At 56.0% G+C, this 142503-nt stretch overlaps 1 long non-coding RNA gene across 1 annotated transcript; it reads left to right on the forward strand.

Moving 5' to 3' along the window:
* The first annotated feature begins 35030 nt into the window (after positions 1 to 35030).
* Positions 35031 to 93720, forward strand: LOC124513958 (uncharacterized). Its single transcript, XR_006962557.1, has 3 exons — positions 35031 to 35194; positions 85310 to 85423; positions 93486 to 93720. It is a non-coding gene; the product is annotated as an uncharacterized LOC124513958 (long non-coding RNA).
* Positions 93721 to 142503: the final 48783 nt, after the last annotated feature.

The raw sequence follows: 142503 nt of genomic DNA on the forward strand, positions 1-142503 counted from the left end.
GCACCTGGCTGGCTCCCATGTGTGACTCTTGTGACTCTTGATCACATGTGTGACTCTTGATCTCGGGGTTGTGAGTTCGAGGCCCATGTGGGATGTAGAGATTACTTAAATGAATGAATGAATGAGAATGGGTTCTCTGTAAAACAAACAAACAAACCAACCTGTGAGTAATTGCTCTGAATGAAATTTGAATCAGTTCCTCATGACTGAATTCACATGTGCTCAGGGAATGCGCTTAACAATTCGTGGAGACTTCCTTGGAAACACATTTTTGCACAAAAGGGGAGCCTCTGGGTTTGCCCTATGTTTCCATAAAAAGTCTCAGATTTTTTTTTCTGATAAAAGTGGTTTTTCTTAGAAGGGTTCTTAAATATGGAGACGTGTGGAAACAATCTAGATCAGAATTATACTTGCTAACATCATTATCAACATAAGGATAAACTTGGGAAGACCCACATATGAAGAATGCCTTTCATCAAAACTTGGTTAATTCCTCTTGCTTTGTCTGGGACTCGCGCTGGTGACCACTTGGGGGTGTTGTGAGCCATTTTCACGTTATGTTTGATGACTCCTGCCATCTAGTGGCCAAATTACAGGGTGCTACTTTTATACCTAAAATGGAGCCAAAGATTTAACAGAGCCCCGCAAGTTCACCACGCTCCTGGTGCTTGGATGAAACAATAACAAAGCCTCGTCTATTTCAAGGTGCAAGGAACATTTTAAACCTTTGGATATAGTCTTCCTTTAGCGGGAAAACAAAAGGCTTCGTCTGGGAAAATTTTTGATTTGGCCTTGAAGTTGAGGTCCCTTTGACCACAACCATGGGTGTGTATTTGTCCTGAAATACCCATCTGCCTGCCTACAACAGGTGAGCATGCAGACTTCAGGAACATTCTGCCAGACTAGCCCTACTCCTACTCTCCCCCCAACCCCACAAGGGTGCAGCCAAGCCTGTGGGGGTCAGGATTTGTGTCCCAGAAGGCCAGACAGAACTGTGGAGTTAAGGGGGATGCAGAGTCCAGGGGAGTGAACTTGGTGCACTGAGTATTGAACTTGAAAATCAGAAGGTGTGCACATGATGCAGGGTCACCAAGCGTAATGGTCAAGAAAAATTCTTGAGACGTTTTATGGTAGAAAAAGGTGTTTTTATTATGGCAGAGGCATAGGACCTGTGGGCAGAAAGAGCTTCACTGGGATTGGAGATCCCAGTGAAGGCTATACTGATTATATACCCTTTTCAGTTTGTGGAGGATGAGGGGTTAGAGATAACGTAAGTTTCTAAGGAATTTCTCTGTGCTGAAAGTGAGGTTTACAGGACCTTGGAGGTCTGGCTATTGTCAAGATAAGGTTGCTTTTAGTCTCTACTGAAAGAAACCGTGACGTTAAGGCAGCCATGAGTTCCTTGAGGAAGGTCACGCTCAGGTGTCTGTCAGTGGGCTGCAAGTTGTAAGGGGATTTAATTTCAGCTACCATTTCCCTTGCTTTAGTTCTCGTCATTTTCCCCCGTAAACAATTTTGACCCTTCAGTCTTTGAGGTTGCTGAGTGTGGAAGGTCTTCTCTTCTGTAACTTCTTCCTGCCGAAGAGGGACTTAGACATGTCCCTACCGGTGGATCAACATTGGTCAGCTGGGGATGCAGGAGTTTTGAAAGGCAGAGGCAGCTGAATCCAAGGTAGGCAACAAACAGGAATCTCCTTACGTAGAAAGGATCATCTGTCAGCTTGAGGTTACGGCAGTGAGGGAGTCTCGGCAACAGGCAGAGAGACATTGGAGAAGACAACATAACAAGATAAATATTATTATGAGACAAAGAGGCCCAGTGAAAAGATCCTGGAGAGTTGACCAAAATCCTCCTCCAGTCCAACCAATCATTAAAGGAGAGGGAGGGATGGTTTAAAGCACCAATTTGAGGGGGGCCTGGGTGGCTCGGTCGGTCAAGCATCACTCAGATTGGGTCTTGATCTCAGAGTTGCAAGTTTAAGCTCCACGCTGGGCTCCATGACAAAAATGTAACAGGATTGCTAAAAGATATGGCTACTCAGATTGGTGCTCTATTTACTCTATTTTATGTTATGCAATCCTGTTACATTTTTGTCATATGCTGACACATGTCCCTCCTCGTGCAGCTGTCCAGACCTCGAATGCCATTCCGTTTTGCAGAGCTGCTTTACACATTTGAGTTATTTCCACATACAACAACGTAATGCTATTTTGAGAGTCGTGTAAGGCCTTAATTGTGTAGCAGGTGATGTTAGCCATCATACAGACTCTATTTTGTTTAGCACGTAATCAGGTAATAATAGGCACTTTTATGGAAACAAAAGAAAAATATAGGTTAACGTTTGGAGCAACATACAAAACCCAGTGTCTGAGCCTCAAGTGCTGCCAGTGGGAAAAATTTTGGCAGGGGGTGGGGGTGGGGGGGGAGGGCAGGGGGAGAGGGGGAGAGAGAGTCTCAATCAGGCTCCATGCCAGCCAGGAGCCTGACACACGGGGCTGGATCCTGAGATCATGACCTGAGCCAAAATCAGGAGTCGGAAGATTGACTGAGCCACCCAGGCGCCCCTATAAGGAATCTCTAGATTGAAATTTTAAAACCCTCTCAAGGCCAGAAACCAAGCCAAATACTAGTCACCAGACTTGCCTGCAATCTGTAGATTTGGGCAAATTCCTCTTCGCGAGGTCCCCAAGATATCCTGAGGTTCCTGCACCTGCCAGGAAGTGACATTCTTTACGCACCTGGTAAGCCTGCTGGGAACCCTGTGAGCAAGGGATCAGGCCAACATTTCCAAGGGGCTTCATGGCTCCGGGTTTCATAAAGTCAACCTTAGTTCCTTAGAGCCGTAGGGTCATATCTGAGTCTATGCGTGTGTCTCAAATATGATATTCCAGTCAAAGTCTTGATAAATGTAACCGATGTTTCCAATGGTGTCCTGTTACAGGGAGAACAGATTCTCACTGAACTTACGCAGACACAATTGCCACGAGAGAAAGAATGCACTGAGAGTGTCTGAATTTCAGAGACTTCAGGAAGGGAGAAAAGTCAAATGCTTCCATTTGTTCACAAAGGGATATTTTATCATATTTCTGCATATCATAGCTATCTTAACAGAAAGATTCTGTAATCTAGAGGAGCAAACATTAGGGAACCAATAATGTTTCAAACACGAGTCATGAAAACTATAATCATCTTCTCAGTTCTTTCGGTTCCACGTTCTTAAATTCGTATTCTGTTTGAATGCAGCTTTTCCATCAGTTCAGGAAATTCTTACCCAGTTTAATGATCTTAAAGACCATAAACTTGTATTTGTCAGAAGTCCTTTTCATGACTCTCCTTGAGGACAAAACACCTGTTGCAGAGCAATAACTATAAATGACAAAAGACTTAATTTTTTTTTCAACGTTTATTTATTTTGGGGACAGAGAGACAGAGCATGAACGGGGGAGGGGCAGAGAGAGAGGGAGACACAGAATCGGAAACAGGCTCCAGGCTCTGAGCCGTCAGCACAGAGCCCGACGCGGGGCTCGAACTCACGGACCGCGAGATCGTGACCTGAGCTGAAGTCGGACGCTTAACCGACTGCGCCACCCAGGCGCCCCAAAAGACTTTTAAAAATGGCCACAGTTAGAAACCTGGTACGAGAGTTCATTATAATACAGCTGACAAGGAGATCCGGTTATTTCTGTGACACATAACACTTCCGTAATTAAAATGTCAAGTGACGACCTCACACCAAAATTTATTAAAACTTTAGGAATTTCGGGGCACCCGGCTGGCTCACTCAGTGCAGCATGTGACTCTTGATTTCGGCTCAGGTCATGATCTCACTGATTCGTGGGTTCGAGCCCTGTGCTGACAGTGTGAAGCCTGCTTGGGATTCCCTCTCTCACCTTCTCTCTCTGCCCTTTCATGCTCTCTCTCTCCCTCAAAATAAATAAACTTAAAAAAAAAAAACCTTAGGAATATCGTATCATGTCTCGAACAGTTACAGCATTTATCCAAAAAATACAACCTGAGGCTTATTATTTGTTTGACAGTGCTTCCAAAGTAACTTAACACACCAAATAAACCAGCCTAATGAGTCAAAAAGACTTTACAATTCAAATATCAGGAAAGTTTGTTAAAACCTTCAGACAGTTTTAAAGCACATGCCTAAATAGCATTATGGATCATTATAACTTTAATATTTACATTAAACCAAAGTGGCAATAAGGGAGTCTACAGGAAGCTATATAGTTGTTAGCGAAACTTGGCCCCTTTAACAATGAGAAGTTTTAACTTTCTCGTGTAATCAAAGACCTGATAAAGACAAAACATAGAAGCTTTGGTTTTCTGGGCAAATAAAGGAAAGAGAAAAAAAACTTACATTTTCTTATCAAGAGCAGACCAACAATCCGAGAAAATTTTGTCTTTTTATCAGAGAGAAATGCAGAATTTGAATTTTGTATCAGTGTGCTTTATTTTTAAAAAATTCTTTAACTAGGCTCCACACCCAAAGTGGGGTTTGAGCTCATGACCTTGAGATCAACAGTTGCGCCCTTTACTGACTGAGCCAGCCAGGAGGCCCTGTATCTTTATTGTTTAAAAATCCATTGATTTCTTTAAAAAAAAATTTTTTTTAACGTTTGTTTATTTTTGAGACAGAGAGAGACAGAGCATGAACGGGGGAGGGGCAGAGAGAGAGGAAGACACAGAATCCGAAACAGGCTCCAGGCTCTGAGCTGTCAGCACAGAGCCCGACGCGGGGCTCGAGCTCACCGACCGCGAGATCATGACCTGAGCCGAAGTTGGCCGCTCAACTGACTGAGCCACCCAGGTGCCCCTAAAAATCCATTCATTTCAACCTTTTTTATTTACTCAATGTACTTGGTTCTTAAAATTTTTTTAATGTTTATTTATTATTTTTGAGAGGGGGGGAGGGACGGGCAGACAGAGAGGGAGACACAGAATCCGAAGCAGGGTCCAGGCTCTGAGCTGTCAGCACAGAGCTCCATGCAGGGCTTGAACTCACCATAAGATCATGAACTGAGCCAAAGTCAGACGCTCAACCAACTGAGCCATCCAGGTGCTCTGCCTCCCTTTGTTTTTATTTCCCTTTCCTTCCCCTATGTTCATCTGTTGTGTTTCTCAAACTCCACATATGAGTGAAATCATGTGATATCTTTCTCTGATTGACTTATTTCACTTAGCATGATACCCTCCAGTTCCATCCACGTTGTTGCAAATGGCAAGATTTCATTCCTTTTCATCGCCGAGTAGTATCCCATTGTCAATTTTTAACTGGGGCACCAAAGGGGGAATCTGAAGTGGGCAGTGTAAGTCCAGGGAGGGGTGCTCTTTGCTCTTTGATAGCAAGGATAGGAGGAGCCAGAGCCAATGGCAGAGGCACAGAGGATCGTTTAGGAGCCGCTTATTCAAGCTGTACCCATGACGGTGCAGAAACAGGGGGAGGGCAAGGCAGAAGAGGTGAGGTGCCACCAGCAAGGCTGGAGGCAGATAGAAGCCCAGACAGAAGAAAGGGGACTCCCAGTCCTAAAGCTTATCAGCTCGGACAGATGAACAGATGCACGTTTTTTTCCCACCAAGAAAAAAGTGAAAATAGGCAGTCCCTGTTGGGCTGGAGAAGATGGGGAAGTTCCCCCAAACAAAAGGGGTTTCAGCAGTTGCTTGGGAATATTCCTTAAAGTCCCCATCCCGACGTGGACTAACCAATTAGCTCCAATGCTCAAAGCCGTTAACCTGGGAAATGAATGAGGGAGAAGACCCCTCCATACAACAAGAGTCCGGCCACGCTGATTCGGTCCTTTCAAGATAAATTCCAGATCTGACACACAAAAGAAGCAAACAAAGAAGAGATGAGTAATTCCAGAGAAAGAGGGAGGCAAGTATAGGATCTTGGCAGAAATAGTATTGAAATTTAAGGCCCCATTAATGGGCCATTTTTCCTCGTCTCCTAAGGAGTACTCAGTCCATGCATTATTGCAGAAGATGAATCTTTTCTTCTTTAAATCTTGGAATCCAAGTTGGCTCCAATGGGTTAAGAGACACCCTAAGGGGGAATTCTTGGGGACCAAAGAAGAAAAGTCCATTACCATAATCCCACCCCCTTACCCCTGCACCTGTGTGGTATCCCACTCAGGTTAATGTCAAAGGTTCCTAGTGTTCAAAGTGACCAGAAGTGTCCCTCAAAAAGTAGTTATGAACACTGAGCTGTCCTACTGAAGGGATGTGGATGTCCCTTAACTCCCCTATTTTTTCCTGGACACAATAGGTACCAGTAGGGGCGCCTGGGTGGCTCAGTCGGTTAAGCATCCAACTTCGGCTCAGGCCATGATCTCATGTTCTGTGAGTTTGAGCCCCGCGTCCGGCTCTGTGCTTGGAGCCTGCTTTGGATTCTGTGTCTCCGTCTCTCTCTGGCCCTCCCCTGCTCATGCTCTGTCTCTCTCGCTCTTAAATATAAATAAACATTAAAAAATTAGGTACCAGTAGATGGACCAAGAGAGCCCGCTGTTTTAACTCATGGAGACACTAAGAATTTGCAGGGTGATATACCTAATGTTACAATTAAGTAGTCAGTAGGGGACATTGACAAATCCAACACATGTAGTCTTTATGGTGGACTTCCCCAGGAAATGGTTTTAATTCAATCAGCTACTGGTTTCAGCGGGCTCCCAGGGGAGGTCTTACTCCAGAAGTGGCTGGAGCGGGGACGTGGAGGGGCTCGCCTTGGACCAATGAGAAGGAAACCTAACACCGGAGTCTCAAGGTTGGTAACCGTCCTAGTAACTTAAGTGGCTGCCTTATGCCCAAGAAAGCCAAAGTCCTAGCCTCCAGTCAAAAGGTAGGCTTTTGTTCCTCCCTGCAGAACAGCCGTGGGGACAAGAGGATTGCAGCCTGTGCAATAGACACGAAAGTGATGCAATAAGACCGGTACTCCTTGAAAAGCTTTTTAAAATGAAAGTAAAGGGAGTGGAGGGAGTAGCTTACCAAGTTTGCACAAGGCTTGAAGTCCGGAAGCAGGAAGATGCAGATACCCCGCCTGCACTGGCCACCAAAAATGATGCAGGATTGCTGAACACAGCAGTCAGGAAAGAATTCGCGAGACGTTTTATGGTGCAAAAAGGTGATTTTGTTATAGCATGGGACGGGACCCGTGGGCAGAAAGAGCTGCACTGGGGTTGTGAGAAGTGACTGATTACATACTTTGAAGTTTGTGGAGGAGAGGTGGGGCACAGATAACGTAAGTTTCTAAGGGAGTTCTCCATGCCAAAGGTGAGGTTTACAGGACCCCAGAGGTCTGGCTGTTGTCAAGATAAGATTGCTTTTAGTCTAATAAAACGTCCACATTAAGGCACGCGGGGCAGCCCTCATGGGTGGAGGCCAGAGGCGCAGGGAGTGAAAGAATTCACCCAAGGCAGAACAAAGGAGATAGAAGTTTGGGCACCGACCGCAAAGGAGAGACTGTCTATCAGAAGGCAGTGGTGGGGGGCTGTAGTTAAGGGGAGGAAGGTGTGGAGGTATGGGAATGTACAGAATCTTTCTTTTTTGTTTTTTTTTTTAATTTTTTTTTAACATTTATTTATTTTTGAGACAGAGAGAGACAGAGCAGGAACAGGGGAGGGTCAGAGAGAGAGGGAGACACAGAATCTGAAGCAGGCTCCAGGCTCCGAGCTGTCAGCACAGAGCCCGACGCGGGGCTCGAACCCACGGACCGTGAGATCATGACCTGAGCCGAAGTCAGACGCTTAACCTACTGAGCCACCCAGGCGCCCCCAGAATCTTCCTTTTTTGGTGCCTGTGTCCAGGTGTAAGGAGTCCATTGGCCAGCTAGGACTTAGGGATATTTGGAGCTGGGCGAATTGATCGCTCAGGACCTGAGCACAGGCAAAACTGGAGCAAAACTCAGCCTGACCTGTGGCTGAGAAAGAAATTGGAGGATACTGACCTTGCCTTTATTAGTATTGAAATAGGACAGTGTTCAGAGGCTTGCAGGTCAAAGTGGTCTCCACCCTAAGGTGAAATCAAATGTCCACTTATTGCAAGGAGAGAGCAATGGATTCTGCAGCTTGAGAGCCCCGTGTGTATGGCTCACAACAGTAGAGCCATTTAGACCTCGGTTTCCTGGTACAGTGAGTACTTAGTAGTTAGTGAACTGGTCTCTGCCCGGAGAATGGGAATAGAAAAAGGCTTTGGCTTGGATCTCTGCATGAGGAAATGACCCCCACTCCCTAACGTGAAGGACAAGAAACACGGGGAGGAATCCAGAGGCGCAGCCGAGACCCAGAGCCCAGGGGCTGGTCAGGTAATCCCACCAGGGGAGGAGGTGGAAACGCTTTCATTTACCACTCTGCCAGGTGGGGAGAGTGAGGCAGGGAATGAACCCCTCCCTTCACCCCTGGGAGTGGAAGGCAGCTGGGTTTTGTGAGATTTCCGGTGTTGACCTGAAATGCAAAAAGGCTGCTGCCTGGAGCACCTGGGTGGCTCAGTCGGGTTAAACATCCGACTTCGGCTCAGGTCATGATCTCACAGCTCATGAATTCGAGCTCCACATTCACAGAGCCCGCTTCAGATTCTCTGTCTCCCTCTCTCTCTGCCCCTCCCCCACTCGCGCTCTCTCCCTCTCTCTCAAAAACAAACAAACAAAAAAAAAACACCAAAAAACAAAAAAACAGCTGCCTGGCCAGGACACAGCCCTTCAGCGTAGTTATTGTCCTCCTTCCTTCTGGCCCTAGAAATTCCCACCCACCTCGACCCAAACAGCAAGGGAAAGGGTGAGAAAAAGGGTCTGTGAGTCAGAGCTTGAGTCAGGCTGGGAGCAGCCTGGACAGCACTGGTCTTAAAGGTGTGATGACTTCAAGGTCTCCCTTGAAACACATCCGTATTCATGAAAATGTTTTCTTTTGAAAAGCAATCAGGCAAAGATTGCATTTGCCAATGAATATAAAAAGAGTCGGGGCGCCTGGGTGGCTCAGTCGGTTGAGCGGCCAACTTCGGCTCAGGTCACGATCTCGCGGTCCGTGAGTTCGAGCCCCGCGTCAGGCTCTGGGCTGATGGCTCAGAGCCTGGAGCCTGCTTCAGATTCTGTGTCTCCCTCACTCTGGCCCTCCCCCGTTCATGCTCTGTCTCTCCCTGTCTCAAAAATAAATAAACGTTAAAAAAAATTTTTTAAATAAAATAAAAAGAGTCAACAAAGATATCAGCACAGTCCATTGTTTAGTAACCGAATAGCCGAGGTTACCCAAAGGCCTATGGAGCTCTTTAGAAGAATGTTTTAAAAGATATTGGGGCACTTGGGTGGCTTAGTCAGTTGAGCATCCCACTTCGGCTCAAGGCTTGATCTCGTAGTTTGTGAGTTCGAGCCCCTCGTCAGGACATCAGCCTGTCAGCGCAGAGCCCATTTCAGATCTTCTCTCTCCCTCACTCTCTGCCTCTCCCCCACTCATGCATGCGTGCTCTCTCCCTCAAAAATAAATAAAAAAAATATCTTTAGGGGCCCCTGGGTGGCTCAGCCGATTAAGCATCCAACTTCGTGGCTCAGGTCATGATATCGCTGTTCATGAATTCAAGCCCCAAGTCGAGCTCTGTGCTGATGGCTCAGAGCTTGGAGCCTGCTTCCGGGTTCTGTTTCCCTCTCTCTCTGCCCCTCCCCCACTCACACTCTGTCTTTCTCTCTCTCAAAAATAAACCTTACAAAAAGAAATTCAAAAATTAAAATAAAAAAAGATCTGTATATGCATCTCTCTCTCAAAAACAAACATTAAGACAAGAAATCAGGTCATGATGTCATGGTTTGTGGGTCCAAGTCCCGCATCGGGCTCTGTGCTGTCAGCTCAGAGCCTGGAGCTGCTTCGGATTCTGTGTCTCCCTCTCTTCCTGCCCCTCCCTTGCTTGCTCTCTCTTTCTCTCTCTCCCTCTCTCAAAAATAAATAAACATTTAAAAAAAATAAATGTCAATGGACTAAACGCTCCTATCAAAAGATATAGGGTATCAGAATGGATAAGAAAATAGGACCCATCTATATGCTGCTTACAAGAGATTCATTTTACACCTAAAGACACCCGAAGATTGAAAGTGAGGCGATGGAGAACCGTCTATCATGCTAATGGACGTCCAAAGAAAGCTGGAGTAGCCATACTTATATCAGACAAACTAGGTTTTAAGATAAATACTGTAACAAGATGAAGAAGGGCATTATATCATAATTCAGGGGTCTATCCACCAAGAAGTTCTAATAATTATAAATATTTATGCCCCCAACATGAAATCACCCAAATATATAAACCAATTAATCACAAACATAAAGAAATTCATTGGCAATAATACCATAAAAGTAGGGGACTTCAACCCTCCACTTATAGCAATGAACATATCACCTAAGCATAAAATCAACAAGGAAACAATGGCTTTGAATGACACACTGGACTGGATGGACTTAACAGATACATACAGAACATTTCATCCTAAATCAGCAGAATACACATTCTTCTCGAGTGCACATGGAACATTCTTTAGAATAGAACACATAGTGGGACACAAATCAGCCCTCAACAAGTACAAGATCGAGATCATACCTTGCATACTTTCAGACCACAATGCTATGAAACTCCAACCACAAGAAAAAATTTGGAAAGACGATATATACTTGGACATTAAAGAACATCCTACTACAGAATGAATGGGTTAACCAAGAAATTAAAGAGGAAATTAAAAAGTACATGAAAGCCAATGAAAATGAAAACACGACAGCCCAAAACCTCTGGGATGCACTAAAGGCGGTCATAAGAGGGAAGTATATAGCAATCCAGGCCTTCCTAAAGAAGGAGGAAAGTTCTCAAATACACAACCTAATCTTATGCCTTAAAGGGCTGGAAAAAGAACAGCAAATAAAGCCCAAAACAGGCAGGAGGGTAATAATAAAGATTAGAGCAGAAATCAATGATATCAAAATCAAGAAAACAGTATTAAAGATCAACGAAACCAGGAGCTGATTCTTCGAAAGAATTAACAAAATTGATAATCCCCTGGACAGACTGATCAAAAAGAAAAAAGAAAGGACCCAAATAAATAAAATCACAAATGAAAGAGGAGAGATCACAACCAACACAGCAGAAATAAAAACAAGGGGATATTATAAGCAATTATATGCCAATAAAATGGCAATCTGGAAGAAATGGACAAATTCCTAGAAACATAAGAACTACCAAAACTGAAACAGGAAGAGAGAGAAAATTTGAATATACCCATAACCAGTAAAGAAATTGAATCAGTAATCAAAATCTCCCAACACACAAGAGTCCAGGGCTGGATGGCTTTCCAGGGAAATTCTACCAAACATTTAAAGAAGAGTTAACACCTATTCTTTTGAAGCTGTTCCAAAAAATAAAAATGGAAGGAAAACTCCCAAACTCATTCTATGAGGCCAGCATTACCTTGATTCCAAAACCAGACAAAGACCCCAGTAAAAAGAACTACAGACCAATTTCCCTGATGAACTTGGATGCAAAAATTCTCAACAGGATACTAGCAAACCGGATCCAACAATACATTAGAAGAATTATTCACCACAATCAAGTGGGATTTATCCCTGGGATGCAGGGCTGGTTTAATATCCATAAACCAATCGATGTGATACATCACACTAATAAAAGAAAAGAGAACCACATGATCCTCTCAATAGATGCTGAAAAAGAATTTGACAAATTACAGGATCCTTTCTTGATTAAAAAAAAAAAAAAACCTCAGGAAAGTTGGGATACAAGGATCAAACCTCAAGATGATAAAAGCCATATAGGAAAGACCCACTGCTAATATCATCCTCAATGGGGAAAAACTGAGAGCTTTCCTCGTAAGGTCAGGAACACAAGAAGGATGTCCACTCTTACCACTGTTATTCAACATAGTGTTGGAAGTCCTAGCCTCAGCAATCAGACCACACAAAGAAATAAAAGGCATCCAAATCAGCAAGGAGGAAGTCAAATTTTCACTCTTCACAATGGCATGATACTTTATGTGGGAAACCCAAAGACTCCACCAAAAAACTGTTAGAATTGATGCGTGAATTCAGCAAAGTCGTAAGATACAAAATCAACGCACAGAAATCAGTTGCATATGTATACACCAATAATGAAGCAGCAGAAAGAGAAATCAAGGAATCAATCCCATTTACAATTGCACCAAAACCTATAAAGTACCTAGGAAAAAACCTAACCAAAGAGGTGAAAAAAATCTATATACTGAAAACTATAGAAACCTAACGAAAGGAATTGAAGAAGACACAAAGAAACGGAAAAAGATTCCATGCTCCTGGATAGGAAGAACAAATATCGTTGAAATGTCAATACTACCCAAAGTAATCTACATATTCAATGCAATCCTTATCAAAATAACACCAGCATTCATCACAGAGCTAGAACAAACAATCCTAAAATTTGTATGAAACCAGAAAAGACCCCAAATAGCCAAAGCAATCTTGAATAAGAAAACCAAAGCAGAAGGCATCACAATCCCAGACTTCAAGCTGTATTACAAAGCTGTAATCATCAAATCAGTATGGTACTGGCACAAGAACAGACACTCAGATCAATGGAACAGAATAGAGAACCCAGAAATGGACCCACAAATGTATGGCCAACTAATCTTTGACAAAGCAGGAAAGAATATCCATTGGGGAAAAAAACCAGTCTCCTCAGCAAATGGTGTTGGGAAAACTGGACAGCGACATGGAGAAGAATGAACCTGGACCACTTTCTTACACCATACACAAAAATAAACTCAAAATGGATGAAACACCTAAACGTAAGACAGAAAGCCATCAAAATCCTACAGTATAAAACAGGCAACAACCTCTTTGACCTCAGCTGCAGCAACTTCTTACTTGACCTGTGACTGAGACAAGGGAAACAAAAGCAAACCTATACAATTGGGACCTCATCAAGATAAAAAGCTTCTGCACAACAAAGGAAACAATCAGCAAAACTAAAATGCAACCAATGGAATGGGAGATATTTGCAAATGACATATCAGATAAAGGGCTAGCATCCAAATGGATAAAGGATTTCTCAAACTCAACACCCCCAAAACAAATAATCCAGTGAACACACAAATAGGCTCTTTTCCAAAGATGACATCCAGATGGCTAACAGACACGTGAAAAAATGTTCAACATCACTCATCATCAGGGAAATACAAATCAAAACCAGAATGAGATATCACCTTACGCCTGTCAGAATAGCTAAAATTAACAACTCAGGCAACAACAGATGTTGGTGAGGATGCAGAGAAAGAGGATCTCTTTTGCATTGTTGGTGGGAATGCAAACTGGTGCAGCCGCTCTGGAAAACAGTATGGAGGTTCCTCAAACAATTAAAAATAGAACTACTCTATGACCCAGCAATTGCACTACTAGGTATTTATCCAAGGGATACAGGAGTGCTGATTCAAAGGGGCACATGCACCCCAATGTTTATAGCAGCACTAGCAACAATAGCCAAAGTATGGAAAGAGCCCAAATGTCCATTGATTGATGAATGGACAAAGATGTGGTATATATATGCAATGGAATATTAGTGATCAAAAAGAATGAAATCTTGCCATTTGCAACAATGTGGATGGAACTGGAAGGTATTATGCTAAGTGAAATAAGTCAGTCAGAGAAAGACAAATATATAATTTCACTCTTATGTGGAATTTAATATACAAAACAGATGAACATAAAGGAAGGGAAGTAAATATATAAAAACAGAGAGGGAGACAAACTATAAGAGACTCTTTTTTTTTAATGTTTATTTATTTTTGAGAGAGAGAGTGGATGAGCAGGGGAGGGGCAAAGAGAGAGGGAGACACAGAATCCGAAACAGGCTCCAGGCTCCCAGCTGTCAGCACAGAGTCCGATGCGGGGCTTGAACCCACGGACCACGCGACCATGACCTGAGCCGAAGTCGGATGCCCAACTGACTAAGCCACCCAGGTGCCCCAACTATAAGAGACTCTTAAATATAGAGAACAAACTGAATATTGCTAGTGAGGTATTGGGTGGGGGCATGGGGCTAAAAGGGCATTAAGGAGGACACGTGTTGGGATGAGCACTGGGTGTCATATGTAAGTGATGAATCACTAAATACTATTTCTGAAATTATTATTACACTACATGTTAACTAACCTGGATTTAAATTAAAAAAATAATAATATTTTAAAAAGTAGGCAGACTATATATTCATATTTTCTTATATATGCATTCTAGAAGAGTACATGAAAATAAAAGTAGTTGGAAGGCACTGAGTGAAAACGGAGCAGATGGGGGATAGATGTTTCCAGAAACTTTTTACTGTATATCTTTTTGCTCTTTGATCTGAGAATCCTACGAATATATTACCTCTTGAAAATTAAATAAAACTTCATACACTTATAGGACAAAGTTAAAGAGTAAAATGACAAGATGTCTGAGAAGGGTCTAGATAAATAACAATGGCAGATGTTACTGGTAATGTTGAAGCTGGTTGATGGGTCTGTGGGAGTTCAACACATGTTTGGAATTGTTCATAATAAATTGTTAACAATTTTAAAGTTTTTATAATAATCGAAAGGTAGAAACAATCTAAATGTCCATCAAGTGATGAATGAATGAACAAAATGTCATGTCTCCATACAATGGAGTGCACTCATTAATAAAAAGGAACAATCTACTGGTACAAACTACAACATAGATTAACCTCAAAAGCATCATGGGAAATGAAAGGAGCCAGATACATGAGCACATATTGTATGATGCCATTTATATGAAATGTCCAAAAACAGCAAATCCATAGAGGCAGAGAGTAGATTAGTGATTCCCTAGGTCTGGGGCTGGGACAGGGTAGTGACAGCAAACAGGCAGGAGGGATCTTTTAGGGATCATAGAAATGTTCCAAACTGTGTTTTTAATTTTATTTATTTATTTTAAGAGAGAGAGCCCTCCAGAGAGTGCACAAGTGAGGGAGGGGCAGAGAGAGAGAGAGGGAGAATCCCAAGCAGGCTCCACACTGTCAAGTGCAGAGTCTAACATGGGACTTGAACTCACAAACTGTGAGATCATGACCTGAGCCGAAATCAAGAGTTGGATGCTTAACCGACTGAACCACCTAGGTGCCCCGATCATAGAAATGTTATCAACTTGATTATGATGATGGCTGTACAACTCTGTAAATTTAGTAAACCATTGAAATATACACTTAAGAAGAGTGAATTTTATGGTGTGCAAGTTATGTCACAATACACTGAGGGAGCTGTCAGCACAGCGGACACGGAGCCTGAACCCACGAACCATGAGATAATCACCTGGGCCAAAGTCGGAGGCTTAACCAACCGAGCCACCCAGATGCCCCTATGATTCCATTTTAATAACATGTTTAGAATAGGCCAACCTATAGAGACAGAGAGTTAATTAGTGGTTGCTTAGGGTCAACAGAAGCATGAGGTTTGGGGAGTAGTAACTAAAGGGTACAGGGTTGCTTTTTGATTTGACGACAATGTTCTACAACTGAGTCTGGTGATAATTTCACATGTCTGTGACTACACTAAAAACCGTGCAACTATATGATTTAAATGCATGAGTTGTATGGTATATGTATTGTAATGCATAACATTGTTATTTAAAACGTCTGTGGACCCGGGATGCCTGGCTGGCTCAGTCCATAGAGCACACGACTCTTGATCTTGAGGTTGGAAGTTCAAGCCCCGCGTTGGACCCAGAGCCTGTTTGAAAACATAACTAAAAAATACGATACGATTTCAAAAAAAAATAGTACTGAGTAGAAGCATGTTTAGTGCTTAATCTGAAAGTCAGATTTGTTAGTGAGACCAGTCCTCTGTCAGCTAAGTATTATTATGCCCATTTTACGAAGAAGACAACTAGTGTAAGGAGTGATTAAGAAACTTGCGGGGCGCCTGGGTGGCGCAGTCGGTTAAGCGTCCGACTTCAGCCAGGTCACGATCTCGCGGTCCGTGAGTTCGAGCCCCGCGTCGGGCTCTGGGCTGATGGCTCGGAGCCTGGAGCCTGTTTCCGATTCTGTGTTTCCCTCTCTCTCTGCCCCTCCCCCGTTCATGCTCTGTCTCTCTCTGTCCCAAAAAAAATAAACGTTGAAAAAAAAAAAATTAAAAAAAATAAAAAAAAAAAAGAAACTTGCCTAAGATCATGCCCATATCAAGTGGCAGAGCCAGATTTCACATCGTATCTGCTTGATTGTAAGCTTGTATGTGTAACTCCTGTGTTGACTGGCTATCTGTCCTCAACAGGCTCCTAAGCCTCACCCAAAGCCCTGCATTAATAAGAGTTTGGTGGGCGCCTGGATGGCTCAGTTGGTTGAGTGGCCACTTCGGCTCAGGTCATGATCCCATGGTTCATGGGTTCAAGCCCCGCATCGGGCTCTCTTCTGTGAGGGCGGAGCCTGCTTTGGATCCTCTGTCCCCCTCTGTCTCTGCACCTCCCCTGCTCACCCTCTCTCTCAAAAATAAATAAAGATTAAAAAAAAGAGTTTGGCAAATTTGATTAGATGAAAAAACCTGTGACACATGCCATAAACTAAATACTAAATTTTGAGAAATTTAAAAAGAAGAGACAAAAGCTGAATGTATTTAATGATAGATTCTGAAAAATAAGTATTTAAAGACAAACATCCTGATGAAAAATAGGACATAGATATGATCAGGCACCTCATAGAAAAGGAAATAGGGGCTCCTGGGTGGCTCAATCGGTTAAGTGTCTGACTTCAGCTTGGGCCCACATCATGAGCTTGCGGTTCGTGAGTTCGAGCCCCACTGTTGCGCCCTGTGCTGACAGCTCAGAGACTGGAGTCTGCTTTGGATTCTGTGTCTCCCTCTCTCTCTGCCCCTCCCCCGCTAGGTTGCACTCTCTCTTTCTCTCTCTGTCAAAAATAAACAATGAGCATTTAAAAACTTTAAAAAGAAAAGGAAATAGAATAAGCTATAAATACATAAATCGATGTTTCATCTGGCTAGTGTTTATATGTATGCCTTTAGGAAACAACACTGAGGGGCATCTGGGTGGCTCTGTTGGTTAAGTGTCCAACTCTTGATTTCGGCTCAGGCCATGATCTCACGGGTTTGTGAGTTTGAGCCCCATGTAGGGCTCTGCACAGACAGCATGGAGCCTGCTTGGGATTCTCTCTCTCTCTCTCTCTCTCTCTCTCTCTCTCTCTGCCCCTCCCCCATCTCAAAAATAGAAAAGAAAACAATACTGAAATCCGGTGGTTCCCTTATCAGACTAGCCAAAGCTACAACCAGATAATTCTTATTGTTTGTGAGGCTGTAAACAAATGGGAGCTTTTTTATAAATGAAAGAAGTTACTTCGTTTTTTTTTTTTTTAAACATACAACGTACAACACCTGGTGCTCATCAAGACAAGTGCCCTCTTTAATCCTCATCATCTATTTCACCCACCCCCCACCCACCTCCCTTCTGGTAACCATCAGTTTGTTCTCTATCGTTAAGAGTCTGTTTCTTGAGTTGGTTTCTCTCTCTCTCCCCTCTTCCTCCCATTTGCTCATTTGCTTGTTTCTTACATTCTCCGTGTGAGTGAAATCATAGGACATTTATCTTTCTCTAACCGCCTTATTTTGCTCAGCATTGTACTCTCTAGCTCCATCCATATAGCTGCAAGTGGCAAGATTTCATTTATTTTTAGGGCTGAATGATGCTCAATTGTCCATGTATACCACATCTTCTTTATCCATTCATCTATCGGTGGACACTTGGGCAGCTTCAATAGTTTGACTATTCTGAATAATGCTGCTTATATACATAGGGGTGCATGTATCCCTTTGAATTAGTGTTTCTGTATTCTCTGGGTAAATGCTAGGTGGTGCAATCGCTCGGTCTCGGGGTAGTTCTATTTTTAACCAGCAGTGCAGGAGGGTTCCTTTTTCTCCATATCCTCACCAACACTTGTTTCTTGTGTTGTTGATTTTAGTCACTCTGACCGGTGTGAGGTGGTATCTCATTTTAGTTTTGATTTGCATTTCCCTGATGGTAAGTCATGATGAACATCTTTTTAGGTGTTTATTGGCCACCTGGATGTCTTCTTTTGAGAAATGTCTGTTCGCGTCTTCTGTCCGTTTTTAATTGAATTATTTGTTTTCAGGGTGTTGAGTCGTGTAAGTTCTTTATATATTTTGGATACTAACATTTTATTGGATATGTCATTTGCAAATATCTTCTCCCATTCCGTAGGTTGCCTTTTAGTTTTGTTGATTGTTTCTTTCACTGTGCAACAGCTTATTTGGATGTACTCCCACTAGTTTATTTTTGGTTTTGTGTCCCTTGCCTCAGAAGACATATGTAGAAAAACATTGCTACAGCCAATGTCAAAGAAGTTCCTGCCTGTGTTCTCTAGGATTTTTATGGTTTCACATGTCACATGTAGGTCTTTAATCCACTTTGAATTTATGTCTGTGTATGGTATAAGAAAGTGGCCTAGTTTCATTCTTTTGCATGTTGCAAATGATTTGAGCTAGGCTCAGGTTTCTCAACACTATTTTCTTTAATGTTTATTTTACTTTTGAGAGAGAGAGAGAGAGAGGGAGAATGAGTGGGGGAGGGGCAGAAGGAGAAGGACAGAGGATCTGAAGCAGGCTCTGTGCGGATAGCAGAGAGCCCTATACGGGGCCTTGAACCCACGAACCAGAAGATCATGACCTGAGCTGAAGTCAGATGCTTAACCAACTGAGCCACCCAGGCACCCCTCCCAACGCTATTTGTTGAAGAGAAAGTCTTTCCTATTGGATATTTACTGTTTCTCAAAGACTAAATAAATGACCACATAGTTGTGGGTTTATTTCTGGCTGTTCTATTCTGTTCTATTGATCTATGTGTCTGTTTTGTGCTGGTATCATACTGTCTTGATTACTACAGCATTGTAATATAACTCGAAGTCCAAAGTTGTGATGTCTCCAGCTTTGCTTTACTTTTTTCAAGATTGCTTAGGCTATTTGGAGTCTATGTGTAACTCACACATGTTCCTTTGTCCCCGGAGGAGTCTCTCCATGAATGCTGCCTCTCCAGGACGCGCTCTGAAGTGAGCAAATCACCTCCCCAGTGTGGCTCTGAAATGAGCAAATTACCTCCCCAGTGTGTGCCCCAGGCATTCTTCAGATTGTGGTTTCCATGCTGCACGTCTGCAGGTTGTTTGCCTTCTCTCCAAGAATAGTGCAGTTCCCTCTGGGCTCTATCTCAGTCAAGCTCGCTGACCTTTTTTATTTATCTTTTATTTTTCATTATTTTTTAAATAGAATTTATTGTCAACTTGGTTTCCATACAACACCCAGTGCTCATCCCAACAGGTGCCGTCCTCAATGCCCATCACCCACTTTCCCCTCTCCCCCACCCCCCATCAACCCTCAGTTTGTTCTCAGTATCCAAGAGTCTCTTATGGTTTGCCTCCCTCCTTCTCTGTAACTTTTTTTTCCCCCTTCCCTTCCCCCCATGGTCTTCTGTTCAGTTTCTCAAGATCCACATATGAGTGAAAACATAGGATGTCTGCCCTTCTCTGACTGACTTATTTCGCTCAGCATAATACCTTCCAATTCCATCCATGTTGCTGCAAAGGGCCACATTTCATTCTTTCTCGTTGCCAAGTAGTATTCCATCATATATATAAACCACATCTTCGCTGACCTTTTTGAAAACCAGGCTTTGAACCCCACTGGTTGTCAGAAGTCAAGAAATTCATCCCTGCTTGCTTTCCAAGCCAATTGCTGTGGGGATTCATTTTCGCCGTGCTCCCCTTTGTGTTCATCTCTTACCTTTCTCCGTGACTGCAACTCACACCCCCCCCCCCCACCACAGCAGCCATGATCCATTTCTCTCCCAAACTGCATCTCCACACTTCTTATCTTCTTTGGTTTGGCTTCTTCTTTCCCTTTAGTTGTGGATGTTGTTCTCAGTCTTCAGATCAATTTCTAGGGTATTGAGGATTATTATATCTAGGTGTATTGGTGAAACCGAGGCAAATTTCATCCAGCGTTGGGGAGAATGTACATTGTGAACAAATATTTATACTACATTTTGGCAATTCTCTATGACACCTGTGACTGGTTCAAAACTGGTTTGTAGATCACACTGGATCCTCAGCCCCTGATGATGATTATAATCATAATTATAGCAAACACATGTAGCACATGTAGTGATTCCTGTGTGCAAGCTAATATTCTTAGTACTTTTTTTTTTTAATTTTTTTTTTCAACGTTTATTTATTTTTGCGACAGAGAGAGACAGAGCATGAACGGGGGAGGGGCAGAGAGAGAGGGAGACACAGAATCGGAAACAGGCTCCAGGCTCTGAGCCATCAGCCCAGAGCCCGACGCGGGGCTCGAACTCACGGACCGCGAGATCGTGACCTGGCTGAAGTCGGACGCTTAACCGACTGCACCACCCAGGCGCCCCTTAGTACTTTTTTTTTAATTTTTTTTAACGTTTATTTATTTTTGAGGCAGAGAGAGACAGAGCATGAACGGGGGAGGGGCAGAGAGAGAGGGAGACACAGAATCGGAAGCAGGCTCCAGGCTCGGAGCCATCAACCCAGAGCCCGACGCGGGGCTCGAACTCACGGACCGCGAGATCGTGACCTGAGCTGAAGTCAGACACTTAACTGACTGAGCCACCCAGATGCCCCTCTTAGTACTTTATATATCAGTTTAATCATGTGATATCTCAACAAGGTATGACAAGGTAGAAAAAACTGTCATCATCCTTTTCTTTCTTTCTTCCTCTTTCTTTCTTTCTTTTTTTACAAATGAAACTGAGGAACGGGGAGCTCAAGTGATTTCTTGATGTTCCCACAGATAGTAAATGGCAGATCTGGATTTCAACTCCCCAAATGTGGGCTCATAGCCATTTTTTACATTGCCTCTCAATTTTTGTTCTGTATTTCTGAGCACTGCTGTGTACTGTATTACGTAACTATCATGGCCTACAGAAAATTACACAATCTCAGTGATGTTGACAGTAAACCTAGTTTTTGCTCATGCATTTGCAGATTGCCTGGTGGTTGGATGATTTGAGTTAGGCTCAGCCGGGTGGCTCGGCACAGAACTGGCTATCGTCACTTCTCACATGGCTTTGGCAAATGCCAACCCTATTTCTGAGACAAAACTGGAAAATGTGGAAATATACTCTCACTCTCCTGAGAGAGATGGCAAGGTCACATGACAAAGGGTGTGGATGCGCAAGGGAGTGAAGATTGGGACCAGTGATCCCATCGACCACAGACATCATCATGATTGTTTTCGTTTCTGACTTACTCAAGCTTGCTTTCCTATGGCATGACATCATACCGGGTGGGGTGCATGGGGCAATGGGTGAAAGAGGTGAAGGGGTTTAAGGGCACTCTCATCTTGTAATATACAGAATTGGTGAATCATTATACTATGCATCTGAAGCTAATATAACACTGTATGTTAACTATACTGGAATTAAAAGTAAAAAATTTTTTTACAGCATTGGGTCTTATCGTGGATTATCTGAATGGGCTCTAAATTCAATCACATGTATCTTTTTTAAATGTTTATTTAAACGTATAAGAGACTCTTGGATACTGAGAACAAACTGAGGGTTGATGGGGGGTGGGGGAGAGGGGAAAGTGGGTGATGGGGAGGGGCAGAGAGAGAGGGAAACAGAGAGAATCCCAGGCAGGCTTCACTGCCAGCCCAGAGCCCGACGCAGGGCTTGAACCCGTGAACCTGGGAGATCATGACCTGAGCAGAAACCAAGAGTTGGACCCTTAAGTGACTGAGCCACCCAGGCGCCCCCAAACCACATGTATCTTTTTTTTTTAGACCACATGTATCTTCATAAGAGAGAGGAAGGAGGAGTTTACAAACAGACGCTGAGGGGATGGCCCTGTGAACACCGAGCAAAGGGAGATGAAGCCATGAGTCAAGGCATGCCAGCAGCCACCAGAAGCTGGAAGACGCAAGGAAGAGGTTGTTTCCTAGAGCCTCCAGAGGGAGCGGGGCCCTGCCAACACCTTGATGGGGGATTTCTGGCTTTCGGAATTGACGGAAAGATTTTGTGTTTAGAAGCCATCCGGTTTGTAGGAATTTATCATGGCAGACTTAGGAAAAGAATATATTTATCCCTATACCACTTTATTTATTTATTTATTTTAAATTTTTTAATGTTTATTTATTTTTGAGAAAGAGAGAGAGAGAGAGAGAGACATGGGGGGAAGGCCAGAGAGAGAGGAAGACACAGAATCCGAAGCAGGCTCCAGGCTCCGAGCTGTCAGCACAGAGCCCGACACGGGGCTCGAACCCACAAGCTACAAGATCATGACCTGAGCCGAAGTCGGACCCTTAAGCAACTGAGCCACTCAGGTGCCCCTCTCTATACCACCTTATTAATTCTCCTTTCCTTTCTATATCAATTTTATATTCTCGAGTTGATTCCTACAAAGGAGAACCAACTCATGCAATTCAAGAATTAATACACGGAATTGAGATTTACACATTTATTTCTGTTCTATTCCATAAGAGACAGCAAGTGGTGATATCGGAGGAGGAGGTTCCCCAACAAAGGTGATGGTGGTGGTGATGGTTTACCACTTGTTCTAGGTAAAGAAGTTGGAAAAGAAGGAGCAACTCCTCAGGATAGAGGGGGCAGGTGCAGAGGTGGCTGTGGACGTGGCTCTCCATCTGCCTGTGAATGTGGTCAAAGAGGTCCTGAAATTTATGGGCAACCCGAGGGTCCAGGTTCCTGTAATATAAATAATCCAGTGTTTAAATGCTTGCAGTAAAATATGTAGCAAATAGGGGCGCCTGGGTGGCTCAGTCGGGTAAGCGTCTTGACTGCGGCTCAGGTCATGATCGCACGGTTTGTGAGTTCGAGCCCCGCGTCGGGCTCTGTGCTGACAGCCTGGAGCCTGTTTCGGATTCTGTGTCCTTTACTCTCTGCCCCTCCCCCACTAGTGTTCTCTCTGTCTCTCAAAAATAAATAAATGTACAAAAAAAGTTTTTTTTCATATGTATCGAATAATTCACAATGGTAGACATTTGTGTTTTCTTACACATTCAAGGTGATGCAAGCATTTTATTGTGCTTTTTGTTATTTGTCACCATTCAAGGTATTTAGCAACAGTATATGCAAACGACTTCTATAGATAGTTGATAAGCATTTTAAGCTCCGCGGGATGCCTACTTCTGCTAACAGTAGTGCTAGAAGAGTTGGCACCCTGATCAAAAGCTTTGTGAAATAGTATTCCAAAATAATGCAAAATTAGATTTCACGATGAACAACTATAAAGAAGAATTAATCTATATGGCTTGGGCCTGTTAGACTAGTTGGTTCAATTATGGATAATTAATATAGGGTCATGGTTTGATTCTCCTGGGAGCCAATTAGCTTTAAACAGTGTGCTTCGGGGCGCCTGGGTGGCTCAGTCGGGTAAGCGTCTTGACTGCGGCTCAGGTCATGATCTCGTGGTCCGTGAGTTCAAGCCCCGCGTCAGGCTCTGTGCTGACTGCTCAGAGCCTGGAGCCCGTTTCAGATTCTGTGTCTCCCTCTCTCTCTGACCCTCCCCCGTTCATGCTCTGTCTCTCTCTGTCTCAAAAATAAATAAAAACGTTAAAAAAAAATTTAAACAGTGTGCTTCACAGCACCAGTGACCCAGCTGTCTTCTAATAACATAAGTAATACCCATTTGTATAGTAATATATGCTTATCAAAGTTTTCACATCTGTTATCCCCTTTGATCCTCATTATAACTTTGAATAATTTTTGAAAGTTTGTTTTTATTTATTTTTGAGAGAGAGAGAGAAAGAAGCCACAATCAAGAGTAGGATGCTTGGGGCGCCTGGGTGGCACAGTCGGTTAAGCGTCCGACTTCAGCCAGGTCACAATCTCGCGGTCCATGAGTTCGAGCCCCGCGTCAGGCTCTGTGCTGACAGCTCAGAGCCTGGAGCCTGTTTCAGATTCTGTGTCTCCCTCTCTCTCTGCCCCTCCCCTGTTCATGCTCTGTCTCTCTGTGTCTCAAAAATAAATAAACATTAAAAAAAAATTAAAAAAAAAAGAGTAGGATGCTCAACCGACTGAGCCACCCAGGTGCCCTATTTATTTATTTATTTATTTATTTATTTAAATTTTTTTAAAAGTAGCTCCATGCCCAACGTGGGGCTTGAAATCACAACTCCGAGATCAAGAGTCGCATGCTCTACCCATGGAGCCCGTCAGGCACCCCTCATTTGAAATGTTTAAATTAGATTCTTCAAGAAAGCCAAGAACCGTCACTCTAAGCAGAGAGAGAAAGAAAGAGAGATTACATCATTTTGTGGCTATGGAGAGGAGTGACATTAGAGACCACAGCAGACAGAAGTGGGTTACTATCTTGCAGTTCTACAAAGAACTACCTGTTGAAAGGAAGTGAAACCTGAAGGAATGCCACGTGGTTTAGCCACAACAGCAGGGCACACACAGGAGACACCCCTGAAGTGCCTAGTTCTGGTGAACAGGGGACATTGCACCACAGGAGAGGGCACTCCAGGACCTCACCTTCACAAGGCCGTTGCTTTCAAGATCAGACAAAGTGAGAAGACCACATTCTTCCATCTTCTCATTGTGTCCCAAATGAAAGAACGGGACAAAACCACAACAAAAGAGCGAAATGAAACGGAATGAGAAATTCAGATAAACAAAAGCTAATGGGAGTTCATGACCACTACATCTGCCCCATAAGAAATGCAAAAGGAAACCCTTTAGGTTGAAATAAAAAAAAGGATTCTAGACTGGAACTCAAACCCATATGAAGATCTGAAGTTCTCCCTTATATCTGGGCTTTTCAGAAACCCCGAATCCTGGAAATGATTTAAATGTCCAGCAACTGGTGATTAGATAAAATATATCCATACAACGAGACACTCAACAATAAAATGAGTGAATGAACCACTGATATAGGAAGCACCATGCATGAATCTCAGAAGCGTTGTGCTAGGTGAAAGGAGCCAGAAACAAAAGGATTATTGCTCTGTGATTCCATGTATATGACTTTTAAAAACTATATGGACAGAAATTAGATCAGTAGTTGCCAAGGGCTGGAAGTAGATGAGATCACAGACAACAAAGGAACTTGAGAACACTTTCTGCAGTCATATAGAAATATTCCATATCTTGATTGTGATGGTGGATGCATGACTATATACCTTTGCCAAATTTGTACAATCTTGTACACTTTGCAAATGAATTTTACCATAGGTATATCTCAGTAGAAATTAAGGCATATGAAATGAATGTTTACACAGTGACCCGCACACATAGGTATCTAGCTTTATTTTGGTTTAGGTCGTGATCTCAGGGGTTCGTGCGTAGGATTCTCTCTCTCTCTGTCTCTCCCCCTCCCCTACTTGCAGTCTCTCTGTCTCCCTCTCTCTCCCCCCTTCCTCAAAATAAATAAGTAAACTTTAAAAAAATGTTTAAAAAAATAAAAGGGCAGAGAAAAAAGAGCACACAGTCTACGATGCCATTTATATAAAACTCCAGAAAATGTAGAATTTTGAATAGTGATATACAGCAGATCAATGACTTTCCAGGAGTGGTTAGGGGACAGGAATGTGTGAGGGGAGGATGACAGAGTGGAAAAGGGAATTTCAGGGGACAGTGAATATGTTCCTTATGTTGATTTAGTGATGTTATCACAGATGTGCATATACATCAGCATTTATTAAATTATATATGTTATTTTCATGATGTATTAATACTTATAATTCCGAATTATAAAGCTACAGATAAATAGCTTCATATTTCATGGTTGGTAAGATTTCTCATTTATTTCTTATCATTATTGTCAGTTGATAGATATTTCACTTGTTTACAGTGCTTACCTATCATGCTACCAAAAAAATAAGCAGTATCTGTGGTTATGTTTTGAATCCACAAAGGTTAAGCACTGTATAACTGAAATAACATTTAAAAAGTGTCACAAAAGATGGGGTGCCCGGGTGGCTCAGTTGGTTAGGTGTCCGACGTCGGCTCAGGTCATGATCTCAGTTTGTGAGTTCGAGCCCTATGTCGGGCTCTGTGCTGATATCCTGGAGCCTGCTTCTGATTCTGTGTGTCTCTCTCTCTGTCCCTCCCCTGCTCATGCTCTGTCTCTCTCTGTGTGTCTCTCTCTCTCAAAAATAAGAATAAGCATTAAAAAAAAAGAAATTATTGTATCAGACACCTCAGGCAAAAGGTGGCTGCCAGTCTATACTTCTATTCAGACAGTCACTTTCCCAATTGCCATTAAAGAGAAATTGAGCCATACCACACATAACACATACTACATACTACATACATAATACATAATACAATACCTACTGTTTCCTTAGCTGACTTACTGAGGTTAACATGAGGCTTCTCCAGGATCATAACCAAGCATCCATGAACATATATTGACCAGGTTCTTGCTATTTTTAAGAAACTCCAAATAATTTCAACTTTTCTGATTACAGAATTCTATAAAATTTCTTTCATAATTTATTTATTTTTGTTTTTTAAATGTTTAATTTTGAGAGAGAGAGCGCGTGAGCAGGACAGGGGCAGAGAGAGAAGGAGACAGAACTCAAAGCGGGCTCCAGGCTCCGAGCTGTCAGCACAGAGCCCAACGCGGGGCTCGAACTCACAAACTGTGAGATCATGAACTGAGCCAAAGTCGGACACTCAGCCGACTGAGCCACCAGGCGCCCCTCTTTCATAATTTCTTATGGTTGGAACTATGCCAAAGAGTCTATATTTACAACAATTAATTCTCAAAGTACCCTTAAACCAAAATCAGTGATAGGACATACAATAACGCTCATTAATTCAGGATTTTTATGAAAGGATTACTTAAATAAAATTTGATCTATGGCAGAAAGTGCCAAGTACATAAGAAATTTCTCAGGTGCATTCAAATACACCAGGTGCATGTTTTTAAAGTATATATGTAATTGCCTTAATAATAACTTATCCCTGGTTAAGCAAGAAGTAAATAAATAAATCACCTCTTTGGAACAACAGTGTAGTCCTCCTTACTATATGGTCCAAAGGATTATGAAGCATGATGTAATGCATGTGTTTGTTACTTTGATTATGGCGATCATTTCTCAGGTGTAACATATGCTGATTTTATACATTGTACACTCTATTTTTTTAAGTTTATTTTATTTTGAGAGGGAGAGAGCTGTCCCACATAAGCGGGGGAGGGGCAGAGAGAGGGAGAGAGAGAATCCTGACGTTGGGCTCAATCTCACGAACCATGAGATCATGACCTGAGCTGAAATCAAGAGTTGGACGCTCAACCAACTGAGCCACCCATAAACTGTACGCCTTAAATGGGGCAGTTTATGTTCTGTCAGTTATATTTCTATTAATAAAGCTTTTTTAAGAAACCCAAAAGTTGTGTGTTTGAGGCAAAGCAATCAGGGAAAAATGTGGTTAAGTAATCAGGGCAAAAAGTATCCCGATCTTGTGTTTTGCTGGCCATCCTTAGAAATTATTATGCTAATTCAAATTATGCCTATATGATTTGAATGATGGAAGATACTAGAATCACAGATGAGCAAAATTGGAAGAGACATGGAGCTCCCTAAGTCCAGGTGCTCTTAAGAATGATTTCAGGGGCGCCTGGGTGGCGCAGTCGGTTAAGCGTCCGACTTCAGCCAGGTCACGATCTCGCGGTCCGTGAGTTCGAGCCCCGCGTCAGGCTCTGGGCTGATGGCTCAGAGCCTGGAGCCTGTTTCCGATTCTGTGTTTCCCTCTCTCTCTGCCCCTCCCCCGTTCATGCTCTGTCTCTCTCTGTCCCAAAAATAAAATAAAAACGTTGAAAAAAAAAAAAAAAGAATGATTTCAAAGTTTTCCTGAAATTTCCTGAAAGATCTGCTAATTTGTGTATGTATGTGCACATTGTGTGTTTAAATTTTTTTACTGAAGTGTAATTGACATATGATATTATATTAGTTTCTGGCACCCAACATATTGGTTGGACAGTTCTATACATTACTCACAGCTCACCATTATAAGTATAGCCACTGTCACTATACAATATTATCGACTACATTTTCTATGCTGTGCTTTATATCTCCATGACTTATTTACTTAGTGACTGGAAGTTTTTTTTTTTAAGTTTATTTATTTTGAGAAAGAGTACCTGCACAGGAGGGGCAGAGAGGGAGAGAGAGAGAATCGCAATTAGGTTCTGCACTTTCAGCCGGGAGCCTGATGAGGGGCTTGAACGCACAAACCGTCAGATTATGACCTAAGCTGAAACCAAGAGTCGAAGCTTAACTGACTGAGTCATCCAGGAACCCTTAGTAACTGGAAGGTTTTGCCTTTTCATCCTCTTTATCTTTTTGCCTATCCCTTCACCCACCTCCACTCTAGCAATTGATAGTTTGTTCTCTGTATTTAAGAGTCTATTTTATTGTTTATTCATTTGTTTTTTAGATTCCTTGGGGTGCCTAGGTGCCTCAGTTGGTTAAGCCTCCAACTCTTGATTTCAGCTCAGTTCATGATCTCATGGTTCATGAGATAGAGCCTGATGTAGGGCTCTGTGCTGACAGTGTGGAGCCTGCTTGGGATTTTCTCTCTCCTTCTCTGTCCCTAGCTCACTCATGTATGTGCGTGCTGTCTCTCTCTCTCTCTCTCTCAAAATAAATGAATAAACATTTTTAAAAAATCGGGGCACCTGGGTGGCTCAGTCGGTTAAGCGTCCGACTTCAACTCAGGTCACGATCTCGCGGTCCGCGAGTTCGAGCCCCGCATCGGGCATCTGGGCTGATGACGGCTCAGAGCCTGGAGCCTGCTTTCGATTCTGTGTCTCCCTCTCTCTCTGCCCCTCCCCTGTTCATGCTCTGTCTCTCTCTGTCTCAAAAATAAATAAACGTTAAAAAAATTTTTTTTAAATAAAAAAAAAATAAATAAAAAATGATTCCACATATAAGTGAAATCCTATGGTATTTGTCTTTCTCTGACTTACTTCACTTAGCATGATACCCTCTAGGTCCATCCATGTTGTTGCAAATGCCAAGATCTCATTCTTTTTATGGCTGAGTAACATTCCAGTGTGTGTGTGTGTGTGTGTGTGTGTGTGTGTGTGTGTGTGTATACCACACATTCTTTATCTATTCATCCACTGATGGACACTTAGGTTGCTTCCATATCTTAGCTATTGTAAATAATCCTGCAGTAAACATAGAGATGTATATATCTTTTTGAATTAGGGTTTTCATTTTCTTTGGGAATGACTGGATCTTACGGTAGTTGTATTTTTAACTTTTTGAGGACCCTCTATATTGTTTTCCATAGTGGTTGTATCTATTTGCATTTCCAAGTGTACAAGGGTTCCCTTTTCTCCACATCCTTGCCAATACTTGCTATTTGTTGTCTTTTTTATTTTAGCCATTCTGACAGGCATGAGGAGATATTTCATTGTGGTTTTGATTTGCATTTTCCTGATGATTAGTGATGTGGTATAACAAAATAAAAAGCTTTCCTACAGCAAAGAAAATCATCAACAAAACAAAAAGGCAGCCTATTGAATGGGAGAAGATGTTTACAAATAATATGACCAATAAGGGGTAAAACCCAAAATATATAAAGAACTTATACAACTCAACACAGAAAAAATGAATAATCTGATTGAAAATTGGGTAGAGGACCTGAATGGACATTTTTCCAAAGAAGACATACAGATGGCCAAGGGACACATAAAAAGATGCGTAACATGCATGTTTTCTAAATTTAATTTCCACGCTATTCTTCAGCTTCTCCGAAAGGTCCTTGGCCATATGTTTTTAAGACCTTTTCATTTAATTGACCCACATATTAGCTGAAGATCAAAACCCGGAGAAGTAAAGAGATTTGTTCAAAATCAGAGACGGCAGGTTGATGGGATCACAGGGGTTGTTCGGTGCTGCCTATCCTCTCTCCCCACGTGCCCTCCTCTCTCCCCACTCCCACTGCTGACTCACAGAACTTTGGAGCTGACACGGGGCACAGAAAGCCAACGTCTGCTGAACCCTGACCCACTCACCCATGTCAGCAGGAGAGAGCGCGCCAAGGGCATGGCCCAGAAGAGGTCATAAGCCACGACCACCATCAGAAAACGGTCTCTTAGGGCTCCATCATCAAACGTGTATAACGTTCTAAACCACCTACATGTGTATTACTATTAAACTCACAAAAGAATACATCGTGGTAATAAGCTAGTCATCTTTCACTATTACTCGGAGCCTGCCCTGTGCTACAGACCAAAAGAACAGCACAGAATTGGCATCTGACAGGTAGAGTTTTCTTCTTCTAAAGAAATGACAAGTGAGTTTATGGTCGATCCTCCCCAACAGAGATTCTGATTATGTATAAATAAAACTGACTAGAAGGCCCCAGAGCAGACTACATTTCACAAGGGAAGTTCCAATGGCATCCTCTAGATCCGGTACAGGACAGGACAGGAGGGTCCTCCTTTCCTTCGCGCTCTAGGGAGACAAACAGGATCGCCTGACATCTTTGCTGGTGCTAGAGGTAATAAATATATCAGGCTACCCTGACAGCTTGAAAAGGTCTCAAGTTACTGAAGTTAACTGCCTTTCTTTGCTCAACCTCGGGCACTAAGCACATAGCTATAATACTCATTGAAACCTAACGTACACAGGATTTCTACAAAACCTCTGTGGCACCGGTATAAGCTGGATTAAAACATTTCAGAAAGTCATGCTTGCAAACATCAAGGAGATAAAACACAAGGCACAACTTATATTCCATCCCTACCACATGCACAACATCAACGCTAGTCAAATAATGGCCTTTGCTGGGCTTTGAGTTTGGAACTCACCAGGTACGTTACTATTTCTAGTTCCCCAGGCAGAACCCTCATAATCATCATCATTATCGCATTATTATCGCTATTACTGACCTTCTTACACCATGTCGGAAGGAGCATCTGTTTCTGAACTACAGTCGTCTGTAACAAACTGTAGAAAATGAAATCATTGATAAAGGGGGGGATCACTGTATTTAAAATCACCTGGGGGCACCTGGTTGATTCAGTCAGTGGGGCGTGCAACTCTTGATCTCCGGGTTGTGATCTCCATATGTGGTGTGGAGTTTACTTAAAATTTAAAAAAAAACCTTTTTTTAAAATCATCTGTCTTCAGTCTTAACCGGAAATACAACGAATCACAGATCTGTAAATATAACCATAATCAACTCTTTCAGTTTGGTATTTTATCCATATATCTCAATAACATACGCAAAATATGATTATTTTATCAGTTTTGGTTGGCATAGTTGTTTTGTAGGTCTTGTTAGCTCTGTAACATGGATCAATTCAAACAAAGCAGATGTAACATAACAAAACTTCTGGTTACCAACCAGCTTCAACAAGGACTAATATTTTCCCAATTATTTTTATTTATTTAATTTTTTGCTGGCACATGTCAAAGCATATTCCAGATTTCATACATCTTCATGCATAAATTCAAGGAAGGTATTTCCTCCACTACTCAACTGTACCATAAACTCTAACAAATAGTTTTCTTATTTTAAATTTTTTCTTAATGTTTATTTTTGAGAAAGAGAGAGAGTTAGAACACGAGCAGGGGAGGGGCAGAGAGAGAGGGAGACACAGAATCCGAAGCAGGCTCCAGGCCCTGTGCCGGCAGCACAGGGCTCCAACGCACGAACTGCGAGATCGTCACCTGAGCCGAAGTTGGATGCTTAACCAAGTGAGCCACCCAGATGCCCCAAATAGGGCTTTTAAAAACCGTAGCCAAAATACCACCATTACATCTAACAAAAATTACAATTACTCCCTGATGCCACATGAAAACATCCATGTGCAATGAACCTGTTGGGCCTGAATGTGTGTCTTAAATTTGATTTGTTCTTACTGGTATGCCAACAAGGATCATACACAGCACTGACTGAACTATGACTTTTTATAGTGGATACTTTGCACTCCTATCACACTATATCAGAATGCACATGATATCTGTTGCTCACATTTTTGGTGATGTAAACATTGATCAGTGGATTGCAGAATTCTTACTTTGATTCACCCATACCGCAAAATTTTCCAACAATCTTTTACCTAAATTTTATTACATTGATGTGCTGGCTTACATTTTTTTTTTTTTGGAATGATAGACCATTTACATAGCATGTAACTCACCACATTAAAATGTACCAGTCATTGGGGCGCCTGGGTGGCGCAGTCGGTTAAGCGTCCGACTTCAGCCAGGTCACGATCTCGTGGTCCGTGAGTTCGAGCCCCGCGTCGGGCTCTGGGCTGATGGCTCAGAGCCTGGAGCCTGTTTCCCATTCTGTGTCTCCCTCTCTCTCTGCCCCTCCCCCGTTCATGCTCTGTCTCTCTCTCTGTCCCAAAAATAAATAAACGTTGAAAAAAAAAATTTTTTTAAAAAAAAATGTACCAGTCACTGTTTTTTAGTATACACAGAAAATTGTCCAGCAGTCATCGTAATACATTTTTGACATTGTCATCGCCCCGAAAAGAAAGTCCATACTTACTATCAGTCATTCCCCATTCTCTTGATGGGACTGGTAACCCAACTGAATGGTATAAAGATAGCTTCAAAGTGAAAACATCTGAGATACAAGAGAGCCAGAAGTCTTGTCTGAATTTCTCTTATCGAACTAAAGCAGAGTTTTATAGGCGACAGCTGCCACGACCGGGGTCTCTAATCAGCAGGCCTGATCTTGAGCATCAGAACATTTCAAAAGATTGTGAAAGCAAATCTCATAAGAACTTTCCATCCTTTGAAGTCCGCCCCCCACCTGCCCACCTTGTGAAGTTGGTATATAACTCCTATCTCAAGCTGTTTAGGGAGCCTCTTCATCTAAAAGCTCTCACACAGTAAAGGAAATTTTCTCTTGTTAGTTTTCTGTTACTTAATTCACAGGCCCCCAGGCCCTGAACTAAGATGGTAAAATTTTTCCCCCAACATCTCCTGCCCATGAGCCCTTGGCAACCACTAATGACTTTCCAGCTCTGTAGATTTGCCTGTTCTAGTCATTTCTAGTGAATGAGATCTTACAGTGTGTGTTCTTTGGTGTCTATTTTCTTCGTGTATCATGTTTTCAAGTTTCGTCCATGTTTTAGCATGTGTCAGTACTTTGTTCCACATTATGCCTAAATAATAATCCATGGTATGGATATAGCACCTTGTGTTTAAACATTCGTCAATTGATGGCATTTGGGTGGTTTTCCCCCTTTGGGGTTTATGAATAATGTTGCCATAAATATTTATGTACAGTTTTTGTTTGAATATCTATTTTCACTTCTCTGTTACAAATAACTAGGAGTGGAATTGGTGATCATGTAGTCACTCTATGTTTAACTTTCGGTGGAAGTGCTTTCCACAGTCCCTGTACAATTTTATATTCTCACCAGCAGTGTATGAGGGTCTCAATTTCTTCACATCCTTATCACACTTGTTATTTTCCATTTTTTTCATTCTAGCTCTCCTGGTAGGTGAGAAGTGGTGTCTCCTGTGATTTTGATTTTCCCGAATGATGTGGAGAATCTTTTTCGTGTGCTTATTGGCCATTTGCAAGGAGAGAGCAATGGATTTTGCAACTTGCGAGCCCCGTGTGCATGGTTGACAGTAAGAGAGTCATTTAGACCTCGGTTTCCTGGTACAATGAGTAGTTAGTAGTTACTGAATCTGTGTCTGTCCAAGGAATGGGGACAGAAAAAAAAAGGCTTTGACTTGCACATCGGCCTGAGGAAATGACCCCTACTCCCTAATGTGAAGGGAGGAATCCAGAGGCGCAGCCGAGACCCAGAGCCCAGGGGCTGGTCAGGTAATCCCACCAGGGAAGGAGGTGGAAACGCTTTCATTTACCACCCTGCCAGGTGGGGAGAGTGAGGCAGGGAATGAACCCCTCCCTTCACCCCTGGGAGTGGAAGGCAGCTGGGTTTTGTGAGATTTCCGGTGTTGACCTGAAATGCAAAAAGGCCGCCGCCCGGCCAGAACAAAGCCCCTCGGGGTCTTCTTTGTCCTCCTTCCTTCCGCCCTAGAAATTCCCACCCACTTCTGCCCAAACAACCTAGGGAATGGGTGAGAAAAAGGGGCTGTGAGTCCCAGCTTGAACCAGGCTGGGAGCAGCGGGACAGCAGGTGGTCTTGAGGGTGGTGGGCAGGTGTGGGCAGGGGTGACTTCAGTTCTCTCTTGAAACAGGTCTGTATTCCCGTATTTGTGAAGATTTTCTTCTTTAAAAATAAGAAAGGATTGCGTTTGTCAATGGAGAGAAAAAGTACACAAACGTATCTTCACAGATATAGATTACAACCTGCTGGGAGGATACACGCACCAAATTAACACCCCTCATCTCTTGACTAGTCGCATCACCTGTTAGGTTCCTTCTTCTCTCGTAATCTACACGTGTCTTCCGTTGATGGTAACATTATTTTGCAAGAGGAACGTGGTCCCTTCTCAATAGTTAGGAGAAAATAAATCAAGACACCTCTCAGGTAGAAGAAACCTGCCAGTCGCTGTGAGATTCCTTCTGACCCAGCACATCCCCATCCACCTGGGCGGTGTGGACACCACCTGCAGCAGCCCCGGAAAGGCCACACAGGGACGCTGGCTTCCTAGCAGGTCCTGGGCAAAGAGCGGGAGCTGATGGGGCGCAAAGAGCGCCTGCTCTTCCGATCCCGACTCTCACCCGGGGAGGGAGCAATTAAAGTTTCCATTACCTCAGGCGTATGAATGATGCAAACGTGTAACCTCGTCTGAAAGTGTACGTATTGAAACTTCTTTCCCCCTAAATAGTTTTGCTACTGCGGAACGGTACATTTTCGGCTTTATTGGACCAGCCCATTCATCATTTACTTTCTCGCCGGCAGGGACCCTACGAAGGAGAAACTGGTTCTCCTTTGCAAATGGCAGTAGGTGGGTTTCCCCTCAGACTTGCTCCCGCCCGCCTCGCCCCGCCCCTTCTTGCACCTGGGATCTTCTGAGGACGTCCCACCCCTCCCTTGGGCGGGGCTGGCAGTTGAGATACTAGATTTCTCCTACTCCTTTGGCTGCCAGATTTTCAACCCTCACCCAGTCTCAGGAACGATGAAGTGAAGCGCAGGTTTGAGGGCAAGTGGTGGCTGCCTATTCCGGATCAGAGGTGCGGCGGCCCCGAGGTGGCCCAAGACTGCACCACGGCGCGCGGCCTCCGCCAGGTGGGTCCCTCGGCTTTCGTCCCTTTGCTGTTCCTTTCCCTTCTCGGGCGCGAGGGAACTGGGGGGCGGGGGGCCGGGCTTGAGCGGCCCTTCCGGGCCCGAGGACCTTCCCTGTCCTCCAGAATGTGGGCAGCCTGTCCCCGGCGTGCGACGTAGGCCAGCGGTGGCTGCTGCCCGGCCGGCTTGGAGGGACAGGAGGGGACTGGCCGAGGCGGGGCGAGCGCGGGCTCCGGGATTGTACTGCCGTCTAAGTTCTGTGCCCAGGCGCGTGTAGGGGGAGCCTCCCAGGAGCGCCTTCTCGGGGCTCCCTGGTCCGTGGGCCTGGGAGCGTTTCCCTGTGGCTGCGGGGTGGGGGTGGGGAGGGCGCGGATCCTTGTCCCCAATCCCCACTCTGGACCCTCGCCTTCTTCCCCATTTACGTGGCCCCAAGAGGTTCTGCTCGATCGGTTTGGATGGAGGGCTCCTCGGAAAGTATCCCTAGAGAAGTGACATTTCCTGTAATGAATTTTTGACCTAAAATAAATTACAGCTCCATTTCCACGTGTGCATTTAACCACGTTGGGGGAAAAGCCCCTAGATTTTCAGGGGGTTCTCCTCAACTGATGGAAGTGCTGGTAGTTCACTGTTTTCATCTAGTTACAGTTTTGTAAAGTTAGAGGAGTTATCTGTAAGGAGGATGCCTTCTATTAATGAAAGAAACAGTGAAGCTTTTTAAAGAAATAGTTTCAGGTTAGTAAAGATAATAAAATTTAATGGTTATACAAACCACGAGTAAGGCGAACAAATTATATGTGCATTTAAAAAGTCGAAAAGTAAAACAACCTAGTTACTTTCAGGCCCCATTGTTAAGGCGGGTGGGGGCGGGGCAGGGTGTGCGTGCGCGCACGAGAGCTGCACGCACATGTGTTTCCGGTTGCGGAGAGTGAGGGGGAAGGAATTTTGGCCATATTTCCAAAATTTAAAAATTCAAATTGTGATGGCAAGAGAGGCCTATCGAGATAGAAAGGTCAGAGATTTTCGTATAAAGGACAGTACTTTGTTTACAGTGGGATTGTTATTTCCTGGGTAAAGGGGACTTTGGGGCCACTTGTAACAATTCAGATCCAAGAGAGGTCCGGGAAATGGCAGATCGGGCAGGACTTGGTTGGGAACTTATTATATGTAAGAAGTTATACGGAAGTTAGGTTTTGTTTGTGTTTCTCTTATATGAGTGTCTGAGGAGTCTTTTTGTGTATTTAAGAGCATTTTATGTTTCTGTTTCCGTGAACTGTTAATATCTTTTTCTATTTGCTAGTTGCTAATCTTTCTCTTAAATGATAGTTGGAAGCTCGCCCTACGTATTAGAAAGACTACTAATGTGAATTGAAATTTTTTTCCTTTTTATCAATGCTTTTCTAACTTTGATTACGGTTTTTCTTCCTTAACATGGCGAATTTTACATGGTCACAATTGTCCATTTTAAAGATTTTTTTAATGTTTATTTTTGAGAGAGAGAGAGACAGACAGAGTGCAAACGGGGGAGGGACAGAGAGAGAGAGGGAGACAGAATCCGAAGCAGGCTCCAGGCTGTGAGCTGTCAGCACAGAGCCCGCCCCAGGGCCTGACCTCACCAACTGGGGGATTATGACTGAGCCACCCAGGCGCCCTTACCCATTTTTTTTTTTTTTAAAGGATCTTTGACTCAAAAGGCTTTTCTTCCTTCTCCAGGGTTATAAAGGAATCTGCCCATTATTTCTTATAGGAGTTCTACAGCTTGTAGTTCTTTACTCCATGTAGAGTTTATACTGTTTTATTGTAAGGTTTGTGAAACTAAGAGCCTATTATACATGACTACCCCTTTGTCCCAAGGCAGACCACTATTACTGATTTGGGAGGCTGCCTCATTGTATATGAAATTCTTGTATGACTTCAGGTCTGTTCTTGGATTTTGTGTTCTATATATTTGCACATGTGGTAAGACTACTTCTCACACAACATGGCTGTTAATTGTCATAACTCTCCAAGATATTCCTGCCTATTTATTTTCCTTTGCAAACACTGGAACATAACAAAGCATTCAAAAGTCTTGGATTTTCCTTAGTATTAGAATAGATTGATGAATTAACTGATGCAGAATGGAAATGTTCATGAGGTTAAGTGTCTTTACTCAATAATACAGTATATCCTTACTCTTGTTAAAGTCTACTAGCATTTAGGAATTTTAAAGTTGTCCTTGAGTACATATTCATGTAACTTTTATGCCTAAGCATGTAATATTTGATTATTGGTACCTTAAAATCTTGTATTTTATTTTATTTTTTTAAGTTTCTTGATTTAATTTGAGAGAGACAGAAAGCACAAGAAGGGGAGGGGCAGAGAGGGAGAGAGAATCCCAAGCAGGCTCCATACTGTCAGTGCAGAGCCCAATGTGGGGCTTGAACTCAGGAACCCTGATATCATGACCTGAGCTAAAGTCAGACACTTAATGGACTGAGCCACCAGGGGTCCCTTTTATTTTTAACTGGATGTTGATTGATGAAATTGGCTTCTAAAAATTGGTAATGCCCCTGATTACCAAGAAACTGGTTAACATTTTCAGTATTGGTGAATAGTATATTCTCTATAATCTAACCACCCCTTCGAGAGGTTAAAATGTGTTCACATATCCCTCTGAGTATGGGATTTTTGAGCATTGGCTGGGTAACGTTCTGGGAAAAATAAGTTATAAATCAATGTCTTTCAAATGTTTTGCCTCCTAATACACATTGTTGCATAGTTGAAATATTACTACAGTTTGGGACACCTGGGTGGCTCAGTCCCTTGAGCATGCAACTCTTGATTTCGGCTCAGGTCTTGGGATTGAGCCTCATGTTAGCCTATGTGCTAAGCATGGAATCTGTTTAAGATTGTCTCTTTGTCCCCATATGCTCCCTCCCCCGCTTGCTGGTGCTCTCTCTCTAAAATAAAAAGAATTAAAATATCACCACATTTTTAAACACCTCATTGGAGGTGTACTGAAAACTTTGAATCTCTCATTTTTCATACCCATCTATGACTGTAAAATTTTGAAAGTTAGGGGCAGTTAAGTGGCTTAGTCGGTTAAGATTCCCAATTCAGCCCAGGTCATGACTTTGAGTTTCAGCCCTGAATCGAGATCTGCCCTGACATTGCAGAACCTGCTTGGGATTCTGTCTCTCTCTCATCCTTTCCTTCTGTCTACCCCTTCCCCAATTGCGCATAAGTGCTCTCTCACAAAATAAATACATAAACTTAAAAAAAATGTTTTGAATGCTAATATTAAGTGGGAATGATGTTGAGACCTTATTTATTAAGCTAGTGACGAGTTCATCAACCCATTGAACTTGTGGTCCATACCCAGCGCTGTGGCTAGATGTTCTCAAGTGTGTACTTTTCACCAAAATTAACAACAGGGTATTATGAAGATACAGACAGTAGACTACATGCCTGAGGTTCCCAGGTAAATTTCTAAACAGGAGGAAATTGAAATAGACTGGAACCAACGAAATAGGAGCTAAACAAGCCGTTTCGGAAAAGAAAGGTGTTCAACAGACTTTGATTTAAGGACTCCAGAATTGGATTACATAAATTCATAGTGAAAGACAGTACATACTTTTATTAATACCTAACAAGATGAATTTTAGAACTGTAAACTATGGCCCAGACTGTATTCAAGAGGATCACCAAAAAACAAACTTTAATACACTTCTAACACTGTTCCTTTTCATAACCTAATTAATTATAGAGAGATATTTTCTACTGAAAAAACTTAATCAGTAAAAAACATTCTCTTGTTCATTGTTTTCAAGTAGTATTATTGGCTTTATTGTAAACACATCACTGGTAAGAGAAAATGTTTACGATTTTTTTCTTTTTTAAGAAACAGATTCTTTTGCCTAAAGAGTAGGGTGTTTTACAGGGAGTAAGAACTATTTATATTAAATTCCAGAAACAAGTTAAAAAGACAGAGCCTCTCAGCCCATACTGGTCACCTTTGTGTCTATGATAATCTGAACCAGATGATCCCTGATAGACCACTGTAAACACTTCAAAAGCACTCCCATGGACCTACAATGCTCTCCTGAGACGACACACTATCAGAAGGCTTCTGGAGATGACTCCATTATTACCTTACCTATGGCGTGTCTCCTTAGGTCTGAAGACCTTCACGGGACTTGACGGAGACCCAGTTGGGTTGGAAGTGATTTACCAGAGAAAGACCACCGGCCCTGTGCGTTGGCCTTGTTACCGCCGTGCCAGAAAAGGCACGGGTCCTGGAGAGCGTGGGCACACCTGGGTGCTGCCCATGCCTGGCCTTGGCTCCCGTGGGAGCTGTCCAGGGATGGAGCCTGGGGCAAGCGTGAGGCCGCTTTGGCGTCAGTGGTGCGGCTCCAGGCCGCCCTCCCCAGTGACCCGTGGGTGCCACCGTCCGCGCCTGAACCGCGGGGGTGCCCCGGGGGTGAAGGGCCAGGTCCTCGGACCCGTCCGTCCTCTGGCCGCGGGAAGCGGACGCCAGCGTTGACAGCACGGCTCCTGCCCGGGGGCCGGCGCAGACCTTGGCGTCTGGCTGCTAGAGGCTTCGGGGTCACGTCAGGCTGGCCCGTCGGGGAGTCCTGACCGAGGACCCCCGGGTGAGCGTGTGCCCCCGTCGGGCACTGAATGGCTGGACAGGGGTGGCCCAGAGTATGGGTCCATGACCAGTGGATGGTGTGTGTATGCGGGTCTGTGCACGCGTGAGCACGCGTAGGCGCGCACCTGGTTTTTAGCCCTATAACGTGGGATTGGGGGAGGGAGGGGGGGGTGTCAGGGTGCCTTTCCTATGACATAGGTCAGGTGTTCACTATAGGAGAGGATGGGAGCCTATTGACAGGAAAGAAGACCGTTGGTTGGCCTCGTCCGGCCGTGCCAGAACAGGCACGGATCCCGGAGCACGTGCGCAGAGCTGGGTGTCGCCCGTGCGCTGGCCTTGGCTCCCGTGGGAGCTGTCCAGGGACAGAGCCAGGGGCAGGCACAAGGCCCCTTTGGGGACTGTGGTGCCGCTCCAGGCTGCAGTCCACGCCTGAATCGCAGGGGCGACCCATGGGTGACGGTCCAGGTCCGGGGGACGCGTCCGTCGTCTATGCCCGTGAGGTGGACACCAGTGTCGACCCCCACCCCCAGCGTGTGCCCGCCGGCCGCTTCATACCTTCGTGTTGGCCGGCAACTAAAGGCCTCCAGGTGGGAGCTGGCCTGGCGGGGAGTCCTGACTAAGCTCCCTGGGACCATGGGCCCCGTCGGGTTCCGACTGGCCAGGTGGGGTGGCTCGGCTCGGGCTCTGGGTTCCACGACCACTGTGTTTCCTGAGGTCCCCTGCAGACCTACAGGGATCACGACGAAGCCCTGGAGATGATCAGGGACACCGCGGGGAGCCTCAATGCGCCTCGCCCTGGCTTTCCGGTCCCAAAAGCAAGAGCCAGTAAATTGCAGCAGCCAAAGGGGACAAATCAGCTCTCTAAGGAGCCACCAACGAGGGGAGGGGTTGCCACAGACGGGTGGAGCCATGGGCACCACCATGTTGGAGTCCAGTGGATATGGCCTAACTTTTTTCCACCACAAAGGGCGGGTAAAGAGGACCTGGGGGAAGGGCGATTGGCATTCGTGGTGCAATACTGCCATCAAGTGGATACCATTGGCAATACCGTGAGCACCTCTTCTTATCTTCCCTACTAGCAGAAGGGGGAAGTCCCTTGTCACACTGCAGTTGCTCCCTACAAACCTGGTCACACTGCAGTTGCTCCCTACAAACCCCCAACTGCCCAGAGGTGCAGAGCACCCGCAACCAGGCAACCCGGGAGGCTCCAGAGAAGAGTAGCAAGACACAGTGCCAACTCCCACCGCCCTGAGGGGCAGGAACTGGCAGCCACAGCTCTCCACGCTGGTGGCCGCCATGTCTGGGCGGGACAGGAGGGGAAGAGGCCGCCCCGAGAGGGCCAGGAGCACCAAGCTAACTAACTGGCCAGGAGAACCCACCGGGACAGGGGCGCTGGGAATCTGGCCTGGGAGAGCATTGGGCCGCGTGACCCTTGCCCTAGCAGCGGGGTCCCTGTGTGGCCCGACCTGGGTGGGGGGCGGAGAGGAGCCTGGAAACCGTGCCTTAGACCTGCAGGGGCAGTTGGAGGGGTGCTGCCACTCGTTGGGGGGCAGAGTCGGGACCCTGTTGTCCTTGTGTTCCATTCTGAGGATCAAGTGTGTGCCCCGGCTGCCCATAGTGCAGGGGCCTTGAGTTCTCGGGGTGCCTGGGGTTGGGGGGGGCAGTTGTCGGGAGATGTGGAGGTGGCTCCCTGGTGCAGCAGAGTCCAGAAGGGACGTGCCCACCATGGGGTGAGTGAAAGTGGAAGTGGAAGTGGAAGTGGAAGGGGGAGGCGGTGGCAGCGGTCTTAGCCCCTGCCACCACCACAGGCGAAAAAACGAGGCAACTGCCGCCACCAACACCAGCGCCTACTTCTCCTTCTTCCTTCTCCTCCTCCTCCTCCTCCTCCTCCTCCCTTCTTCTCCTTCTCCTCCTTCGCCAACCCCCCTCCCCTCAATAGCAGATCTGGGTGCGAGAAGCGGTTGTCTGGCACAGACCCGGCAGCCGTGGTGCCATCCCCCCCGGGGCTTCACCCTCTCTGGCGGAGGCCTGGCCCCACCACCGATCACGCACTCAGGTCTCGGTCCCGCACCCAATTCTGGATCGCGCGCTCGATCCTCGGCAGAGCCGTCCACCGAGGCCTCTGCGTTGGCGCACTTCAGCTTTCCGGGCCAACCTGTCCAACGTCCCACGGGAGCGTTCAGGGCAACGGGGAGGAATGGCCGTTGACATCTGCGGCCGGATGTCACTCTTGCTTCACAGCTGGTCATCGAGGGACCGGTGTGGACAGCCAGCCCGCCTGCCCGTTCACAGGGCCAGGCACCGTGGGCTAGCGGGCCCGTGCCCGCCGGCCGCCTCACGCCTTCGTGTCGACCGGCCGCTAGAGGCCTCCCGCTGGGGGCTGGCCCGGCAGGGAGTCCTGACGGACGATGCTCCCGGGGAGCACGGGCCCCGTCGGGCTCCGACCGGCCAGGTGGGGTGGGCTCGGCCCGGGCTCTGGGTCCACGACCAGTGTGTCTCCTGAGGTCTGCTGCAGACCTGCAGGGGTCCCGACGACGGAGCCCCGGAGAGGTTCAGGGCCACCGCGGGGAGCCTCGATGCCCCTCGCCCTGGCTTTCCGGTCCCGAGAGCCGAGAGCCGGGAGCCGGGAGCCGGGAGCCGGCTAAGTGCAGCAGCCAGAGGGGACGAGGCTGCGCTTGCTCCACGGAGCGTCCGACGCGGGGAGGGGCCCCCGCGCAGAGTGGCGGAGCCGTGGGCGCCGCCATGTTGGAGCCCGGGTGGACTGGGCCCGGCCTTTTTTTCTTCCGCAAGGGGCGGAGGGAGAGGCCCTGGGGGGAAGGGCGCGTGGGCATACGTGGTGCAACACTGCCATCAAGCGGAACTCGTTCGCTTTCCCCGCGAGCCCCGCGCCGTGGCTTCCCTGCGAGCGAAGTGGGGAGTCCCGGGCGGCAGAGAACGGGGTCCTCCCTCCAACCCCCCCGACTGCCCCGAGGTGCCGAGCTCCCGCAGGCAGGCGACCCGGGAGGCTCCAGAGACGGGTAGCGGGACAGAGCGCCAGGTCCCGCTGCCCTGTGGGTCGGGCACGGGCAGCCACGGCTCCTGACGCTGGTGGCCGCCATGTCTGGGCGGGACTGGAGGGGAAGAGGCCGCCCCGAAAGGGCCAGGAGCACCAAGCGAACGGGCCAGGAGAAGCCACCGGGCCAGGGGCGCTGGGACTCTGGCCTGGGAGAGCATTGGGCCGCGTGACCCTTGCCCTAGCAGCGGGGTCCCTGTGTGGCCCGGCCTGGGGTGGGGGGCGGAGAGGAGCCTGGAAACCGTGCCTTAGACCTGCAGGGGCAGTTGGAGGGGTGCTGCCACTCGGTGGGGGGCAGAGTCGGGACCCTGCTGTCCTTGTGTTCCATTCTGAGGATCAGGTGTGGGGCCCGGCCACCCATTGTCCAGGGGCTTTGAGTCGTTCTCGGGGTGCCTGGGGTTGGGGGGGGGGCGGTTGTCGGGAAATGAGGAGGCGGCTCCCTGGTGCAGCAGAGTCCAGAAGGGACGTGCCCACCATGGGGTGAGTGAAAGTGAAAGTGAAAGTGGAAGTGGAAGCGGAAGGGGGAGGTGGTGGAGGCGGTCTTAGCCGCCGCCGCCGCCGCCGCCGCCGAAGCAGCCGCGGCAACCACCGCCACCAACACCAGCGCCTCCTCCTCCTTCTCCGCCAACCCCCTCCCCCGCCCCTCGTTAGCAGATCTGGGCGCGAGAAGCGGTCGTCTGGCACAGACCCGGCAGCCGCGGTGCCATCCCCCCCGGGGCTTCACCCTCTCTGGCGGAGGCCTGGCCCCAACACCGATCACGCACTCAGGTCTCGGTCCCGCACCCAATTCTGGATCGCGCTCTCGATCCTCGGCAGAGCCGTCCGCCGAGGCCTCTGCGTTGGCGCACTTCAGCTTTCCGGGCCACCCTGTCCAACGTCCCACGGGAGCGTTCAGGGCAACGGGGAGGAATGGCCGTTGACATCTGCGGCCGGATGTCACTCCTGCTTCACAGCTGGTCATCGAGGGACCGGTGTGGACAGCCAGCCCGCCTGCCCGTTCACAGGGCCAGGCACCGTGGGCTAGCGGGCCCGGTCCCGCTCTGGCCACCGGCGCCAGCACTCAGGCACTCGTCTGCCAGCGCCACCGAGGAGGCTGACGCTCTGGATCCCGAGGGGCAGACCTTAGGTGGAGACCTCTGCTGTCCCCACAAGCCCTGACCGGGGCGGGTCGTGCCTTCCCCTCCACGCTCGTCCACAGGCATCCACGCGCGTCTTACCACACCCCTCACGCTCCCCCCCCCCCCACACCCTGCTGTCCATCCTCCCGCCGGGCACTGCCCCCTGCGAATGCTGAAGGCAGCCTGTTGCCCCTTGTCCTCACACGTGTCGCCTTCCAGAATGCGTTGTTGGGGGGGGGGCGCGGAGTGAGGCCCGGGAGGGGCGGCACGTGGTGTCTGCTCGCCCCGCTTACGTACACCGGGAGGGTGTGCCGGCTCACGCGTTCCTGGAACCCCAACCCCAGGGGCACGGTGTGGAGCTCCCGGACCTCCCAGCCCTCCGTGTCCCCCGCACCTTGCCCGAGAGCGCCGGAGGTGTCCGCGTGCCCTCCGGGCCCCGGCGCCACCTGGTGCGCCTGCAGAGGTTTGGGTCTCCGGACCCGCGGAGCGCCCTGCTTGCCGTCTGGGGTACCCACCCCGAGGACAGGAAGTGGGTCACGCTGGCCCCGAGGCCGACGAGCAGGGTTTCGCTGGCCTGCCGTCGCCAGCCAGGGGGGAAAGGGGGCCTGGATGGGGTGACTCCCGAGGACGATGTCCTTGTGGGCCGAGCGGACCCGGGCGCGTGTACACACCCTGTGTCAGAGTTGCCGGGGTGGGCGCCCTGAAGGTACCGGGGGCGTGCGTGCGGGGCGGGGCGGGGGGGGGGGGGATGTGGAGGGACGGTGGGGGGTGTGTCTCTGTTTGGGGGAGCTGTCCACGCGCCCGAGCCCGACCCACCCGAGTCAGGGGGCACCCGGGTACCCTCCCTTGACGTGGACCCAACCCCGACGTTCAGGGCGGCTCGCCTCTCTAGGAACCGGGTCCTTCCTTCCCCTTGCGGCTCATCTCTCTGTGTCCTTTGGGGTCTTGCGTGGCTCCTGCCTGTGCGTGTCTTTGCTTTGTGGTCAGAACGGAAGCCCTCGGCAGGGTGGGTAGGAGATGGTGGAGAATGGAGACGCTGGGTGTCCAGCCGGTGTGCAGGGCCAACTAAGTGTCTGTGAGCCTGCTCGGAAGTCGGGGCAGCCCAGCGTGTCCGGAATGTCCGTTTGGACTTGAGGACGCGCAGGGTGCGTGCAGGGGTGTCGCCGCGCGCAGCGCGCGTCAGGTGAGACCGTGCGGGCACGGGCCCCTTCGGGAGGGGCGGTGGGCACTCCTTCCCTACCCTACCCTACCCTACCCTACCCTTCTTCCCTTCCCTACCCTTCTTCCCTTCCCTACCCTTCTTCCCTTCCCTACCCTTCTTCCCTTCCCTACCCTTCTTCCCTTCCCTACCCTTCTTCCCTTCCCTACCCTTCTTCCCTTCCCTACCCTTCTCTTCCCTTCCCTACCCTTCTTCCCTTCCGTACCCTTCCCGCGACCCCCCGCAGCTGTAGCACCCTTCGCGTAGGCCCCGGAGGCGAGAGTGCATGCGTGCGTGTGCCCCTGCCCGGACCCAGCGATCGGACGTCGTCCCACCAGGCGGGGTGCCATGCTGGCTCCGGGAGCGCGCGTCCCTTGGCGGGACGCTTGGCTCCAAGTTCCAACAACAGAGCGCCTGCAGCGTGGGTTCTCTGTCCCCTCCCGCCAGCACCAGCCCTGCTCCAGGCCTGAGTCTCCCACGTGCACAGGGTTTGTGTCCACCGGGGTGTGATTCGCCAGGGTTCCTCGAACTGAAGCGTGGGAAGGGACGGCCAGGGCCCTTCCGAGGTGGAGGATGCGTGGCTGGGCACGGGAGGTTGTGGCGAGGGGGCTGGGGGTGCGGGGAGGGGGTGCGACGCGCCTGTGCACAGCTGGGACCCAATACATCCACCCGCTGGCCTAGGAAGAATGAGGCGCTGGGCCTCTGGGGCCGGACGCTTGGGAGAAGAAGCGGGTCGTGTTTGCAGGGCAGAAAGTGAAAGTGTTCCCCGAGGTGCCTTGGGTCCGGGTGGTTGTCAGGAGTCCCTTTCTGCCCTTGGGCACCCAGACTGGGGTAAAAGCACACATCCATCATTGACCTGTAGAGGCACTTGCTGTGGAGTGGGTGGGCCTTCTCCTGAGGAGGAAAAGGATGACCTCCGCCTGTGATCTCCCTTTTTCTCCGCGGGGGGGGGGGGGGGGGGGGCGGGAAGGGGGACGGAGGGTTTAGGCCATGCGTGTGTGAGTGTGTGTGCTCGCGTGTGCGAGTGTGGGTTTTGGCGATGGGGTTTCAGGGTGTTTGCCGCCGAGTGTGTGTTTGTGTGTGTGTGTGTGATTATGCGTGCTTGTCCGTGTGCGTGCGCAGGCGCGCACCTGGTTCTTCTGCCGTCTAATGTGAGGCGGGCTGGGGCGGTCAGGGTACCCTCGCTATGACACGGGTCAGGTGTTCACCATAGGAGAGGACGGGAGCCGGTTGACAGGAAAGAAGACCGTTGGTTGGCCTCGTCCGGCCGTGCCAGGAGAGGCGCGGGTCCCGGAGCTTGTGGGCACAGCTGGGTGTCGCCCGCGCGCCGGCCTTGGCTCCCGTGGGAGCTGTCCAGGGACGGAGCCTGGGGCAGGCACGAGGCCGCTTTGGCGACTGTGGTGCGGCTCCAGGCTGCAGTCCACGGCTGAATCGCGGGGGCGCCCCGTGGGTGACGGGCCAGGCCCGCGGGACGCGTCCGTCGTCGATCCGCGGGAGGTGGACGCCAGTGTCGACCCCCAGCCCCCGGCCCGTGCCCGCCGGCCGCCTCACGCCTTCGTGTCGGCCGGCCGCTAGAGGCCTCCCGCTGGGGGCTGGCCTGGCGGGGAGTCCTGACGGACGATGCTCCCGGGGAGCACGGGCCCCGTCGGGCTCCGACCGGCCAGGTGGGGTGGGCGCGGCCCGGGCTCTGGGTCCACGACCAGTGTGTCTCCTGAGGTCTGCTGCAGACCTGCAGGGGTCCCGACGACGGAGCCCCGGAGAGGTTCAGGGCCACCGCGGGGAGCCTCGATGCCCCTCGCCCTGGCTTTCCGGTCCCGAGAGCCGAGAGCCGGGAGCCGGGAGCCCGGAGCCGGGAGCCGGGAGCCGGCTAAGTGCAGCAGCCAGAGGGGACGAGGCTGCGCTTGCTCCACGGAGCGTCCGACGCGGGGAGGGGCCCCCCCGCGCAGAGTGGCGGAGCCGTGGGCGCCGCCATGTTGGAGCCCGGGTGGACTGGGCCCGGCCTTTTTTTCTTCCGCAAGGGGCGGAGGGAGAGGCCCTGGGGGGAAGGGCGCGTGGGCATACGTGGTGCAACACTGCCATCAAGCGGAACTCGTTCGCTTTCCCCGCGAGCCCCGCGCCGTGGCTTCCCTGCGAGCGAAGTGGGGAGTCCCGGGCGGCAGAGAACGGGGTCCTCCCTCCAACCCCCCCGACTGCCCCGAGGTGCCGAGCTCCCGCAGGCAGGCGACCCGGGAGGCTCCAGAGACGGGTAGCGGGACAGAGCGCCAGGTCCCGCTGCCCTGTGGGTCGGGCACGGGCAGCCACGGCTCCTGACGCTGGTGGCCGCCATGTCTGGGCGGGACTGGAGGGGAAGAGGCCGCCCCGAAAGGGCCAGGAGCACCAAGCGAACGGGCCAGGAGAAGCCACCGGGCCAGGGGCGCTGGGACTCTGGCCTGGGAGAGCATTGGGCCGCGTGACCCTTGCCCTAGCAGCGGGGTCCCTGTGTGGCCCGGCCTGGGGTGGGGGGCGGAGAGGAGCCTGGAAACCGTGCCTTAGACCTGCAGGGGCAGTTGGAGGGGTGCTGCCACTCGGTGGGGGGCAGAGTCGGGACCCTGCTGTCCTTGTGTTCCATTCTGAGGATCAGGTGTGGGGCCCGGCCACCCATTGTCCAGGGGCTTTGAGTCGTTCTCGGGGTGCCTGGGGTTGGGGGGGGGCGGTTGTCGGGAAATGAGGAGGCGGCTCCCTGGTGCAGCAGAGTCCAGAAGGGACGTGCCCACCATGGGGTGAGTGAAAGTGAAAGTGGAAGTGGAAGTGGAAGCGGAAGGGGGAGGTGGTGGAGGCGGTCTTAGCCGCTGCCGCCGCCGCCGCCGCCGCCGCCGCCGCCGAAGCAGCCGCGGCAACCACCGCCACCAACACCAGCGCCTCCTCCTCCTTCTCCGCCAACCCCCTCCCCCGCCCCTCGTTAGCAGATCTGGGCGCGAGAAGCGGTCGTCTGGCACAGACCCGGCAGCCGCGGTGCCATCCCCCCCGGGGCTTCACCCTCTCTGGCGGAGGCCTGGCCCCACCACCGATCACGCACTCAGGTCTCGGTCCCGCACCCAATTCTGGATCGCGCTCTCGATCCTCGGCAGAGCCGTCCGCCGAGGCCTCTGCGTTGGCGCACTTCAGCTTTCCGGGCCACCCTGTCCAATGTCCCACGGGAGCGTTCAGGGCAACGGGGAGGAATGGCCGTTGACATCTGCGGCCGGATGTCACTCTTGCTTCACAGCTGGTCATCGAGGGACCGGTGTGGACAGCCAGCCCGCCTGCCCGTTCACAGGGCCAGGCACCGTGGGCTAGCGGGCCCGGTCCCGCTCTGGCCACCGGCGCCAGCACTCAGGCACTCGTCTGCCAGCGCCACCGAGGAGGCTGACGCTCTGGATCCCGAGGGGCAGACCTTAGGTGGAGACCTCTGCTGTCCCCACAAGCCCTGACCGGGGCGGGTCGTGCCTTCCCCTCCACACTCGTCCACAGGCATCCACGCGCGTCTCACCACACCCCTCACGCCCCCCCCCCACACCCTGCTGTCCATCCTCCCGCCGGGCACTGCCCCCTGCGAATGCTGAAGGCAGCCTGTTGCCCCTTGTCCTCACACGTGTCGCCTTCCAGAATGCGTTGTTGGGGGGGGGGGCGCGGGGTGAGGCCCGGGAGGGGCGGCACGTGGTGTCTGCTCGCCCGCTTACGTACACCGGGAGGGTGTGCCGGCTCAAGGGTTCCTGGAACCCCAACCCCAGGGGCACGGTGTGGAGCTCCCGGACCTCCCAGCCCTCCGTGTCCCCCGCACCTTGCCCGAGAGCGCCGGAGGTGTCCGCGTGCCCTCCGGGCCCCGGCGCCACCTGGTGCGCCTGCAGAGGTTTGGGTCTCCGGACCCGCGGAGCGCCCTGCTTGCCGTCTGGGGTACCCACCCCGAGGACAGGAAGTGGGTCACGCTGGCCCCGAGGCCGACGAGCAGGGTTTCGCTGGCCTGCCGTCGCCAGCCAGGGGAGAAAGGGGGCCTGGATGGGGTGACTCCCGTGGACGATGTCCTTGTGGGCCGAGCGGACCCGGGCGCGTGTACACACCCTGTGTCAGAGTTGCCGGGGTGGGCGCCCTGAAGGTACCGGGGGCGTGCGTGCGGGGCGGGGCGGGGCGGGAGGGATGTGGAGGGACGGTGGGGGGTGTGTCTCTGTTTGGGGGAGCTGTCCACGCGCCCGAGCCCGACCCACCCGAGTCAGGGGGCACCCGGGTACCCTCCCTTGACGTGGACCCAACCCCGACGTTCAGGGCGGCTCGCCTCTCTAGGAACCGGGTCCTTCCTTCCCCTTGCGGCTCATCTCTCTGTGTCCTTTGGGGTCTTGCGTGGCTCCTGCCTGTGCGTGTCTTTGCTTTGTGGTCAGAACGGAAGCCCTCGGCAGGGTGGGTAGGAGATGGTGGAGAATGGAGACGCTGGGTGTCCAGCCGGTGTGCAGGGCCAACTAAGTGTCTGTGAGCCTGCTCGGAAGTCCGGGCAGCCCAGCGTGTCCGGAATGTCCGTTTGGACTTGAGGACCGCGCAGGGTGCGTGCAGGGGTGTCGCCGCGCGCGCGCGTGTCAGGTGAGACCGTGCGGGCACGGGCCCCTTCGGGAGGGGCGGTGGGCACTCCTTCCCTACCCTACCCTACCCTACCCTACCCTTCTTCCCTTCCCTACCCTACCCTTCTTCCCTTCCCTACCCTACCCTTCTTCCCTTCCCTACCCTTCTTCCCTTCCCTACCCTTCTTCCCTTCCCTACCCTTCTTCCCTTCCCTACCCTTCTTCCCTTCCGTACCCTTCCCGCGACCCCCCGCAGCTGTAGCACCCTTCGCGTAGGCCCCGGAGGCGAGCGTGCATGCGTGCGTGTGCCCCTGCCCGGACCCAGCGATCGGACGTCGTCCCACCAGGCGGGGTGCCATGCTGGCTCCGGGAGCGCGCGTCCCTTGGCGGGACGCTTGGCTCCAAGTTCCAACAACAGAGCGCCTGCAGCGTGGGTTCTCTGTCCCCTCCCGCCAGCACCAGCCCTGCTCCAGGCCTGAGTCTCCCACGTGCACAGGGTTTGTGTCCACCGGGGTGTGATTCGCCAGGGTTCCTCGAACTGAAGCGTGGGAAGGGACGGCCAGGGCCCTTCCGAGGTGGAGGATGCGTGGCTGGGCACGGGAGGTTGTGGAGAGGGGGCTGGGGGTGCGGGGAGGGGGTGCGACGCGCCTGTGCACAGCTGGGACCCAATACATCCACCCGCTGGCCTAGGAAGAATGAGGCGCTGGGCCTCTGGGGCCGGACGCTTGGGAGAAGAAGCGGGTCGTGTTTGCAGGGCAGAAAGTGAAAGTGTTCCCCGAGGTGCCTTGGGTCCGGGTGGTTGTCAGGAGTCCCTTTCTGCCCTTGGGCACCCAGACTGGGGTAAAAGCACACATCCATCATTGACCTGTAGAGGCACTTGCTGTGGAGTGGGTGGGCCTTCTCCTGAGGAGGAAAAGGATGACCTCCGCCTGTGATCTCCCTTTTTCTCCGCGGGGGGGGGGGGGGGGGGGGCGGGAAGGGGGACGGAGGGTTTAGGCCATGCGTGTGTGAGTGTGTGTGCTCGCGTGTGCGAGTGTGGGTTTTGGCGATGGGGTTTCAGGGTGTTTGCCGCCGAGTGTGTGTGTGTGTGTGTGTGTGTGTGTGTGTGTGTGTGTGATTATGCGTGCTTGTCCGTGTGCGTGCGCAGGCGCGCACCTGGTTCTTCTGCCGTCTAATGTGAGGCGGGCTGGGGCGGTCAGGGTACCCTCGCTATGACACGGGTCAGGTGTTCACCATAGGAGAGGACGGGAGCCGGTTGACAGGAAAGAAGACCGTTGGTTGGCCTCGTCCGGCCGTGCCAGGAGAGGCGCGGGTCCCGGAGCTTGTGGGCACAGCTGGGTGTCGCCCGCGCGCCGGCCTTGGCTCCCGTGGGAGCTGTCCAGGGACGGAGCCTGGGGCAGGCACGAGGCCGCTTTGGCGACTGTGGTGCGGCTCCAGGCTGCAGTCCACGGCTGAATCGCGGGGGCGCCCCGTGGGTGACGGGCCAGGCCCGCGGGACGCGTCCGTCGTCGATCCGCGGGAGGTGGACGCCAGTGTCGACCCCCAGCCCCCGGCCCGTGCCCGCCGGCCGCCTCACGCCTTCGTGTCGGCCGGCCGCTAGAGGCCTCCCGCTGGGGGCTGGCCTGGCGGGGAGTCCTGACGGACGATGCTCCCGGGGAGCACGGGCCCCGTCGGGCTCCGACCGGCCAGGTGGGGTGGGCTCGGCCCGGGCTCTGGGTCCACGACCAGTGTGTCTCCTGAGGTCTGCTGCAGACCTGCAGGGGTCCCGACGACGGAGCCCCGGAGAGGTTCAGGGCCACCGCGGGGAGCCTCGATGCCCCTCGCCCTGGCTTTCCGGTCCCGAGAGCCGAGAGCCGGGAGCCGGGAGCCGGGAGCCGGCTAAGTGCAGCAGCCAGAGGGGACGAGGCTGCGCTTGCTCCACGGAGCGTCCGACGCGGGGAGGGGCCCCCGCGCAGAGTGGCGGAGCCGTGGGCGCCGCCATGTTGGAGCCCGGGTGGACTGGGCCCGGCCTTTTTTTCTTCCGCAAGGGGCGGAGGGAGAGGCCCTGGGGGGAAGGGCGCGTGGGCATACGTGGTGCAACACTGCCATCAAGCGGAACTCGTTCGCTTTCCCGCGAGCCCCGCGCCGTGGCTTCCCTGCGAGCGAAGTGGGGAGTCCCGGGCGGCAGAGAACGGGGTCCTCCCTCCAACCCCCCCGACTGCCCCGAGGTGCCGAGCTCCCGCAGGCAGGCGACCCGGGAGGCTCCAGAGACGGGTAGCGGGACAGAGCGCCAGGTCCCGCTGCCCTGTGGGTCGGGCACGGGCAGCCACGGCTCCTGACGCTGGTGGCCGCCATGTCTGGGCGGGACTGGAGGGGAAGAGGCCGCCCCGAAAGGGCCAGGAGCACCAAGCGAACGGGCCAGGAGAAGCCACCGGGCCAGGGGCGCTGGGACTCTGGCCTGGGAGAGCATTGGGCCGCGTGACCCTTGCCCTAGCAGCGGGGTCCCTGTGTGGCCCGGCCTGGGGTGGGGGGCGGAGAGGAGCCTGGAAACCGTGCCTTAGACCTGCAGGGGCAGTTGGAGGGGTGCTGCCACTCGGTGGGGGGCAGAGTCGGGACCCTGCTGTCCTTGTGTTCCATTCTGAGGATCAGGTGTGGGACCCGGCCACCCATTGTCCAGGGGCTTTGAGTCGTTCTCAGGGTGCCTGGGATGGGGGGGGGGGGCGGTTGTCGGGAGATGTGGAGGCGGCTCCCTGGTGCAGCAGAGTCCAGAAGGGACGTGCCCACCATGGGGTGAGTGAAAGTGAAAGTGGAAGTGGAAGTGGAAGCGGAAGGGGGAGGCGGTGGAGGCGGTCTTAGCCGCCGCCGCCGCCGCCGAAGCAGCCGCGGCAACCACCGCCACCAACACCAGCGCCTCCTCCTCCTTCTCCGCCAACCCCCTCCCCCGCCCCTCGTTAGCAGATCTGGGCGCGAGAAGCGGTCGTCTGGCACAGACCCGGCAGCCGCGGTGCCATCCCCCCCGGGGCTTCACCCTCTCTGGCGGAGGCCTGGCCCCACCACCGATCACGCACTCAGGTCTCGGTCCCGCACCCAATTCTGGATCGCGCTCTCGATCCTCGGCAGAGCCGTCCGCCGAGGCCTCTGCGTTGGCGCACTTCAGCTTTCCGGGCCACCCTGTCCAATGTCCCACGGGAGCGTTCAGGGCAACGGGGAGGAATGGCCGTTGACATCTGCGGCCGGATGTCACTCTTGCTTCACAGCTGGTCATCGAGGGACCGGTGTGGACAGCCAGCCCGCCTGCCCGTTCACAGGGCCAGGCACCGTGGGCTAGCGGGCCCGGTCCCGCTCTGGCCACCGGCGCCAGCACTCAGGCACTCGTCTGCCAGCGCCACCGAGGAGGCTGACGCTCTGGATCCCGAGGGGCAGACCTTAGGTGGAGACCTCTGCTGTCCCCACAAGCCCTGACCGGGGCGGGTCGTGCCTTCCCCTCCACACTCGTCCACAGGCATCCACGCGCGTCTCACCACACCCCTCACGCCCCCCCCCCACACCCTGCTGTCCATCCTCCCGCCGGGCACTGCCCCCTGCGAATGCTGAAGGCAGCCTGTTGCCCCTTGTCCTCACACGTGTCGCCTTCCAGAATGCGTTGTTGGGGGGGGGGGGCGCGGGGTGAGGCCCGGGAGGGGCGGCACGTGGTGTCTGCTCGCCCGCTTACGTACACCGGGAGGGTGTGCCGGCTCAAGGGTTCCTGGAACCCCAACCCCAGGGGCACGGTGTGGAGCTCCCGGACCTCCCAGCCCTCCGTGTCCCCCGCACCTTGCCCGAGAGCGCCGGAGGTGTCCGCGTGCCCTCCGGGCCCCGGCGCCACCTGGTGCGCCTGCAGAGGTTTGGGTCTCCGGACCCGCGGAGCGCCCTGCTTGCCGTCTGGGGTACCCACCCCGAGGACAGGAAGTGGGTCACGCTGGCCCCGAGGCCGACGAGCAGGGTTTCGCTGGCCTGCCGTCGCCAGCCAGGGGAGAAAGGGGGCCTGGATGGGGTGACTCCCGTGGACGATGTCCTTGTGGGCCGAGCGGACCCGGGCGCGTGTACACACCCTGTGTCAGAGTTGCCGGGGTGGGCGCCCTGAAGGTACCGGGGGCGTGCGTGCGGGGCGGGGCGGGGCGGGAGGGATGTGGAGGGACGGTGGGGGGTGTGTCTCTGTTTGGGGGAGCTGTCCACGCGCCCGAGCCCGACCCACCCGAGTCAGGGGGCACCCGGGTACCCTCCCTTGACGTGGACCCAACCCCGACGTTCAGGGCGGCTCGCCTCTCTAGGAACCGGGTCCTTCCTTCCCCTTGCGGCTCATCTCTCTGTGTCCTTTGGGGTCTTGCGTGGCTCCTGCCTGTGCGTGTCTTTGCTTTGTGGTCAGAACGGAAGCCCTCGGCAGGGTGGGTAGGAGATGGTGGAGAATGGAGACGCTGGGTGTCCAGCCGGTGTGCAGGGCCAACTAAGTGTCTGTGAGCCTGCTCGGAAGTCCGGGCAGCCCAGCGTGTCCGGAATGTCCGTTTGGACTTGAGGACCGCGCAGGGTGCGTGCAGGGGTGTCGCCGCGCGCGCGTGTCAGGTGAGACCGTGCGGGCACGGGCCCCTTCGGGAGGGGCGGTGGGCACTCCTTCCCTACCCTACCCTACCCTACCCTACCCTACCCTTCTTCCCTTCCCTACCCTACCCTTCTTCCCTTCCCTACCCTACCCTTCTTCCCTTCCCTACCCTTCTTCCCTTCCCTACCCTTCTTCCCTTCCCTACCCTTCTTCCCTTCCCTACCCTTCTTCCCTTCCGTACCCTTCCCGCGACCCCCCGCAGCTGTAGCACCCTTCGCGTAGGCCCCGGAGGCGAGCGTGCATGCGTGCGTGTGCCCCTGCCCGGACCCAGCGATCGGACGTCGTCCCACCAGGCGGGGTGCCATGCTGGCTCCGGGAGCGCGCGTCCCTTGGCGGGACGCTTGGCTCCAAGTTCCAACAACAGAGCGCCTGCAGCGTGGGTTCTCTGTCCCCTCCCGCCAGCACCAGCCCTGCTCCAGGCCTGAGTCTCCCACGTGCACAGGGTTTGTGTCCACCGGGGTGTGATTCGCCAGGGTTCCTCGAACTGAAGCGTGGGAAGGGACGGCCAGGGCCCTTCCGAGGTGGAGGATGCGTGGCTGGGCACGGGAGGTTGTGGCGAGGGGGCTGGGGGTGCGGGGAGGGGGTGCGACGCGCCTGTGCACAGCTGGGACCCAATACATCCACCCGCTGGCCTAGGAAGAATGAGGCGCTGGGCCTCTGGGGCCGGACGCTTGGGAGAAGAAGCGGGTCGTGTTTGCAGGGCAGAAAGTGAAAGTGTTCCCCGAGGTGCCTTGGGTCCGGGTGGTTGTCAGGAGTCCCTTTCTGCCCTTGGGCACCCAGACTGGGGTAAAAGCACACATCCATCATTGACCTGTAGAGGCACTTGCTGTGGAGTGGGTGGGCCTTCTCCTGAGGAGGAAAAGGATGACCTCCGCCTGTGATCTCCCTTTTTCTCCGCGGGGGGGGGGGGGGGGGGGCGGGAAGGGGGACGGAGGGTTTAGGCCATGCGTGTGTGAGTGTGTGTGCTCGCGTGTGCGAGTGTGGGTTTTGGCGATGGGGTTTCAGGGTGTTTGCCGCCGAGTGTGTGTGTGTGTGTGTGTGTGTGTGTGTGTGTGTGTGATTATGCGTGCTTGTCCGTGTGCGTGCGCAGGCGCGCACCTGGTTCTTCTGCCGTCTAATGTGAGGCGGGCTGGGGCGGTCAGGGTACCCTCGCTATGACACGGGTCAGGTGTTCACCATAGGAGAGGACGGGAGCCGGTTGACAGGAAAGAAGACCGTTGGTTGGCCTCGTCCGGCCGTGCCAGGAGAGGCGCGGGTCCCGGAGCTTGTGGGCACAGCTGGGTGTCGCCCGCGCGCCGGCCTTGGCTCCCGTGGGAGCTGTCCAGGGACGGAGCCTGGGGCAGGCACGAGGCCGCTTTGGCGACTGTGGTGCGGCTCCAGGCTGCAGTCCACGGCTGAATCGCGGGGGGCGCCCCGTGGGTGACGGGCCAGGCCCGCGGGACGCGTCCGTCGTCGATCCGCGGGAGGTGGACGCCAGTGTCGACCCCCAGCCCCCGGCCCGTGCCCGCCGGCCGCCTCACGCCTTCGTGTCGGCCGGCCGCTAGAGGCCTCCCGCTGGGGGCTGGCCTGGCGGGGAGTCCTGACGGACGATGCTCCCGGGGAGCACGGGCCCCGTCGGGCTCCGACCGGCCAGGTGGGGTGGGCTCGGCCCGGGCTCTGGGTCCACGACCAGTGTGTCTCCTGAGGTCTGCTGCAGACCTGCAGGGGTCCCGACGACGGAGCCCCGGAGAGGTTCAGGGCCACCGCGGGGAGCCTCGATGCCCCTCGCCCTGGCTTTCCGGTCCCGAGAGCCGAGAGCCGGGAGCCGGGAGCCGGGAGCCGGCTAAGTGCAGCAGCCAGAGGGGACGAGGCTGCGCTTGCTCCACGGAGCGTCCGACGCGGGGAGGGGCCCCCGCGCAGAGTGGCGGAGCCGTGGGCGCCGCCATGTTGGAGCCCGGGTGGACTGGGCCCGGCCTTTTTTTCTTCCGCAAGGGGCGGAGGGAGAGGCCCTGGGGGGAAGGGCGCGTGGGCATACGTGGTGCAACACTGCCATCAAGCGGAACTCGTTCGCTTTCCCGCGAGCCCCGCGCCGTGGCTTCCCTGCGAGCGAAGTGGGGAGTCCCGGGCGGCAGAGAACGGGGTCCTCCCTCCAACCCCCCCGACTGCCCCGAGGTGCCGAGCTCCCGCAGGCAGGCGACCCGGGAGGCTCCAGAGACGGGTAGCGGGACAGAGCGCCAGGTCCCGCTGCCCTGTGGGTCGGGCACGGGCAGCCACGGCTCCTGACGCTGGTGGCCGCCATGTCTGGGCGGGACTGGAGGGGAAGAGGCCGCCCCGAAAGGGCCAGGAGCACCAAGCGAACGGGCCAGGAGAAGCCACCGGGCCAGGGGCGCTGGGACTCTGGCCTGGGAGAGCATTGGGCCGCGTGACCCTTGCCCTAGCAGCGGGGTCCCTGTGTGGCCCGGCCTGGGGTGGGGGGCGGAGAGGAGCCTGGAAACCGTGCCTTAGACCTGCAGGGGCAGTTGGAGGGGTGCTGCCACTCGGTGGGGGGCAGAGTCGGGACCCTGCTGTCCTTGTGTTCCATTCTGAGGATCAGGTGTGGGACCCGGCCACCCATTGTCCAGGGGCTTTGAGTCGTTCTCAGGGTGCCTGGGATGGGGGGGGGGGCGGTTGTCGGGAGATGTGGAGGCGGCTCCCTGGTGCAGCAGAGTCCAGAAGGGACGTGCCCACCATGGGGTGAGTGAAAGTGAAAGTGGAAGTGGAAGTGGAAGCGGAAGGGGGAGGCGGTGGAGGCGGTCTTAGCCGCCGCCGCCGCCGCCGAAGCAGCCGCGGCAACCACCGCCACCAACACCAGCGCCTCCTCCTCCTTCTCCGCCAACCCCCTCCCCCGCCCCTCGTTAGCAGATCTGGGCGCGAGAAGCGGTCGTCTGGCACAGACCCGGCAGCCGCGGTGCCATCCCCCCCGGGGCTTCACCCTCTCTGGCGGAGGCCTGGCCCCACCACCGATCACGCACTCAGGTCTCGGTCCCGCACCCAATTCTGGATCGCGCTCTCGATCCTCGGCAGAGCCGTCCGCCGAGGCCTCTGCGTTGGCGCACTTCAGCTTTCCGGGCCACCCTGTCCAATGTCCCACGGGAGCGTTCAGGGCAACGGGGAGGAATGGCCGTTGACATCTGCGGCCGGATGTCACTCTTGCTTCACAGCTGGTCATCGAGGGACCGGTGTGGACAGCCAGCCCGCCTGCCCGTTCACAGGGCCAGGCACCGTGGGCTAGCGGGCCCGGTCCCGCTCTGGCCACCGGCGCCAGCACTCAGGCACTCGTCTGCCAGCGCCACCGAGGAGGCTGACGCTCTGGATCCCGAGGGGCAGACCTTAGGTGGAGACCTCTGCTGTCCCCACAAGCCCTGACCGGGGCGGGTCGTGCCTTCCCCTCCACACTCGTCCACAGGCATCCACGCGCGTCTCACCACACCCCTCACGCCCCCCCCCCCACACCCTGCTGTCCATCCTCCCGCCGGGCACTGCCCCCTGCGAATGCTGAAGGCAGCCTGTTGCCCCTTGTCCTCACACGTGTCGCCTTCCAGAATGCGTTGTTGGGGGGGGGGGGGCGCGGGGTGAGGCCCGGGAGGGGCGGCACGTGGTGTCTGCTCGCCCGCTTACGTACACCGGGAGGGTGTGCCGGCTCAAGGGTTCCTGGAACCCCAACCCCAGGGGCACGGTGTGGAGCTCCCGGACCTCCCAGCCCTCCGTGTCCCCCGCACCTTGCCCGAGAGCGCCGGAGGTGTCCGCGTGCCCTCCGGGCCCCGGCGCCACCTGGTGCGCCTGCAGAGGTTTGGGTCTCCGGACCCGCGGAGCGCCCTGCTTGCCGTCTGGGGTACCCACCCCGAGGACAGGAAGTGGGTCACGCTGGCCCCGAGGCCGACGAGCAGGGTTTCGCTGGCCTGCCGTCGCCAGCCAGGGGAGAAAGGGGGCCTGGATGGGGTGACTCCCGTGGACGATGTCCTTGTGGGCCGAGCGGACCCGGGCGCGTGTACACACCCTGTGTCAGAGTTGCCGGGGTGGGCGCCCTGAAGGTACCGGGGGCGTGCGTGCGGGGCGGGGCGGGGCGGGAGGGATGTGGAGGGACGGTGGGGGGTGTGTCTCTGTTTGGGGGAGCTGTCCACGCGCCCGAGCCCGACCCACCCGAGTCAGGGGGCACCCGGGTACCCTCCCTTGACGTGGACCCAACCCCGACGTTCAGGGCGGCTCGCCTCTCTAGGAACCGGGTCCTTCCTTCCCCTTGCGGCTCATCTCTCTGTGTCCTTTGGGGTCTTGCGTGGCTCCTGCCTGTGCGTGTCTTTGCTTTGTGGTCAGAACGGAAGCCCTCGGCAGGGTGGGTAGGAGATGGTGGAGAATGGAGACGCTGGGTGTCCAGCCGGTGTGCAGGGCCAACTAAGTGTCTGTGAGCCTGCTCGGAAGTCCGGGCAGCCCAGCGTGTCCGGAATGTCCGTTTGGACTTGAGGACCGCGCAGGGTGCGTGCAGGGGTGTCGCCGCGCGCGCGTGTCAGGTGAGACCGTGCGGGCACGGGCCCCTTCGGGAGGGGCGGTGGGCACTCCTTCCCTACCCTACCCTACCCTACCCTACCCTTCTTCCCTTCCCTACCCTTCTTCCCTTCCCTACCCTTCTTCCCTTCCCTACCCTTCTTCCCTTCCCTACCCTTCTTCCCTTCCCTACCCTTCTTCCCTTCCGTACCCTTCCCGCGACCCCCCGCAGCTGTAGCACCCTTCGCGTAGGCCCCGGAGGCGAGCGTGCATGCGTGCGTGTGCCCCTGCCCGGACCCAGCGATCGGACGTCGTCCCACCAGGCGGGGGTGCCATGCTGGCTCCGGGAGCGCGCGTCCCTTGGCGGGACGCTTGGCTCCAAGTTCCAACAACAGAGCGCCTGCAGCGTGGGTTCTCTGTCCCCTCCCGCCAGCACCAGCCCTGCTCCAGGCCTGAGTCTCCCACGTGCACAGGGTTTGTGTCCACCGGGGTGTGATTCGCCAGGGTTCCTCGAACTGAAGCGTGGGAAGGGACGGCCAGGGCCCTTCCGAGGTGGAGGATGCGTGGCTGGGCACGGGAGGTTGTGGAGAGGGGGCTGGGGGTGCGGGGAGGGGGTGCGACGCGCCTGTGCACAGCTGGGACCCAATACATCCACCCGCTGGCCTAGGAAGAATGAGGCGCTGGGCCTCTGGGGCCGGACGCTTGGGAGAAGAAGCGGGTCGTGTTTGCAGGGCAGAAAGTGAAAGTGTTCCCCGAGGTGCCTTGGGTCCGGGTGGTTGTCAGGAGTCCCTTTCTGCCCTTGGGCACCCAGACTGGGGTAAAAGCACACATCCATCATTGACCTGTAGAGGCACTTGCTGTGGAGTGGGTGGGCCTTCTCCTGAGGAGGAAAAGGATGACCTCCGCCTGTGATCTCCCTTTTTCTCCGCGGGGGGGGGGGGGGGGGGGCGGGAAGGGGGACGGAGGGTTTAGGCCATGCGTGTGTGAGTGTGTGTGCTCGCGTGTGCGAGTGTGGGTTTTGGCGATGGGGTTTCAGGGTGTTTGCCGCCGAGTGTGTGTGTGTGTGTGTGTGTGTGTGTGTGTGTGTGTGTGATTATGCGTGCTTGTCCGTGTGCGTGCGCAGGCGCGCACCTGGTTCTTCTGCCGTCTAATGTGAGGCGGGCTGGGGCGGTCAGGGTACCCTCGCTATGACACGGGTCAGGTGTTCACCATAGGAGAGGACGGGAGCCGGTTGACAGGAAAGAAGACCGTTGGTTGGCCTCGTCCGGCTGTGCCAGGAGAGGCGCGGGTCCCGGAGCTTGTGGGCACAGCTGGGTGTCGCCCGCGCGCCGGCCTTGGCTCCCGTGGGAGCTGTCCAGGGACGGAGCCTGGGGCAGGCACGAGGCCGCTTTGGCGACTGTGGTGCGGCTCCAGGCTGCAGTCCACGGCTGAATCGCGGGGGCGCCCCGTGGGTGACGGGCCAGGCCCGCGGGACGCGTCCGTCGTCGATCCGCGGGAGGTGGACGCCAGTGTCGACCCCCAGCCCCCGGCCCGTGCCCGCCGGCCGCCTCACGCCTTCGTGTCGGCCGGCCGCTAGAGGCCTCCCGCTGGGGGCTGGCCTGGCGGGGAGTCCTGACTGACGATGCTCCCGGGGAGCACGGGCCCCGTCGGGCTCCGACCGGCCAGGTGGGGTGGGCTCGGCCCGGGCTCTGGGTCCACGACCAGTGTGTCTCCTGAGGTCTGCTGCAGACCTGCAGGGGTCCCGACGACGGAGCCCCGGAGAGGTTCAGGGCCACCGCGGGGAGCCTCGATGCCCCTCGCCCTGGCTTTCCGGTCCCGAGAGCCGAGAGCCGAGAGCCGGGAGCCGGGAGCCGGGAGCCGGCTAAGTGCAGCAGCCAGAGGGGACGAGGCTGCGCTTGCTCCACGGAGCGTCCGACGCGGGGAGGGGCCCCCGCGCAGAGTGGCGGAGCCGTGGGCGCCGCCATGTTGGAGCCCGGGTGGACTGGGCCCGGCCTTTTTTTCTTCCGCAAGGGGCGGAGGGAGAGGCCCTGGGGGGAAGGGCGCGTGGGCATACGTGGTGCAACACTGCCATCAAGCGGAACTCGTTCGCTTTCCCGCGAGCCCCGCGCCGTGGCTTCCCTGCGAGCGAAGTGGGGAGTCCCGGGCGGCAGAGAACGGGGTCCTCCCTCCAACCCCCCCGACTGCCCCGAGGTGCCGAGCTCCCACAGGCAGGCGACCCGGGAGGCTCCAGAGACGGGTAGCGGGACAGAGCGCCAGGTCCCGCTGCCCTGTGGGTCGGGCACGGGCAGCCACGGCTCCTGACGCTGGTGGCCGCCATGTCTGGGCGGGACTGGAGGGGAAGAGGCCGCCCCGAAAGGGCCAGGAGCACCAAGCGAACGGGCCAGGAGAAGCCACCGGGCCAGGGGCGCTGGGACTCTGGCCTGGGAGAGCATTGGGCCGCGTGACCCTTGCCCTAGCAGCGGGGTCCCTGTGTGGCCCGGCCTGGGGTGGGGGGCGGAGAGGAGCCTGGAAACCGTGCCTTAGACCTGCAGGGGCAGTTGGAGGGGTGCTGCCACTCGGTGGGGGGCAGAGTCGGGACCCTGCTGTCCTTGTGTTCCATTCTGAGGATCAGGTGTGGGGCCCGGCCACCCATTGTCCAGGGGCTTTGAGTCGTTCTCGGGGTGCCTGGGGTTGGGGGGGGCGGTTGTCGGGAGATGTGGAGGCGGCTCCCTGGTGCAGCAGAGTCCAGAAGGGACGTGCCCACCATGGGTGAGTGAAAGTGAAAGTGGAAGTGGAAGTGGAAGCGGAAGGGGGAGGCGGTGGAGGCGGTCTTAGCCGCCGCCGAAGCAGCCGCGGCAACCACCGCCACCAACACCAGCGCCTCCTCCTCCTTCTCCGCCAACCCCCTCCCCCGCCCCTCGTTAGCAGATCTGGGCGCGAGAAGCGGTCGTCTGGCACAGACCCGGCAGCCGCGGTGCCATCCCCCCCGGGGCTTCACCCTCTCTGGCGGAGGCCTGGCCCCACCACCGATCACGCACTCAGGTCTCGGTCCCGCACCCAATTCTGGATCGCGCTCTCGATCCTCGGCAGAGCCGTCCGCCGAGGCCTCTGCGTTGGCGCACTTCAGCTTTCCGGGCCACCCTGTCCAACGTCCCACGGGAGCGTTCAGGGCAACGGGGAGGAATGGCCGTTGACATCTGCGGCCGGATGTCACTCTTGCTTCACAGCTGGTCATCGAGGGACCGGTGTGGACAGCCAGCCCGCCTGCCCGTTCACAGGGCCAGGCACCGTGGGCTAGCGGGCCCGGTCCCGCTCTGGCCACCGGCGCCAGCACTCAGGCACTCGTCTGCCAGCGCCACCGAGGAGGCTGACGCTCTGGATCCCGAGGGGCAGACCTTAGGTGGAGACCTCTGCTGTCCCCACAAGCCCTGACCGGGGCGGGTCGTGCCTTCCCCTCCACACTCGTCCACAGGCATCCACGCGCGTCTCACCACACCCCTCACGCCCCCCCCCCCACACCCTGCTGTCCATCCTCCCGCCGGGCACTGCCCCCTGCGAATGCTGAAGGCAGCCTGTTGCCCCTTGTCCTCACACGTGTCGCCTTCCAGAATGCGTTGTTGGGGGGGGGGGCGCGGGGTGAGGCCCGGGAGGGGCGGCACGTGGTGTCTGCTCGCCCGCTTACGTACACCGGGAGGGTGTGCCGGCTCAAGGGTTCCTGGAACCCCAACCCCAGGGGCACGGTGTGGAGCTCCCGGACCTCCCAGCCCTCCGTGTCCCCCGCACCTTGCCCGAGAGCGCCGGAGGTGTCCGCGTGCTCTCCGGGCCCCGGCGCCACCTGGTGCGCCTGCAGAGGTTTGGGTCTCCGGACCCGCGGAGCGCCCTGCTTGCCGTCTGGGGTACCCACCCCGAGGACAGGAAGTGGGTCACGCTGGCCCCGAGGCCGACGAGCAGGGTTTCGCTGGCCTGCCGTCGCCAGCCAGGGGAGAAAGGGGGCCTGGATGGGGTGACTCCCGTGGACGATGTCCTTGTGGGCCGAGCGGACCCGGGCGCGTGTACACACCCTGTGTCAGAGTTGCCGGGGTGGGCGCCCTGAAGGTACCGGGGGCGTGCGTGCGGGGCGGGGCGGGGCGGGAGGGATGTGGAGGGACGGTGGGGGGTGTGTCTCTGTTTGGGGGAGCTGTCCACGCGCCCGAGCCCGACCCACCCGAGTCAGGGGGCACCCGGGTACCCTCCCTTGACGTGGACCCAACCCCGACGTTCAGGGCGGCTCGCCTCTCTAGGAACCGGGTCCTTCCTTCCCCTTGCGGCTCATCTCTCTGTGTCCTTTGGGGTCTTGCGTGGCTCCTGCCTGTGCGTGTCTTTGCTTTGTGGTCAGAACGGAAGCCCTCGGCAGGGTGGGTAGGAGATGGTGGAGAATGGAGACGCTGGGTGTCCAGCCGGTGTGCAGGGCCAACTAAGTGTCTGTGAGCCTGCTCGGAAGTCCGGGCAGCCCAGCGTGTCCGGAATGTCCGTTTGGACTTGAGGACCGCGCAGGGTGCGTGCAGGGGTGTCGCCGCGCGCGCGTGTCAGGTGAGACCGTGCGGGCACGGGCCCCTTCGGGAGGGGCGGTGGGCACTCCTTCCCTACCCTACCCTACCCTACCCTACCCTTCTTCCCTTCCCTACCCTTCTTCCCTTCCCTACCCTTCTTCCCTTCCCTACCCTTCTTCCCTTCCCTACCCTTCTTCCCTTCCCTACCCTTCTTCCCTTCCCTACCCTTCTTCCCTTCCGTACCCTTCCCGCGACCCCCCGCAGCTGTAGCACCCTTCGCGTAGGCCCCGGAGGCGAGCGTGCATGCGTGCGTGTGCCCCTGCCCGGACCCAGCGATCGGACGTCGTCCCACCAGGCGGGGTGCCATGCTGGCTCCGGGAGCGCGCGTCCCTTGGCGGGACGCTTGGCTCCAAGTTCCAACAACAGAGCGCCTGCAGCGTGGGTTCTCTGTCCCCTCCCGCCAGCACCAGCCCTGCTCCAGGCCTGAGTCTCCCACGTGCACAGGGTTTGTGTCCACCGGGGTGTGATTCGCCAGGGTTCCTCGAACTGAAGCGTGGGAAGGGACGGCCAGGGCCCTTCCGAGGTGGAGGATGCGTGGCTGGGCACGGGAGGTTGTGGAGAGGGGGCTGGGGGTGCGGGGAGGGGGTGCGACGCGCCTGTGCACAGCTGGGACCCAATACATCCACCCGCTGGCCTAGGAAGAATGAGGCGCTGGGCCTCTGGGGCCGGACGCTTGGGAGAAGAAGCGGGTCGTGTTTGCAGGGCAGAAAGTGAAAGTGTTCCCCGAGGTGCCTTGGGTCCGGGTGGTTGTCAGGAGTCCCTTTCTGCCCTTGGGCACCCAGACTGGGGTAAAAGCACACATCCATCATTGACCTGTAGAGGCACTTGCTGTGGAGTGGGTGGGCCTTCTCCTGAGGAGGAAAAGGATGACCTCCGCCTGTGATCTCCCTTTTTCTCCGCGGGGGGGGGGGGGGGGGGGCGGGAAGGGGGACGGAGGGTTTAGGCCATGCGTGTGTGAGTGTGTGTGCTCGCGTGTGCGAGTGTGGGTTTTGGCGATGGGGTTTCAGGGTGTTTGCCGCCGAGTGTGTGTGTGTGTGTGTGTGTGTGTGTGTGTGTGTGTGTGTGATTATGCGTGCTTGTCCGTGTGCGTGCGCAGGCGCGCACCTGGTTCTTCTGCCGTCTAATGTGAGGCGGGCTGGGGCGGTCAGGGTACCCTCGCTATGACACGGGTCAGGTGTTCACCATAGGAGAGGACGGGAGCCGGTTGACAGGAAAGAAGACCGTTGGTTGGCCTCGTCCGGCCGTGCCAGGAGAGGCGCGGGTCCCGGAGCTTGTGGGCACAGCTGGGTGTCGCCCGCGCGCCGGCCTTGGCTCCCGTGGGAGCTGTCCAGGGACGGAGCCTGGGGCAGGCACGAGGCCGCTTTGGCGACTGTGGTGCGGCTCCAGGCTGCAGTCCACGGCTGAATCGCGGGGGCGCCCCGTGGGTGACGGGCCAGGCCCGCGGGACGCGTCCGTCGTCGATCCGCGGGAGGTGGACGCCAGTGTCGACCCCCAGCCCCCGGCCCGTGCCCGCCGGCCGCCTCACGCCTTCGTGTCGGCCGGCCGCTAGAGGCCTCCCGCTGGGGGCTGGCCTGGCGGGGAGTCCTGACTGACGATGCTCCCGGGGAGCACGGGCCCCGTCGGGCTCCGACCGGCCAGGTGGGGTGGGCTCGGCCCGGGCTCTGGGTCCACGACCAGTGTGTCTCCTGAGGTCTGCTGCAGACCTGCAGGGGTCCCGACGACGGAGCCCCGGAGAGGTTCAGGGCCACCGCGGGGAGCCTCGATGCCCCTCGCCCTGGCTTTCCGGTCCCGAGAGCCGAGAGCCGGGAGCCGGGAGCCGGGAGCCGGCTAAGTGCAGCAGCCAGAGGGGACGAGGCTGCGCTTGCTCCACGGAGCGTCCGACGCGGGGAGGGGCCCCCGCGCAGAGTGGCGGAGCCGTGGGCGCCGCCATGTTGGAGCCCGGGTGGACTGGGCCCGGCCTTTTTTTCTTCCGCAAGGGGCGGAGGGAGAGGCCCTGGGGGGAAGGGCGCGTGGGCATACGTGGTGCAACACTGCCATCAAGCGGAACTCGTTCGCTTTCCCGCGAGCCCCGCGCCGTGGCTTCCCTGCGAGCGAAGTGGGGAGTCCCGGGCGGCAGAGAACGGGGTCCTCCCTCCAACCCCCCCGACTGCCCCGAGGTGCCGAGCTCCCACAGGCAGGCGACCCGGGAGGCTCCAGAGACGGGTAGCGGGACAGAGCGCCAGGTCCCGCTGCCCTGTGGGTCGGGCACGGGCAGCCACGGCTCCTGACGCTGGTGGCCGCCATGTCTGGGCGGGACTGGAGGGGAAGAGGCCGCCCCGAAAGGGCCAGGAGCACCAAGCGAACGGGCCAGGAGAAGCCACCGGGCCAGGGGCGCTGGGACTCTGGCCTGGGAGAGCATTGGGCCGCGTGACCCTTGCCCTAGCAGCGGGGTCCCTGTGTGGCCCGGCCTGGGGTGGGGGGCGGAGAGGAGCCTGGAAACCGTGCCTTAGACCTGCAGGGGCAGTTGGAGGGGTGCTGCCACTCGGTGGGGGGCAGAGTCGGGACCCTGCTGTCCTTGTGTTCCATTCTGAGGATCAGGTGTGGGGCCCGGCCACCCATTGTCCAGGGGCTTTGAGTCGTTCTCGGGGTGCCTGGGGTTGGGGGGGGGCGGTTGTCGGGAGATGTGGAGGCGGCTCCCTGGTGCAGCAGAGTCCAGAAGGGACGTGCCCACCATGGGTGAGTGAAAGTGAAAGTGGAAGTGGAAGTGGAAGCGGAAGGGGGAGGCGGTGGAGGCGGTCTTAGCCGCCGCCGAAGCAGCCGCGGCAACCACCGCCACCAACACCAGCGCCTCCTCCTCCTTCTCCGCCAACCCCCTCCCCCGCCCCTCGTTAGCAGATCTGGGCGCGAGAAGCGGTCGTCTGGCACAGACCCGGCAGCCGCGGTGCCATCCCCCCCGGGGCTTCACCCTCTCTGGCGGAGGCCTGGCCCCACCACCGATCACGCACTCAGGTCTCGGTCCCGCACCCAATTCTGGATCGCGCTCTCGATCCTCGGCAGAGCCGTCCGCCGAGGCCTCTGCGTTGGCGCACTTCAGCTTTCCGGGCCACCCTGTCCAACGTCCCACGGGAGCGTTCAGGGCAACGGGGAGGAATGGCCGTTGACATCTGCGGCCGGATGTCACTCTTGCTTCACAGCTGGTCATCGAGGGACCGGTGTGGACAGCCAGCCCGCCTGCCCGTTCACAGGGCCAGGCACCGTGGGCTAGCGGGCCCGGTCCCGCTCTGGCCACCGGCGCCAGCACTCAGGCACTCGTCTGCCAGCGCCACCGAGGAGGCTGACGCTCTGGATCCCGAGGGGCAGACCTTAGGTGGAGACCTCTGCTGTCCCCACAAGCCCTGACCGGGGCGGGTCGTGCCTTCCCCTCCACACTCGTCCACAGGCATCCACGCGCGTCTCACCACACCCCTCACGCCCCCCCCCCCCACACCCTGCTGTCCATCCTCCCGCCGGGCACTGCCCCCTGCGAATGCTGAAGGCAGCCTGTTGCCCCTTGTCCTCACACGTGTCGCCTTCCAGAATGCGTTGTTGGGGGGGGGGCGCGGGGTGAGGCCCGGGAGGGGCGGCACGTGGTGTCTGCTCGCCCGCTTACGTACACCGGGAGGGTGTGCCGGCTCACGCGTTCCTGGAACCCCAACCCCAGGGGCACGGTGTGGAGCTCCCGGACCTCCCAGCCCTCCGTGTCCCCCGCACCTTGCCCGAGAGCGCCGGAGGTGTCCGCGTGCCCTCCGGGCCCCGGCGCCACCTGGTGCGCCTGCAGAGGTTTGGGTCTCCGGACCCGCGGAGCGCCCTGCTTGCCGTCTGGGGTACCCACCCCGAGGACAGGAAGTGGGTCACGCTGGCCCCGAGGCCGACGAGCAGGGTTTCGCTGGCCTGCCGTCGCCAGCCAGGGGAGAAAGGGGGCCTGGATGGGGTGACTCCCGTGGACGATGTCCTTGTGGGCCGAGCGGACCCGGGCGCGTGTACACACCCTGTGTCAGAGTTGCCGGGGTGGGCGCCCTGAAGGTACCGGGGGGCGTGCGTGCGGGGCGGGGCGGGGCGGGAGGGATGTGGAGGGACGGTGGGGGGTGTGTCTCTGTTTGGGGGAGCTGTCCACGCGCCCGAGCCCGACCCACCCGAGTCAGGGGGCACCCGGGTACCCTCCCTTGACGTGGACCCAACCCCGACGTTCAGGGCGGCTCGCCTCTCTAGGAACCGGGTCCTTCCTTCCCCTTGCGGCTCATCTCTCTGTGTCCTTTGGGGTCTTGCGTGGCTCCTGCCTGTGCGTGTCTTTGCTTTGTGGTCAGAACGGAAGCCCTCGGCAGGGTGGGTAGGAGATGGTGGAGAATGGAGACGCTGGGTGTCCAGCCGGTGTGCAGGGCCAACTAAGTGTCTGTGAGCCTGCTCGGAAGTCCGGGCAGCCCAGCGTGTCCGGAATGTCCGTTTGGACTTGAGGACCGCGCAGGGTGCGTGCAGGGGTGTCGCCGCGCGCGCGTGTCAGGTGAGACCGTGCGGGCACGGGCCCCTTCGGGAGGGGCGGTGGGCACTCCTTCCCTACCCTACCCTACCCTACCCTTCTTCCCTTCCCTACCCTTCTTCCCTTCCCTACCCTTCTTCCCTTCCCTACCCTTCTTCCCTTCCGTACCCTTCCCGCGACCCCCCGCAGCTGTAGCACCCTTCGCGTAGGCCCCGGAGGCGAGCGTGCATGCGTGCGTGTGCCCCTGCCCGGACCCAGCGATCGGACGTCGTCCCACCAGGCGGGGTGCCATGCTGGCTCCGGGAGCGCGCGTCCCTTGGCGGGACGCTTGGCTCCAAGTTCCAACAACAGAGCGCCTGCAGCGTGGGTTCTCTGTCCCCTCCCGCCAGCACCAGCCCTGCTCCAGGCCTGAGTCTCCCACGTGCACAGGGTTTGTGTCCACCGGGGTGTGATTCGCCAGGGTTCCTCGAACTGAAGCGTGGGAAGGGACGGCCAGGGCCCTTCCGAGGTGGAGGATGCGTGGCTGGGCACGGGAGGTTGTGGAGAGGGGGCTGGGGGTGCGGGGAGGGGGTGCGACGCGCCTGTGCACAGCTGGGACCCAATACATCCACCCGCTGGCCTAGGAAGAATGAGGCGCTGGGCCTCTGGGGCCGGACGCTTGGGAGAAGAAGCGGGTCGTGTTTGCAGGGCAGAAAGTGAAAGTGTTCCCCGAGGTGCCTTGGGTCCGGGTGGTTGTCAGGAGTCCCTTTCTGCCCTTGGGCACCCAGACTGGGGTAAAAGCACACATCCATCATTGACCTGTAGAGGCACTTGCTGTGGAGTGGGTGGGCCTTCTCCTGAGGAGGAAAAGGATGACCTCCGCCTGTGATCTCCCTTTTTCTCCGCGGGGGGGGGGGGGGGGGGGGCGGGAAGGGGGACGGAGGGTTTAGGCCATGCGTGTGTGAGTGTGTGTGCTCGCGTGTGCGAGTGTGGGTTTTGGCGATGGGGTTTCAGGGTGTTTGCCGCCGAGTGTGTGTGTGTGTGTGTGTGTGTGTGTGTGTGTGTGTGTGATTATGCGTGCTTGTCCGTGTGCGTGCGCAGGCGCGCACCTGGTTCTTCTGCCGTCTAATGTGAGGCGGGCTGGGGCGGTCAGGGTACCCTCGCTATGACACGGGTCAGGTGTTCACCATAGGAGAGGACGGGAGCCGGTTGACAGGAAAGAAGACCGTTGGTTGGCCTCGTCCGGCCGTGCCAGGAGAGGCGCGGGTCCCGGAGCTTGTGGGCACAGCTGGGTGTCGCCCGCGCGCCGGCCTTGGCTCCCGTGGGAGCTGTCCAGGGACGGAGCCTGGGGCAGGCACGAGGCCGCTTTGGCGACTGTGGTGCGGCTCCAGGCTGCAGTCCACGGCTGAATCGCGGGGGCGCCCCGTGGGTGACGGGCCAGGCCCGCGGGACGCGTCCGTCGTCGATCCGCGGGAGGTGGACGCCAGTGTCGACCCCCAGCCCCCGGCCCGTGCCCGCCGGCCGCCTCACGCCTTCGTGTCGGCCGGCCGCTAGAGGCCTCCCGCTGGGGGCTGGCCTGGCGGGGAGTCCTGACGGACGATGCTCCCGGGGAGCACGGGCCCCGTCGGGCTCCGACCGGCCAGGTGGGGTGGGCTCGGCCCGGGCTCTGGGTCCACGACCAGTGTGTCTCCTGAGGTCTGCTGCAGACCTGCAGGGGTCCCGACGACGGAGCCCCGGAGAGGTTCAGGGCCACCGCGGGGAGCCTCGATGCCCCTCGCCCTGGCTTTCCGGTCCCGAGAGCCGAGAGCCGGGAGCCGGGAGCCGGCTAAGTGCAGCAGCCAGAGGGGACGAGGCTGCGCTTGCTCCACGGAGCGTCCGACGCGGGGAGGGGCCCCCGCGCAGAGTGGCGGAGCCGTGGGCGCCGCCATGTTGGAGCCCGGGTGGACTGGGCCCGGCCTTTTTTTCTTCCGCAAGGGGCGGAGGGAGAGGCCCTGGGGGGAAGGGCGCGTGGGCATACGTGGTGCAACACTGCCATCAAGCGGAACTCGTTCGCTTTCCCGCGAGCCCCGCGCCGTGGCTTCCCTGCGAGCGAAGTGGGGAGTCCCGGGCGGCAGAGAACGGGGTCCTCCCTCCAACCCCCCCGACTGCCCCGAGGTGCCGAGCTCCCGCAGGCAGGCGACCCGGGAGGCTCCAGAGACGGGTAGCGGGACAGAGCGCCAGGTCCCGCTGCCCTGTGGGTCGGGCACGGGCAGCCACGGCTCCTGACGCTGGTGGCCGCCATGTCTGGGCGGGACTGGAGGGGAAGAGGCCGCCCCGAAAGGGCCAGGAGCACCAAGCGAACGGGCCAGGAGAAGCCACCGGGCCAGGGGCGCTGGGACTCTGGCCTGGGAGAGCATTGGGCCGCGTGACCCTTGCCCTAGCAGCGGGGTCCCTGTGTGGCCCGGCCTGGGGTGGGGGGCGGAGAGGAGCCTGGAAACCGTGCCTTAGACCTGCAGGGGCAGTTGGAGGGGTGCTGCCACTCGGTGGGGGGCAGAGTCGGGACCCTGCTGTCCTTGTGTTCCATTCTGAGGATCAGGTGTGGGGCCCGGCCACCCATTGTCCAGGGGCTTTGAGTCGTTCTCGGGGTGCCTGGGGTTGGGGGGGGCGGTTGTCGGGAGATGTGGAGGCGGCTCCCTGGTGCAGCAGAGTCCAGAAGGGACGTGCCCACCATGGGTGAGTGAAAGTGAAAGTGGAAGTGGAAGTGGAAGCGGAAGGGGGAGGCGGTGGAGGCGGTCTTAGCCGCCGCCGCCGCCGCCGAAGCAGCCGCGGCAACCACCGCCACCAACACCAGCGCCTCCTCCTCCTTCTCCGCCAACCCCCTCCCCCGCCCCTCGTTAGCAGATCTGGGCGCGAGAAGCTGTCGTCTGGCACAGACCCGGCAGCCGCGGTGCCATCCCCCCCGGGGCTTCACCCTCTCTGGCGGAGGCCTGGCCCCACCACCGATCACGCACTCAGGTCTCGGTCCCGCACCCAATTCTGGATCGCGCTCTCGATCCTCGGCAGAGCCGTCCGCCGAGGCCTCTGCGTTGGCGCACTTCAGCTTTCCGGGCCACCCTGTCCAATGTCCCACGGGAGCGTTCAGGGCAACGGGGAGGAATGGCCGTTGACATCTGCGGCCGGATGTCACTCTTGCTTCACAGCTGGTCATCGAGGGACCGGTGTGGACAGCCAGCCCGCCTGCCCGTTCACAGGGCCAGGCACCGTGGGCTAGCGGGCCCGGTCCCGCTCTGGCCACCGGCGCCAGCACTCAGGCACTCGTCTGCCAGCGCCACCGAGGAGGCTGACGCTCTGGATCCCGAGGGGCAGACCTTAGGTGGAGACCTCTGCTGTCCCCACAAGCCCTGACCGGGGCGGGTCGTGCCTTCCCCTCCACACTCGTCCACAGGCATCCACGCGCGTCTCACCACACCCCTCACGCCCCCCCCCCCACACCCTGCTGTCCATCCTCCCGCCGGGCACTGCCCCCTGCGAATGCTGAAGGCAGCCTGTTGCCCCTTGTCCTCACACGTGTCGCCTTCCAGAATGCGTTGTTGGGGGGGGGGGCGCGGGGTGAGGCCCGGGAGGGGCGGCACGTGGTGTCTGCTCGCCCGCTTACGTACACCGGGAGGGTGTGCCGGCTCAAGGGTTCCTGGAACCCCAACCCCAGGGGCACGGTGTGGAGCTCCCGGACCTCCCAGCCCTCCGTGTCCCCCGCACCTTGCCCGAGAGCGCCGGAGGTGTCCGCGTGCCCTCCGGGCCCCGGCGCCACCTGGTGCGCCTGCAGAGGTTTGGGTCTCCGGACCCGCGGAGCGCCCTGCTTGCCGTCTGGGGTACCCACCCCGAGGACAGGAAGTGGGTCACGCTGGCCCCGAGGCCGACGAGCAGGGTTTCGCTGGCCTGCCGTCGCCAGCCAGGGGGGAAAGGGGGCCTGGATGGGGTGACTCCCGAGGACGATGTCCTTGTGGGCCGAGCGGACCCGGGCACGTGTACACACCCTGTGTCAGAGTTGCCGGGGTGGGCACCCTGAAGGTACCGGGGGCGTGCGTGCGGGGCGGGGCGGGGGGGGGGATGTGGAGGGACGGTGGGGGGTGTGTCTCTGTTTGGGGGAGCTGTCCACGCGCCCGAGCCCGACCCACCCGAGTCAGGGGGCACCCGGGTACCCTCCCTTGACGTGGACCCAACCCCGACGTTCAGGGCGGCTCGCCTCTCTAGGAACCGGGTCCTTCCTTCCCCTTGCGGCTCATCTCTCTGTGTCCTTTGGGGTCTTGCGTGGCTCCTGCCTGTGCGTGTCTTTGCTTTGTGGTCAGAACGGAAGCCCTCGGCAGGGTGGGTAGGAGATGGTGGAGAATGGAGACGCTGGGTGTCCAGCCGGTGTGCAGGGCCAACTAAGTGTCTGTGAGCCTGCTCGGAAGTCCGGGCAGCCCAGCGTGTCCGGAATGTCCGTTTGGACTTGAGGACCGCGCAGGGTGCGTGCAGGGGTGTCGCCGCGCGCGCGTGTCAGGTGAGACCGTGCGGGCACGGGCCCCTTCGGGAGGGGTGGTGGGCACTCCTTCCCTACCCTACCCTACCCAACCCTACCCTACCCTACCCAACCCTACCCTACCCTACCCTACCCTACCCTTCTTCCCTTCCCTACCCTTCTTCCCTTCCCTACCCTTCTTCCCTTCCCTACCCTTCTTCCCTTCCGTACCCTTCCCGCGACCCCCCGCAGCTGTAGCACCCTTCGCGTAGGCCCCGGAGGCGAGCGTGCATGCGTGCGTGTGCCCCTGCCCGGACCCAGCGATCGGACGTCGTCCCACCAGGCGGGGTGCCATGCTGGCTCCGGGAGCGCGCGTCCCTTGGCGGGACGCTTGGCTCCAAGTTCCAACAACAGAGCGCCTGCAGCGTGGGTTCTCTGTCCCCTCCCGCCAGCACCAGCCCTGCTCCAGGCCTGAGTCTCCCACGTGCACAGGGTTTGTGTCCACCGGGGTGTGATTCGCCAGGGTTCCTCGAACTGAAGCGTGGGAAGGGACGGCCAGGGCCCTTCCGAGGTGGAGGATGCGTGGCTGGGCACGGGAGGTTGTGGCGAGGGGGCTGGGGGTGCGGGGAGGGGGTGCGACGCGCCTGTGCACAGCTGGGACCCAATACATCCACCCGCTGGCCTAGGAAGAATGAGGCGCTGGGCCTCTGGGGCCGGACGCTTGGGAGAAGAAGCGGGTCGTGTTTGCAGGGCAGAAAGTGAAAGTGTTCCCCGAGGTGCCTTGGGTCCGGGTGGTTGTCAGGAGTCCCTTTCTGCCCTTGGGCACCCAGACTGGGGTAAAAGCACACATCCATCATTGACCTGTAGAGGCACTTGCTGTGGAGTGGGTGGGCCTTCTCCTGAGGAGGAAAAGGATGACCTCCGCCTGTGATCTCCCATTTCTCCGCGGGGGGGGGGGGGGGGGGGGCGGGAAGGGGGACGGAGGGTTTAGGCCATGCGTGTGTGAGTGTGTGTGCTCGCGTGTGCGAGTGTGGGTTTTGGCGATGGGGTTTCAGGGTGTTTGCCGCCGTGTGTGTGTGTGTGTGTGATTATGCGTGCTTGTCCGTGTGCGTGCGCAGGCGCGCACCTGGTTCTTCTGCCGTCTAATGTGAGGCGGGCTGGGGCGGTCAGGGTACCCTCGCTATGACACGGGTCAGGTGTTCACCATAGGAGAGGACGGGAGCCGGTTGACAGGAAAGAAGACCGTTGGTTGGCCTCGTCCGGCCGTGCCAGGAGAGGCGCGGGTCCCGGAGCTTGTGGGCACAGCTGGGTGTCGCCCGCGCGCCGGCCTTGGCTCCCGTGGGAGCTGTCCAGGGACGGAGCCTGGGGCAGGCACGAGGCCGCTTTGGCGACTGTGGTGCGGCTCCAGGCTGCAGTCCACGGCTGAATCGCGGGGGCGCCCCGTGGGTGACGGGCCAGGCCCGCGGGACGCGTCCGTCGTCGATCCGCGGGAGGTGGACGCCAGTGTCGACCCGCAGCCCCCGGCCCGTGCCCGCCGGCCGCCTCACGCCTTCGTGTCGGCCGGCCGCTAGAGGCCTCCCGCTGGGGGCTGGCCTGGCGGGGAGTCCTGACGGACGATGCTCCCGGGGAGCACGGGCCCCGTCGGGCTCCGACCGGCCAGGTGGGGTGGGCTCGGCCCGGGCTCTGGGTCCACGACCAGTGTGTCTCCTGAGGTCTGCTGCAGACCTGCAGGGGTCCCGACGACGGAGCCCCGGAGAGGTTCAGGGCCACCGCGGGGAGCCTCGATGCCCCTCGCCCTGGCTTTCCGGTCCCGAGAGCCGAGAGCCGAGAGCCGGGAGCCGGGAGCCGGGAGCCGGGAGCCGGCTAAGTGCAGCAGCCAGAGGGGACGAGGCTGCGCTTGCTCCACGGAGCGTCCGACGCGGGGAGGGGCCCCCGCGCAGAGTGGCGGAGCCGTGGGCGCCGCCATGTTGGAGCCCGGGTGGACTGGGCCCGGCCTTTTTTTCTTCCGCAAGGGGCGGAGGGAGAGGCCCTGGGGGGAAGGGCGCGTGGGCATACGTGGTGCAACACTGCCATCAAGCGGAACTCGTTCGCTTTCCCGCGAGCCCCGCGCCGTGGCTTCCCTGCGAGCGAAGTGGGGAGTCCCGGGCGGCAGAGAACGGGGTCCTCCCTCCAACCCCCCCGACTGCCCCGAGGTGCCGAGCTCCCGCAGGCAGGCGACCCGGGAGGCTCCAGAGACGGGTAGCGGGACAGAGCGCCAGGTCCCGCTGCCCTGTGGGTCGGGCACGGGCAGCCACGGCTCCTGACGCTGGTGGCCGCCATGTCTGGGCGGGACTGGAGGGGAAGAGGCCGCCCCGAAAGGGCCAGGAGCACCAAGCGAACGGGCCAGGAGAAGCCACCGGGCCAGGGGCGCTGGGACTCTGGCCTGGGAGAGCATTGGGCCGCGTGACCCTTGCCCTAGCAGCGGGGTCCCTGTGTGGCCCGGCCTGGGGTGGGGGGCGGAGAGGAGCCTGGAAACCGTGCCTTAGACCTGCAGGGGCAGTTGGAGGGGTGCTGCCACTCGGTGGGGGGCAGAGTCGGGACCCTGCTGTCCTTGTGTTCCATTCTGAGGATCAGGTGTGGGGCCCGGCCACCCATTGTCCAGGGGCTTTGAGTCGTTCTCGGGGTGCCTGGGGTTGGGGGGGGGCGGTTGTCGGGAGATGTGGAGGCGGCTCCCTGGTGCAGCAGAGTCCAGAAGGGACGTGCCCACCATGGGGTGAGTGAAAGTGAAAGTGGAAGTGGAAGTGGAAGCGGAAGGGGGAGGCGGTGGAGGCGGTCTTAGCCGCCGCCGAAGCAGCCGCGGCAACCACCGCCACCAACACCAGCGCCTCCTCCTCCTTCTCCGCCAACCCCCTCCCCCGCCCCTCGTTAGCAGATCTGGGCGCGAGAAGCGGTCGTCTGGCACAGACCCGGCAGCCGCGGTGCCATCCCCCCCGGGGCTTCACCCTCTCTGGCGGAGGCCTGGCCCCACCACCGATCACGCACTCAGGTCTCGGTCCCGCACCCAATTCTGGATCGCGCTCTCGATCCTCGGCAGAGCCGTCCGCCGAGGCCTCTGCGTTGGCGCACTTCAGCTTTCCGGGCCACCCTGTCCAACGTCCCACGGGAGCGTTCAGGGCAACGGGGAGGAATGGCCGTTGACATCTGCGGCCGGATGTCACTCTTGCTTCACAGCTGGTCATCGAGGGACCGGTGTGGACAGCCAGCCCGCCTGCCCGTTCACAGGGCCAGGCACCGTGGGCTAGCGGGCCCGGTCCCGCTCTGGCCACCGGCGCCAGCACTCAGGCACTCGTCTGCCAGCGCCACCGAGGAGGCTGACGCTCTGGATCCCGAGGGGCAGACCTTAGGTGGAGACCTCTGCTGTCCCCACAAGCCCTGACCGGGGCGGGTCGTGCCTTCCCCTCCACACTCGTCCACAGGCATCCACGCGCGTCTTACCACACCCCTCACGCCCCCCCCCCCACACCCTGCTGTCCATCCTCCCGCCGGGCACTGCCCCCTGCGAGTGCTGAAGGCAGCCTGTTGCCCCTTGTCCTCACACGTGTCGCCTTCCAGAATGCGTTGTTGGGAGGGGGGCGCGGGGTGAGGCCCGGGAGGGGCGGCACGTGGTGTCTGCTCCCCCGCTTACGTACACCGGGAGGGTGTGCCGGCTCAAGCGTTCCTGGAACCCCAACCCCAGGGGCACGGTGTGGAGCTCCCGGACCTCCCAGTCCTCCGTGTCCCCCGCACCTTGCCCTAGAGCGCCGGAGGTGTCCGCGTGCCCTCCGGGCCCCGGCGCCACCTGGTGCGCCTGCAGAGGTTTGGGTCTCCGGACCCGCGGAGCGCCCTGCTTGCCGTCTGGGGTACCCACCCCGAGGACAGGAAGTGGGTCACGCTGGCCCCGAGGCCGACGAGCAGGGTTTCGCTGGCCTGCCGTCGCCAGCCAGGGGGGAAAGGGGGCCTGGATGGGGTGACTCCCGAGGACGATGTCCTTGTGGGCCGAGCGGACCCGGGCGCGTGTACACACCCTGTGTCAGAGTTGCCGGGGTGGGCGCCCTGAAGGTACCGGGGGCGTGCGTGCGGGGCGGGGCGGGGCGGGGGGGGGATGTGGAGGGACGGTGGGGGGTGTGTCTCTGTTTGGGGGAGCTGTCCACGCGCCCGAGCCCGACCCACCCGAGTCAGGGGGCACCCGGGTACCCTCCCTTGACGTGGACCCAACCCCGACGTTCAGGGCGGCTCGCCTCTCTAGGAACCGGGTCCTTCCTTCCCCTTGCGGCTCATCTCTCTGTGTCCTTTGGGGTCTTGCGTGGCTCCTGCCTGTGCGTGTCTTTGCTTTGTGGTCAGAACGGAAGCCCTCGGCAGGGTGGGTAGGAGATGGTGGAGAATGGAGACGCTGGGTGTCCAGCCGGTGTGCAGGGCCAACTAAGTGTCTGTGAGCCTGCTCGGAAGTCCGGGCAGCCCAGCGTGTCCGGAATGTCCGTTTGGACTTGAGGACCGCGCAGGGTGCGTGCAGGGGTGTCGCCGCGCGCGCGTGTCAGGTGAGACCGTGCGGGCACGGGCCCCTTCGGGAGGGGTGGTGGGCACTCCTTCCCTACCCTACCCTACCCAACCCTACCCTACCCTACCCTACCCTACCCTTCTTCCCTTCCCTACCCTACCCTACCCTTCTTCCCTTCCCTACCCTTCTTCCCTTCCCTACCCTTCTTCCCTTCCGTACCCTTCCCGCGACCCCCCGCAGCTGTAGCACCCTTCGCGTAGGCCCCGGAGGCGAGCGTGCATGCGTGCGTGTGCCCCTGCCCGGACCCAGCGATCGGACGTCGTCCCACCAGGCGGGGTGCCATGCTGGCTCCGGGAGCGCGCGTCCCTTGGCGGGACGCTTGGCTCCAAGTTCCAACAACAGAGCGCCTGCAGCGTGGGTTCTCTGTCCCCTCCCGCCAGCACCAGCCCTGCTCCAGGCCTGAGTCTCCCACGTGCACAGGGTTTGTGTCCACCGGGGTGTGATTCGCCAGGGTTCCTCGAACTGAAGCGTGGGAAGGGACGGCCAGGGCCCTTCCGAGGTGGAGGATGCGTGGCTGGGCACGGGAGGTTGTGGAGAGGGGGCTGGGGGTGCGGGGAGGGGGTGCGACGCGCCTGTGCACAGCTGGGACCCAATACATCCACCCGCTGGCCTAGGAAGAATGAGGCGCTGGGCCTCTGGGGCCGGACGCTTGGGAGAAGAAGCGGGTCGTGTTTGCAGGGCAGAAAGTGAAAGTGTTCCCCGAGGTGCCTTGGGTCCGGGTGGTTGTCAGGAGTCCCTTTCTGCCCTTGGGCACCCAGACTGGGGTAAAAGCACACATCCATCATTGACCTGTAGAGGCACTTGCTGTGGAGTGGGTGGGCCTTCTCCTGAGGAGGAAAAGGATGACCTCCGCCTGTGATCTCCCTTTTTCTCCGCGGGGGGGGGGGGGGGGGGGGGCGGGAAGGGGGACGGAGGGTTTAGGCCATGCGTGTGTGAGTGTGTGTGCTCGCGTGTGCGAGTGTGGGTTTTGGCGATGGGGTTTCAGGGTGTTTGCCGCCGAGTGTGTGTGTGTGTGTGTGTGTGTGTGTGTGTGATTATGCGTGCTTGTCCGTGTGCGTGCGCAGGCGCGCACCTGGTTCTTCTGCCGTCTAATGTGAGGCGGGCTGGGGCGGTCAGGGTACCCTCGCTATGACACGGGTCAGGTGTTCACCATAGGAGAGGACGGGAGCCGGTTGACAGGAAAGAAGACCGTTGGTTGGCCTCGTCCGGCCGTGCCAGGAGAGGCGCGGGTCCCGGAGCTTGTGGGCACAGCTGGGTGTCGCCCGCGCGCCGGCCTTGGCTCCCGTGGGAGCTGTCCAGGGACGGAGCCTGGGGCAGGCACGAGGCCGCTTTGGCGACTGTGGTGCGGCTCCAGGCTGCAGTCCACGGCTGAATCGCGGGGGCGCCCCGTGGGTGACGGGCCAGGCCCGCGGGACGCGTCCGTCGTCGATCCGCGGGAGGTGGACGCCAGTGTCGACCCGCAGCCCCCGGCCCGTGCCCGCCGGCCGCCTCACGCCTTCGTGTCGGCCGGCCGCTAGAGGCCTCCCGCTGGGGGCTGGCCTGGCGGGGAGTCCTGACGGACGATGCTCCCGGGGAGCACGGGCCCCGTCGGGCTCCGACCGGCCAGGTGGGGTGGGCTCGGCCCGGGCTCTGGGTCCACGACCAGTGTGTCTCCTGAGGTCTGCTGCAGACCTGCAGGGGTCCCGACGACGGAGCCCCGGAGAGGTTCAGGGCCACCGCGGGGAGCCTCGATGCCCCTCGCCCTGGCTTTCCGGTCCCGAGAGCCGAGAGCCGGGAGCCGGGAGCCGGGAGCCGGCTAAGTGCAGCAGCCAGAGGGGACGAGGCTGCGCTTGCTCCACGGAGCGTCCGACGCGGGGAGGGGCCCCCCGCGCAGAGTGGCGGAGCCGTGGGCGCCGCCATGTTGGAGCCCGGGTGGACTGGGCCCGGCCTTTTTTTCTTCCGCAAGGGGCGGAGGGAGAGGCCCTGGGGGGAAGGGCGCGTGGGCATACGTGGTGCAACACTGCCATCAAGCGGAACTCGTTCGCTTTCCCGCGAGCCCCGCGCCGTGGCTTCCCTGCGAGCGAAGTGGGGAGTCCCGGGCGGCAGAGAACGGGGTCCTCCCTCCAACCCCCCCGACTGCCCCGAGGTGCCGAGCTCCCGCAGGCAGGCGACCCGGGAGGCTCCAGAGACGGGTAGCGGGACAGAGCGCCAGGTCCCGCTGCCCTGTGGGTCGGGCACGGGCAGCCACGGCTCCTGACGCTGGTGGCCGCCATGTCTGGGCGGGACTGGAGGGGAAGAGGCCGCCCCGAAAGGGCCAGGAGCACCAAGCGAACGGGCCAGGAGAAGCCACCGGGCCAGGGGCGCTGGGACTCTGGCCTGGGAGAGCATTGGGCCGCGTGACCCTTGCCCTAGCAGCGGGGTCCCTGTGTGGCCCGGCCTGGGGTGGGGGGCGGAGAGGAGCCTGGAAACCGTGCCTTAGACCTGCAGGGGCAGTTGGAGGGGTGCTGCCACTCGGTGGGGGGCAGAGTCGGGACCCTGCTGTCCTTGTGTTCCATTCTGAGGATCAGGTGTGGGGCCCGGCCACCCATTGTCCAGGGGCTTTGAGTCGTTCTCGGGGTGCCTGGGGTTGGGGGGGGGCGGTTGTCGGGAGATGTGGAGGCGGCTCCCTGGTGCAGCAGAGTCCAGAAGGGACGTGCCCACCATGGGGTGAGTGAAAGTGAAAGTGAAAGTGGAAGTGGAAGCGGAAGGGGGACGTGGTGGAGGCGGTCTTAGCCGCCGCCGCCGCCGCCGCCGAAGCAGCCGCGGCAACCACCGCCACCAACACCAGCGCCTCCTCCTCCTTCTCCGCCAACCCCCTCCCCCGCCCCTCGTTAGCAGATCTGGGCGCGAGAAGCGGTCGTCTGGCACAGACCCGGCAGCCGCGGTGCCATCCCCCCCGGGGCTTCACCCTCTCTGGCGGAGGCCTGGCCCCACCACCGATCACGCACTCAGGTCTCGGTCCCGCACCCAATTCTGGATCGCGCTCTCGATCCTCGGCAGAGCCGTCCGCCGAGGCCTCTGCGTTGGCGCACTTCAGCTTTCCGGGCCACCCTGTCCAACGTCCCACGGGAGCGTTCAGGGCAACGGGGAGGAATGGCCGTTGACATCTGCGGCCGGATGTCACTCTTGCTTCACAGCTGGTCATCGAGGGACCGGTGTGGACAGCCAGCCCGCCTGCCCGTTCACAGGGCCAGGCACCGTGGGCTAGCGGGCCCGGTCCCGCTCTGGCCACCGGCGCCAGCACTCAGGCACTCGTCTGCCAGCGCCACCGAGGAGGCTGACGCTCTGGATCCCGAGGGGCAGACCTTAGGTGGAGACCTCTGCTGTCCCCACAAGCCCTGACCGGGGCGGGTCGTGCCTTCCCCTCCACACTCGTCCACAGGCATCCATGCGCGTCTTACCACACCCCTCACGCCCCCCCCCCCCCCACCCTGCTGTCCATCCTCCCGCCGGGCACTGCCCCCTGCGAATGCTGAAGGCAGCCTGTTGCCCCTTGTCCTCACACGTGTCGCCTTCCAGAATGCGTTGTGGGGGGGGGGGGGCGCGGGGTGAGGCCCCGGAGGGGCGGCACGTGGTGTCTGCTCGCCCGCTTACGTACACCGGGAGGGTGTGCCGGCTCACGCGTTCCTGGAACCCCAACCCCAGGGGCACGGTGTGGAGCTCCCGGACCTCCCAGCCCTCCGTGTCCCCCGCACCTTGCCCGAGAGCGCCGGAGGTGTCCGCGTGCCCTCCGGGCCCCGGCGCCACCTGGTGCGCCTGCAGAGGTTTGGGTCTCCGGACCCGCGGCGCGCCCTGCTTGCCGTCTGGGGTACCCACCCCGAGGACAGGAAGTGGGTCACGCTGGCCCCGAGGCCGACGAGCAGGGTTTCGCTCGCCTGCCGTCGCCAGCCTGGGGGGAAAGGGGGCCTGGATGGGGTGACTCCCGAGGACGATGTCCTTGTGGGCCGAGCGGACCCGGGCGCTTGTGCACACCGTCAGGGCACACCCTGAGCAGGGCGCCGTGGTGGTACCGGGGCCGTGCGTGCGGGACGGGGCGAATGTGGAGGGACGGTGGGTGATGTGTCTCTGGGACGTGGTGACTGCTCGCTCGCCTACGTACACCGGGAGGGTGTGCCCGCTGAGTTGTTTCTCGAAGGCCCAAACTCAGTGGCACAGTGTGGACCTCTTGGATCTCTTCTTACCTGCCTCTTGCTGTTGTGTCGTTTTTGTGTCCGTATGTCCTTTGTAGTTAGGAGTTCGGTGAACCCCTAGACGTTCGGGTTCACTAGTTAGAGGTAACTTGGATTTCGTAAGGGAAATGTTTCTCTCCAACGGGCATTTCCCGGTGTCCCCGAGTGGCTCAGTTGTTTAAGCATGAGAATTCCGCTCACCTGATTGAGTTGTGGTTCATGGTTCGGAGCAAAGTCCGGCTCTTTGGTGACCGCTCAGTGCCTCGAGGCTGCTTCAGATTCTGTCTTCCTCTCTCTCTCTCTGTTTCTCCCCTGCTCGTCCTCCTTGTCTCTCTCTCTCTCTCCCAAATAAAGATGAAAAACATTTTTTTTTCTTCAAGGGAATTTTTATTAATAGAAATCAGTACCTGAACTACGTGTCTGAACTACGAAGGCACTACTAGTGATTTGTGAAACTCTTGTTCTTCTCTCTTCGTAATAAAATGTTTTTTCTTGTGTTATTTTTTTTTTCTGTGAGAGAGAGAAGGTGCAAGTGACCAAGGGGTAAAGAGGGAGAGAGCAAAGCTGGGCTCACCCGAAGTGAGGTTCAAAGTGAAGAACTGTGAGATTCCGTCCTGAGAAGTCTGATGCTCAACCAAGTGCGTCACCCAAGTGTTGTCTGATATTCTTATTCCAATTTACTTTGTACTCCAGTTTCAGAAATTGCAAGGATAGAAGGAAGCTTTTTCGTCCCTTATCATGGGTAAATGGAGTCTCAGTTTCGTTTTTCTATTTGAGTTGCTGAAAAATATCCATATTAATGAGGAAACAAGAATTACAAGAACAACTATGCCAGCCTGAACAGATACATCATTCCAGTACGTTCTGGCTTGCAAAGTTTCTGCTGAAAAATCAGATGATAGCCTTGTGAAGGTTCTTCTGTATGTAGGTAGGTGCTTTTGTTTGCTGCTTTTAAGATTCTAAGTTCTGATATTTTCGTGATCATCTCTTGGTGTGGTCCACTCTGATTTCATCCCGTTCGGGGCCTTCTGTGCCTCCCAGACCGGTTTCTTTCCCAAGGAAGGGAAGTTGTAAGCAGTATTTCTTTACCTTTTCTGTTCTTTTCTCTCTTTTTCGGGGACCCCCTGCAATAAATGTGAATGTCAATATGTTTGATGTCCCAGAGGTCTAACGTGGTCATTAAAATTTTTTTGTTGTTGCTCAACTTTGATGATTTCTAGCTATCCTATCTTCCAGATTACTGTGCGTTTTTACATATTCTATTCTTCTTTGGTTTCATATTTCTCTTTGTTGAAGTTTGAGTTCATCCACTCTTCCCTCACTTCTAGCAAGCATCTTTATGAGCATTATTTTGAACATATAGGCAGATTGCTTATGTCCATTTTTAGTTCTCCTGACGTGTCTTATTCTTTCATTTAGAACATATTCCTCTGTGTCATTTTTCCGGACTCTCCCATTTCATTTTTTTTAAAGTAATCGTCATCCCCAGCGTGGGGCTCGAACTCACAACCCTGAGGCCAACAGTCACATGCTCCACCGACTGAGCCGACCAGGTGCCCCTGTCCTGTTTGTTTTTAAGTATTAGGAAGACCGTGTCTCTTGGTCTTCAAGGAGTGGTTTTACGTAGAAAGCATCCTCGGGGGCCCAGAAGCACGATGTTACCTGAACACTAGAATGGGGTGTCCCACGTAGGCAGAATGCACACACTCTGGCCGGGCCATGACTGCCAGGGGTGGGCTGGTGGGTGGGATTAGACCCCAGTGTGGTGGCTGTGAGGTCCAGCCACGACTGTTACGGGTACACTGGTAGGGAGTGTCGTCCCCCATTGTCCTGGGTAGGAGGGGCTTTAGAGGGCTGCCGGTCCCAGCCAAGGCTGCCCACCAGCCATGTCAGAGTGGCAGCTGCACTGGGGTCTTCCAGCCCCGGCCATGGCTACCGACGTGTGCGTTGGGGAAGGGACTGCTTTGGAGGGGCTGCTTTTGGGGCAAGGTGAGTGGTTCTCATAAGGCAGACGGAGAGTGTCCGAACTGGGGCCCTCCCTTGTTGGCCCAGCTAGGCAGGAGGGCAAGAAACATGGCCCAGAAATTCATCAATCTCCCTTAGCTGTGGCCCAGGTACTTTTCAAAGTGCTGCCTGTGTGCTGAGTCTGTGAGCAAGTGACTTTGTACACGAGCCCTTGAAAAGCAGAGTCTCCTTTCCTATTGTCCTCTGGCTCTCCCAGAGTGAAGGCCCAGTCTCGGAGTTAAGCCCTGCTGATCTCAAAGTCAGACGTGATGGGGGCGCATCTTTTTGGTGCAAGTACCCAGCTTGGCGGGGATGGGGGGGTGGCTGATGTGGACTTTGACACTCTTTCTCCTCAGGGAGGACATGTGCATCGGTGATAGCCGTCTTGGTGGATACTGGGAGTGTGCGTCCTGAACAGACTTCTTGACGTGGCTTATTTAGATCTTTAAGGGGTGAATAGTTCTGCTAGTGTTCGGGTTCTTCTCAGAGTTGCTGTATACGTAGTTGTAGCCTTGGTGCGTCAATGGGAAGAGGGAAATGCAGGGGCCTCCTAGCCTGCCATCTTAATCAAGATTCCCAACCGAAATTGACAAGGAAGTCACGGTTTGAGTATTTATCTGAGAAATACGGGAAAATAAAACACTAAGAGTTGATTATGGTTATATTTACAGAGCTTTGTTTCTCTCTTTAGTTCAGAGTAGAGACTGGTGATATTTAACATACTGAAGAAATACTCAAGAGCTTAAGTGAACTGAGCCGTATCCATTTTTAATGGACTTTTGTATGAGAATGTAAGCATATGGTAGGAGATCCTGAAGGACGCCCACTATACAATTACAGTGTCAGCTACGGGAATGGCATGAACATGAAGGCTGATGGCCAAGAGAACTCATTATTTGCTGACCTAATGTGTGCCAGATGCTCTTCTTAATAATGGAAATACAGCCATTAAAGAGACAAAAAATGTCCCTTCTCACATGAGGCACACATTCCAGTGGGGGAGAATGAAAAAGTAAGATTGATGAGACGTGTATATACCATGATGGATGATGACCCATCCTATGCAGCACACTTAGGCAGGGGAGGGGAGCAGGACCTGGGAAGGCTGGGGGGATTTGCACCTTCAGGTGGGTTGTTCAGGGAAGGCATCACTGAGCGGACAGAGATCCCGAAGGAAGGTAGGGGGAGAGCCCTGTGGAGATCTGGGGATGAAAGACGCAACGAGAGCGAACACCCAGTACCTCTTCCCGCCGTTAACCTGTTTAAATCTTTCAGCCACTGACCAGCGGTCACCTTCCCTCCCAAGTTGACACCAACAGGTGCCGTGTTGGATTTTGGCAATATGCAAGTGGTCAGGTAGGGCCAGAAGTACCGGGACGGTTTATGTGATGAGGATACGGTTTAAGGCCTTTTCCACTTTGAATAAACTGAGGCTCTAGCTACACACACTAAGCGTGTATGCTTCCGTAAAATGGATCACTTCAGAAGACACGTATAGATTGTTCCTTGCTTAGCGTCTTGGCAATTCTGTGTTTCTTCAGTAAGCTCTAGGCCCAACGTGGGCCTTCAACACACGACCCTGAGATGGAGTCGTATGCTCTGCCGACTGAGCCAGCCAGGGCCCCCCCCCCCCCCTTGCTTAGCATCTTACGCGGCTCGGTCCAGTTTTGTAAGGTGTTTACAGGTAGCTGAGTAACAGAGCTGTACAAAACACAAGGTGTCCCTTGCCCCCTAGTGCTGGGACGGACGCTCATCTCTCATTAGAATCATTAAATTACAAGTGGGAAAAAATTTCCATATCCGTGGATGCAGGGCTGACAGGTTATTTCATTAACCTCAGGGGCAGTAGCTCAGGGACATCAGCAAAAAGGCAGATGGGTATCTTTGGCCACAAGCCTGAATCCCAGCAAGTTACAAACTGAAGTCACTAAATGGTCACAGTTGGTGACATCACAATGGATTTATAGCATATAAGACCCAGACCAACTTTAGGTTTAGGCTGATTTCTCCTAAGGGTGTGTGGTGGCTGGAAGAGTTTCTCTTACAGAGGAAGTAAAAGATTGATACATTTTTCTCTTTCATGTAGAATCTTTACTTACAGAAATTGATTTGTGTCTGTGACCAGGGTAATCAAAAATGCTTTCTTTCCTTTTTGGGTCCTAGGTTTATAAGAAAAGTGAGAGAGCGTGATCTTCAGTGTGTGCTGCACGAGCAGTGGTGTGGACCCAGAGTTCAGGCATAGGCGAAGAACGGACACGGATTTCACACTCCTGATAGGTGTGTAAGTGAACTCTGAGTTGCACTTTGATTCTGTGTTAGCCCTTCTGTACACAGGCTCCTTTTTCAAAGTAGGCCTCTCACTGAACTGCCTCTGGTAACACCTGGTTGGCACCGTGTCCACGCATGCTCAGTCGCTCTAATGATGCGATCATGATGCGATAATGATGGTGATTATGAGGGTTCTGCCTGGGGAACTGGAAATAGTAACGTACCTGGTGAGTTCCAAACTCAAAGCCCAGCAAAGGCCATTATTTGACTAGCGTTGATGTTGTGCATGTGGTAGGGATGGAATAGAAGTGCCTTGTGTTTTATCTCCTTGATGTTTGCAAGCATGACTTTCTGAAATGTTTTAATCCGGCTTATACCGGTGCCACAGAGGTTTTGTAGAAATCCTGTGTACGTTAGGTTTCAATGAGTATTATAGCTATGTGCTTAGTGCCCGAGGTTGAGCAAAGAAAGGCAGTTAACTTCAGTAACTTGAGACCTTTTCAAGCTGTCAGGGTAGCCTGATATATTTATTACCTCTAGCACCAGCGAAGATGTCAGGCGATCCTGTTTGTCTCCCTAGAGCGCGAAGGAAAGGAGGACCCTCCTGTCCTGTCCTGTACCGGATCTGGAGGATGCCATTGGAACTTCCCTTGTGAAATGTAGTCTGCTCTGGGGCCTTCTAGTCAGTTTTATTTATACATAATCAGAATCTCTGTTGGGGAGGATCGACCATAAACTCACTTGTCATTTCTTTAGAAGAAGAAAACTCTACCTGTCGGATGCCAATTCTGTGCTGTTCTTTTGGTCTGTAGCACAGGGCAGGCTCCGAGTAATAGTGAAAGATGACTAGCTTATTATCACGATGTATTCTTTTGTGAGTTTAATAGTAATACACATGTAGGTGGTTTAGAACGTTATACACGTTTGATGATGGAGCCCTAAGAGACCGTTTTCTGATGGTGGTCGTGGCTTATGACCTCTTCTGGGCCATGCCCTTGGCGCGCTCTCTCCTGCTGACATGGGTGAGTGGGTCAGGGTTCAGCAGACGTTGGCTTTCTGTGCCCCGTGTCAGCTCCGAAGTTCTGTGAGTCAGCAGTGGGAGTGGGGAGAGAGGAGGGCACGTGGGGAGAGAGGATAGGCAGCACCGAACAACCCCTGTGATCCCATCAACCTGCCGTCTCTGATTTTGAACAAATCTCTTTACTTCTCCGGGTTTTGATCTTCAGCTAATATGTGGGTCAATTAAATGAAAAGGTCTTAAAAACGTATGATCGAGGACCTTTCGGAGATGCCGATTAATAGTATGAAAAATAAATTTTAAAAACGGACATGTGCACAAATTAGCAGATACCTAAGTATAAGGAAAAGTCTAGACCTCTCTTTTCAAAGCTTTTTATTGAAGAATAATCAAAATAGTGTTTACGTCAGGTACATAGTATAATTCCTGTCAACAAATGTTAGACTCTTAGTGACTACATTTCCTATGCTGTATTTTCATCTCCATGACTTAATTACTTTGTAACTGTAAGTTTATCCCTCTTCAAAAAAAATTAAAAAAAAATTTTTTTAATGTTTATTTTTGAGAGGGTGAGAGTGGGGGTGAGAGTGGGGGTGTGTCTCTCGGTGCACAGAGAGACACAGAATTTGAAGCAGGCTCCAGGCTCTGGGCTGTCAGCACAGAGCCCGACATGGGTCTCAAACCCACGAACTGTGAGATCATGACCTGAGCCGAAGTCGGACGCTCAACAACTGAGCCGCCCAAGTGCCCCTAATGTTTATTTTTGAGAGCGCAAGTAGGGGAATGGCAGAGACAGGGGGACATAGGATCTGAAGAGGGCTCTGCACTGACAGCAAGAGAGCCCGACAAGGGGCTCAAACTGGGACGTTTAACTGACTGAGCCACGCAGGCGCCATTAGAAGTTTATCCCTCTTAATCCCCTTTATCTGTTTCTCCCACTCCCTATCAACTCCCTTCTGGCAACCACCAGTTTGTTCTCTGTACTGAAGAGTCTTGGTTTTCTTGTTCTTCTTGGTTCATTTATGTTTCTTAAATTCCACATATGACTAAAATCATATGGTATTTGTCTTTCTCTGGCTTCTCCCACTTAGCATAACACGCTCTAGGTCCATCAATGTCGCTGCAAATGGGAAGATTCCTTTTTTTTTTTTTTGGATGTTTATTTCTGAGAGACAGAGCATGAGTGGGGGAGGGGCACAGAGAGGGGTACACAGAATCCGACGTAGGGTCCAGGCTCTGAGCTGTCAGCACAGAGCCCCGATGTGGGGCTTGAACTCATGAACTGCGAGATCATGACCTGAGCCAAAGTTGAACGCTTCACCGACCGACCCACCCAGGTGCCCCAACCACATTTAAACAAATCTAACAAACGTCCTAGAAGCTTGCAACCGTACAAAAAGGACAGAGATACCTGTAGTTGAATTACTTGTGCTTGATTAGAGGAAGTAAGTATTAGGAGCAGGGAAGAACTATTCCCTCAGAATACTGTGAACTGCCTGTTTATATCCTTTGCTCTTTTTTTTTTTCATTTTGCTGTTTCTTTCTTATTTTTCTTAATTTTCTAACGTTTATTCATTATTGAGAGACAGAGGGAGACAGAACATGAGCACGGGAGGGGAAGAGAGTCAGTTGCGCATATGTAGCTGCCGTCTCGGTGTGTCCACCGGATGAGGGGAGATCAGGATCCTCCTACTCTGCCATCTTCCCGACCTCCTTTGCGTCTCGGATCTCTCTCTGAAGAGCACCTCTACTTCGGGTGCTTGATTTCACTTCCGACTTTACAGCTCTGTCATTCTAGTGCTTTCTATCACTCAAGTCACACAGGCCCCTACCTGAAACCCTCCAACCATTTCCCACTGAAATTAGAATAACAGGGGCGCCTCAGTGACTCAGTCGGTTGAGCATCTGACTTCGGCTCAGGTCATGATCTCACTGTCCATGAGTTGGAGCCCCATGTCAGGCTCTGTGCTGACAGCTCAGAGCCTGCTTCGGATTCTGTGTCTCCCTCTGTCTCTCAAAAATAAACATTAAAAAATTAGAATAACAGAAATTCCCAAACATGGTTACATGAATAAAATCTAGCTACTCTTTGCTCACACGGAGCTTTTGGCTATGCCAACTGAAGTTTCACTTGTCATTGTCAGTGAGTAGGTCTGATGAATATTTTCAAGTCTTTGAGCAACCATTATTTTGACATTTTGAATACAACAGCAATGGGAAATGCATAACATAATTTGAAGATAATAAGTAGGGTACACATGAAAAACAAGAATACAATTTGTAGACCTGTTCTACAACATGATGTCATGTTTGACGCTACAACCCCCAGACAGGAAAAGAAACCTCAAAGGAGATGGTCACTGGTAATTGACAGAAAAGCCTGCAGGGGATCACATTCCTGGGTATGTCCACAGCTATTATCTTCATAATCAGAAGGATCTTCATCAGATACTCTATTATGGAGAAGTCCCTTGTGATAGGAGATCAGTTGTGATCTGAGAACTGTGAGGGGGGGGAAATAAGGTGACCTGAAAAGCCTTGGCCAGTAATTCTCCAGCTGTCCAAACAACTGGAAGTGCACAGAATGCACAGGTCTTATTTTTGTAAAGGAGAAGGGGGCTAGCATCTAGCCAGGGATAGTGGTTTGGTTAAATGAACATATTTCTCATAAAAGAGCACCACTGAGTTGTTGAAAGATTGTATCAGAAGGTTTGGTGCAGAATGGGCTGGTACATTCAAGTAGGAATATCCAAAAGTCTTGGCATAATGGAGATGGGACAGTTGAAAAGATTTCTATTAGAACAGGTGGAAGATACACAATTTGTAAAGAGGAAATCATATAAAGGGAAGGGGTGGGTTTCCATTTTTTGCTAACCCATTGACCCAGGAGGTAGGTGGTCAGCATAAAACATGGAAGGTTTTCTTTTTTCTATTTTTATTATTTTTTGAGAGAGAGAGAGACAGGGAGTGAGCAGGGGAGGGGCAGAGAGAGGGAAACAGAATCTGAAGCAGGCTCCGAGCTGTCAGCACACAGCCCAATGCAGGGCTTGAACCCATGACCCACAAGATCATAAACTGAGTGGAAGTCGGACGCTTAACCGACTGAACCACCCAGGCGCCCCAACATGGAAGGTTTTCTTAAGGCAAGAACATCCTTACGTTGAAAGTGATGGGAGGGATGTGTTTTGCTATAACTAATGGAAATATTTGGAGGTATAAACTATTTATAGGTTAACATTACGGGGTATTATTACCAATAAAAGACCTAGTAGGAGTGTGGTGACAAATCCAACAGTCAGAAAGGTTTCCAGAAGCAACAAGGGATTGTGACACTTGAATTATAGCATTGTTTTCCCAAACAAAGGTGGAAATGGAAGAGAAAGAAGCCTCATGAGGATTGGTATGATGAATCTTGTGAACATAATACTGGCTTGCTCCCGAGTCTTGTGAGAGGAGTCTCTGAAGATGTCATCTGCTTCACTTTCCAAGAAAGGGTTAGTTTGAGGTCTCCTGTTGGTTTGGTGGTCCAGTCAGATGTTGAAGCCTCTTTAAAATGAAAAACATGAACCCGTGAGCCTGTGCTTTTTAATTTAGCAGCACAATGATTGGTCAATAGTACCTGGTAAGATCCCCTCTCGCAAGGCTGGAGGAAATCTTTATGGAGAGCTTTCCGATAAACCATGTCTCCAGGCTGAAGGTCATGATGTTTGATGTCTTTATCTCCTAGGAGTGCACTGTGAAAAGACTGTTCTACCAATTTCTCACTTCTTTGAAGGGGCTATATCAACCCCTTAGAAGTCATCATCTTACCTTTAAGTAAAAGTTTGGTTCATATGCATCTTGATCTAATCTCATCAGTCTTCCAATATTCTTTCAAAGGGTGAGAGTTAGATCTACTCCCAGCGGGAGACACAAAGATTCAGTAGTACCAAGGGAAAGGCTTTTGGCCATGGCAAGTGGGAAAAATCCCAAAGTTTCACTAGTTAGGTTTTTATAATGCCATTGGTTCACTATAAAAGGCTGCATGATGGAGGATGGATAGGCACCGTAGAAATGGTGCATAATTGGCTAAAGGTGGCAAATGGCCTATACTATCTATCCAGTGAAATGGGTCTCTCAGTTACTATGAAGTTCCAAGGGTATTTTCCCCAATTGGGAATAATCTTTTCCAACAGGATTTTTCCTATTGCTTCAACTGTAGCTCTGTGTCAAGGAAAGGCTTCTATCCACTGAGCATACAAACCGTTACTAAAACATATTTCTACCTTTGCGATGGCACCAGCTAGATGAAATCCAATTGCCATATCTCAAAAGGGCCCAGAGGGTAAGGGAAAATGTCCCTTTGAACTATGAAGGGGCTTCCAGAGTTATGTTTGGGGCAAATCCGACATTCTTTATAACATTGGGGGGCTATTTCTAGAGATGGTTTCCAAAAATATTGTTTTCCCAAAGGACGATCTTGCCAATATTTCAATGGGTAAGTTCATGAATCCAATTAAGAATGGAATGGGTTCCTGGATGGGGCACCCAGGACTCAGCACTCCTACTGGGTGTTTATCTGAAGGAAATAAAGTCACTATCTTGAAGAGATATTTGCACACCCATCTTCAGTGGAGCATTATTCACAATAGCCAAAGCTTGGAAATAACCTAGGTGTCCAATGGTAGAGGAATGGATAAAGAAAATGTGATACACAAACAATGGAATATCATTCTGTCCTAGAAAAGAAGAAAATCTGATCATTTACAACAACATGGATGAAATTTGAGGGCACTGTGCCAAGTGAAATAAAATCAAACAGGGAAAGAGCAATACAATATGATCTCCCTTATGTGGAATCTAAAAACTAATTCAAAGAACAGTAGACTAGTGATGGGTGGGGCGGGGGAAGGGAGTAAAGGTGGTCCAAGGGTGCAAACTTCCAGTTATAAAATGAGGAAGTTCTGGGGATCTAATGTACTGCATGGTGACTATAATTAACAATACTGTACTGTATACATGAAAGTTGCTGAGAGATATTTATTTTTTAATGTTTACCCATTTTTGAGAGACACAGATAAGCATAAGTGGGGGAGGGGCAGAGAGGGAGACACAGAATCTAAAACAGACTCCAGGCTCCGAGCTGTCAGCACAGAGCGCGACGCAGGGCTCGAACCCACGGACCGTGAGATCGTGATCTGAGCTGAAGTCAGACACTCAACCGACTGAGCCACCCAGGCGCCCCTGAAAGTTGCTGAGAGATCTTAAAAGTTCACACCACACACACAAAAGGTTACTGTGTAATGGTGATGGATATGTTAACTAACCTTATTGTAATTATTTCATGAGCTATACATATACCAAAGATATACACATATCAAATCACGTGGTACACCTTAAATGTACTCCCATGTTATATGTCAATTATAGCTCAATAAAGCTGGGGAAAAAATAGATCGTAATAGCCCTCCTCTTTCTGGTGAGGGAGAGAGAGACACTTTTTACCGATGGAAATTTCCTTTACAAAAGAAAGCTTGTGCTGTTTTAGGAGCATTTCCTATGTTGGCTGGTTCTCAATGGCCTTGAGCTTAAAATAGTCCCTATTCCAAAGAAGCCTACTTTGGGGTGTTTCATGATGGATGATTTGAAAAATTGGGTCCATGGTATTTCCTTTGAAAAAGCAAAGCCCCAATAATTTTAGTAATTCCAGAAGCTCTGTATACCTCTTTAAATCTAAACTACTATCTGTAGGTGGTCATGTAAAGTTATGTATGATGAAAGATCCCATTATACTTAAAATCATTATTAGGAAGTCTAAGCTTTAGAACTGATTAAATCCAAGACATTTGATCAGTCACTTAAACTTTTGGAGTTTGGTAACTCTTCTGTAAATAGTGAGATGAAAGTACTCATCCTATCTACATTAAGTTCAAGTGTTTTTAGGTTTATTTATTTACTTTGAGAGAGAGAGGGAGGGAGCATGGGTGGGAGGAGCAGAGAGAGAGGGAGAGAGAAAACTGGAGCAGATTCTACGGTGTCGGCGCAGACGCCGATGCAGGGCTCAATCCCACAAACTGAGATCATGACCTGAGCCGAAATCAAGAGTCAGACACTTAACTGACTGAGCCACCCAGGTGCCCCTCTACGTTACAGGGTCCTAATGAGGATCAAAAGTAAGGCAAAAATTTTGATAAGCATTGTCCCTGTGCAAATGGATGTTACTTATCATTAGTTATTGGTATTAGAAAATAGCTCAGTCATCAATGTTGTAAGACAGACTCTTGGTGCTCCCTTAGGGATCAACCCATGACCTTGTATTGTCCATATTTGAACCAACTAGTCTAACAGCCCATACCAGATAGACTAATTCTCCTTTGCATATGTTTGTCACGAAATCTAGGTTTTCATTATTTTGGAACACTATTTCACAAGGCCTTTGATGAGGAGGCCAACTCTCCTAGTATGAGAGTATTAGCAGTAGTCACTATGGCGGTGCCTGGGTGGCTCAGTTGGTTAATTGTCTGGACTCTTGATTTCAGCCCAAGTCATGATCTCAGTTGTGTGATCGAGCCCCATGTCAGGCTCTATACTGACACTGTGGAGCCTGCTTGGGATTTTATACCTCTCTGCCCTTCCCCTACTTGCTTGCCTTCTCTCTCTAAAGAAGCAGTCATTATGTAGTTTAGAATGATCACCATGGGGCGCCCGGGGTGGCTCAGTCAGTTTAGGGCCTGACTTTGGCTCAGGTTATGATCTCACGGTTTGGGAGTTCGAGCCCTGCGACGGGCTCTGTGCTGACAGCCTGGAAACTGGAGCCTGCTTGGATTCTGGGTCTCATTCTCTCTCTGCCCCTCCCCCACTTGTGCTCTGTCTCTCAAAAAAAAAAAAATGCTCATCAGATATCTATACAAGTCCTTTGCACGTAGTGTTATATCACTGAATGCTGATAAATTAATAAGTGGTATATAATCTATATGTCTTATAATCTATGTGAGTCTTAAGTGTCTATTACTATGCATTCTGGGCTGCATATTCTATGACAAGTATTGGAAGAGTGGCTTATTTATATCGTAGGAACATGGACTTGGAGGTTGCTCGTGAATCCCAGGACCTCCACCGCATCTACAGGCAAGAGGGGCATCCCCACCACCAGCTCTACCAGCACCACCTCTAACTGCAGGAATTGCTCCTCCAAGTCCTTGCCTCTACTACGTGGTATCCACCGCCATTGCCTTTGTTGGGGGATCGGTGATCCATAGTCACACCACCCGCTCTGAATTATGAAATGGAAGTACAAATAAATGTATAAACCTGCACCCCATGTGTATTTCGCAATCTTTATTTATTTTGAGAGAAAGAGCCTGTGTGAGTGGGGGAGGGACAGAGACGCCTGGGGGGGACAGAGGATCCAAAGCGGGCCCTGCACTGTTGCATATTCATCTTCTGCCACTTTGCCAAATCCATTTAACAACCCGTGTGCGTGCCTGCATATGTGTGCGTGTGTATTCTTTGGGATACTCCACGTATTGGAAATCCTGTCATGTGCAGAAAGACTTGCCGATTTGGGTGGCTTTTATTTCATTTTCTGGCCTAATTTTGCTATAGCTAAAACTTCTAGCAAAATCTTGAAGTGGCAATAACAGGCAACCTTCTGTTTCTCATGGGAAAGATTCCGGTCTTTCACTACTAAGTATGATACTGGCTGTGGGCTTTTCACATGAGGAAGTTCCTATTTTATTGAATGTTATAAATGGGTATTTTGTCAAGTGGTTATTCTGCATCATTTGAGATGACCATGTGGCTTTTCACCTCCATTCTATTTATGTGTACATTACATTAATTTCCTTACATTCCCGGATAAATCCTGGTGTATAATCTTTAAATACGCTTGGGGGGCGCCTGGGTGGCGCAGTCAGTTAAGCGTCCGACTTCAGCCAGGTCACGATCTCGCGGTCCGTGAGTTCGAGCCCCGCGTCAGGCTCTGGGCTGATGGCTCAGAGCCTGGAGCCTGTTTCCGATTCTGTGTGTCCCTCTCTCTCTGCCCCTCCCCCGTTCATGCTCTGTCTCTCTCTGTCCCAAAAAAATAAACGTTGAAAAAAAAATTAAATAAAAAAAAATAATAAATACGCTTGGATTGTCTGCCAGTATTTTCTTGAGGATTTTTATGTGTACAGTCATACAAGATATTAGTCTGTACTTTACTTGTGTTATTTTTGCCTGGCTTTGGTATTGGGGTAATGCTGGTCCCAAACAATGACCTAGGATGTTACGACAGTTCATCTTATGTGTCAATATGGCTAAGCCATGGCACCTAGATATCTGTTGAATATCTAAGTCTAAATGTTGAAGTGCGGGGCGGGGCGCCTGGGTGGCTCAGTCAGTTGAGCGTCCAACTTCAGCTCAGGTCATGATCTCACGATTCCTGAGTTCGAGCCCCGAGTCGGCTGGGCTCTGTGCTGACAGCTCGGGGCCTGGAGCCTGCTTCGGATTCTGTGTCTCCCTCTCTCTCTGCTCCAACCCTGCTCACACTCTGTCTCTCTCTCAAAAATAAATAAAGAGTAAAAAAAAAATGTAAACGTTGAAGTGCAAGTATTTTTAGAGGAGACTGACGTTTCAGTAATTAAAGCAGATTACGATCTACAATACAGGTGGGTTTCATCCAATCAGTTGAAAGCCATACGAGAAAAATGATGGAAGTCCCGCAAGGAAGAGGGAATTCTACCCCCACACTGCTGTGACACTCCATCTGCAACATGAACTTTCTCAGGCATCTCGAGCATGCCAGCCTACCATGCAGATTTCATACTTCTCAACCTCTACTATCACATAAGCCAATTTCATAAAATAAACCTCTCCTCTTCTATATATGGCTCCATTTCTCCGGAGAACCCTAACTAATACAGATGCATTCCAAATTTATGAGAAGATTTGAGGATTAGTGTTAATTGTCTTTAAGTGGTAAAATTTACTGGTAAGGACATCTTGTCCTGGAATTGTATTTGACAGGAGATTTTGACTACTTATTCAAAATATTTAATAGCTACAGGTCTGTTAAGATCATCTATATCCTCTTGAGTCAATTTGGTAACGTATTTCTAGTAATTTCACCTGTTTAATTGTTGGGTACAGTTGTTCATAATACAGTCCAATCGCCCATCTAATTTCTGTAACATGTCCGCCTCATCCTCACATTTTTAACTTCAATTATTTCTATTTTCTCCATTCAGTGTGGCCAAAGATACAGAACTTTTAGTTTTCTTCATTATCTTCTGTTCTGCATTTCATTTATCCCTGCCTTAATTATTTTCTTCTTTCTGCTTGCTTTGTAGTAGTTTGCTGATCTTTTTCTGACTTCTAAGTGAAAGGTTAGGTTGTTGATTTAAGGTCTCCTCTTTTTTAACCTACATGTTTAGGGGTGCCTGGGTGGCTCAGTCAGTTATGGATCCAACTTTGGCTAGGACCATGATCTCATGGCTCCTGAGTTCGAGCCCCACATAGGGTTCTCTGCTTTCAGCAGGAAGCCGGAGCCTGCTTAGGATCCTGTCTCCCCTCTCTCTCTGCCCCTCCCCTGCTTGTGTACGTGCTCTCCCTCTCTCAAAAATAAACATTTTTTAAAAATTGAAAAAACTACGTTTATATAATTATAATTCCCTCTGAGTGCTGCTTTCACTGCAATATATACAACTCATTTCTTTAACGTGAAAAATTCAGGAGCACCTGAGTGGCTCAGTCAGTTAAGTGTCTGAATCTTGGTTTCAGCTCAGGTCATGATGTTGCAGTTTTGTGGGTTTGAGCCCCGGGTCTGGCTCCACACTGACAGGGTGGGACTTGCTTGGGATTCTCTGTCTCCCCCCCCCTTCCCCTTCCCCACTCACTGTCTCTCAATAAATAGACTTTAAAAAAAAAAAGAGCCTCTCAGAAAAGGCTGCTGAACAAATGACCCTCACCAAGGTCGTAACTGTATAGATGGAGACACGGGGCCACTGTCCCGTGGACTCACCACCCTCCACCTACCCAGAAGCATCATGGGGCACAATGGCAGAGTGACTGCCTGAGACTCCTGGAGGTGAGCTGGGCCATCTGCTTCCCTGTCTCCTAAACTTAACGTGACCCTATCAGTTCCTCTTGCTACCACAGTGGCCTACTCCCTCTAGAGCCTGCTCCCGAGCTCTTACGCTAGATGTAGTACCTGGCTGAGCACAGGAGGGAGGCAATACCTCAAGGAGAATGGGGGACATCCAGGTCATCGTGATACCTACTGCTACAAATCAATGTCCTTGGAAAACTAGGATTCTGCCCCCGAAGACCCACATGGATTTCCATCCACAAGAATGCAGAGAAAACAGGGTCCCTGTTACCAGGAAATGCAGACTTCAAACAGAGATGTGGTGATGGGTCCACAGATGCATGTATTCCTTGGATGTCTATATGTATATTCCCACTGCCAGCAAGAAACCCAAAAGAAAGAACCATGACGTGCCCCAACAGCCCAGCAGAGCCAACCCCACTTGAAGCGCCTGGATGACTTTTAAGCCTCCTTGGGCCTTTCGTGATTCTCAAAAGGCTGAGAGGCTGCCCTTTGCAAACCTGCGTTGACATTTCAGGAGCAACAGTGCCATCAAGTGGAAGCTTTTTAAAAATTTAACATTTAGTTATTTTTGAGAGAGACAGAGAGAGCACAAACAGGCGAGGAAGAGAGAGAGAGGGAGACACAGAATCTAAAGCAGGCTCCAGGCAATGAGCTGTCAGCACAGAGCCCGATGCGGGGCTCGAACCCACAAACTGTGACATCATGACCTGAGCCGAAGTCGGACGCTTAACCGACTGAGCCACCCAGGCACCTCTAGTGAAAGCTTTTTGAGCAAGGCCTGCAGATGCTATCTGTGGATCCCCTGAGGAAGCCCTATGATGGGAGGAAGGGTGGGACTGGAACACCCAAAACATTCTGGAGAAGACCCAGCAGCCTGGCAACCTCCAGTATCAGTGAGGAAACCACAGAGGATGGATAGAGCCCAGCTCCAGCTGAAAGAATGCTAGCTTGGCCAGGCTGTGGGGGCAGGTGGCCTCGGCAGCGCCATGTTAAGAACCAAGGAGCCAAAGCTCCTACTCCAGGTCATCTGGCCTGTGGATCAGCACCTTCAGTCCAAAGCAAGTTCGGCCAGTGGGGCTTCTAGGGTCTCAGGGCAACAAGAAACCCAGGACTGGAGTGTCTAGTCCAAGATGCCACAGAAAGAAGAAAAAAAGGAGAGGACAGCCATCTTGTCAGGGCAGCGTTTTGCAGACAGAATAAAGAATCTCCTGATTACGTAATACTAGACCCAGACAAGGAAGAGCAATGTGGTGTACCGCAAATTAGAGCTAGGACTGTTTACCTTTGGTTCCCACAAAAACAAAATCTGTCTCTCAGGCTTCACAGTATCCTAGACAACCCAAATTTGTCCCATATGACAGAGGGTGTGGATATCCACTAAGGATGGGAGGGAACAGAAACAGACATGACCAGGATCAGTACCTTGAGGTGGACGTCATCCCCCAGAGTGAGAGAATCCAGGTGTACTTTCCTCACATGCCTCACGGCAACCTCCTAGTGTATGGGTGTATGAAATGGCTCCTCATCTTTGTGGGGACACCTGGGATTTTCCACATGGGGTATATGTTCTGTGGTACAGCCATCGGCCTGGGCAGAGGCCACTTTAAATTAGGGACAAATCAGACCATATATGTCAGGACCTGGACCCAAGGCGATGAGAAAAGGTTGAGCACAAAAGGTTCAACCCACATAAAGTTACATGGCAAAATTCAAGGTGACTCACAAGCATGAAACGCAGAGCAGGGAGCTGGTTTCAGCACCCTTACAGGGAAGATGAAAGCAAGAGGTGTGTGAAGAGGGAGAAGCTCAACCTGGAGATTTGCTCCCTGCTGACACCCAACAGGTAAGAGGCAGGCAAAGGGCACGAACCACCCCAAAGGTTCTTCCAGAAGTGGGCTATAGGGACAGTCAGGGTCTGGAAGAAAAGGCTGTGTGCCTGGGAGTATGTCCTGTCCTTGGCTGATATGCTTGATCTGTGATCAACTCGGGGGAGAGAAGGGTTGGGTTCCCGCAGCCCAACAGCCCTGAGTTGCAGGCAGTGTTTTCACACCTCTTGTTGATTCTCCAGCTGCAGGGGGGTGGGTGGGGGGCTGGGGGGTTGTGGGGTGGAGCATGGGGCTGACACCTGCGAAGCCAGGTTTGAATGGAATCCAGGGCCATTCCTTCTCTTGGCTATAGTGAATCTCAAGCTTTTGGGAAAGCCGGAGGTATGCAAATGAACGGCCAGGGTGTGGGCACTGCTCTGCTCAATTCTGCACGTGGGGAGGCAGGCCCAGCAGAATGCATGGAGCCCCCAGGAGAAGGCAGTAGAGCTAAGTGATTCCATTTTAGGCTCAGAAAGTATCCCTCAACTGGATTCCTTTGTTGTGGTGAGGGCCATTCCTCTTCTAGACTCGGCTTGTGCGTTCTTGTTGGGCCTCAGGCCCCTTGGCACTGGGAGCCGGGCTTTACATCTCATTTCTGAGCTGGTCAGGGAAACATCATTCACCCTTTTCCATGGCCACTAATGGCAGCGGGTCTCCGGCTGTGGTCTTTGGCTGGGCTTCACCATGCCCAGAGAGGCTTCCAGGGCTCTGGGCCTACCCAGTCCAAATGTGCTCTCTCTCCTAAGGGAAGGGGCACGTGGCCAAATGACCAGAGCCCCCTGGCCTGGGCTCCTTTGGAGCCAATGCTTCTAGTCCCATCCAGACATGGCAGCCACCAGGGTCCCAGACCTTGGCTCCCTGTGTTAGACCTCCAGGCTCTGAGACCAAGATCCTGTCCCTGTCTCTGATGCTTCCACGGCCTGACTCAGCCTTGCGCCGCGCTCACCCCCGTGCCTAGTGGACCTCTTCACCTCCTGGGGTCACTGTCCTTCTCCCACACTTCACTCCTTTGTCACTCTTCCCCAGGAAGTGACGGTACAGAGTTTGCGAGATTTACAAGGCATTTCCTCCTGATGGCGGTATTGTACCAGAAAAGCAAACCTACCCCTCCAACCCAAGCCTCCTCCCTCCACCCTTTGCTAACAGGAAAAAAAAAAAAAAAAAAAAAAAAAAAAAAAAAAAAAAAAGGCAACGTGTATAGCCTGGCTAACACAATGTGGCTCGCCATCTTGGCCACTTTGGAGTAAAGGGAATATAAGCCTCAAAGTCTGGCGCCCCATTCTGCATGGCCTCCTCTCTCTAGCATCCTCTTGGCCTACCTTCATGACAAAAAAGCAAGGACTCCCCACCTAGGTACCCTAGCAGCAGACCTGAAGGTATCCATGGCTATTTCTTTAGCACTCCACATTTGTCTCAAACATCCAGAAACACAATCACGGTAAGGAAGAGAGACACAGCCAGCGCCCAGCAGAGCACACACTTCCAGAACCTTCCCCGACCACTGAGAGCAGCCTAAATGGGAGACACCTGGCAGCCAAACACTAAGGGCTGCAGCAGAGCCCACTCACTGGCAGTGGAGTCAAGAGAAAGACAAATCGCCCCACCAAGAGAGACAATGGATGGGGCCTCAGGACCTAGCTCTTCTCCAGTGATGGCCCCCAGGTTCTGGAGTAGACGGTGACACACACCGGTCAGATGGGAGGGCAGACTAACACCGTACTACAGATGCCCAAGCCCCAGGTTGAAGAGAGAAGAGAAGAAAGAAAGAAAAGAGAACCTAGTTCCACAGAGAAAGGGCAACTGAAATAACCTAGGCCTCTGGACCCAGGAAGAACCCACAGCACCTGACACTGGCTATTGTTACAAAAGAAATATAAAAAAGATCAAGTGTAACAAGACATTTATTTTGTACAGGTGTGTGGAGGCCAGGGGACTTGGGCTGTGAGGCAGTCAAATGCAAGAGAGTGTTATTACTACAGAGCCTCATGGGGTCAGAGCAGAGAAAATGGAGAATGCCCTCTGTGTCTGTTGGCCTTCACTTTCATTGAACCCCCAAACAATTCATGAAAAAATTACATATGGTCCCCACTGTGGGGAGAAAGATGAAAGTCAGAGAGACAATTTGGGAGTAGCCATCACACAAGGGTAAGGATTTTTGCTTTGATTTGGAGAAATTTCTTTCCCCACTGGCATCTCCAAGGCAGTTACAAGGAAAAGTACAGAAGGGAAATTTTAAATCCAGTTGACCACTGAATAACGTGCGGGTTGGAAGCTGACAAGCGCCCCTGCCCAGTTGAAAATCCACATACAACTTTTCACTCCCCCCAGAAACCTAACTACTAGTAACAACTGCTGACCAGAAGCCTTTCCGATTATGTAAACAATTAACACGTATTTTGTAGTTATCTGTGTCACTTCTACATTCTTATAAGAAAGCTAGAGAAAAATGTTTTAAGAAAAGCATAAGGAAAATACATTTACAGCACTGTATTCCATTTATTTAAAAATATGTGCATATTTAAGTGCCTTATGCAATTCAGATCAATGTGGTTCAAACCCATGTTCTTCAAGGGTCAACTGTACATCTAACACACACACACACACGCTTCTGTGTGTATGTATTTACAAGCAAATGAATGGTGAATGAATATAGATTTTGCAGGTGGAATACAGACACACTCCGACGGATGGCTTCCCAGAAGGGGCTACTGAACAATGGCCTTCACCCAGGTCATCTGACTATGTGTTGGAGCCACTGGGCTCTCCACCTGTCCCGTGGACCCTAACACCGAGCACCCACCCACAATCATCCCGGGACACACAATGGCAGGGTGACTGCCTGAGGCTCCTGGAGGTGAGCCTGGGCAGTCCACCTCTCTTCTTTTATTTTTTTTATTTTTGAGAGAAAGAGAGCGAGTGAGCATATGAAAGCATGCGTGCAGGGGATGGGCAGAGAGGGAGACACAGAATCCAAAGGAGGCTCCAGGCTCTGAGCTGTCAGCACAGAGCCCGTTCTGGGGCTTGAACCAACGAACCATGAGATCAGTGACCTGAGCCGAACTCAGACACTTAACCGACTGAGCCACCCAGGTGCCACCCCCCACTTCCCTTCTTTTAACCAGACCTGGATCCTGTCATTTCTTCCTGCTGCCATCATGGCCTGCTCTGAGCCCTTAAGCTGGAGGAGCACAGAAGACAGGCAGTACCTCAGGTAGAAAAGGGACATCAAGAACTCGTGCCACCTGTTGCTATGAATCAGTATCTGAAAACAAGGATTCTGCCCAAATAGACCTATTTGGACGTCCATCCACAAGTATACCGAAAAAAACAGGATCCCCATGCCCAGGAAATGTGCACTTAAAACTCCTAGAGAGATGTGGAATTGGATCTACACATGCACATATTCCTCTGCAGGTTATTGTAAGTATATTCCTACTGCCAACAAGAAGCCCAAAAGGAAGAGATACCACCTCCACCAACACCCCAGTATAGCCAACCCCACTTGGGGGATCAGAAGGTTCTTAGGCCTTCATTAGCCTTTTTTCATCCACAAAGGCCCCAAAAGCATGGTTGGCATTTCTGGAGCAAGAAACAGTGCCGTCAAAAGGAACCTCTTTGAGCAAAGCCTGCAGCGCCCGTCTGTGTTCTGAGGAAGGCCTGTGAGGGGAGGAAGGGTGGGTTTGGGGACACCCGCAAGATTATAGGCGGAACAAAGCGATGGCGCGCACCTCCAGAATTGGTGGGGAAGCAACACAGGGTGGATGGAGCAGGGCTCTGCCAACCAGCAGCGCTGGGCTGCCAGGACTCAGGCCTCCCCAGGCTGGGGGGGCATGGCCTCGGCAGCCTCCATGTTACAAAACAAGGAGCTGAAGCTCCAACTCCAGGGCAGCTGGCCTGTGGATCCTTACCCTCGGTGCAGAGGCAAGTTTGGTCAGTGGGGTCCCTGGGGCCTCAGGGCCACCAGGAACCCAGAACCAGAGGCTCCAAGCCCTGCCACCACAGAAACAGGGGGAAAGAGGAGGTGGTGGCCACCCTCTCAGGGGCAGCATTCTGCAGGCAGGATGGAGAACTTCCAGATTATTTGGTATTAATTAGACCCAGACCAGGAAGAGCAATTCAGGTGCACTGCAGGTTAGAGCTAGAGTTCTAGGTTTTGTACTTTGGCTCCTGCTTAAAAGAGCCTGTATGCCAGGTCCCAGGTTAACCTAAATAGCCCTACATGTCCCATATGACAGAGGGTGTGATGACCCACTCGGGATAGGACAGGAGAAGACGGGACAGGGACCAGTATGTGGAGATGAACATCTTCCAGACTGAAGGGATACAGGTCAGCTTTCCTCACTACTTGTCGGGAACACTCCAGCCCAGAAACATGCTAATTCCTTGGCCACCCTCCCAGTGTAGGGGTGTATGACCTGGGTCCTCTTCCTTGGGAAATCTCTGTGAGTGCAGCCATTGGCCCTGGCCAGAGGGTAGGCCTAGACCCTCTTAAACTGGGGACTAGTCAGATGACATAAGTCAGGACCTTGACCTTGGGCTTGACAAAGACAGGTGACCACAAAGGGTGAGCCCACAGAGGGCAGCCTGACAAACTTTCAGGCAACTCATGAGTATGAAATTAAGGGGAAGGGAGTGGGTTTCAGTGTGCTTCCAAGAGGGGTGTGTGAGGAGGGAGAAGCTGAGCCTGGAGACCTGCTCCCCTACTGACACCCTGCAGGTAAGAGCTAAGCAAAGGGCATGAGCCACTCCAGGGGTACTTCCAGAAGTGGGATAGTCAGGGTCTGGAAGAAAAGGCTGTGTGCCTGGGAGTATGTGCCTTGATACTGTCCTTGGGAGATAACCTTGATCTGTGACCAATTTGGGGAGAGAAGGGTTGGGTTCCCTCAGCTCCCAAGCTCTGAGTTTTAGGCAGTGACTTCAGACCTCTTGATTCCCAGCTGTGGGGTAAGAACAGGGCTGAGATCTGCAGCACCAGGCTTGAACGGAAGCCAGGGCCATTCCTTCTCATTGCAGAAGTCAGCCTCAGGGCCTCTTGGGGAAAGTGGTCAAGAAAGCCGAAATATGCAAATGAACGGCCAGGGTATCTGCATTGTTCTACTCAGCTCTGTTCCTGTCTGCTGCTGGTGAGGTAGGTTCAGGAGCCCTGGAGACAGGCCTGTGCCAGAGTCCTTTGGGACCCCAGGGAATGGCCCTGCAGCTGCTGGTTCCGTTTTAGGCTCTGGAGAAGGTCTCCTTCAACCCTGACTCCGTCGTCCGAGTGAAGGCAGTTCTCTTCTGGACTCTGCGCTCTCACTGGGCCTCATCACTGCTCCCCTCTCCCACCCGGGCACAGATAGCCAGGTTCTACATCCTATTTCTGAGCTGGTCAGATGAATGTCATTCAACCAGTCTCTATGGCTGCCAATGGCAGCGGGACTCCAGTGGTGGTCTTTGGTTGTGCTTCATCATGCCCAAGAAGGCTTCCAGGACCCCGGGCCCAAGCAGAACAAACCTGATCTCTCTAGGAGAGGTTGGGACACGTGGCCAAATGCCCACAGCCTCCTGGCCTAGGCTCCTTTATAGTAAATTCCTCTAGTCCTGCTCAGACATGGTGGCCATCAGAGTCCCAAACTTTGGCTTCCTGTGCTAGACCCACTAGACTCTCAGACCATAATCCTTGAATTGGTATGCCTATCTCTGGAGCTTCCATGGCCCCATTCAGCCCTGTGCCATGCTCACCCCATGACCAGTGAATCTCTTGATCTCTCAGGGACACTCTCCCTTCTTGTACAATTCACTTCCTTGTCACTCTTCTTCAGGAAGTGATGGTGCAAGGTTCGTGGAATCTGCAAAGTGATCCCTCTTTTTTTTTTTTCTTTTTCTTTAAGTAGGCTCCACACCCAGCATGGAGCCCAATGCAGAGCTTGAACTCAGGATCCTGAGATCAAGACCTGAACTGAGATCAGGAGTCACTTAACTAACTGAGCCATCCAGGTGCCCCAAAGTATTTCCTCTTGATGGCAGTATTGCACCAGGAATGTCAACCTGCCCCCACCCCTCCACCCTTTCCTGAAGAAAAAACACCAATCTCTGTCTAGCCTGGCTTACAGTAGTTAAACATCTTGACCAAATGGGATTGGAACCACACCTCAAAGTCTAGTGCTCCAACCTGCAGAGCCTGGTCTCTCTAGCAACCTCTTAGCCTATCTTTATGACCAAAAAGCAATGACTGCGCCTCTACTAGGCACCCTAGCAGAGGACCTGAAAGTACCCCTGGCTGTTACTTTAGCACTCCATGATTGCCTTAAGACTTTGGGAAACACACTGAGCATGGGCGCAGAGGCAGAGCCATTCCCTACCTGTGTCCAGCAGGGCCTGCACTTCCTGGACATCCTTCCTAGTCACTGAGAGGTAACTCTGAATGCAGGACCTCAGCAGGCAGACACAAAGGTCTGTGGCTATCTACTGGTACTGGCGGTGGAGTCGAGAGAGGTGAACCACCTACACTGAGACAGATGATATACAGAGCCTGAGGACCCAGTTCTTCTCCAGTGATAGACTCCAGTTCAGGCGTAGACAGAGGTCCACACGGAAGACTGGAGGGCAGCGGGGCCCTCTACCACAGACGTCAAAATCCCAAGTTGAATAGAAAAGAGGAGAGGAAGGGGTGCCTGGGTGGCTCAGTCAGTTAAGTGTGCAACTTTGGCTCAGGTCACGATGTCACAGTTTGTGGCTTCGAGCCCCGCATTGTGCTCTGTGCTGACAGTTCAGAGCCTGGAGCTTGCTTTGGATTCTGTGTCTCCCTTTCTGCCCTTTCCCCACTTGCATTCTGTCTCTTACTCTCAAAAATGAATAAACATCCGGGGTGCCTGGATGGCTCAATTGGTTAAGTGTCTTACCTCTGCTCAGGTCATGATCTCACCGCTCGTGAGTTTGAGCCCCACATCGGGCTCTCTGCTGACATCTCAGAGCCTGGAGCCTGCTTCGAATTCTGTGTCTCCCTCTCTCTGCACCTTCCCTCCCCTTAAAAATAAATAAACATAAAAAATTGTTTAAAAAATGAATAAACATTTAAAAGTTAAAAAAAAAAAGAAGAAGAAGAAAGAGAGCCTAGTGTCCAAAGAGAAGGGATAAGCGAAATAACCTAGGCCTGTACCCCCAGGAAGAAACCAGGGAACCCTACACTGGGTATTTGCCAGAAACAAATAGAGAAGATGAAACAGAACACATTTACTCTGCAGAGATGTGTCAAAGCCAGGGAATTTATGGGCTCTGAGAACAGCCAAATGCAAAAGATTGGAGTGCCTAGGTGGCTCAGTCAAGTTAAGTATCTGACACTTGATCTCAGCTCAGGTTTTTATCTCAGTGTTGTGAGTTTGAACCTAGCATTGGGCTCTACGCTGAGCTTGAAGCCTACTTGGAAAAAAAAAGTATTATTACTACAGGAGCTTTATGGGAGAGCCGGGGAAATGTAAAATGCCACATGGGTCTGCTGGATTTCATTTGCATTCAACTCCAAAACCACACATGACAAATATTACATGTGGTTCCCACTGTGGGGAGGAATCTGGAAGGCAGAGAGACAAACCGGAGTGGTCATCATTCAACGGTAAGAACTTCTGGTTCGACAGGGAGACATTTCCTTCTGCAGTGGCAAAGCGATTAGAGGGTGAAGTACAGGAGGAGGAGATTTTTATATACAGTTCACCTTTGAATAACTCCAGGGTTAGGGGTGCAGACCCAGCCACCCCTAACTACTGGAGTTGAAAACCCAAAAAGGACTTTTCACTTCCTCAAAAACCTAACTATTAATAACCAATGTTGACCAGAAATCTCTCCTATTACATAAACAATGAATTACCACATATTTTGTACATGTGTTACTTATAACAGAAAAAAATTTTTTTTAGAAGAAATGTTTTAAGACAATCATAAGAGATTGACACAAATGCAACGATATCCCATGCTCATGGGAGAACAAATATTGTTAAAATGTTGATACTACCCAAAGCAATTTACATATTTAATGCAACCCCTATCAAACACCAACAATATTTTTCACAAAACTAGAAACAAATAATCCTAAAATTTGTATGGAACCACAAAAGACCCCAAATAGGCAAAGCAATCTTGGAAAAAAAGAAAAAAAAATGAACAAAACTGGAAGTATCAAAATCCCAGATTTCAAGGTATACTACAAAGCTGTAGTAATCAAACAAGTATGGTACTGACATAAAAACAGACACATAGATCACTAGAACAGAATAGAGCCCAGAAATAAACCACTGTATGGTCAATTGATTTTCGACAAAAAGAGGCAAGAACATGCAATAAGAAAAAGACATTCCCTTCAACAAATGGTGTTAGGAAAACTGGACAGCCAGGTACAAATGAATGAAACTGGACCACTGTCTTATACCGTACACAAAAATAAAGTAAAAATGGATTAACAACCTAAATGTGAGATGAGAAACCAGAAATGTCTCTGACATCCACGGTAGCAACATATTTTTAGCTATGTCTCTGGAGGCAAAGGAAACAAAAGCAAAATTAAACTATTGGGACTATATAAAAATAAAAAGCTTCTGCACAGCACAGTAAACAATCAACAACACTAAAAGACAACCTACTGAATGGAAGAAGAGATTTGCAAATGACACATCCAATGAAGGGTTAGTATTTAAATATGTAAAAAACTTACACAACACAAAAACCTCAAATAATCCAATTTAAAAATGGCCAGAAGACCTCAAGAAAGTCGGGATAGAAGGAACATACCTTAACATCATAAAAGCCATATATGAAAGGGCCACAGCTAACATCCTCCTCGATGGGGAAAAACTGAGAGCTTTTCCCTGAGATGACAAAGACAACACGGATGTCCACTCTCACCACTGTTATTTAACATAGTGTTGGAAGTCCTAGCCTCAGCAATCAGACAACAAAATGAAATAAAAGGCATCCAAATGGGCAGAGAAGCAGCCAAACTTTTACTTTTCACAGATGACATGATACTCTACATGGAAAACCCAAAACTCCACCAAAAAACTGCTAGAACTGATATACATGAATTCAGCAAAGTCACAGTACATAAAATCAATGTACAAAAATCAGCTGCATTTCTATACACCAATCATGAAGCAACAGAAAGGAATTCAAGGAATCGATCCCCATTTACAACTGCAAAATAACTACGAATAAACCTAACCAAAGAGGTAAAAGATCTGTACAATGAAACCATAGAAAACTTATGAAAGAAATTGAAGAAGACACAAAGAAATGGAAAAACATTCCATGCTGTGGATTCAATGAATATTGTTAAAATGTCAACACTACCCAAAGCAATTTACACATTCAACGCAATTCCAATCAAAATACTATCAGAATTCTTCTCAGAGCTACAACAAAGAATTCTAAAATTTGTATAGAACCACAAAAGACCCCAAATAGCCAAAGTAACATTGAAAAAGAAAACCAAAGGTGGAGGCATCACAATCTCGGACTTTAGCCTGTACTACAAAGCTATCTATCAAGACAGTATTGGCATAAAAACAGATACATAGACTGAAGGAATATAATAGAGAACCCAGAATTGGACTCACAAATGTATGGCCAACTAATCTTTTTTTTTTTAATGTTTATTTTTGAGGTGGGGGGAGACAGAGCACTAGTGGGGGAGGAGTAGAGAGAGAGGGAGACACAGAATCTGAAGCAGGCTCCAGACTCTGAGCTGTCAGCACAGAGCCTGACACGGGGCTCAAACTCATGAGCCATGGGATCATGACCTGAGCACAAGTCGGATGCTTAACCTGACTGAGCCACCCAGGTGCCCTGGCCAACTAATCTTTGACAAAGCAGGAAAGAGTATCCAATGGAAAAAAGTCTCTTTAGCAAATGGTGCTGGGAACACTGGACAGCAACATGCAGAAGAATGAAACTGGACCACTTTCTTACACCAAACACAATAATAAACTCAAAATGGATGAAAGACCTAAATGTGAGACAGGAACCCATCAAAATCCTAGAGGAGAAAACAGGCAACAACCTCTCTGACCTAAGCTGCAGCAACTTCTTACTTGACACATCTCCGAAGGCAAGGGAAATAAAAGCAAAAATGAACTACTGGGACCTCATCAAGATAAAAAGCTTCTGCACAGAAAAGGAAACAATCAACAAGACTAAAAGGCAACCAATGGAATGGGAGAAGATATTTGCAAATGACATATCGGAAAAAGGGTTAGTATCCAAAATCTATAAAGAACTTACCAAACTCAACACCTGAAAAACAAATAATCCATTGAAGAAATAGGCAGAAGACATGAACACTTTCCCAAAGAAGCCATCCAGATGGCCAACAGATACATGAAAAGATGTTCAACAATGCTCATCATCAGGGAAATACAAATCAAAACCACACTGATACCACCTCACACCAGTCAGAGTGGCGAAAATGAACAACTCAGGAAACAACAGATGTTGGCAAGGATGTGGAGAAAGGGAACCCTCCTGTACTGTTGGTAGAATGCAAACTGGTGCAGTCACTGTGGAAAACTGTGTGGAGGTTCCTCAAAAAATTAAAAGTAGAATTACCCTGCGACCCAGCGATAGCACTACTAGGAATTTATCCAAAGGATACAGGAGTGCTGATTCATAGGGGCACATGCACCCTAATGTTTATAACAGTGCTTTCAACAATAGCCAAATTATGGAAAGAGCCCAAATGTCCATCAACTGATGAATGGATAAAGAAGATGTGGTATATACATATATACAATGGAATACTACTCGGCAATGAAAAAGAATGAAATCTTGCCATTTGCAAAAACATGGATGGAACTGGAGGGTATTATGCTACGTGAAATAAGTCAGTCAGAGAAAGACAGGTATCCTATGTTTTCACTTGTATGTGGAATTTGAGAAACTGAACAGAAGACCTTGGGGGAAGGGAAGCAAAGAAATAGTTACAGAGAGAGAGGCAAACCATAAGAGACTCTTAAATACAGAGAAAAAACTGAGGGTTGATGGGAGTGGGAGATTGGGGGATCAAGGAAAATGGGTGATGGGCACTGAGGAGGACACCTGGTGGGGTGAGCACTGGACGTTTCATGCAAGTGATGAATCACAGGGGAATCTACTCCCGAAGCCAAGAGTACACTGTATACTCTTATATTGTATGCTAGCTAACGTGACAATAAATTATATAAAACATAAAAAATAGGGGCACTTGGGTGGCTCAGTTGGTTGACTGTCCAACTTTGGTTTGGGTCATGATCTCACGGTTCATGAGTTCAGGCCCCACACTGGGCTTGCTGCTGTCAAGCCTGTCAGCACAGAGCCCGCTTGGGATCCTCTGTCCCCTTCCCACTTGCACTCTCCCCAAAATAACTAAATATTTTTTTTAAAACATAAAAAATAAAAATAAAGACGGTCAGAAGACATGAACAGAGGTTTCTCCAAAGAAGACATACAGATGTCCAACAGATATATGAAAAGATGCTCAATGTGACTCATCAACAGGAAAATACAAATCAAACCCACAACGAGATATCACTTCTCATCTGTCAGAATAGCTAAAATCAAAAACACAGGCAATAATAAGTGTTGATGAGGTTGTGGAGGAAAAGGAACCCTCATGCACTGTTGGTGGGAATGTAACCAGGTGTAGCCACTGTGGAAAACAGTATGGAAGTTCCCCCAAATTTAAAAAATAGAATTAGCATATAATCTAGTAATTCCACTGCTGGGTATTTAACCAAAAATATATGTTTACTGCAGCATTATTTATAACAGCCAAATTATGGAAGCAGCTTAAGCGTTCATTGGGATAATGAAAATGTGGGACGGACACACACACACACACACACACACACAGTGGAATAGTATTCAGTCATAAAAAAACGAAATCTTGCCATTTCCAACAACACGGATGGATCTAGAAGTATAATGCTAACTGAAACAGGTAAGAGAAAGACAATACGATTTCACTTATATGTGAAATTTAAAAAACAAAAGAAAACAAAGAAAAAAACAGAAACAAAAAAACAGACTCTTAACTATGGTTACCAGATGGGAAGTGGGTGGGGGGATGGGTAAAATAGGTGATAGGGGATTAAGAGTACACTCATCTTGATGAGCACTAAATAATATACAGAATTATTCAATCACTATATTACACACCTACAACTAATATAATGCTATAAGCTAATTATATTAGAATTAACAATTTAAAAATAACAATAAATTTAAAAAAGAAAATCGTAAGGAAAACACATTTACAATACTGTACCATACTCATTTAAAACAATCTGCATATTTAAGTAGAGTCCTGCAATTCAGGATCAATGCAGTTCAAACCCACGTTCTTCAAGGGTCAGATGTATAGGTATATACACACACAAACATACATTTATGTATATATATGTATCTATGAATGAATGGTGAATGAACATGGATATTGAGGGTAGAATACCCACTACAAAGGATGGCTTCCCAGAAGGATTCCCTGAAAAATGGCCCTCACCCAGGTCATCTGACTATGTGGATGGAGTCACTGGGCTCTACACCTGTCCCATGGACCCCAACGCCCTGCACCCACCCACAATCATCCTGGGACACGATGGAAGAATGGCTGCCTGAGACTCCTCGAGTGAGCCTAGGTAATCCACTTCTCTGTCTTCTAACCTGAACTTGACCTTGTCAGTTCCTCTTGCTGCCACAATGGCCTATTCCCTCTAGGGCCTGCTCCCAAGCACTTAAGCTAGATGTAGTACCTGGCTGGGCACAGGAGAGAGGCAATACCTCAAGGAGAATGGGGGACATCCAGGTCATCGTGACACCTACTGCTACAAATCAGTGTCCTTGGAAAGTGAGAATTCCACCTATATTTGCCCATTTGGACATCAACGCACAAGTGTACAGAGAAAAATCGGTCCTTGCTCCCAAGAAATGTGCACATAAAACTCCTAGAGAGATGTGGAACTGGATCTACACATGCACATATTCCTGTGGATGTCATTAGAGGTGTATTCCTACCACCACCAAGAAACCCCCAAAAAGAGACAGTAGTACCTCCCAACACCCCAGTACAGCCAACCCGACTTGGGGTTAGATAACTCTTGAGCCTCCTTGAGCCCTTTCTGACACACTAAGTGGGGGAGGGAAGGCCCCAGAGCAACCAGGGAAGGCATTCCTGGAACAAGAGTGCCATCAAGTGGAATCTTTTTGAGCAGAGTCTGCAGCGCCTGTCTGTGCTTCTCAGGAAGGCCTGTGAGGTGAGGAAGGGTGGGTTTGAGACACCCACAAGATTCTGGGCTGGACAAAGCGAATGGGTGCACTTCCAGAATCACTGGAGAAGTGACACAGGGTGGATGGAACTGGGCTAACCCAACAAGGAGCCCCAGTGTACCAGGCTGCCTACCTCAGGCCTCTCGTCTCCCCAGGCTGAGGGGGCGTGGCCTCGAGAGCCACCATGTTAACAAAACAAATTACTAAGCCTCTCACTCCAGGATGTCTGGCCAGTCAATCCTTGCCTTTAATGCAGAGGCCAGTGTGTTCCCTGGGGTCTCAGGGACATGGGGAACCCTGGACCAGAAGCTCTAGGCTCAAAAACCACATAAACAGGGGAAAGGGTAGGAAGTGGCCACCCTCTCAGGGGCAGCATTTTGCAGACAGGATGGAGAATTTCTTGATTATCTGGTACTAGACTCAGATAAGGAAGAGCAACTCAAGTTGTAGGTTGGAGCAGGAGTTATGACTTTTGTATTTTGTCTCCCATGTAAAAGAGGCTGGGTGCCATGCCCCACAGTATCCAAGAAGGCCTAACTTCTCACATATGACACAGGGTGTGGATACCCACTCAGGATATAATGGGATGGAACAGGAGAAGATAGGACAAAGTTCAGTACATCTTTCTCCTGACTGGGTGGATGCAGGTCTGTTTCCTGCAGTACTTGTCAGAAATGTTGCAGCCCAGAAACACCCTGGGCTCGCTCTCTCAGTGTAGGGGTGCATGACCTGGGCCCTCTTCTATGAGGAGACGCCTGAGATTTCCCACACAGGGTCCATGTTCTATGGGTGCAGACATTGGCCCTGGCCAGAGGAGCACACTAAGACCATTTTATTTTTCTGTTTTGTTGCTTTGTTTAAGTATGCCCAACGTGAGGCTCGAACTTACAACCCCCAGATCAAAAGTTGCATGCTCTACCAACTGAGCCAATCAGGTGCCTCAAGTGTTATATTTTATTGGTTTTGTTTTTAAAGTAATCTCCATGTCCAATGTGGGGCTCGAACTGATGACCTCGAGATCAAGAGTCACATGTTCTACTGAGCCAGCCAGTCACCCCAAAACCACTTTAAATTGGGGACCAATCAGATCATAAGTCGGGACCTGGACCCAAGGCTTGGCAAAGAAAGTTGACCCCAGAAGGGTCAGCCCACATAGGGCAGCTAGCCACTTTCAGGTGGCTCACAGGTATGAAATGAAAGTCAAGGAGCAGGTTTCAGAATTTTTCCAGCAAGGGTGAAAACAGAGGGTGTGTGTGCAGAGAAAAGTAGAGCCTGGAGACTTGCTCCCCTACTGACAGCCAACAGGTAAGAGCTAAGCAAAGGGCAAGCGCCACCCCAGATGTTCTTCCAGAAGTGGGCTATATGTAAGGACAGTCAGGGTCTAGAGGAAAAGGCTGTGTGCCTGGGAGTATGTGTCTCGATCCTGTCTTTGGTAGACATGCTTGATCTGTGGCACATCTAGGGAAGAGGAGGGTTGGGTTCCTTAACCCAACAGCTCTGAGTTTTTGGGCAATGTCTTCAGACCTTTTGATTCCTCAGCTGCATAGGGGAGCATGGGGTTGAGACCTGGACAGCCAGGCTTGAATGGACGCCAGGGCCATTCCTTCTCATTCCGGATGGGAGTCACAGTGCTTCTTGGGGAAGGTGGCTAAGAAAGCTAAGGAATGCAAATGAATGGCCAAGGGTGTCCTCATTACTCTGTTCCTCTCCTGTCCTCTGCTCTTGGGGAGGTGGCTCCAGGAGCTCTGGAGACAGTCCTGTGCCAGAATCCTTGGAGACCCCAGGTGATGGCACCTCAGCTGCTGATTCCACTTTAGGGTCAGAAGGTCTCCATCAAGCCTGACTCCTTTGCCCTGGTGAAGGTAGTTCTCTTCTGGACTCATGGGACTCTTACTCTGTGTCAGGCCTCTTTGGTACTGTGAAGTCAGGCTCCACCTCTACTCCTGAGTTCAACAGAGGTTCATCACTTGGCCTATCTATAGCTGAGACGGAAGCCTGACACTAGAGCTCTCGCTAGTCTTTGGCTTGGCCCTCAGGTGCCACTAGAGGCTTCCAAAGCACTGGGCCCACACAGGCCAAAGTTGCTTATGCACTAAGGGTAAGGTAAATGTGGCCAAATGCCCCCAAAACCCTGGCCAGGACTCCTTCAGAGAGAATTGCTCTAGACTGGCACAGACACGGCTGCTTCAAGGTTTTGAAGCTTGGCTTCTCATAAAAGGCCAACCAAGAAGCCACGCTCTGTGATTTTGCTTCTGCCTGTGTCTGGAGCTTCCAAGGCCTCACCTGATCTTGGGCTTCACTTTCCCCAGGGCCTACTGGGGCATTTGACATCCTGGGGACCCACTTCCGTGGCCTACACTTCACTCTTGTCACTCCTCCTCAGGAGCAACGTGACTGTGAGCTCTAACTCTCTATTTATTATCAGTAGCAGTATGGCACCAGAAATGCCAGACTATTCTTCCACGCAAATTGCTCTCACTCTACCCTTAGCTAACAAGGAAAACAAACAAACAAACAAAAACAACAACAACAACAAATGCCACCTGGGTCCATTCTGGCTAACACAAGAAGTCACCATCATGGTGACTCTGGGCTGGTGAATGTTTGCCTCAAAGTCTGGTGCTCCACCACATAGGACCTGACCTCTGTAGTATTCACGTAGACTGCCTTCATGAAACAAAAAAAAAACATACAGTGACACTCCATTGAGACACCACAGTGACCGTCAAGAATACATTTGTGGACAGTTCATTGCCTGTCTAGGGTTTTCTAAGGCCTCAAGAAACATGATGAGTGTAAGCACAGTATTCTGGCCACCACCAAACAATGGGGAGCAGGGCACTATCACAACAGAAATTATAAGAAGTCACTGGAAGGCCAGTCTGACCAAGAGGATTCAAGCAGGCAGACATAAAGGTCTGTGATGAACAATGGAAACCAATACGAAAATCGAAAGGTCTGACAAGCCTACAAGAAGACTGTAGGACCCAAAACATATACTTCTATTCTCATGGAGCTCTCAAGGTTCAAAAATAGACAGGGGCCCAAAGAGTTCATCTGGAGGTCAGAAAGGAGCCGCAACATAGGTAACCAGCCAACTACATGACTATGCCAAACTAAACCTCTAGACGCATAGAAGAGGAAATTCAAGAATGGGAAACATCCACATGTGCAAATGTATCTAAGTATCTAATGGTTTTACAGGTCCTGCCTCCATGCTGCCCAAAAGGGAGCCATGCTGCGAGTGCCCATGACAACCTTTAAAATGGTTGTAGCATATCCAAGAGTGAGGATTCCAGAGAGGTCTATACCCCCCAGGCCTTTCATGCTCTTACTCCTATGGAAAGGGGAATGTGCCAAAAACACAGAGAGAAAAGGGGAATGCCCCCGGTCAAAAGACTTTCCTCCATTCCCATTACTACAGCCACTCTAGTACTGCCTTCTAGAAGTAGGAGAAACAAGGGTCTCAACCTTTGAATTTCTGGGATTGGCTTACAGGGCAATAAGGCTTCTTCCTCAGTCTGATAAAATGACTAAAACCACAGGGGGAGCCCAGGAAAAACTACCTACCTTCAGGCAGATGAGGGAAGGCAAGAAGTCCAAATTTATGTCCAATCTGAGAATGCAACGTGGAATCCAATCACTCCTGCAGAAACAGCCAACACGGAATAATGAAAACACCAGCGGAATCAGGTTGATGGCAGTACTGCACTACATATGTCCAAGAGCCCTTGCCCAGATCCCTTCACTTATCTCACTGCTAAAAACAAACAAACAAACAAACAAACAAAAAAAGGGCAGGCATTGTCAACCCTACTTCCAATATGGCCATGCAGACATATCAATAACTATACAGGAGCAGCTCCCCTTTCTGAGGCACCAACAAGCACAGCCTCGTCCCTACTGACAACACGTGGCCAGATTTTCAACTTAGTTGCCTGTCCCTAAATACAAAGGCTAGCGGTCCGGGTAGGCCACGAACGTCCACCGCCCCTCCCGAGGCGGCCTGTGCCCGCACATTCTCTCCTGGCACCCCCACACGAACCCTTGGCCGGCCTCAAGTCCAAAAGGGTCATTCCGGGCACTTTGGGCTGCCGGGACATCCAAGCAGGCTCCCGGACAGTTAGTTGCCCCTCCAGTCCGGCTGGAAACCCAGTATCTCCATTCTCCACCGGCTGCCACCCTCCCGAGGGATTTCGTTCTGACCACAAACAAAGGCCCCGAGGACCCTCAAAGCGCAAGCAGGAGCCACGCAAGGCCACGAAAGAGACAGAGACACGCAGAGAGAGACAGGGAGGGAGGAACGACCCGCACGGGGAAGGAAGGGTCCGGTCCCAAGAGACGCGAGCCGCCCCGACCGATCGTCGGGGACGGGGCCGCACCAAGGGAGGCTCACCCAGGTGCCCCCCAACCCGGGTGTTTGCTGTCAGGTCACCAAACAGAGTCCCCGGCACGGGCCCCCACGGCGCCCATCTCGGGAACCCTGACCGAGGGGGAGGGTGTGCGTGTGCGCCCGGGACCGCTCCGCCCACAAGGACCTCACCCACCACAGGCACCCCATCGAGGCCCACCTTTCCCCACTGGGTATCAACGGTAGCCCAGCGAAGCCCAGCGCAGCCCTGCTCCTCGGCCTCGGGGCGCGCGTGACCCAGTTCCCGTCCTCTGGGTAGGCACCCGAGAGCGCACGCAGGGCGCTCTGCGGTTCCGTGGACCCAACGTCTGCGGGTGCACCTGCTGGACCCGGGGCCCAAAGGACACCCGCCGGGACTCTCGGGCAAGGGGCGGGGGAACAAGGAGATCTCCAGGATGTCAACACCGTGCCCCTGGGGTTTGGCCAAAAAGGAGGTGAGGGGGCACAGCTTCTCGCTCCCCACCGCCAACCTCCACCCCCACCCCCACCCCGAGCCCAAAGAGCCTTGCTGAAGTTGACCTGTGGGAGGAGAAGGGGACACAGGCTGCCTTCGGCCCTCGGTGGGTGTTGGCCGGAGTTGGGGGGGGGGCGGGGGGGGCGAGGGGGGGGGAGGGGAGGCGGGGGGGAGGAGGGAGGAACCGGGACGTGGGACCCGGACGCGTGTGGATGCTTGGGGACTCCCGGGGCTGGATGTGGCTACGTGGGGAGGGGAAGGCACGACCCAGCCCGCACCTTCTTCCCCACGTGGGCTATTGGCACGGCCGGGGTCTCCACGTAAGGGCGGGCACTGTGATCCACAGCGTGAGCCTCCACCGCGGCCTAGGCGGACGGTTGCCTGAGTGGGCATCTGGGCCTAGGGGCCCGGGCCTTGCTGCCGAGGGGACCAGGCTCGGCTGCACGGAGCCACCACACAAGCGGAGCTGTTGCCACAAAGTGGCCCAGAGGAGGGCGCCGCCATGTTGGAGCCAGAGTGGACAGGGCCCGGCCTTTTTTCTTCCGCAAAGGGCGGAGGGAGAGGACCTGGGGGAAGGGCGCGTGGGCATTCGTGGTGCAACACTGCCATCAAGCGAAAGTCGTTGGCCATCCCGTGAGCCCCGCGCTGTGGCTTCCCTGTGAGTGAAGTCCCAGGCGGGAGACGAGATGGGTCCTCCCTCCAACCGCCCCCCCCCCCCCACTCCCAGGCGCAGAGTTCCGGCGGGAGACCCGGGAGGCTCCAGAGACGGGTGGCGCGACAGAGCACCAGAACCGGCTCCCCTGCGGGTCGGGCACGGGAAGCCAGGGCCAGGGACCCTGGTGGCCGCCATGTCTGGGCGGGACTGGAGGAGTCCTGGAAGCCGCCCCGAAGCGGCCAGGAGCACCCCGGGCCGGCCGGGGCAAGGGGCGCTGGGCTCTTGGCCCGTGAGCCCTTGGCCGCGTGTCCCTTCCGTTGGGAGCAAGAGCAGGATCGGCCCCGGCGGGGCCGGGGTGGGGAGGGCAGGTGGGGGCTAGAAGCCCTGCACGAGACAGGCACGGCACGGGCACTGGGAGGGCTGCTGCCACTTGGCCTTGGGGGAGGAGGAGGGACCCTGATGTCCCTGTGCCCCACCGTGAGGCTCAGGTGTGGGGCCCCGCCTAGCCGGTGTCCAGGGACCTCGAGCTGGTCTTGCGGGGTGGGGGGTGGGGGGCGAGGAACGTGCAGGTGGCTCCCGCGGGGTGTGGGGAGGAACGGAGTCCAGAAGCCAGGGCGAGCCAAAGTAGAATTGGCGGCAGCCCCCCTCCTCCTTCGCTCCGCTACTGCACCCCTCCCCCCCCCCCCAACGACCCGCCACGGCCCTGCCAACCCAGGCCTGCGCCCAGGAAGCGGCCGCCCGACACACACACACACACACACACACACACACACACACACACACACACACACACGGGGCAGCTGCGGTGCGAACGCCCGGGGATAACACGGTCTCCGGCGGGGCCGCGCACCACCGATCTCGATCTGGCACTCAACTGTCTGTCCAAGTGTCTGTCTGGGGAGTGGTCTACTCCCTACCCCACCCCCCACCCGCCCCCCGCCAGGCATCTGCATTGACACGGGTCACTCTCTGGGCCACCTGGTTCCAACGTCCCATGAGAGTGTTGAGGGCAATGGCAAGGAGTGGCCTTTGTGTCTGCGTCCGGATGCCACGCTTGCTTCGCAGCCGGTCACCAAAGGACCAGGGTGGAGAGCCTGCCAAAAGGACCGGGCACCTTTGGACCGCGGCCCCTTCTGTCCCGCCCGGGACTCCCCACTTCACTCCCACGCCTCTCCTCCAGAGGAAGCCTGGATGGCCAACGAGTTCCGCTTGATGGCAGTATTGCACCACGAATGTCCACGCGCCCTTCCCCCAGGTCCTCTCCCTCCGCCCTTTGCCGAGGAAAAAAGGCCGGGCCCTGTCCACCCCGGGCTCCAACATGGCGGCTCTCAGGTCTCTGCCACCTGGGGGAGCACTCCGGCTCCTGAGGCTCCGGGGAGCGGAGCCTTGTCCCCTCTGGCTCCATGTAGCCCGCTTTCGGACCCAAAAGCAAACGCGAGGCCGGCGCATCGAGGCTCCCCGAGGCTCCCGGCGCTGGCCCTGACCCTTTCCGGGGCGCCACTGCGACCCCTGGAGGCCTGCAGGAGGAGACCTCAGGAGACCCGCTGGTCGTGGACCCAGCGCCCGGGCCACCCCTATCCAGCCAGTCGGTGCCCGACGGGGGCACACGCTCACCCGGGCATCCTCGGTCAGGACTCCCCGACGGGCCAGCCTGACGTGACCCCGAAGCCTCTAGCAGCCAGACGCCAAGGTCTGCGCCGGCCCCCGGGCAGGAGCCGTGCTGTCAACGCTGGCGTCCGCTTCCCGCGGCCAGAGGACGGACGGGTCCGAGGACCTGGCCCTTCACCCCCGGGGCACCCCCGCGGTTCAGGCGCGGACGGTGGCACCCACGGGTCACTGGGGAGGGCGGCCTGGAGCCGCACCACTGACGCCAAAGCGGCCTCACGCGTGCCCCAGGCTCCATCCCTGGACAGCTCCCACGGGAGCCAAGGCCAGGCATGGGCAGCACCCAGGTGTGCCCACGCTCTCCAGGACCCGTGCCTTTTCTGGCACGGCGGTAACAAGGCCAACGCACAGGGCCGGTGGTCTTCTCTCCCGTTCATCGGTCCATAACCTACGACCAACACCTGACCGCAGACCTCTCAAGGGCACCCTGACAACCCGCCTCTCGTGCCTGGGGCACATTCCAACCAGGAAGAACCACACACACTCCCTCCCTCCCTCGCTTGCTCACACACACACACACACACACACACACACACACACCCCCTCAACTCACACCACAAGCAGGCTTGGACACACTCTCCCGCAGACAGACGCGCGCGCGCGCACACGCACACACACGCAGACTGACACGCCCACACCGTCCCGCAGTAAAAGGGCAGTTCGGCACAGGTGGACGTCATGCTTTTCGCCCTCAGGAGGTGGCCCACACACCCCGCAGCAAGAGCTCATAAAGGTGTACGGCGGATGTCTGTTTCTACCCCGGTCCGTGTGCCCAAGGGCATAAAGGGACTCCTGACAACCGCACCGACCCAGGTCACTTGCTCTCCTCCGGCGAGACACTTGTCCATCCTCAACCCTCGGGGAACGTTTTCGCTTTCTGCCCTGCAGACGGGAGCCGCCTGTTCTCCCAAGCCTGTGGCCCAGCACCTCGTTCTTCCTAGGCCAGCCAGTGGATGTAAGATTCCATCCCACCTGTGGAAAGCGGCCAGCCTCCTTCCCGCTCCCCCCACTGCGCCATATTCGTCTCCACGTCCCCAGAGTCCTTCCGGTCCCTTCCCGCGCGTCAGTTCTACCAACCCTGGCCGAACGACACCCGGTTGGACACAGACCCTGCTCGCTGGGGAGACTCATGCCCCCGAGGGCGAGGGCAAGGGCGAGGGCTGGGGCCTGGGGCCTGGGGCCTGGGGCCTGGGGCCTGGGGCTGGTGGGAGGGGAGAAAGAACACGCACCAGAGGGGCTCTGTTCTTTGACCTTGGAGCCAAGCGTTCCCGCAAAGGGACGCGTCGTCCCCAAGACAGCCCGGCACTGGCACTGGCGAGTCCGTGGTGCGATCGCACCGTCCAGGCACGCGGGCACGGACACGGGCCCACGCGAAGGGACCTACAGCGGCAGCGGCGGCGGCGGCGGGCGGTCCGGGAAGGCCACGAACGTCCACCGCCCCTCCCGAGGCGGCCTGTGCCCGCACATTCTCTCCTGGCACCCCCACACGAACCCTTGGCCGGCCTCAAGTCCAAAAGGGTCATTCCGGGCACTTTGGGCTGCCGGGACATCCAAGCAGGCTCCCGGACAGTTAGTTGCCCCTCCAGTCCGGCTGGAAACCCAGCATCTCCATTCTCCACCGGCTGCCACCCTCCCGAGGGATTTCGTTCTGACCACAAACAAAGGCCCCGAGGACCCTCAAAGCGCAAGCAGGAGCCACGCAAGGCCACGAAAGAGACAGAGACACGCAGAGAGAGACAGGGAGGGAGGAACGACCCGCACGGGGAAGGAAGGGTCCGGTCCCAAGAGACGCGAGCCGCCCCGACCGATCGTCGGGGACGGGGCCGCACCAAGGGAGGCTCACCCAGGTGCCCCCCAACCCGGGTGTTTGCTGTCAGGTCACCAAACAGAGTCCCCGGCACGGGCCCCCACGGCGCCCATCTCGGGAACCCTGACCGAGGGGGAGGGTGTGCGTGTGCGCCCGGGACCGCTCCGCCCACAAGGACCTCACCCACCACAGGCACCCCATCGAGGCCCACCTTTCCCCACTGGGTATCAACGGTAGCCCAGCGAAGCCCAGCGCAGCCCTGCTCCTCGGCCTCGGGGCGCGCGTGACCCAGTTCCCGTCCTCTGGGTAGGCACCCGAGAGCGCACGCAGGGCGCTCTGCGGTTCCGTGGACCCAACGTCTGCGGGTGCACCTGCTGGACCCGGGGCCCAAAGGACACCCGCCGGGACTCTCGGGCAAGGGGCGGGGGAACAAGGAGATCTCCAGGATGTCAACACCGTGCCCCTGGGGTTTGGCCAAAAAGGAGGTGAGGGGGCACAGCTTCTCGCTCCCCACCGCCAACCTCCACCCCCACCCCCACCCCGAGCCCAAAGAGCCTTGCTGAAGTTGACCTGTGGGAGGAGAAGGGGACACAGGCTGCCTTCGGCCCTCGGTGGGTGTTGGCCGGAGTTGGGGGGGGGGCGGGGGGGGGCGCGGGGGGGGGAGGGGAGGCGGGGGGGAGGAGGGAGGAACCGGGACGTGGGACCCGGACGCGTGTGGATGCTTGGGGACTCCCGGGGCTGGATGTGGCTACGTGGGGAGGGGAAGGCACGACCCAGCCCGCACCTTCTTCCCCACGTGGGCTATTGGCACGGCCGGGGTCTCCACGTAAGGGCGGGCACTGTGATCCACAGCGTGAGCCTCCACCGCGGCCTAGGCGGACGGTTGCCTGAGTGGGCATCTGGGCCTAGGGGCCCGGGCCTTGCTGCCGAGGGGACCAGGCTCGGCTGCACGGAGCCACCACACAAGCGGAGCTGTTGCCACAAAGTGGCCCAGAGGAGGGCGCCGCCATGTTGGAGCCAGAGTGGACAGGGCCCGGCCTTTTTTCTTCCGCAAAGGGCGGAGGGAGAGGACCTGGGGGAAGGGCGCGTGGGCATTCGTGGTGCAACACTGCCATCAAGCGAAAGTCGTTGGCCATCCCGTGAGCCCCGCGCTGTGGCTTCCCTGTGAGTGAAGTCCCAGGCGGGAGACGAGATGGGTCCTCCCTCCAACCGCCCCCCCCCCCCCCACTCCCAGGCGCAGAGTTCCGGCGGGAGACCCGGGAGGCTCCAGAGACGGGTGGCGCGACAGAGCACCAGAACCGGCTCCCCTGCGGGTCGGGCACGGGAAGCCAGGGCCAGGGACCCTGGTGGCCGCCATGTCTGGGCGGGACTGGAGGAGTCCTGGAAGCCGCCCCGAAGCGGCCAGGAGCACCCCGGGCCGGCCGGGGCAAGGGGCGCTGGGCTCTTGGCCCGTGAGCCCTTGGCCGCGTGTCCCTTCCGTTGGGAGCAAGAGCAGGATCGGCCCCGGCGGGGCCGGGGTGGGGAGGGCAGGTGGGGGCTAGAAGCCCTGCACGAGACAGGCACGGCACGGGCACTGGGAGGGCTGCTGCCACTTGGCCTTGGGGGAGGAGGCGGGACCCTGATGTCCCTGTGCCCCACCGTGAGGCTCAGGTGTGGGGCCCCGCCTAGCCGGTGTCCAGGGACCTCGAGCTGGTCTTGCGGGGTGGGGGGTGGGGGGCGAGGAACGTGCAGGTGGCTCCCGCGGGGTGTGGGGAGGAACGGAGTCCAGAAGCCAGGGCGAGCCAAAGTAGAATTGGCGGCAGCCCCCCTCCTCCTTCGCTCCGCTACTGCACCCCTCCCCCCCCCCCAACGACCCGCCACGGCCCTGCCAACCCAGGCCTGCGCCCAGGAAGCGGCCGCCCGACACACACACACACACACACACACACACACACACACACACACACACACACGGGGCAGCTGCGGTGCGAACGCCCGGGGATAACACGGTCTCCGGCGGGGCCGCGCACCACCGATCTCGATCTGGCACTCAACTGTCTGTCCAAGTGTCTGTCTGGGGAGTGGTCTACTCCCTACCCCACCCCCCACCCGCCCCCCGCCAGGCATCTGCATTGACACGGGTCACTCTCTGGGCCACCTGGTTCCAACGTCCCATGAGAGTGTTGAGGGCAATGGCAAGGAGTGGCCTTTGTGTCTGCGTCCGGATGCCACGCTTGCTTCGCAGCCGGTCACCAAAGGACCAGGGTGGAGAGCCTGCCAAAAGGACCGGGCACCTTTGGACCGCGGCCCCTTCTGTCCCGCCCGGGACTCCCCACTTCACTCCCACGCCTCTCCTCCAGAGGAAGCCTGGATGGCCAACGAGTTCCGCTTGATGGCAGTATTGCACCACGAATGTCCACGCGCCCTTCCCCCAGGTCCTCTCCCTCCGCCCTTTGCCGAGGAAAAAAGGCCGGGCCCTGTCCACCCCGGGCTCCAACATGGCGGCTCTCAGGTCTCTGCCACCTGGGGGAGCACTCCGGCTCCTGAGGCTCCGGGGAGCGGAGCCTTGTCCCCTCTGGCTCCATGTAGCCCGCTTTCGGACCCAAAAGCAAACGCGAGGCCGGCGCATCGAGGCTCCCCGAGGCTCCCGGCGCTGGCCCTGACCCTTTCCGGGGCGCCACTGCGACCCCTGGAGGCCTGCAGGAGGAGACCTCAGGAGACCCGCTGGTCGTGGACCCAGCGCCCGGGCCACCCCTATCCAGCCAGTCGGTGCCCGACGGGGGCACACGCTCACCCGGGCATCCTCGGTCAGGACTCCCCGACGGGCCAGCCTGACGTGACCCCGAAGCCTCTAGCAGCCAGACGCCAAGGTCTGCGCCGGCCCCCGGGCAGGAGCCGTGCTGTCAACGCTGGCGTCCGCTTCCCGCGGCCAGAGGACGGACGGGTCCGAGGACCTGGCCCTTCACCCCCGGGGCACCCCCGCGGTTCAGGCGCGGACGGTGGCACCCACGGGTCACTGGGGAGGGCGGCCTGGAGCCGCACCACTGACGCCAAAGCGGCCTCACGCGTGCCCCAGGCTCCATCCCTGGACAGCTCCCACGGGAGCCAAGGCCAGGCATGGGCAGCACCCAGGTGTGCCCACGCTCTCCAGGACCCGTGCCTTTTCTGGCACGGCGGTAACAAGGCCAACGCACAGGGCCGGTGGTCTTCTCTCCCGTTCATCGGTCCATAACCTACGACCAACACCTGACCGCAGACCTCTCAAGGGCACCCTGACAACCCGCCTCTCGTGCCTGGGGCACATTCCAACCAGGAAGAACCACACACACTCCCTCCCTCCCTCGCTTGCTCACACACACACACACACACACACACACACACACACACACCCCCTCAACTCACACCACAAGCAGGCTTGGACACACTCTCCCGCAGACAGACGCGCGCGCGCGCACACGCACACACGCGCAGACTGACACGCCCACACCGTCCCGCAGTAAAAGGGCAGTTCGGCACAGGTGGACGTCATGCTTTTCGCCCTCAGGAGGTGGCCCACACACCCCGCAGCAAGAGCTCATAAAGGTGTACGGCGGATGTCTGTTTCTACCCCGGTCCGTGTGCCCAAGGGCATAAAGGGACTCCTGACAACCGCACCGACCCAGGTCACTTGCTCTCCTCCGGCGAGACACTTGTCCATCCTCAACCCTCGGGGAACGTTTTCGCTTTCTGCCCTGCAGACGGGAGCCGCCTGTTCTCCCAAGCCTGTGGCCCAGCACCTCGTTCTTCCTAGGCCAGCCAGTGGATGTAAGATTCCATCCCACCTGTGGAAAGCGGCCAGCCTCCTTCCCGCTCCCCCCACTGCGCCATATTCGTCTCCACGTCCCCAGAGTCCTTCCGGTCCCTTCCCGCGCGTCAGTTCTACCAACCCTGGCCGAACGACACCCGGTTGGACACAGACCCTGCTCGCTGGGGAGACTCATGCCCCCGAGGGCGAGGGCAAGGGCGAGGGCTGGGGCCTGGGGCCTGGGGCCTGGGGCCTGGGGCCTGGGGCTGGTGGGAGGGGAGAAAGAACACGCACCAGAGGGGCTCTGTTCTTTGACCTTGGAGCCAAGCGTTCCCGCAAAGGGACGCGTCGTCCCCAAGACAGCCCGGCACTGGCACTGGCGAGTCCGTGGTGCGATCGCACCGTCCAGGCACGCGGGCACGGACACGGGCCCACGCGAAGGGACCTACAGCGGCAGCGGCGGCGGCGGCGGGCGGTCCGGGAAGGCCACGAACGTCCACCGCCCCTCCCGAGGCGGCCTGTGCCCGCACATTCTCTCCTGGCACCCCCACACGAACCCTTGGCCGGCCTCAAGTCCAAAAGGGTCATTCCGGGCACTTTGGGCTGCCGGGACATCCAAGCAGGCTCCCGGACAGTTAGTTGCCCCTCCAGTCCGGCTGGAAACCCAGCATCTCCATTCTCCACCGGCTGCCACCCTCCCGAGGGATTTCGTTCTGACCACAAACAAAGGCCCCGAGGACCCTCAAAGCGCAAGCAGGAGCCACGCAAGGCCACGAAAGAGACAGAGACACGCAGAGAGAGACAGGGAGGGAGGAACGACCCGCACGGGGAAGGAAGGGTCCGGTCCCAAGAGACGCGAGCCGCCCCGACCGATCGTCGGGGACGGGGCCGCACCAAGGGAGGCTCACCCAGGTGCCCCCCAACCCGGGTGTTTGCTGTCAGGTCACCAAACAGAGTCCCCGGCACGGGCCCCCACGGCGCCCATCTCGGGAACCCTGACCGAGGGGGGAGGGTGTGCGTGTGCGCCCGGGACCGCTCCGCCCACAAGGACCTCACCCACCACAGGCACCCCATCGAGGCCCACCTTTCCCCACTGGGTATCAACGGTAGCCCAGCGAAGCCCAGCGCAGCCCTGCTCCTCGGCCTCGGGGCGCGCGTGACCCAGTTCCCGTCCTCTGGGTAGGCACCCGAGAGCGCACGCAGGGCGCTCTGCGGTTCCGTGGACCCAACGTCTGCGGGTGCACCTGCTGGACCCGGGGCCCAAAGGACACCCGCCGGGACTCTCGGGCAAGGGGCGGGGGAACAAGCAGATCTCCAGGATGTCAACACCGTGCCCCTGGGGTTTGGCCAAAAAGGAGGTGAGGGGGCACAGCTTCTCGCTCCCCACCGCCAACCTCCACCCCCACCCCCACCCCGAGCCCAAAGAGCCTTGCTGAAGTTGACCTGTGGGAGGAGAAGGGGACACAGGCTGCCTTCGGCCCTCGGTGGGTGTTGGCCGGAGTTGGGGGGGGGGGGGCGGCGGGGGCGCGGGGGGGGGGAGGGGAGGCGGGGGGGGAGGAGGGAGGAACCGGGACGTGGGACCCGGACGCGTGTGGATGCTTGGGGACTCCCGGGGCTGGATGTGGCTACGTGGGGAGGGGAAGGCACGACCCAGCCCGCACCTTCTTCCCCACGTGGGCTATTGGCACGGCCGGGGTCTCCACGTAAGGGCGGGCACTGTGATCCACAGCGTGAGCCTCCACCGCGGCCTAGGCGGACGGTTGCCTGAGTGGGCATCTGGGCCTAGGGGCCCGGGCCTTGCTGCCGAGGGGACCAGGCTCGGCTGCACGGAGCCACCACACAAGCGGAGCTGTTGCCACAAAGTGGCCCAGAGGAGGGCGCCGCCATGTTGGAGCCAGAGTGGACAGGGCCCGGCCTTTTTTCTTCCGCAAAGGGCGGAGGGAGAGGACCTGGGGGAAGGGCGCGTGGGCATTCGTGGTGCAACACTGCCATCAAGCGAAAGTCGTTGGCCATCCCGTGAGCCCCGGGCTGTGGCTTCCCTGTGAGTGAAGTCCCAGGCGGGAGACGAGATGGGTCCTCCCTCCAACCGCCCCCCCCCCCCCTCCCAGGCGCAGAGTTCCGGCGGGAGACCCGGGAGGCTCCAGAGACGGGTGGCGCGACAGAGCACCAGAACCGGCTCCCCTGCGGGTCGGGCACGGGAAGCCAGGGCCAGGGACCCTGGTGGCCGCCATGTCTGGGCGGGACTGGAGGAGTCCTGGAAGCCGCCCCGAAGCGGCCAGGAGCACCCCGGGCCGGCCGGGGCAAGGGGCGCTGGGCTCTTGGCCCGTGAGCCCTTGGCCGCGTGTCCCTTCCGTTGGGAGCAAGAGCAGGATCGGCCCCCGGCGGGGCCGGGGTGGGGAGGGCAGGTGGGGGCTAGAAGCCCTGCACGAGACAGGCACGGCACGGGCACTGGGAGGGCTGCTGCCACTTGGCCTTGGGGGAGGAGGCGGGACCCTGATGTCCCTGTGCCCCACCGTGAGGCTCAGGTGTGGGGCCCCGCCTAGCCGGTGTCCAGGGACCTCGAGCTGGTCTTGCGGGGTGGGGGGCGAGGAACGTGCAGGTGGCTCCCGCGGGGTGTGGGGAGGAACGGAGTCCAGAAGCCAGGGCGAGCCAAAGTAGAATTGGCGGCAGCCCCCCTCCTCCTTCGCTCCGCTACTGCACCCCTCCCCCCCCCCCCAACGACCCGCCACGGCCCTGCCAACCCAGGCCTGCGCCCAGGAAGCGGCCGCCCGACACACACACACACACACACACACACACACACACACACACACACACACACGGGGCAGCTGCGGTGCGAACGCCCGGGGATAACACGGTCTCCGGCGGGGCCGCGCACCACCGATCTCGATCTGGCACTCAACTGTCTGTCCAAGTGTCTGTCTGGGGAGTGGTCTACTCCCTACCCCACCCCCCACCCGCCCCCCGCCAGGCATCTGCATTGACACGGGTCACTCTCTGGGCCACCTGGTTCCAACGTCCCATGAGAGTGTTGAGGGCAATGGCAAGGAGTGGCCTTTGTGTCTGCGTCCGGATGCCACGCTTGCTTCGCAGCCGGTCACCAAAGGACCAGGGTGGAGAGCCTGCCAAAAGGACCGGGCACCTTTGGACCGCGGCCCCTTCTGTCCCGCCCGGGACTCCCCACTTCACTCCCACGCCTCTCCTCCAGAGGAAGCCTGGATGGCCAACGAGTTCCGCTTGATGGCAGTATTGCACCACGAATGTCCACGCGCCCTTCCCCCAGGTCCTCTCCCTCCGCCCTTTGCCGAGGAAAAAAGGCCGGGCCCTGTCCACCCCGGGCTCCAACATGGCGGCTCTCAGGTCTCTGCCACCTGGGGGAGCACTCCGGCTCCTGAGGCTCCGGGGAGCGGAGCCTTGTCCCCTCTGGCTCCATGTAGCCCGCTTTCGGACCCAAAAGCAAACGCGAGGCCGGCGCATCGAGGCTCCCCGAGGCTCCCGGCGCTGGCCCTGACCCTTTCCGGGGCGCCACTGCGACCCCTGGAGGCCTGCAGGAGGAGACCTCAGGAGACCCGCTGGTCGTGGACCCAGCGCCCGGGCCACCCCTATCCAGCCAGTCGGTGCCCGACGGGGGCACACGCTCACCCGGGCATCCTCGGTCAGGACTCCCCGACGGGCCAGCCTGACGTGACCCCGAAGCCTCTAGCAGCCAGACGCCAAGGTCTGCGCCGGCCCCCGGGCAGGAGCCGTGCTGTCAACGCTGGCGTCCGCTTCCCGCGGCCAGAGGACGGACGGGTCCGAGGACCTGGCCCTTCACCCCCGGGGCACCCCCGCGGTTCAGGCGCGGACGGTGGCACCCACGGGTCACTGGGGAGGGCGGCCTGGAGCCGCACCACTGACGCCAAAGCGGCCTCACGCGTGCCCCAGGCTCCATCCCTGGACAGCTCCCACGGGAGCCAAGGCCAGGCATGGGCAGCACCCAGGTGTGCCCACGCTCTCCAGGACCCGTGCCTTTTCTGGCACGGCGGTAACAAGGCCAACGCACAGGGCCGGTGGTCTTCTCTCCCGTTCATCGGTCCATAACCTACGACCAACACCTGACCGCAGACCTCTCAAGGGCACCCTGACAACCCGCCTCTCGTGCCTGGGGCACATTCCAACCAGGAAGAACCACACACACTCCCTCCCTCCCTCGCTTGCTCACACACACACACACACACACACACACACACACACACACACCCTCAACTCACACCACAAGCAGGCTTGGACACACTCTCCCGCAGACAGACGCGCGCGCGCGCACACGCACACACGCGCAGACTGACACGCCCACACCGTCCCGCAGTAAAAGGGCAGTTCGGCACAGGTGGACGTCATGCTTTTCGCCCTCAGGAGGTGGCCCACACACCCCGCAGCAAGAGCTCATAAAGGTGTACGGCGGATGTCTGTTTCTACCCCGGTCCGTGTGCCCAAGGGCATAAAGGGACTCCTGACAACCGCACCGACCCAGGTCACTTGCTCTCCTCCGGCGAGACACTTGTCCATCCTCAACCCTCGGGGAACGTTTTCGCTTTCTGCCCTGCAGACGGGAGCCGCCTGTTCTCCCAAGCCTGTGGCCCAGCACCTCGTTCTTCCTAGGCCAGCCAGTGGATGTAAGATTCCATCCCACCTGTGGAAAGCGGCCAGCCTCCTTCCCGCTCCCCCCACTGCGCCATATTCGTCTCCACGTCCCCAGAGTCCTTCCGGTCCCTTCCCGCGCGTCAGTTCTACCAACCCTGGCCGAACGACACCCGGTTGGACACAGACCCTGCTCGCTGGGGAGACTCATGCCCCCGAGGGCGAGGGCAAGGGCGAGGGCTGGGGCCTGGGGCCTGGGGCCTGGGGCCTGGGGCCTGGGGCTGGTGGGAGGGGAGAAAGAACACGCACCAGAGGGGCTCTGTTCTTTGACCTTGGAGCCAAGCGTTCCCGCAAAGGGACGCGTCGTCCCCAAGACAGCCCGGCACTGGCACTGGCGAGTCCGTGGTGCGATCGCACCGTCCAGGCACGCGGGCACGGACACGGGCCCACGCGAAGGGACCTACAGCGGCAGCGGCGGCGGCGGCGGCGGGCGGTCCGGGAAGGCCACGAACGTCCACCGCCCCTCCCGAGGCGGCCTGTGCCCGCACATTCTCTCCTGGCACCCCCCACACGAACCCTTGGCCGGCCTCAAGTCCAAAAGGGTCATTCCGGGCACTTTGGGCTGCCGGGACATCAAGCAGGCTCCCGGACAGTTAGTTGCCCCTCCAGTCCGGCTGGAAACCCAGCATCTCCATTCTCCACCGGCTGCCACCCTCCCGAGGGATTTCGTTCTGACCACAAACAAAGGCCCCGAGGACCCTCAAAGCGCAAGCAGGAGCCACGCAAGGCCACGAAAGAGACAGAGACACGCAGAGAGAGACAGGGAGGGAGAACGACCCGCACGGGGAAGGAAGGGTCCGGTCCCAAGAGACGCGAGCCGCCCCGACCGATCGTCGGGGACGGGGCCGCACCAAGGGAGGCTCACCCAGGAGCCCCCCAACCCGGGTGTTTGCTGTCAGGTCAACCAAACAGAGTCCCCGGCACGGGCCCCCCACGGCGGCCCATCTCGGAACCCTGACCGAGGGGGAGGGTGTGCGTGTGCGCCCGGGACCGCTCCGCCCACAAGGACCCTCACCCACCACAGGCACCCCATCGAGGCCCACCTTTCCCCACTGGGTATCAACGGTAGCCCAGCGAAGCCCAGCGCAGCCCTGCTCCTCGGGCCTCGGGGCGCGCGTGACCCAGTTCCCGTCCTCTGGGTAGGCACCCGAGAGCGCACGCAGGGCGCTCTGCGGTTCCGTGGACCCAACGTCTGCGGGTGCACCTGCTGGACCCGGGGCCCAAAGGACAACCCGCCGGGACTCTCGGCAAGGGGCGGGGGAACAAGCTCTCCAGGATGTCAACACCGTGCCCCTGGGGTTTGGCCAAAAAGGAGGTGAGGGGGCACAGCTTCTCGCTCCCCACCGCCAACCTCCACCCCCACCCCCACCCCGAGCCCAAAGAGCCTTGCTGAAGTTGACCTGTGGGAGGAGAAGGGGACACAGGCTGCCTTCGGCCCTCGGTGGGTGTTGGCCGGAGTTGGGGGGGGGGCGGCGGGGGCGCGGGGGGGGGGAGGGGAGGCGGGGGGGAGCAGGGAGGAACCGGGACCTGGGACCCGGACGCGTGTGGATGCTTGGGGACTCCCGGGGCTGGATGTGGCTACGTGGGGAGGGGAAGGCACGACCCAGCCCGCACCTTCTTCCCCACGTGGGCTATTGGCACGGCCGGGGTCTCCACGTAAGGGCGGGCACTGTGATCCACAGCGTGAGCCTCCACCGCGGCCTAGGCGGACGGTTGCCTGAGTGGGCATCTGGGCCTAGGGGCCCGGGCCTTGCTGCCGAGGGGACCAGGCTCGGCTGCACGGAGCCACCACACAAGCGGAGCTGTTGCCACAAAGTGGCCCAGAGGAGGGCGCCGCCATGTTGGAGCCAGAGTGGACAGGGCCCGGCCTTTTTTCTTCCGCAAAGGGCGGAGGGAGAGGACCTGGGGGAAGGGCGCGTGGGCATTCGTGGTGCAACACTGCCATCAAGCGAAAGTCGTTGGCCATCCCGTGAGCCCCGCGCTGTGGCTTCCCTGTGAGTGAAGTCCCAGGCGGGAGACGAGATGGGTCCTCCCTCCAACCGCCCCCCCCCCCCCACTCCCAGGCGCAGAGTTCCGGCGGGAGACCCGGGAGGCTCCAGAGACGGGTGGCGCGACAGAGCACCAGAACCGGCTCCCCTGCGGGTCGGGCACGGGAAGCCAGGGCCAGGGACCCTGGTGGCCGCCATGTCTGGGCGGGACTGGAGGAGTCCTGGAAGCCGCCCCGAAGCGGCCAGGAGCACCCCGGGCCGGCCGGGGCAAGGGGCGCTGGGCTCTTGGCCCGTGAGCCCTTGGCCGCGTGTCCCTTCCGTTGGGAGCAAGAGCAGGATCGGCCCCGGCGGGGCCGGGGTGGGGAGGGCAGGTGGGGGCTAGAAGCCCTGCACGAGACAGGCACGGCACGGGCACTGGGAGGGCTGCTGCCACTTGGCCTTGGGGGAGGAGGAGGGACCCTGATGTCCCTGTGCCCCACCGTGAGGCTCAGGTGTGGGGCCCCGCCTAGCCGGTGTCCAGGGACCTCGAGCTGGTCTTGCGGGGTGGGGGGTGGGGGGCGAGGAACGTGCAGGTGGCTCCCGCGGGGTGTGGGGAGGAACGGAGTCCAGAAGCCAGGGCGAGCCAAAGTAGAATTGGCGGCAGCCCCCCTCCTCCTTCGCTCCGCTACTGCACCCCTCCCCCCCCCCCCAACGACCCGCCACGGCCCTGCAAACCCAGGCCTGCGCCCAGGAAGCGGCCGCCCGACACACACACACACACACACACACACACACACACACACACACACACACACACGGGGCAGCTGCGGTGCGAACGCCCGGGGATAACACGGTCTCTGGCGGGGCCGCGCACCACCGATCTCGATCTGGCACTCAACTGTCTGTCCAAGTGTCTGTCTGGGGAGTGGTCTACTCCCTACCCCACCCCCCACCCGCCCCCCGCCAGGCATCTGCATTGACACGGGTCACTCTCTGGGCCACCTGGTTCCAACGTCCCATGAGAGTGTTGAGGGCAATGGCAAGGAGTGGCCTTTGTGTCTGCGTCCGGATGCCACGCTTGCTTCGCAGCCGGTCACCAAAGGACCAGGGTGGAGAGCCTGCCAAAAGGACCGGGCACCTTTGGACCGCGGCCCCTTCTGTCCCACCCGGGACTCCCCACTTCACTCCCACGCCTCTCCTCCAGAGGAAGCCTGGATGGCCAACGAGTTCCGCTTGATGGCAGTATTGCACCACGAATGTCCACGCGCCCTTCCCCCAGGTCCTCTCCCTCCGCCCTTTGCCGAGGAAAAAAGGCCGGGCCCTGTCCACCCCGGGCTCCAACATGGCGGCTCTCAGGTCTCTGCCACCTGGGGGAGCACTCCGGCTCCTGAGGCTCCGGGGAGCGGAGCCTTGTCCCCTCTGGCTCCATGTAGCCCGCTTTCGGACCCAAAAGCAAACGCGAGGCCGGCGCATCGAGGCTCCCCGAGGCTCCCGGCGCTGGCCCTGACCCTTTCCGGGGCGCCACTGCGACCCCTGGAGGCCTGCAGGAGGAGACCTCAGGAGACCCGCTGGTCGTGGACCCAGCGCCCGGGCCACCCCTATCCAGCCAGTCGGTGCCCGACGGGGGCACACGCTCACCCGGGCATCCTCGGTCAGGACTCCCCGACGGGCCAGCCTGACGTGACCCCGAAGCCTCTAGCAGCCAGACGCCAAGGTCTGCGCCGGCCCCCGGGCAGGAGCCGTGCTGTCAACGCTGGCGTCCGCTTCCCGCGGCCAGAGGACGGACGGGTCCGAGGACCTGGCCCTTCACCCCCGGGGCACCCCCGCGGTTCAGGCGCGGACGGTGGCACCCACGGGTCACTGGGGAGGGCGGCCTGGAGCCGCACCACTGACGCCAAAGCGGCCTCACGCGTGCCCCAGGCTCCATCCCTGGACAGCTCCCACGGGAGCCAAGGCCAGGCATGGGCAGCACCCAGGTGTGCCCACGCTCTCCAGGACCCGTGCCTTTTCTGGCACGGCGGTAACAAGGCCAACGCACAGGGCCGGTGGTCTTCTCTCCCGTTCATCGGTCCATAACCTACGACCAACACCTGACCGCAGACCTCTCAAGGGCACCCTGACAACCCGCCTCTCGTGCCTGGGGCACATTCCAACCAGGAAGAACCACACACACTCCCTCCCTCCCTCGCTTGCTCACACACACACACACACACACACACACACACACACCCTCAACTCACACCACAAGCAGGCTTGGACACACTCTCCCGCAGACAGACGCGCGCGCGCGCACACGCACACACACGCAGACTGACACGCCCACACCGTCCCGCAGTAAAAGGGCAGTTCGGCACAGGTGGACGTCATGCTTTTCGCCCTCAGGAGGTGGCCCACACACCCCGCAGCAAGAGCTCATAAAGGTGTACGGCGGATGTCTGTTTCTACCCCGGTCCGTGTGCCCAAGGGCATAAAGGGACTCCTGACAACCGCACCGACCCAGGTCACTTGCTCTCCTCCGGCGAGACACTTGTCCATCCTCAACCCTCGGGGAACGTTTTCGCTTTCTGCCCTGCAGACGGGAGCCGCCTGTTCTCCCAAGCCTGTGGCCCAGCACCTCGTTCTTCCTAGGCCAGCCAGTGGATGTAAGATTCCATCCCACCTGTGGAAAGCGGCCAGCCTCCTTCCCGCTCCCCCCACTGCGCCATATTCGTCTCCACGTCCCCAGAGTCCTTCCGGTCCCTTCCCGCGCGTCAGTTCTACCAACCCTGGCCGAACGACACCCGGTTGGACACAGACCCTGCTCGCTGGGGAGACTCATGCCCCCGAGGGCGAGGGCAAGGGCGAGGGCTGGGGCCTGGGGCCTGGGGCCTGGGGCCTGGGGCCTGGGGCTGGTGGGAGGGGAGAAAGAACACGCACCAGAGGGGCTCTGTTCTTTGACCTTGGAGCCAAGCGTTCCCGCAAAGGGACGCGTCGTCCCCAAGACAGCCCGGCACTGGCACTGGCGAGTCCGTGGTGCGATCGCACCGTCCAGGCACGCGGGCACGGACACGGGCCCACGCGAAGGGACCTACAGCGGCAGCGGCGGCGGCGGCGGGCGGTCCGGGAAGGCCACGAACGTCCACCGCCCCTCCCGAGGCGGCCTGTGCCCGCACATTCTCTCCTGGCACCCCCACACGAACCCTTGGCCGGCCTCAAGTCCAAAAGGGTCATTCCGGGCACTTTGGGCTGCCGGGACATCCAAGCAGGCTCCCGGACAGTTAGTTGCCCCTCCAGTCCGGCTGGAAACCCAGCATCTCCATTCTCCACCGGCTGCCACCCTCCCGAGGGATTTCGTTCTGACCACAAACAAAGGCCCCGAGGACCCTCAAAGCGCAAGCAGGAGCCACGCAAGGCCACGAAAGAGACAGAGACACGCAGAGAGAGACAGGGAGGGAGGAACGACCCGCACGGGGAAGGAAGGGTCCGGTCCCAAGAGACGCGAGCCGCCCCGACCGATCGTCGGGGACGGGGCCGCACCAAGGGAGGCTCACCCAGGTGCCCCCCAACCCGGGTGTTTGCTGTCAGGTCACCAAACAGAGTCCCCGGCACGGGCCCCCACGGCGCCCATCTCGGGAACCCTGACCGAGGGGGAGGGTGTGCGTGTGCGCCCGGGACCGCTCCGCCCACAAGGACCTCACCCACCACAGGCACCCCATCGAGGCCCACCTTTCCCCACTGGGTATCAACGGTAGCCCAGCGAAGCCCAGCGCAGCCCTGCTCCTCGGCCTCGGGGCGCGCGTGACCCAGTTCCCGTCCTCTGGGTAGGCACCCGAGAGCGCACGCAGGGCGCTCTGCGGTTCCGTGGACCCAACGTCTGCGGGTGCACCTGCTGGACCCGGGGCCCAAAGGACACCCGCCGGGACTCTCGGGCAAGGGGCGGGGGAACAAGCAGATCTCCAGGATGTCAACACCGTGCCCCTGGGGTTTGGCCAAAAAGGAGGTGAGGGGGCACAGCTTCTCGCTCCCCACCGCCAACCTCCACCCCCACCCCCACCCCGAGCCCAAAGAGCCTTGCTGAAGTTGACCTGTGGGAGGAGAAGGGGACACAGGCTGCCTTCGGCCCTCGGTGGGTGTTGGCCGGAGTTGGGGGGGGGGCGGCGGGGGCGCGGGGGGGGGGAGGGGAGGCGGGGGGGAGGAGGGAGGAACCGGGACGTGGGACCCGGACGCGTGTGGATGCTTGGGGACTCCCGGGGCTGGATGTGGCTACGTGGGGAGGGGAAGGCACGACCCAGCCCGCACCTTCTTCCCCACGTGGGCTATTGGCACGGCCGGGGTCTCCACGTAAGGGCGGGCACTGTGATCCACAGCGTGAGCCTCCACCGCGGCCTAGGCGGACGGTTGCCTGAGTGGGCATCTGGGCCTAGGGGCCCGGGCCTTGCTGCCGAGGGGACCAGGCTCGGCTGCACGGAGCCACCACACAAGCGGAGCTGTTGCCACAAAGTGGCCCAGAGGAGGGCGCCGCCATGTTGGAGCCAGAGTGGACAGGGCCCGGCCTTTTTTCTTCCGCAAAGGGCGGAGGGAGAGGACCTGGGGGAAGGGCGCGTGGGCATTCGTGGTGCAACACTGCCATCAAGCGAAAGTCGTTGGCCATCCCGTGAGCCCCGCGCTGTGGCTTCCCTGTGAGTGAAGTCCCAGGCGGGAGACGAGATGGGTCCTCCCTCCAACCGCCCCCCCCCCCCCACTCCCAGGCGCAGAGTTCTGGCGGGAGACCCGGGAGGCTCCAGAGACGGGTGGCGCGACAGAGCACCAGAACCGGCTCCCCTGCGGGTCGGGCACGGGAAGCCAGGGCCAGGGACCCTGGTGGCCGCCATGTCTGGGCGGGACTGGAGGAGTCCTGGAAGCCGCCCCGAAGCGGCCAGGAGCACCCCGGGCCGGCCGGGGCAAGGGGCGCTGGGCTCTTGGCCCGTGAGCCCTTGGCCGCGTGTCCCTTCCGTTGGGAGCAAGAGCAGGATCGGCCCCGGCGGAGCCGGGGTGGGGAGGGCAGGTGGGGGCTAGAAGCCCTGCACGAGACAGGCACGGCACGGGCACTGGGAGGGCTGCTGCCACTTGGCCTTGGGGGAGGAGGAGGGACCCTGATGTCCCTGTGCCCCACCGTGAGGCTCAGGTGTGGGGCCCCGCCTAGCCGGTGTCCAGGGACCTCGAGCTGGTCTTGCGGGGTGGGGGGTGGGGGGCGAGGAACGTGCAGGTGGCTCCCGCGGGGTGTGGGGAGGAACGGAGTCCAGAAGCCAGGGCGAGCCAAAGTAGAATTGGCGGCAGCCCCCCTCCTCCTTCGCTCCGCTACTGCACCCCTCCCCCCCCCCCCAACGACCCGCCACGGCCCTGCAAACCCAGGCCTGCGCCCAGGAAGCGGCCGCCCGACACACACACACACACACACACACACACACACACACACACACACACACGGGGCAGCTGCGGTGCGAACGCCCGGGGATAACACGGTCGCTGGCGGGGCCGCGCACCACCGATCTCGATCTGGCACTCAACTGTCTGTCCAAGTGTCTGTCTGGGGAGTGGTCTACTCCCTACCCCACCCCCCACCCGCCCCCCGCCAGGCATCTGCATTGACACGGGTCACTCTCTGGGCCACCTGGTTCCAACGTCCCATGAGAGTGTTGAGGGCAATGGCAAGGAGTGGCCTTTGTGTCTGCGTCCGGATGCCACGCTTGCTTCGCAGCCGGTCACCAAAGGACCAGGGTGGAGAGCCTGCCAAAAGGACCGGGCACCTTTGGACCGCGGCCCCTTCTGTCCCGCCCGGGACTCCCCACTTCACTCCCACGCCTCTCCTCCAGAGGAAGCCTGGATGGCCAACGAGTTCCGCTTGATGGCAGTATTGCACCACGAATGTCCACGCGCCCTTCCCCCAGGTCCTCTCCCTCCGCCCTTTGCCGAGGAAAAAAGGCCGGGCCCTGTCCACCCCGGGCTCCAACATGGCGGCTCTCAGGTCTCTGCCACCTGGGGGAGCACTCCGGCTCCTGAGGCTCCAGGGAGCGGAGCCTTGTCCCCTCTGGCTCCATGTAGCCCGCTTTCGGACCCAAAAGCAAACGCGAGGCCGGCGCATCGAGGCTCCCCGAGGCTCCCGGCGCTGGCCCTGACCCTTTCCGGGGCGCCACTGCGACCCCTGGAGGCCTGCAGGAGGAGACCTCAGGAGACCCGCTGGTCGTGGACCCAGCGCCCGGGCCACCCCTATCCAGCCAGTCGGTGCCCGACGGGGGCACACGCTCACCCGGGCATCCTCGGTCAGGACTCCCCGACGGGCCAGCCTGACGTGACCCCGAAGCCTCTAGCAGCCAGACGCCAAGGTCTGCGCCGGCCCCCGGGCAGGAGCCGTGCTGTCAACGCTGGCGTCCGCTTCCCGCGGCCAGAGGACGGACGGGTCCGAGGACCTGGCCCTTCACCCCCGGGGCACCCCCGCGGTTCAGGCGCGGACGGTGGCACCCACGGGTCACTGGGGAGGGCGGCCTGGAGCCGCACCACTGACGCCAAAGCGGCCTCACGCGTGCCCCAGGCTCCATCCCTGGACAGCTCCCACGGGAGCCAAGGCCAGGCATGGGCAGCACCCAGGTGTGCCCACGCTCTCCAGGACCCGTGCCTTTTCTGGCACGGCGGTAACAAGGCCAACGCACAGGGCCGGTGGTCTTCTCTCCCGTTCATCGGTCCATAACCTACGACCAACACCTGACCGCAGACCTCTCAAGGGCACCCTGACAACCCGCCTCTCGTGCCTGGGGCACATTCCAACCAGGAAGAACCACACACACTCCCTCCCTCCCTCGCTTGCTCACACACACACACACACACACACACACACACACCCTCAACTCACACCACAAGCAGGCTTGGACACACTCTCCCGCAGACAGACGCGCGCGCGCGCACACGCACACACACGCAGACTGACACGCCCACACCGTCCCGCAGTAAAAGGGCAGTTCGGCACAGGTGGACGTCATGCTTTTCGCCCTCAGGAGGTGGCCCACACACCCCGCAGCAAGAGCTCATAAAGGTGTACGGCGGATGTCTGTTTCTACCCCGGTCCGTGTGCCCAAGGGCATAAAGGGACTCCTGACAACCGCACCGACCCAGGTCACTTGCTCTCCTCCGGCGAGACACTTGTCCATCCTCAACCCTCGGGGAACGTTTTCGCTTTCTGCCCTGCAGACGGGAGCCGCCTGTTCTCCCAAGCCTGTGGCCCAGCACCTCGTTCTTCCCAGGCCAGCCAGTGGATGTAAGATTCCATCCCACCTGTGGAAAGCGGCCAGCCTCCTTCCCGCTCCCCCCACTGCGCCATATTCGTCTCCACGTCCCCAGAGTCCTTCCGGTCCCTTCCCGCGCGTCAGTTCTACCAACCCTGGCCGAACGACACCCGGTTGGACACAGACCCTGCTCGCTGGGGAGACTCATGCCCCCGAGGGCGAGGGCAAGGGCGAGGGCTGGGGCCTGGGGCCTGGGGCCTGGGGCCTGGGGCCTGGGGCCTGGGGCTGGTGGGAGGGGAGAAAGAACACGCACCAGAGGGGCTCTGTTCTTTGACCTTGGAGCCAAGCGTTCCCGCAAAGGGACGCGTCGTCCCCAAGACAGCCCGGCACTGGCACTGGCGAGTCCGTGGTGCGATCGCACCGTCCAGGCACGCGGGCACGGACACGGGCCCACGCGAAGGGACCTACAGCGGCAGCGGCGGCGGCGGCGGGCGGTCCGGGAAGGCCACGAACGTCCACCGCCCCTCCCGAGGCGGCCTGTGCCCGCACATTCTCTCCTGGCACCCCCACACGAACCCTTGGCCGGCCTCAAGTCCAAAAGGGTCATTCCGGGCACTTTGGGCTGCCGGGACATCCAAGCAGGCTCCCGGACAGTTAGTTGCCCCTCCAGTCCGGCTGGAAACCCAGCATCTCCATTCTCCACCGGCTGCCACCCTCCCCGAGGGATTTCGTTCTGACCACAAACAAAGGCCCCGAGGACCCTCAAAGCGCAAGCAGGAGCCACGCAAGGCCACGAAAGAGACAGAGACACGCAGAGAGAGACAGGGAGGGAGGAACGACCCGCACGGGGAAGGAAGGGTCCGGTCCCAAGAGACGCGAGCCGCCCCGACCGATCGTTGGGGACGGGGCCGCACCAAGGGAGGCTCACCCAGGTGCCCCCCAACCCGGGTGTTTGCTGTCAGGTCACCAAACAGAGTCCCCGGCACGGGCCCCCACGGCGCCCATCTCGGGAACCCTGACCGAGGGGGAGGGTGTGCGTGTGCGCCCGGGACCCGCTCCGCCCACAAGGACCTCACCCACCACAGGCACCCCATCGAGGCCCACCTTTCCCCACTGGGTATCAACGGTAGCCCAGCGAAGCCCAGCGCAGCCCTGCTCCTCGGCCTCGGGGCGCGCGTGACCCAGTTCCCGTCCTCTGGGTAGGCACCCGAGAGCGCACGCAGGGCGCTCTGCGGTTCCGTGGACCCAACGTCTGCGGGTGCACCTGCTGGACCCGGGGCCCAAAGGACACCCGCCGGGACTCTCGGGCAAGGGGCGGGGGAACAAGCAGATCTCCAGGATGTCAACACCGTGCCCCTGGGGTTTGGCCAAAAAGGAGGTGAGGGGGCACAGCTTCTCGCTCCCCACCGCCAACCTCCACCCCCACCCCCACCCCGAGCCCAAAGAGCCTTGCTGAAGTTGACCTGTGGGAGGAGAAGGGGACACAGGCTGCCTTCGGCCCTCGGTGGGTGTTGGCCGGAGTTGGGGGGGGGGCGGCGGGGGCGCGGGGGGGGGAGGGGAGGCGGGGGGGAGGAGGGAGGAACCGGGACGTGGGACCCGGACGCGTGTGGATGCTTGGGGACTCCCGGGGCTGGATGTGGCTACGTGGGGAGGGGAAGGCACGACCCAGCCCGCACCTTCTTCCCCACGTGGGCTATTGGCACGGCCGGGGTCTCCACGTAAGGGCGGGCACTGTGATCCACAGCGTGAGCCTCCACCGCGGCCTAGGCGGACGGTTGCCTGAGTGGGCATCTGGGCCTAGGGGCCCGGGCCTTGCTGCCGAGGGGACCAGGCTCGGCTGCACGGAGCCACCACACAAGCGGAGCTGTTGCCACAAAGTGGCCCAGAGGAGGGCGCCGCCATGTTGGAGCCAGAGTGGACAGGGCCCGGCCTTTTTTCTTCCGCAAAGGGCGGAGGGAGAGGACCTGGGGGAAGGGCGCGTGGGCATTCGTGGTGCAACACTGCCATCAAGCGAAAGTCGTTGGCCATCCCGTGAGCCCCGCGCTGTGGCTTCCCTGTGAGTGAAGTCCCAGGCGGGAGACGAGATGGGTCCTCCCTCCAACCGCCCCCCCCCCCTCCCAGGCGCAGAGTTCCGGCGGGAGACCCGGGAGGCTCCAGAGACGGGTGGCGCGACAGAGCACCAGAACCGGCTCCCCTGCGGGTCGGGCACGGGAAGCCAGGGCCAGGGACCCTGGTGGCCGCCATGTCTGGGCGGGACTGGAGGAGTCCTGGAAGCCGCCCCGAAGCGGCCAGGAGCACCCCGGGCCGGCCGGGGCAAGGGGCGCTGGGCTCTTGGCCCGTGAGCCCTTGGCCGCGTGTCCCTTCCGTTGGGAGCAAGAGCAGGATCGGCCCCGGCGGGGCCGGGGTGGGGAGGGCAGGTGGGGGCTAGAAGCCCTGCACGAGACAGGCACGGCACGGGCACTGGGAGGGCTGCTGCCACTTGGCCTTGGGGGAGGAGGAGGGACCCTGATGTCCCTGTGCCCCACCGTGAGGCTCAGGTGTGGGGCCCCGCCTAGCCGGTGTCCAGGGACCTCGAGCTGGTCTTGCGGGGTGGGGGGTGGGGGGCGAGGAACGTGCAGGTGGCTCCCGCGGGGTGTGGGGAGGAACGGAGTCCAGAAGCCAGGGCGAGCCAAAGTAGAATTGGCGGCAGCCCCCCTCCTCCTTCGCTCCGCTACTGCACCCCTCCCCCCCCCCCCCAACGACCCGCCACGGCCCTGCAAACCCAGGCCTGCGCCCAGGAAGCGGCCGCCCGACACACACACACACACACACACACACACACACACACACACACACACACACACGGGGCAGCTGCGGTGCGAACGCCCGGGGATAACACGGTCTCTGGCGGGGCCGCGCACCACCGATCTCGATCTGGCACTCAACTGTCTGTCCAAGTGTCTGTCTGGGGAGTGGTCTACTCCCTACCCCACCCCCCACCCGCCCCCCGCCAGGCATCTGCATTGACACGGGTCACTCTCTGGGCCACCTGGTTCCAACGTCCCATGAGAGTGTTGAGGGCAATGGCAAGGAGTGGCCTTTGTGTCTGCGTCCGGATGCCACGCTTGCTTCGCAGCCGGTCACCAAAGGACCAGGGTGGAGAGCCTGCCAAAAGGACCGGGCACCTTTGGACCGCGGCCCCTTCTGTCCCGCCCGGGACTCCCCACTTCACTCCCACGCCTCTCCTCCAGAGGAAGCCTGGATGGCCAACGAGTTCCGCTTGATGGCAGTATTGCACCACGAATGTCCACGCGCCCTTCCCCCAGGTCCTCTCCCTCCGCCCTTTGCCGAGGAAAAAAGGCCGGGCCCTGTCCACCCCGGGCTCCAACATGGCGGCTCTCAGGTCTCTGCCACCTGGGGGAGCACTCCGGCTCCTGAGGCTCCGGGGAGCGGAGCCTTGTCCCCTCTGGCTCCATGTAGCCCGCTTTCGGACCCAAAAGCAAACGCGAGGCCGGCGCATCGAGGCTCCCCGAGGCTCCCGGCGCTGGCCCTGACCCTTTCCGGGGCGCCACTGCGACCCCTGGAGGCCTGCAGGAGGAGACCTCAGGAGACCCGCTGGTCGTGGACCCAGCGCCCGGGCCACCCCTATCCAGCCAGTCGGTGCCCGACGGGGGCACACGCTCACCCGGGCATCCTCGGTCAGGACTCCCCGACGGGCCAGCCTGACGTGACCCCGAAGCCTCTAGCAGCCAGACGCCAAGGTCTGCGCCGGCCCCCGGGCAGGAGCCGTGCTGTCAACGCTGGCGTCCGCTTCCCGCGGCCAGAGGACGGACGGGTCCGAGGACCTGGCCCTTCACCCCCGGGGCACCCCCGCGGTTCAGGCGCGGACGGTGGCACCCACGGGTCACTGGGGAGGGCGGCCTGGAGCCGCACCACTGACGCCAAAGCGGCCTCACGCGTGCCCCAGGCTCCATCCCTGGACAGCTCCCACGGGAGCCAAGGCCAGGCATGGGCAGCACCCAGGTGTGCCCACGCTCTCCAGGACCCGTGCCTTTTCTGGCACGGCGGTAACAAGGCCAACGCACAGGGCCGGTGGTCTTCTCTCCCGTTCATCGGTCCATAACCTACGACCAACACCTGACCGCAGACCTCTCAAGGGCACCCTGACAACCCGCCTCTCGTGCCTGGGGCACATTCCAACCAGGAAGAACCACACACACTCCCTCCCTCCCTCGCTTGCTCACACACACACACACACACA

The sequence above is a fragment of the Lynx rufus genome, unplaced genomic scaffold (assembly GCF_022079265.1).
Source record: "Lynx rufus isolate CCGP_SWC_20201006 ecotype Redwood Valley unplaced genomic scaffold, mLynRuf1.p SCAF_19, whole genome shotgun sequence".
Taxonomy (NCBI): Eukaryota; Metazoa; Chordata; class Mammalia; order Carnivora; family Felidae; genus Lynx; species Lynx rufus.